The 144,179-nt window shown below is 42.9% G+C and overlaps 3 protein-coding genes across 9 annotated transcripts; 1 reads left to right on the top strand and 2 right to left on the bottom strand.

The window, feature by feature from the left end:
- Window positions 1–5,197: 5,197 nt before the first annotated feature.
- LOC111969982 (eukaryotic translation initiation factor 4 gamma 3) lies at window positions 5,198–89,936 on the bottom strand. Of its 2 annotated transcripts, XM_023996425.1 has the most exons (36): window positions 89,346–89,936; window positions 73,053–73,152; window positions 36,155–36,322; window positions 32,779–32,871; window positions 32,374–32,424; window positions 32,130–32,162; window positions 29,964–29,984; window positions 27,348–27,527; window positions 27,126–27,237; window positions 26,675–26,781; window positions 24,699–24,824; window positions 23,445–23,622; window positions 22,526–23,296; window positions 22,105–22,193; window positions 21,570–21,831; window positions 21,323–21,444; window positions 20,133–20,282; window positions 19,601–19,765; window positions 19,188–19,385; window positions 18,776–18,919; window positions 18,363–18,599; window positions 17,753–17,857; window positions 17,202–17,340; window positions 16,813–16,955; window positions 15,727–15,817; window positions 9,104–9,230; window positions 8,789–9,000; window positions 8,561–8,676; window positions 8,274–8,446; window positions 8,049–8,174; window positions 7,614–7,695; window positions 7,280–7,378; window positions 7,024–7,170; window positions 6,741–6,822; window positions 6,489–6,635; window positions 5,198–6,207 (listed from the first exon to the last, which is right to left on the bottom strand). In XM_023996425.1, exons 1-36 carry the CDS (start codon window positions 89,507–89,509, stop codon window positions 6,026–6,028), a joined length of 5,442 nt encoding a protein of 1,813 aa, XP_023852193.1. In that variant the 5' UTR covers window positions 89,510–89,936; the 3' UTR covers window positions 5,198–6,025. The 2 variants fall into 2 exon arrangements, with proteins under 2 accessions (XP_023852193.1, XP_023852197.1); XM_023996429.1 differs by lacking the exon at window positions 29,964–29,984.
- A 1,161-nt stretch (window positions 89,937–91,097) lies between these two features.
- ece1 (endothelin converting enzyme 1) lies at window positions 91,098–121,678 on the bottom strand. 4 transcript variants are annotated; one of them, XM_023996437.2, is made up of 19 exons: window positions 121,588–121,678; window positions 107,278–107,364; window positions 105,595–105,733; window positions 104,089–104,301; window positions 103,776–103,900; window positions 103,410–103,556; window positions 102,978–103,043; window positions 102,396–102,584; window positions 101,951–102,093; window positions 96,330–96,444; window positions 95,106–95,216; window positions 94,909–95,007; window positions 94,332–94,409; window positions 93,905–94,008; window positions 93,465–93,575; window positions 93,188–93,255; window positions 92,655–92,845; window positions 92,013–92,108; window positions 91,098–91,832 (listed from the first exon to the last, which is right to left on the bottom strand). In XM_023996437.2, the coding sequence occupies exons 2-19, from the start codon at window positions 107,362–107,364 to the stop codon at window positions 91,656–91,658; spliced, it is 2,259 nt and encodes a 752-aa protein (XP_023852205.1). In that variant the 5' UTR covers window positions 121,588–121,678; the 3' UTR covers window positions 91,098–91,655. The 4 variants fall into 4 exon arrangements, with proteins under 4 accessions (XP_023852205.1, XP_023852204.1, XP_023852203.1 ...); XM_023996436.2 differs by lacking the exon at window positions 121,588–121,678 and adding an exon at window positions 120,466–120,648; XM_023996435.2 differs by lacking the exon at window positions 121,588–121,678 and adding an exon at window positions 109,839–109,914.
- A 1,102-nt stretch (window positions 121,679–122,780) lies between these two features.
- Window positions 122,781–136,483, top strand: alpl (alkaline phosphatase, biomineralization associated). 3 transcript variants are annotated; one of them, XM_023996438.2, is made up of 13 exons: window positions 122,781–122,942; window positions 123,187–123,264; window positions 125,359–125,481; window positions 126,620–126,739; window positions 128,650–128,765; window positions 130,419–130,593; window positions 131,062–131,237; window positions 131,448–131,588; window positions 131,774–131,843; window positions 134,213–134,347; window positions 134,514–134,705; window positions 135,108–135,227; window positions 135,377–136,483. In XM_023996438.2, exons 3-13 carry the CDS (start codon window positions 125,376–125,378, stop codon window positions 135,640–135,642), a joined length of 1,617 nt encoding a protein of 538 aa, XP_023852206.1. In that variant the 5' UTR covers window positions 122,781–122,942; window positions 123,187–123,264; window positions 125,359–125,375; the 3' UTR covers window positions 135,643–136,483. The 3 variants fall into 3 exon arrangements, with proteins under 3 accessions (XP_023852206.1, XP_023852208.1, XP_023852209.1); XM_023996440.2 differs by lacking the exon at window positions 123,187–123,264; XM_023996441.2 differs by lacking the exons at window positions 122,781–122,942; window positions 123,187–123,264 and adding an exon at window positions 124,288–124,699.
- Window positions 136,484–144,179: the final 7,696 nt, after the last annotated feature.

The raw sequence follows: 144,179 nt of genomic DNA on the forward strand, positions 1-144,179 counted from the left end.
AAGTTGGTTCCTGTTTCAGTAATGTTCCAGTGGGTCAAACAAAAACACCCTGATTGGGTGACAACAGAGCCTCCCACAATGCAGGCGATGGCTGCAGGATGAAGTTGGCAAAGAGCAATTGCAGAAACTTGCAGTTGACTGCAGTCAAAACTTCATGACCTTTGATCACATGATTTTGTAAAGTTCATGCAAGGCGCAAGTCGGACAATTTGAAAGGCAAAGATGGGCCCTGACTTGACAAAAGTGATCCACTTGAACGCACCCATTCTTACCAGTGTGTTTTCACCTTAACCACATATGTTATAGCAATCTGCCAGTCGATGACGTGGCATGCAACATTGGTTGATGTATGCAACATCAGAGCAGGGGAACGAGACCCACCAGGAATGACATTGAGACGCTATAGCAATCTTCTACAAGTGAACACAAAACAAGATTACTTGGAACTCAAATGTGGTGGCATTTAAGCCATTTAGCAGTTGCACTCTGCAACTCAAAAGATTGCTATATTGTTGATAAGATGTTACACTTCTCCAGGCATTAAATCAGATTATCTGTAAAAAAAATATGTAAAAAAAGACAACCTGGAACACCACTTGTGGATCTGCAAAGCATCTACAAATGTTCCAGGTAGTCATCATTGCAGTCACACTGTACAGATGAGCAGATCTCAAAAGGCCTGGAGAAGTGTGTAACATCTCAGGAACTAGGGATGCACGATATCAGAAATGGCCGATATCAGCTAAAAATGCCAACATCGGTATCAGCCTGATGTCTTGTTTAACGCTGATGTGCAATACCGATGTCAAAGCTGACGTGCATACCTATATAACACAGATAGATGAGAACATCTTGCATATAACGTAGGTACATGACGTAATGACGGCACGTAAAATTTTGCGCTACACGTGCAACACAGCATTCCTAACCTAGCCCACAATGTCTGCTGTGTGGATCGAGCAGTCAACAAGTCGAGCAGTCATTTGAAAGAGTAGGGAAAGTTCAGCGAGACAACTCAAAGGCAAAATCCTTTAACTCCAAGATAATGTAATTCATTGCCCTTGACAATCAACCGTTCTCTGTCGTGGGTGATGTTGGCTTTTGCCAACTGCTCGAGTACTGGTACACTTTTTTTGACGGGGGGGGGGACTATTTTTCAGATTTTGCCATATCGGAGTTACAAAGTAGTAGCATCACATTTGGACCAGCAATATCAACCCCATAAGGATGCTGAGTCTGACAGCAAAGTGGGTCGTCAAGGATTTCATACTGAGGAAAGTCAAATTGCATGCTCATGAATATGCTGGTTGTCATACCGCTGCTGCCATTTGAGAACATGTTTGAAACTTGAACACACTAGCTAGCTCCATTTGAACAACTGACTCTAGAAATAAGATCATCAACTGCGCCTGCAGTAGACGTGATACCCTCTGTCATGGTATTGAAACACCTGCTCAACAAAACTGGCAGGGACGTCAACAAATGTGCACAAAATTTGAGATAAGCTTTATGTGCGTATGGAACATTTCTGGGATCTTTTTTTTCAGCTCATGGAACATGGCACAAACACTTTATATGTTGGGTTTATATTTTTGTTCAGTGTATTATTCGTATTCTAATTCCTAATTCTAAAGCCATCGATTCTGTCACAACAATGGAGTGTGCATGCCCATTCTGACTTCGTCAATGCTAAGCTAACCAGTTAGCTAGCAGCTAGTGTGTGACGTAAGTGCTGACTAGTTTATATCAAGTGAAGATGGCCCCTTTTCCCGACGAGGTGGATCTTTTTACTGGCCCACATTGGCGAATGAAACAGTTTCCCCCGGCAACAAAACTGCCCACACAGGCAGTATTACCCGTTTCTGCTCCATTTCTTGTGTCAGTTTCCGTGTCCATATCAGTGGATGCGACATCTGGTAGGTTTGTGTCTGTTAATGTGTCCTTTTTGTCATTTGTAGTCGGAGGCTGATTCCCAGCAACAGCCGCTCCATCTTTTTTGATCATTTACTTTCACCCATCTTGAGTGTTGCACCCTGACAATGGTGCCTCCGTGCCTCACAAATATTACCACACCATCTTGGCCAATGACTACTCCCGGTCCTTTACACTCTTGACAGTCAACTCGTTTGTAGTACACTTTGTTTCCAGTCTCGTACTTCTCATCGGTGGGTCAAAGCTGTTTACGCAGAGCCCTGCGAATTCTCTCTGAACACTCTGCTTCAGTGAACGCTTTTCTTGCCGCATCTCAAATCAAATGTCAACAAGTACAGAGGGAAAATTAGGGTTCGGCCCAAAACGTAGTTGGTATGGGCTGTAGCCATGAACACTGTGCATTGAGTTTTTTGCCATCAAAGCCCACTTTAGGGCTGTTTTCCAGTCACATTGTCTTGCTTCACTTCTTGCTTCACTTTCAGCATAATCTCTGTGAGTGTTCGATTATGTCTCTCCAGAAGTCCATTGCTCCATGGACTGTATGCAGCAGTTGTCTTTACATCCATGTTGTAATTTCTCCAGCCATTTTTCTTATTTAATTATTATTGAATTCTCCTCCATTGTCACTGTACAATTTCTGGGGTGGGCCATGCACACTTATCCAAGAATGAAGTGCTTGACAATTTCACTGGGTTTCTTTATATTCACAAATGCTTCCAGCACTGAAGTGGTTGATTATGTGAAGGTACCAAACACTTGGTCCTAGCTCGTGTAGATCTACAGACACGGTTTCATTGTACTTGGAAGCCAGTGGCAAACCAACAGCTGGTCTGGGCTTAGGTTTGCTGTATTCTGGCATGTCTCACAACTGAACTATCTGCCGTAGAATGGAAATACTTACATCATTATTCCCAGAACTGCTGAGTAATTTCTGAAGTCTGTCAACTGTAGCATGTCAAAACTGTTTGTAAAGTTTTAACAATACTAGTTTTTCCTGTTCTCTGTGACTGTTAGAATCTCCATGAGCTCGGTGTCTGTAAGAATTTCATTTTTACATGGACTCTGTATGATGTCATTGTCTAAAATGTTTACACAARAGTGGCCTGAGGTAGTAAGTTCAAGGGTCACTGGTTGTTTAAACATCACTGCCATGTCATTTTTATGTCTAGTACAGCCCCTGCCTTCTTGAGGGAAGCTTTGCTTAATAGTAAGGGGATATCTGTAGGGACCACCTCTGTTTCAATGTGACACTTAGTCTGACCAATTTTTGCTGGTATCTTGACTCTCTTGGTAGGATAGACGATTCTCCAAATTTGAAAGCTCTGTTGCTTGGTTTCAATCATATTTCGTATGAGATAGCCATCAAGGCATTTTGCACCACACACTGTGCGTGTACATGCAGTATCAATCACAGCAGATCCTAAGGATTCAACTATAAAGATCTCAGAAGCAGATTTGTTTGAAAGCAGTGTAATGTTACACTGCTCTCTCTGTGTTTACATTTTCCTCTGTTAGTTAAACGTGCTCATTTTTATGAGGAGTCTTTAACCCAATGGTAAGTGCTTTGACAAATAGCACATTTTGATCTCCATCCATACCTGTCCAGTGGATTTGTGCCGGGCAATGGCGCCCTCGTCTGGTTATCTTGAGAACGTGACTTGTTGGCGCCCTTTCTCTGACGCTCAGTGTAATATGCAGCGTCACTCACTTGCATTCCATCTGTTATTGGCGCAAGACGACTTTTCACCAAAGTATTTTTAGTGCGGACTTCATTGACTCAAGTCAGCACAGTACAAGCAGTCAAAGCCAACCGTATCTCCCTACCATCCAGACAGGCAGTATCTAGCAACTTGAAAGCTGCATCCAGGAGAACCATGTCGTACTTGCGCATCCTACCTATTGTACCGCTGTTCGAAATCAATTATGTAGTCCGTCAACGCAGCCGAAATGTCTCTAGTAACTGTCCGTTTGAATATGCCCTGTAGGCACCGTCTTTCTCTTTAAAACAAATCCTCAAAGGAGGGATAATACCACAAGTGCTTGCTTTTTCTCGTCCAGATAGTAAATAGTAAATAACCAGTGTCCAGATTCCAAGTTCATTTTCCCAACTTTCATACGACCACTCCTCGTTGAAGCGAGGTGGCACATTGTAGTTATTAGCCATCTTCTGCTACCAACGTTAACTTAAAATGACAACGACTCGGTTCCAGTTTAACAACGTTCACTAAACCATATTTCCACAGTACATGGTTGCCATTGCACTCGGGCCAGGTCCATCAGCAGACTTCCGCGCATGCGTACTAATAACAGAGTATAGGGATAGTTAAAACATTAATTTATCAGTTATTTGGGATGCAAGATGATTTTTAAACCAGTGATTTTGCACTGCGATGTGCTTAACCGGTTCCCATAGAATGCCAAATGTTGAAAATTCTTCTGAAKTCCTGAAAGTGACAACGTAGCAATTCTAATTGAAATGCTGCAGTATAGTATCTGGGATATGGCGCTCCCAGATATGCTTACCAGTCACCAACCTTTGTCCTGCAGAAGCAAGACACTGTAGACTACAGCTCCAATACCATACTGGTTTCCGGTCTGTCAGAAGGTGAAATTGTCTGAAATGTGATCAAAGAATGGTGTGATACAGGCTCTCTTACCCACCTACATTTCTGCAGGCTGTATGCGAATGCTTTTTGCAGATGTTTGTGCTCATCCACTACAGTTGACAGTCACTTCATTGACTCTACACCTGAATCACAGGTCAAAGATACAAGAGCATTACATAGGAATTCTGGCAAACATCCTAAGGCAATTTAAGACATGCAAGATATGACTTGTCCTACATCATTCATGCCTCATCAGGCTCAGCTATTTCGTTACAATATTTCCTCACTCGTCTAAGGGGTATAAAATAAGATGTAGGGTCAATTCCTGTGGAGGAAAAGGTACTGTCGATACTTAACTTTTCAATCAAAAAGCATTAATAAAAAGGAACAAACCGGCAACTCTTGGAAGACAATGGAAGTTGACTCAAATTTTTTGTATTTATGAGAAAATAATTGTTCTAGTTAACTTCCATTGTCCTACAAGAGTTACTCAATATCTTTCAGAATCCCTATACTGTAGCCTCATTTTAGAGATAAATGCTTGACACTGCCACACTTTCATCTTCAGACTGTATCGCCAGCAATGTTAAAACACAGTAACAAATCTTCACATTGCAGTGCAGACATCACACTCCACAAAATCACCATTGCATTTGCAATATTTTTTAAATACCTTTTGTCTTTAATGTATTTACAAGCTTTTCATTTGCTCGGTAGGTCTTAAGTATTACAAGCACTTCATGTTCAGCAACCTTGGCATTTTCTTTGTAATCTTGCATTTTATCCATTGTTCATTGTTGTTTATTCACGTTCATTTAAGTGTTATTTTGTGGACTGATTTGCATTGCTTCTTGAATGCATATCTCTTCCTCTTGGGAGGTTTATGTACATATCACAGAGTGCACTTCCTGTGGTTATTTACTGATAACCTTTGACCTCTGATGTCAATTGTCTCTGTGCATCCACCCTTTCTCTGCCTTCCCCTTCATCCCAAAATAACTTTTTACCCTGTTTTCAACCAAACACGGAATCCAGGGAGGCTATTTATTTCACAATTATTATTATTATTGTTATTATAATTAATAATATTATTTCTATTCGTCATCAATGTTTTCCTCATTATGAGCATCTGCAAATGTTAAATAAACTTCCATATTTGCAGTCCTTTAAAAAAATAATAAATTAAAGAGTCTGGAACCTATGTATCTTTAAGTCTCTTCTTAAAAAGTAACAAAAGAAAAGTTAAAATTTAAAACAAAAATATTTTCTATGTATAATACAGGTATTTAGTGCTTCAGCCGTTGGAATTCAAACTCAAAATGGTCTCAGAACCGTACCGCAGAAAAAATTCCAGCCGTAAACATGTCGTCCTGCCCGCGCTCATTTTGTAGGTTTGTCTGTTTGTTTTGCTATGAAGATGCAGTTATTCTATGTAGCAACAGCTGGCCTCTTGTCCTGGGGGCTTACAGCGGCCGCCTGCTCCCTTGTCAATTATCCTCCGACTCCTCCTCGGCTTCCCTCAGCCAGGTGAAGAAAGCCGTTACAGACTTGAGAGCCACACCCTTGCCCAGCTCCTCTGCTGGGTCTTTGCTGGTCTCCCACTTGTAAAAAGCGTCCTCCGAGATCACGTCCTCATCATACAGACAATCGAAGAACATCCGGAGCAGGTCTGGAGAAAGAGAGACAAGAGGGGAAAAGTGCTATGATAACCATCAAATCCCATGGTTTAAATTAGTCTCCGCTTTCAGTGTGTGTGAGGGTATAGATATGCATGTAGGTTAATGAATACACTTCAAATAATAGCAATGGCTGCATGAGATAAAACCATGAAAGGATGTCTGCTGTCAASAATAAAAAAGTAAAAGTAAAATGCAGTGCAGGAGACAGAACCGTGCTTATATCTTTATAGTGAATATTGAGGTTGAAGGGTCTGATTGGGATGCTACTTACTAGGAGGCTGATCCAAAGTGACTATCAGCGCCTGCAGTGCATAAAGTGCTTGAAGCTGTCGCTCAGTGTCTGAGTTAAGGTACTTGAGTAATACGGGCAATCTCCTCTGAATGATGGCTACGTCCACTCGACAGGAAGCACTTTCATCTACACAAGAAACAAAAGATGCAAAGCATTGTTGAATTCCTTTAGCTATATAATATATATAAAACAACATTGATCTGTTCCTAGCTAAAGGAATGGAGAGCTTACCTTTCACCGCTGCCTTACACACAGCCGTCATCAGAGCTCTCAGGAACGGAGAGGAGCTCATCTGAGATTCATCTAGATTTGCCTGGGATGTGGATGATAACAGAGGAGCACAAAGGAGCTCCGCTTAGACAGAGGTGAAAGCTTCTCGATATCACTGCCTGCATCTGTGACACTTCACTTGAAATATGCAACACTATGCATGTATAAACACAACATGCGTATGACATGAAGTCAAACGTGGCTGTGCTGAGCTGTGTGGCGGGCGTAATACTACAGTCCGTACCTCTACCCAGTCAAAGATCTGCTCATCACTGGCCATGTCCTCCAGCAGCAGTCTCTCTAGCTGCTGGTTGAGCACCACAAGGGACAGTGCTGTCGTGGCGAGGGCTGCCTCATGGCTGGAGCAGTCCGCCTCAGTGAACTGGAGCTTCTGACAGGAGGACATGGAGAGGAGGGGAAATGAAGAGGGTTAGGTTGCTGTGAACCTGTTTCTGTTGGGATGCCTCCATGCCGTAATACAGAGGGTTTATCTCACTAACCTGCTCTGAGATGAAATCCTGGACATCCTCTCCCTCTGGCAAGAAGTCACTCCAGCTGAGGCCTGACTCTCTCCACAAGGTGCCCACTTTCCTATGGCTCTGTGTAGGAGACAGACAGGAAAACATGTCAGAAACCTGGCATCCAATAGTTAATGACTTGTTTACTTGATATGCACTATAACGCACTCACACCCGTCTCGTTTACACCTCTCGTCTAAATCATACAAAAATATCTGACAGCTATGTTAACTGTTCTCTGTGAGGGAAATGTTGTTTGAAAGTGGTAAAGGGGCTAGGAGTAAACTAGGAGTAAAACCGACAAAATGTCACTTACCATTTGTTTGCATAGTATGTGCAGTATTTCAGAAAATAAGATCCCAGCTCTTCCCACAGGAAGTAAAGGTTTGCTTAATTCACTGTGGACAAACAGAGAAAACGATTAGATGTCTCCGGCGGTTCCATCCCGCCCAACTGTTTTTCTTCATATCTCAGTTTACAGAAAGCCACAGCAGGGAATGGAGGTGTGAGAGCCAACATCAACACTCCATAATCAGTGAACTGAGATAGCCACAGTCAGTAATATTTGACAGAGGCAACAAAATGGAGTACATTTGTCATCCTGCAGACTGTGAGATCTTAATAAAATGTGGGTTGCATGTGGACTGATCTGATAAGCTCTGTTGATGCAATAGTAACCCCCTCTTGATCTCCATAACTTTACAGGGAGATAACAATACAATATTGTGGTGCTGTAGAGTAGCGGTGTTACCTAAAGAGCTCTCTCATAGAGAAGCCCCTGTCTCTCAGCACAGGGCTGAGCAGCTCGGCCAGATACAGCCAGATATGGGGAATGTCAATGGCCATGTCATCCGCCAGCTCAAGGGTGTCAGCAAACCTGGGAAAGATAATCTGATGAGACGGCCATTTTAGATACAGCACAGTTGTTAGATGACACATGTTGAATGAGAGCAGATGGATATGTAGGCAGGCTGACCCTTTGAAGAACTGGGGCTTGGCCAGGATGTCCTGCTGCACCAACTGGAAGAGGAGCTTGCCCATGTGGTCCCGTGTGATCTGACTGCGCTCCAGAGTGGACTCCACCCCCACACGCACAAACACATGGAGCTGAGAGGACATGTCCAGCTCATCCACACACTGCACAGCCTCCTACAGAGAACACAACAAACACATATCTTTGTTTTACAAACTTCCTTTCGAGAGTAAAACACAAAGGCATTCACATACAGTATGCAATATAATAGCATTATTAAATTATTCCACCTTATAATCGTTGATGTGCAAGAACTCGTCAATGATAGCTCTGGACTTCCTCTCCATCTCCTCCTCAGAGAGGGCAGGTCTGTCTGGAGACTGGGCCACCACAGGCTCTGCTTTCACTGTAGGGAAAAGAACACCGTTACAAGAGTGCTCCCCTTATAGAGTGTGTGAGTGAGTGTCCACTGACTCCATATGTTTAGTCAGTCTAGAACTGTCCTCCTGTTCCCTCACCAGGCTCCCTGGCACTGCTGCGCTCTGGCTCAGTCTTGTCCTCGCTTACGCTGGGCCTCCTGGGGCTCTCCAGCTCTCTGCGGGGCTCCTCAGGACTCAGGGCCGGGCTCTCCGGAAGCTCCTTGGCACTCCCGCCTCGGACGAAGGAACCGGGCCTCGACGGAGCTGGGCTCAGGGGCTTCTCACTTCGCTCTCTCCCTGCACTGCTTCGACTGGGAGAACACACACACACACACCATGAGTGAATGTTTTGCCCTAAAATGGGACGTTCAGAGTTTGAGACCAAATCCATAAGTTTCAAAATGTGATCATTACCTGCCCAAGGTTCTTCTAGTGTCATACTCTAGGTTCTGTGCCAGTGGGGTGGTTTGATGAGATTGGGTGGACTGGAGTGCAGAGTACCGGTTTAAACTGGCACCACCACCACCAGACCGGGATAATTCTGATAGGAGACAAAATGAAGCAGCAGAAATTACATTTCAACCAGGACACAAGTATGACTAGTTCACCTGCATCACCAGTGTGTGTGTGACGGTTAGCCAAGCAGTCTTGAACCTCTGTGGCATATCTAAAGCTATAGCTTGTGTCTGAGGTCGAGCAGATGGTACATAGACAATACAGTACAACATTCAACCGACCTTTACTTGGCGGTGTCTTAAGAATTCCTGTTACTAGTTGCAGGTGGAACTCCAAAAACCAGAGAATATTCAGAAAAATATCAAATCCACTTTTTTGCACCGAGTGAGGAGTTCCCTTGCAATTTTAGCTGCTGAACATCTCACATTTCCCGACATCTTTGCAGGAAATATTTAATTTTAAGCGACGCAGCTGCAGCCACATATAGAAGATGACAGTGCGTCACACAGGACCACCCAAACAAAGATCTACACAAATGCAAGAATTCTCTTGAGTATTTCCTCGTTATCGAAGTTCCACATACAACTGGAAACAGACGTTTATAAGACGCTGGTGCTTTCCAAATAGAGAATGAAGGAAGTGTCGTCAAGTAAAGGTAGGTTGAAAGAACGTCCCCAATCCATAACCCATCCTATGCTATAACCCTGTACAGAGTAAATGGATATAACGAGAGCTATCTAACAGTATGTCTCATAGGACAAGGTGTGGATGCTTACAGACGGTAGGCAATTAAGGTCACAGTTATGAAAACTTAGGACACTAAAGAGGCCTTTCTACTGACTCTGAAAAACACCAAAAGAAAGATGCCCATGGTCCCTGCTCATCTGCATGAACGTTCCTTAGGCATACTGCAAGGAGGCATGAGGACTGCAGATGTGGCCGGGGCAATAAATTGCAATGTCCATAATGTGAGACGCCTAAGACAGCACTCCAGGGAGACAGGACGGACCGCTGATCGTCCTCGCAGTGGCAGACCACGTGTAAAAACACCCGCACAAGATCGGTACATCCGAACATCACACCTGCGGGACAAGTACAGGATGGCAACAACAACTGCCCGAGTTACACCAGGAACACATAATCCCTCCATCAGTGCTCAGACGGTTCATAATAGGCTGAGAAAGGCTGGACAGGGCTTGTAGGCCTGTTGTAAGGCAGGTCCTCACCAGACATCACCGGCAACAACGTCGCCTATGGGCACAAACCCACCGTCGCTGGACCAGACAGGACTGGAAAAAAGTGCTCTTCACTGACGAGTCGCGGTTTTGTCTCACCAGGGGTGATGGTCGGATTTGCGTTTATCGTCAAAGGAATGAGCGTTACACCGAGGCCTGTACTCTGGAGCGGGATCGATTTGGAGGTGGAGGGTCCATCATGGTCTGGGGCGGTGTGTCACAGCATCATCGGACTGAGCTTGTTGTCATTGCAGGCAATCTCAACACTGTGCGTTACAGGGAAGACAACCTCCTCCCTCATGTGGTACCCTTCCTGCAGGCTCATCCTGACATGACCCTCCAGCATGACAATGCCACCAGCCATACTGCTCGTTCTGTGCGTGATTTCCTGCAAGACAGGAATGTCCGTGTTCTGCCATGGCCAGCGAAGAGTCCGGATCGCCATCCCATTGAGAACATCTGGGACCTGTTGGATCGGAGGGTGAGGGCTAGGCCCATTCCCCCCAGAAATGTCCGTCAACTTGCAGGTGTCTTGGTGGCTGAGTGGGGTAACATCTCACAGCAAGAACTGGCAAATCTGGTGCAGTCCATGAGGAGGAGATGCACTGCAGTACTTAATGCAGCTGGTGGCCACACCAGATACTGACTGTTACTTTTGATTTTGAACCCCCCTTTGTTCATGGACACATTATTCCATTTCTGTTAGTAACATGTCTGTGGAACTTGTTCAGTTTATGTCTTATGTTTATATAAAATTTACACATGTTAAGTTTGCTGAAAGTAAACGCAGCTGACAGTGAGAGGACATTTCTTTTTTTGCTGAGTTTGTCAAATTTTTTCTCTAAATAAGCTTTGTAAAATTCTAGGGATGCATGATATAATCGGTGAACATATCGGAATCGGTCGATATTAGATAAAAATGGCAACATCGGTATCAGCCTGATGTCATTGTTTAACGCCAATGTCAAAGCTGACGTGTATACAGTTGAAATCGGAAGTTTACATACACTTAGGTTGGAGTTATTAAAACTCATTTTTCAACCACTCCACAAATTTCTTGTTAACAAACTATAGTTTTGGCAAGGCGGTTTGGACATCTACTTTGTGCATGACAAGCAATTTTTCCAACAATTGTTTACAGACAGATTATTTCACTTATAATTCACTGTATCACAATTCCAGTGGGTCAGAAGTTTACATACACTAAGTTGACTGTGCATTTAAACAGATTGGTAAATTCCAGAAAATTATGTCATGGCGTTAGAAGCTTCTGATAGGCTAATTGACATCATTTGAGTCAATTGGAGGTGTACCTGTGGATTCATTTCAAGGCCTACCTTCAAACTCTGTGCCTCTTTGCTTGACATCATGGGAAAATCAAAATAAATAAGCCAAGACCTGAGAAGAAATAAATGTGTAGACCTCCACAAGTCTGGTTCATCCTTGGGAGCAATTTCCAAATGCCTTAAGGTACCACGTTCATCTGTACAAACAATAGTATGCAAGTATAAACACCATGGGTCCACGCAGCCGTCATACCGCTCAGGAAGGAGACGCGTTCTGTCTCCTAGAGATGAACGTACTTTGGTGCGAAAAGTGCAAATCAATCTATATCCACAGTAAAACGAGTCCTATATCGACATAACCTGAAAGGCCGCTCAGCAAGGAAGAAGCCACTGCTCCAAAACCACCATAAAAAAGCAAGAATACGGTTTGCAACTGCACATGGGCACAAAGAGTGTACTTTTTGGAGAAATGTCCTCTGGTCTGATGAAACAAAAATAGAACTGTTTGGCCATAATGACCATTGTTATGTTTGGAGGAAAAAGGGGGAGGCTTGCAAGCCGAAGAACACCATCCCAACCGTTAAGCACGGGGGTGGCAGCATCATATTGTGGGGGTAATTTGCTGCAGGAGGGACTGGTGCACTTCACAAAATAGATGGCATCATGAGGAAAGAAAATTATGTGGATATATTGAAGCAACATCTCAAGATATCAGTCAGGAAGTTAAAGCTTGGTCGCAAAAGGGTCTTCCAAATGGACAATGACCCCAAGCATACTTCCAAAGTTGTGGCAAAATGGCTTAAGGACAACAAAGTCAAGGTATTGGAGTGGCCATCACAAAGCCCTGACCTCAATCCTATAGAACATTTGTGGCCAGAACTGAAAAAGCTTGTGCGAGCAAGGAGGCCTACAAACCTGACTCAGTTACACCAGCTCTGTCAGGAGGAATGGGCCAAAATTCACCCAACTTATTGTGGAAAGGTTGTGGAAGGCTACCTGAAACGTTTGACCAAGTTAAACAATTTAAAGGCCAAATACTAATTGAGTGTATGTAAGCTTCTGACCCACTGGGAATGTGATGAAAGAAATAAAAGCTGAAATATCTCACTCTGCTATTATTCTGACAAGTGGTGATCCTAACTGACCTAAAACAGGGAATTTTTTACTACGATTCAATTTCAGGAATTGTGAAAAACTGAGTTTAAATGTATTTGGCTAAGGTGTATGTAACTTCCGACTTCAAATGTAGGTACATGACATAATGACGGCATGTAAAATTTTGCGCTACACAGCACTCCTAACCTAGCCCACAATGTCTGCTGTGTGGATCGAACAGTCAACAAGTCGAGCAGTCATTTGAAAAAGTAAGAACATTTCAGCGAGACAACTCAAAGGAAAAATCCATTAACGTCAAGATAATGAAATTCATTGCCCTTGACAATCAACCGTTCTCTGTCGTGTGTGATGTATGCTTTGTGACTGGTCGAGCACCGGTACACACTACCAAGTGSGCTATTTTTCAGATGTTGCCCTACCAGAGTTACACAGTAATAGTACCACTGCTATTAGATTCACGACATACTATGAGCCAAGACCTGAGAAAAAAAATGTGTAGACCTCCACAAGTCTGGTTCATCCTTGGGAGCAATTTCCAAATGCCTGAAGGTACCACGTGCATCTGTACAAACAAGAATGCCGTTTGGATCTTTGCGTGTCCATAAAGATACACGGCAAATAACACTATTTGACAATAACACTATTTGATGCGTTAAATAACACAGTTCTATTATAGAATGTTGTGTGTTCTGAATTTGCACGTGCAAGAAAAGCGCCACCACTACTATCAGTAGCACTCTCAAAGCTGTACAAAAAAGTCTGCAAACAAGCAAACACCGGCCACGAACGATGTGTTTACAATACCGCGTTGGTATTAAAGCATTATTTGTTCGACCGCAGCTTCTGGGGTAGCTAGCTAGCTTTAGCTCGGTACCTAGCTAGCACCTATACAATCGGCCTGAAAACAAAGACCAGTGGAAACTGCAGTCATTTTCATTATTCTTAGCAATGATTTAGAAATCCTTGTAAGTATTAGCTAGGTAGCCACTCGTTGTTTGCCTCTTGAAATTGAACTTCAGTTCAAGAAAATAAATAGCTATTGCACAAAGCTAGCTTCATCTGGCTAATGAGTCTCGACCAGACCAGGTTATGTTTTTATTTATTTACCTTTAACTAGGCAAGTCAGTTAAGAACAAATTCTTATTTTCAATGACGGCCTAGGAACAGTGGGTTAACTGCCTTGTTCAGGGGCAGAACGACAGATTTTTTCCTTTGTCAGATCGGGGATTCAATCTTGCAACCTTTCGGTTACAAGTCCAACACTCTAAACACTAGGCTACCTGCCGCCCCAACCACTAGGCTACCTGCCGTTGTGAAGCAAGCCACATTAAGGATTAGGCACAATAGTGGAATTTGTGGTTTGCCTTCAAAATAAAAGTATATCTACATCTTTGTGATGTAGAAGGTTACAATTGGTGCAATCATGCCATATTTAGACTAGATAATGTTAAACAAGGTTGGAATGTGAAGCAATGAAATGGGGTATCAGTCTACTCAGTGACACCCACAGAACACAACTGTGAGAAGTTTACGCAAATATTAGCATTCTAGCTTTTATCGCGGGACTGTGACTGTGTGAAATCACCTCCCCAGTCAGCCTAGTGTGTGTATTGACATTCATATTGCACTGTACAGCTTTACCTAAGGATTGGGGATCAGTCTACTCAATAGCCAAGATATGTTATAGCTAGCTAACTATAGCTACTGAAACAGATGTTGTTTTGCTATGTTTTTAGGGAAGAACAATGTTTGCATCCATGAGCTAGCTAGCTTGGCTATTGAGTGCTAAGTGCGCAAGACAACTTTACCAGCATCATAGCATACGTATCGATGAATTGTTGTGACATATGAAATACGAGTGATAGTGTAATCAATGTGTAATAACTACATAAAAAATGTATGAACGCGTAAAATTATTATGTGACGTGCAGTCATATTCAGGTCCTGCTTGGTCAACAAAGTGTTATTTGACGTGTATCATTTTTGACACGCAAAGACCCAAAAGGAGTTCCATAGAAATCCTGGTTGAGAATGAAACAACTGAACAAATGAACAACGAAACAGCACAGCAAGTGAAAGAAATAGGTTTTGATTATGTGTTACTGGTAATGGGGACATACGTAAATGCCAACAAAATAACTTTTTGGTCAGTGGTGTGTGTGTGTAACCTTTATTTAACTAGGCAAGTCAGTTAAGAACAAATTGTTATTTACAATGACTGCCTACCCCGGCCAAACCCGGACGATGCTGGGCCAATTGTGCGGCGCCCTACGGGACTCTCATTCACGGCCGGATGTGATACAGCCTGGATTCGAACCAGGGACTGTAGTGACGCCTCTTGCACTGAGATGCAGTGCCTTATACCGCTGCATCCATGTGTGTGTGTTAACTATATAACTGTACTAGAATGCTTAAAGGCCGCATTTAAAAAAAATATTGGTTATCGTATCGGCCAAAAATGTGACATCAGTATCATTATAAAATACACTGCATTTCAAACAGTCAGCAATAATCTAATGAATTCAGGTATTGTCAGAAAGGTTAAGTTCTCATCTATTACAGGTTAAGCTCTCATCTATTACAGTTAAATAATGTCTTAATGTGTTTCGGAGTCCATTTGACCGATTCTGTTGGACCAAACCTCAAATGCAAATAGCGAGTTGAAACCACCGGTTGTCAGAGAGGAAACAGTTATTTTCCATCTTTGTTGTTGTGAGTGGCAGGGGGAGGGCTTAGTGTGCATAAATGGGAAGGTGCACAGTCACAGCAGAACGAGCGAAGGAGACGAGACCAAAAGACAACATGAGAACAGGATGTGCAGTACAGAAGTGCTCATAAAAAATAAAAAWAWAAATGCGATTATTGCGATACAGGCATTTGGAATATCGCGCTAAAACAAATAAAAAAATATTCTATACGTCGCCCAGCCCTAATGTCTCCTCACCGGAGTCACTGGCCTTGGCCCCTCCGCTGCTGCCCTTCATCCAGTTGAGTGAGGCTCGTGGTCCTAGTTGGATCTTCTCATCCATCTGAGGCTAAACAGGATAACAGACAAAAACAGTTCACCTTCACCAGTTCACCTCATATCATGTGATCTGGGCCTACAACGCTATAATTACCAACAGTCTCTGAGGAGAATGGAGAGCTGCCTAATACATCATTGGTACTGACACACAGATGTGGGTTTATAGCAGCTCTGTATGGCATGGGGAGCCATGCGCCAGTATGCAAGGATGGGTGTGCTTGTACCCCAACTATCTGGCATTTGGACCCGTATCATTTCACCACTACATTTACATTTTAGTCATTTAGCAGAAGCTCTTATCCAGAGTGACTGACAGTTTCTGCATTCATCTTAAGATAGCCATGTGAGACAACCACATATCACAGTCATAGGAAGCAAATGGGAGCGGAGGGAGACTTCCTCATCAGAGACTCTGAGTCATCGCCCAGTGATTTCTCCATCTCTCTGAAGGCCCAGGGGAAGAACAAGCATTTTGTGTGTTTGGGGGGGGGGGGGTGCAGTGGGATTATTTAAAATACTCTTTGAAGAGGTAGGGATTGGGACTATCAGTATCATTTGAGGACAGGGATGAAGAACCACAGGAATCCTGTGCGTGATAAGATGCCTAATGCAGTATATACATTACAACACAGTAGTTTCATCTACTATACTGAGCTGAAATAAAATATACTAGAAATGTTCTATACGCACAAGGGTGGGCCTGGCCTATTAAATCTATTTCAATTGACCGATTTCCTTATATGAACTATAACTCAGTAAAACTTTGAATGTTAAGTTAATATTTGTCCATAAAGACTTGTGCTTGTAGACCAATGAGAACATAACTCTTCATTGATGAGGTAAACATAATTCATATCATCCAACTTCTACAGACTTGAAGGAACCAAACAAATTATTGACAGATGCCATTTTGTAATTAAAATTGAGTACACTTAAAACCCCAGTGAACCTCCATGGTAAACGAGTCAGTCAAAGATGAGGTCTACAGGTGCTTTAGTGGCTGACCTTGGAGATCTTGGGGATCTTGGTGGGGTCGATTGTCCTGCTGTTCTTGGTCATAGGCACAGTGTTCCATGTCTCGTCTCTCTGTTGCACACGCTGCTCCCTCTGCTGCTCCCTTTGCTGTTCTCTCTGCTGCTGTTGTTGCTCTGGAGGACAGAGGAAACACACACAGGAAGGATAACATGTCAACAGGTTTATTAAAGACAAATCAAATAGTGCCCCAGGTTTGAGAGAATGCTGTGGGGTGAGTTGACAGATGGGATAGTAGGGGAACTTTCTGACCACTGTGGGCCACTGTAGTGTCTCCGTCTGCAGGCTATGGGGAGGCTATGGGGAGGGAATGCCAGTGTAGCTCTAAGCCTTAGAGGATGTAGCCCATGGGCCTGGCTGACCTGGCCTTCTCTTGGTGTCCTTGGAAAGCAGCTGCTGGTGCACCTTCCTCTGCTCCTCCTGCTCCTCGATCTTGGCCTCTTTGTGGATCTGCTCGATGGTCTTGGGGCCCTGGTCAGCTCTCCTGGACACCCAGTTGTGCTGTTGGAAAGAGCAGTGTTAGACTTGCGCAAGGAGTTCCCTCAGAGAGACAATCTGGTGTTTTTAATTACTGAACTGCGTACAACTCAATTAGCCTACAGTCAAGGAGCCCCAACGGCACAGCAGTATTTTGTTGATGGCTATGCATGCAGAATTTTTTATTCTATGCTCAAATCTAACTGATTACAGTCTGTTGTTTTCTTCCTCAGAGTGAATTACTGGTCTGCTCAGGGAGCCCGTGTGAAGAACTGAAAATTAGAATTTGTTTTCTCCTATTTATTGTAATACATTTTTTTTTTTACCCTCACTGGTGGGCTGAGCTGCACAGACAGCACACAGCCACAAGGCTCGAGTATGCACACACACACACACACACACACACACACACACACACACACACACACACACTCACCAATCGGAGGTCTATCACGTCCTGCAGCATAAACCGTATCCGAGATGATGTCTTCCGCTCCTTAACAATTTTCTCCATCTGATTGAAATACTGATCCATGCGAGGCTATGACAAGAAAGAGAGAGATAAAGGGTCATTGCAAAGTGATGTATGAATACAATATTCTCACTATTCACTCCAGTGGACAGCCAGACACTCATGTCATTTCATTCCACTCCATTTTACAATTCAGTGTGATATAGTATTGCCTCAAAGTAAACTGAGCAGTTTGGGAGCAGGTACAACAAAAGCCTTTTTTCTTAGCCTATAAAACACAGACTACTAAATGTGATTTCCTGTCTCAGTGTTAAATGTGCCAGATATACACCATTACAGCATTTGTAAATATGAGGACCACAGAGAGTCTTAAAACTCTGGTAGAGCCCAAAGAGGGTGAACACTGGTACGTGTGTAGGAGTCTTTCCTTTGGCCAGCAGCAGGTTAAAACAGGTCAGACAACAGCAGGTGCGAGGGAGCAGTGAGATGTCTCCTCACCAACGTCCCCCCAGGCCTCAGGGGCTTCCTCATACGACCAGCTGGAAGTCATTTAAGCTCCCTCCCCATGGCTCACCTTGGCCTTCTCAAAGTCCAGGTCCTTGCCGATGGTGGTGAGCAGCCTGCAAAGGCACTCCAGCGATTCCTCGTCATGGTTCTTCAGCAGCTTGACCACGCAGTCGTGCATGATGGCCTCTGTCAGCATCTTGAGCTTGAACAGCTCCCCGATGAACTTGATGTTCCCTATGGAGCGCCGGCGGGCCTTGTCCTTGGCCTCCTCCAGCTCTAACCGTAGTCTCTCTTGATCACTGGACTAGAGAGGAAATGGAGAGTAGATTGTCAGAACTAAGTAACTAGCAACAGCTAACAATGAGCCCCCACTAACTCTCCACAATACATCAGTCCCATACAATTCTCTCCTCTATATTCCCCTACTACAAGGTGACAGACAGATTAGTGATCTGGGTAGTGTGTGTGGGGTTTAGGTACCTGTGCAGAGTCAAGTTCCTTCTGTTTCCTTTCAAACACCACGTCATCCACCTTGTCCCGCTCAAACTCCTTCTGACAACGGTTGAGCAGCAGTTTGCGGAAGTTCACTGTGGTTCCGGGTTTGTCCGTCATGGGCACTTTGAGCTGGAGAATAACAGAGGTAACAAGCTATTTGGTTAYAGGTACAGAGATATAGGGGAAAGAGCAGAGTAAAGAAAAACTGAGAATTGAACGGGAGATGAGGTCTAGAAAGAGTGAAAGGGGGCAGAAATATACCTTTAGGGACATTTTGCTGAATGTTTATGGGGCTTAAGAGGCCCCATGTACAGTTTATATTTTGATGTTGACTAGCAGCATTCAGAGGAACCACAGATAATCATGTCTGAACAATAGTGAGCTGAGCTTAACATACCGTGGTGAGGCAGCGACACATGTTCCCGTAGGCCACAGAGAAGCCGGGCTCGTCGATGGCCTTCTCAAAGACCAGGTCGATGACGCCTTTGAGGCGCTCCTCCGTGTCGATGGTGAGGTCCGTCACCTGCTTCATCAGCTGGTTGAACATCTGAGGCGTCAGTTTGTTGAGGATACTGCGCACCTTCCGGAAGAGCTCCTGGCAGGGCAACAACATCCTCATCATTTATTGATGTGAGAATTCACTCACTTCATTTGATCTTCGGTCTCTTGACAACTCCTTGGTCACAATATCTCTTTCCTGTGTGGAGTCACTGCTGAAGAAACTCAACATCTTGTGGTTGAGTAGGGTGTGCGTTTTTGATTTGACTGTGTGGGTGTGTCTGGGTGTAAGATGAAAGGTTTGGCTCCTACCTGTGTTGTAATGACCTCAGGGTCATCTGATGGCCCCGCCCTCTTCATGCCGGGTTTCCAGGCATTCTCAGCCTTCTTCAGTTGCACCTCTTCATTCGCCGACACGTTCAGGATAATCTTCCTGGGCGGGGGCCGCCGGGCACCACTCCCCATGTTCATCATCTGCTGGAGAGAGAAGAGAACAACATGTCACTTCTACAGCTCGCCACCAACACCACACACATCACCAAGACTTGTTTGCTGAAGTCTAATTCACAACTTCCCTTGAATGAGTATGACTTTGGGAAATGAGTAATCCCTAGTAAACAAACGAGATGCAAATAATTCCCCATGATCCATTTATCTCACTATGATACCAGCCCAGCGATGATGTTGTTCATTACTATACCAGAAGTAATATTCTGTGAGTGTGTGTGCGAGCGACAGCCAGAGAGAGAGCGCGAGTCAGTGAGCGAGAGAGAAGTAACAAAAAGAAGAGACATTATTTGAGAAAGAGATTGGTGTTTGTGTCGGGCGGAGGGGTAGTAATTACGTGYGCCTGGGAGTGAGTGTGACTCACTGCAGCTCCGCCGCGTCCTCCACTCATCTGTCTGCCAAAGTCAGCAAAGGCCGGTGTGAAGTCAGGGCCTCGGGAGATCACCCTGGATTCTACCGCCCGGGTTGGCAGCTTGTTTTGGTTTATCTGCAGAGACACACAGGGAGAGAGCGCGATGGACAGTGAGACAGCTGACCAGCAGGGGGAGCAGTGATCCTTTAACACTGTGGGCCTAGCCATATGGGGAGAGCAGTGGCTGTGGCCTGGTCCAGAAACAACACCCTACTAGCCCTGATTCCCTAAGCACTTCTGGAGATCTGAAAGGACGATAGGTATAATCAATCAAACTACCATATTGCGTAGATCTATCACCTCCTTTCAGATCTACATGAAGTGCCTGAGGTAGGGGCTGGAATCGGGCCTACCACTGGGGCGAAAGAGACAGGTCAGACCCAGCTACTTTCAGGTCCATCCCACTGTTGTCCACTGAGAGGTGGTGGATTCCCAATCCTAGTCTTAGTTCGCCACTGTGTATGCTGTTTTATGTGTATCAGCTATGCATTTGATAAATTCTGTTTAACAAATTTTGTGACTGGCGCAGTGAGTGAAGTCAGAACCACATGTGGAAGGAGGACTGAAGGGAACATTGTGAGGAAAGGGGGATAACAACTCCAGCGCTCTCAGCTGTCATTGACTTCCCTTAGTACTCAACTCCAGTGAACATTTTCTCAGGGAGAAAAATATGACTCCCAGGGACTGTACATCAATCGTTGCCAGTCTATTGCTCCTTTTCTGGGGCTGAATTATCAACACTGCCAAGTGTGACATAATAGCTATGTGATTTTAAACAAAACAGGATGTCTATGGGCTAGCCGCTATTGGCTCGGTCAGAGTGCAGCAGAGGGAGATGAACTTACCAGAAGCATATCATTTCATAATGAATAGTTAAAAAAATGACATTGGGCCATGTATTTACTAAAGGGATCAAATAAGGCTACTCACACCGTTTGCTCCATACAAATAACCCCTTCACTTGAGAGCTTTTTTCAAAAGCAACTTACTTTGCTAACATCTTACACTATCCATTTATAGTCCTGAATATTTTTTTGTGGGGTTTAGGGCCTTGCTCACAGCTAACTCATTCTGACCACTAGGTTGAAGCTCTGCTCAGCCCACTCTTCACACACCTTGTCCAGCACAACGTCACTGATCTGAGGCAGCCCATCTGGCTTCTGTGTACAGGCAGCCATGAACTGAAAGCCCAGCAGGAAGTCCCGTTTGTACTGACGCTTCCCATTAGTCTCCAGATCTGAGGAAACAACAAGATAGAGGTGAGGAAAACAGCCCTGCTCATCTCATACTGTGCAAAGGTTGTATGACTGTTGATAGTGAAAACTAAGCGAGAGACACTAATGAATAATAACCGCCCCCTACCTTCATGGAAGAGGTCTGGGGGTGCTCCAGTGGAGCCCTCATTGTCCCCAGGGGTGGCCCCGCTGTCACTGCTCTCCGTCTCCGAGGTGTGTCCTGCTCCGTTCCTCATGGGCTCAGCCTCCCCGTTTTCCTCAGGGGCTGGGGGCCTCTCCTCTGCCTCCAGGGCTGAGGGCGCTGTTGAGGGAGGGGGAGAGGTGCTGCAGCTCCTGGCGGGTGGCAGGGCCTGGTCTCCAGCAGCCTCTTCCAAAGGCTTGAGCTCCTCCTGGGGGATGGAGGGGAAGCAGAGGGGGTGAGATTGTGAAGGCAGCTCTGTCCCTCTGAGTCGGCTGGGAACACTGATCATGATGGATAACTCCTTGCCAACGTACTCTGACGATAACACCACTTCAAGTCATTCATGTCTGTGTTCCACCGCCACACATGTGGAAACATTTTCCATTTGAACTATTCCCCATATAATCGCTCTCCGTCTACTCTGTTTATGCTTCCCCTCCTCCTCCCCCGCAGTGAGTGAATAAGAAGGGTTGTTGCTTACCTCAGTCTCCCTCTGTTGGGCATCTCCAACAGGACTCTCTTCATTTGGTTTCTTCCAGGTCTTTGGTGCATCAGGAGCAGTCTGACATCCTGCAGCGAAAACAACAGCAAAGACATTTTAAAGTTGGCTATAGGCTAACGATTTACCCAAAATTGCACCCACTAAAAATCTATGACTAGAAACTTTTACTAGCGGAAAATAGTGGCCTTCCTCTCAGAATAATCATGGTCACTCCAATCACTCCAGCTGTTAGTGTAAGCACTGTGATGAGCTCAGCACTGATCCTGTTTGAAACAGATTCTATAAACGTGGACAGTCTTAGTTGTGTCCAGCAGCAACATTTAACAGTTTATATATAGTATACACACAGGCATCCATGTGACATTCACACGGTCATCTGTACCCATGGTTATGTACATACCTGTAGTGGGACTCTTTCTGGAAAGGGCTTGTAGCTGTGGTTCAGGCTTGTTGTCTGGTGTTATGAATGCCTCTGTCCCTGCTTTGAGAGGGACGTCTTTAGTGTCGGCAGGCTTGCTGGCCTCCGCTGTGGCCTGCACTAGTGGTGGAAGGCCAGGGGGAGGTGCTGGAAAAGCAGGCGCAGGTTTGGAGGTCAGAGTGACTGGCACTACAGCGATGGGTGCGATAGAGTCCGTGACAGCAGGGGGGATCTCTGCTCTCACCTCACTGGGCACAGCCTCACTACAGTCTTCTCTGGAGGCCGGGGTTGAAGCCTGGGGCTGGGGTGGGGAGGGAGAGGAATCTAGGGGGGAGGGCTCCTGGGCCTGGGTGTCCAGCTCAGCCCCAGTGTCAGCATGGCCATTCAAAGCTTTTGGGGTTAGGGTGGGGGAAGCAGCCAGGGTGTGTGGGGCTTCTGGAAGAGGCTCCACTGTATTTTGGATCTGGGAATGAGTCGTGGGAGGCAGGGTCTTGGGCTCAGCTGCAGAGGGAGTGGGAGTAGCAGGCTCCACTGCAGAGGGCTGCTCAATGGGGTTGGGGCTGGCAACAGGACGAGGGGCAGGGATGGGCGCCACCATCACTGGGGCAGGAGAGGGAAGCTCTGTTTCTACAGGGGGAGATGGGGCAGTTACAGGTGCACTGGCCTCTCGCCACGCCATAGAAGGTTCTGGTTGTCCAATCCCGGGAGAGGAAGGCTTCCGGATAACCTGCTCCAATTTTGGCTTATCATATACTGGAAAAGCGAAGAGATAACACTGACATTAAACACAAAAGAGAAAATTATTTGTGCTATCTCTTTACTGAGTCAACGTCTTGCTCAGGCCTCTGCTCTCAGAGCAGAGATGTATTGTGCCTGGAGGGTGGAGGGGTGAGGGTCAGACCTGGCCCTGGTTTGCTGTCTGCAGCCCCAGGCGTGGGCTGCTGCTGCTTGGAGGGCTCRAGGCTGTAGGCTGGGTGGGCCTGGCCTTGGCCCTGCTCCGGAGTCTGGCTGCCGCTCGACTGCTGCTGCTGCGATTTGAGGTAGAAAATGTGAGGATAATGAGGGTGCGGCCATAAAAACTAGCAACATGGAAAGACAGCCAAATAAGCACAAACGAGCACAAAAATAGAATTAAGCGGAAACAAGGAAACCAGTGGGTATGGTTAGAAATATTGGCAACGGAAAAGACGGGGGAAGACAAGAAGAGACGGCAGCCAAGGAAAGCAGGAAAAAGGGGAAAAAAGGAGGAGATGAAGACGCAAAAAAATAAAGAGTGCAAGAGTAGGAGAGAATGACAGGGAAATGGAGGCACATAAGGTAAAACAAAGCAACAAAAAAAGGGAGTGTAAAAAGGACAAAAGACAGAAAGAGAGGAAAGACACACTGTTAACGTCCAAGGAGAGGACAAGGAGGAAGTGTCACAACAAAAGACTTCCCTCCACAAAATCCAGAACAAGAATTGTCAATTAAGATGATTGCCCTTTTCTATTAGAATGCATTCAGCAATGACTCCTTTTGTTTGAATAAATAAGAAAATCTTATTTCTGGATTCTTCATAGAGGGACAAAAAGCAGAAACGACATGTTCCATAACAACATTTACTGTACTAGAAGAGAGGGAGGAGATGCACTGATACATGTAGGTAGGTACTAGTAGGTATAGATGTGTAAGCCATAGATCTGTGTGTCCAAGAGTAACATGATAACCAACTATGACCAATGAAATACAGTGTGTTTAGGTCAKTGTTGTAAAATAGTGTCCTGTTACTCAAATTGAATAGCAAAGATTGTGAACCTAAGGCCAGGTAAGTGTGTTAGGTGCAGATCAGTGGGTCAGGGACAGTGGCTGAAGTCTATGTGGCTGGCTGTGTCTAATGCAGTATGGCAGAGGATGGATTAGACACAGACTGAGGAAAATGTTTCTGGTCTGGTGCATGGCTCTCTGTATGTCGTGGTGTCAAAGCCCTGGTGGCCTGGCCTAATTGCCCGCTCCTTCCTAACACCCAGCAGTTTGCCCTAAGCACAGGTTTTACACAGCCATGGATGAGAGGCTAATAGCTCAGCTCAGTTCAGTGGGTCAGTGTGTGTGTGTATGTGAGTGAGTGAGAGAGCATTAAGCCTAAGAGCAGGTAGCATGAGAGTAGATGTGTACTTACCTGCGGAGGGGTGGGGGTGGAGGAGGGTCGTCCGACAGGGGGAGTTGGATTCCGGCTCCCTGTGCCCCCTGCCATGATCTCCTCTGTGATGTCCCTGCCTCCCTGATTGGGGTCACGGATACGGATCTGGGAGGACAATGACACAAAAGGAACGCCGTCTCACTAAAGCACCAGTGTCTCAGAGCAACCCTCCCCAGCCATTTAAAACAGTGGAGCGTGTAATGTACAGGAGTACTGACTGAGTCTAAAGAAGCATTAATATATCTGTGACCAAACGTTTCAGACATTCTTATTAATCTTGTGCAAATGGAGAGAAAAAGCTTAACACTTGACTTTTTACGATATCTCATATTTCAGTAGAGGCATTTAAAAGGGTTTCTGGAAAGATAATGTATTTTCATGTGGGTCCTCAAACTGAACAGCAAAATATATCCCCCGACTCCGGATTGAGGCCATTTTTAAAGTCATCACCCTTCCTTCCTTGACTTTTCAAAAATAAGTATATTTAACACACGTATGTTAGAATTTCAATATCACAAACATAATTTGTGTATTAAGCAGCTTTATGYAGCCATTTTCCCCCTCATTCATCGCCAGTCAGCCTGCGCAGCTGATGGCACATCAAACTACAGTTAACTGCCAAAATAAAGAAAACACCAACAAAAGTGTCTTAATTAACAGCCACTAGAACAGCTTCAATGCACCTTGGCATAGATTCTACAAGTGTCGGGAACTCTATTGGAGGGATGCAACACCATTCTTGCGCGAGAAATTCGATCATTTGGTGTTTTGTTGAAAGTGGTGGAAAACGCAGACCTAGCCACTGCTCCAGAATCTCCCATAAGTGTTCAATCCTCCAACTGTCACATGCAGGTAAGACGTTTTGATTTATATAAAATGTGCAACCCAAGCAGGGATGGTGTTAGACGGGTGATGAGCTGTGCCTGGTTTTCTCCAGACATAGAGCATTGCATTCAGACCAAAGAGTTACATTTTTGTCTCATCAGACCACAGAATGTTGTGGTCATTGGGTTCTTGGTCACCTCCCTGATCAAGGTCCTTCTTGCCAGGTTGCTCAGTTTGGTCGGACGGCCAGCTCTAGATAGAGTATGGGTAGTTACACTTTTTGTTCATTTCCCAATGATTGAGACCACTGTGCTCTTGGAAACTTTCAACACTCTCAAAATGGTTTTACACCCTTCCCAAGATATGCCTCGTCAATTCTCTCTCCCAAATCTACGAACAGTTCCTTGGGCTTCATGGTATAGTTTCTGCTCTGACATGCACTGTCAACTGTGGCACCTTATATAGACAGGTGGGTTTCTCTCTAAATCATGTCCAAACAGTTGAATTGGCCATATGGGCTCAAAATGGGGTCCCTTGAAACAAGCCCAGCTTTCTGGTGTTAAAGAGCTAGATTAAGGCCTGGCATATATTAAGGCTAAGGCGCCCAAGTGGCGCAGCAGTCTAAGGCACTGCAACTTAGTACTACAGTCCCTGGTTCGAATCCAGGCTGAATCACATCCGACCGTGATTGGGAGTCCCATAGGGAGGCACACAATTGGCCCAGCGTCGTCCGGGTTTGGCCAGGGTAGGCCATCACTGTAAATAAGAATTTGTTCTTAACCGACTTGCCTAGTTAAATAAAACTATGAAGATAAACCCTGCTTCTACACAGAAAAACTATACTGGCAGCCTAGATCTATATTAACCCATGTCATCCCTCATATACCTTCTCTGTAAAATAAATATTCTGTTTCAAAATGCAAGTTAAAAGGGCTGATGGATCCAGATATGTCTCTTCATCAGGGATCATTTCTCATATCCTCTCACAGAATGCATGTGGAAACAGAAGATCTGGTGCCTAACTGAGCACAGATGGCCTACGCTAGTGTGTGTATCCGTATGTGGAATGCTTACATACATAGGGAGCGTGTGATGTCTGTGTTGAGATGGCAGCTTGCTGAGATACTCACTGGTTTTTTCTCACGCTTGGCTGGTGGAGGTTGCTGCGGTGTAGGCACTATGATGGGGGGTGAGGGGGGGTACACCTGCTGTCCTGGATAGAATTGAGGTCCGGGAGCTGTGTCAGGAAGGAGGAAGAAAAGCTGAGTATAGTGTGTGTCACTCGCTGTGTGTGTAGCTGAGGAACAAACTGAGTTGATGGGGTCTGTACAAGAAGATAATTGCACAGATGTTTGGACAGATGTGTGCTTTGTGGAGGGAGACAGCTCTTTTAAAATCAGACTGGTGGGGTGTGTGTGAGATATACATACATACATATATATATACATATATACACACACACACACACACACACACACACACACACACACACACACACACACACACACACATATATATATATACATATATATATATACATACATGTGTGTGTATGTGTGTGTGTGCTTGGCGGAGACTCACCATACTGAGCAGGGTACTCCCCCGGCCCAGGGCCAGGATAGAATGTGCCAGACCCAGGCGGCTGCACTGAAAACGGCTGGGGCGGCCCCACATAGGGCGTACTGTGGCGATACTGTAGAGGGAGAAATGGAGGGCATAGAAGAATGGGTTAAAAGCCGCGTGGGGGAATAGGTAGAGGAATGCCTACTGGAGAGCAGCAGCAGTCTGGTCAGTCAGTCCCACCTGTGGGATGTAGTACTGGGCAGCCTGTGGGGAGGGGAAGGGCATGGGGGCCATCATCATCATGGTGGGCTGGTTGGGGGGGTATACCGCCGCTGTGGGGTTCTGAGAGCCGGGCCGCAGAGATGGAGCGTTGGTGGGGATGGTTGGCCGCGCTGTCTGCATCTGAGCCCTCTGGAAAAACTGAGAGGCGAGAGACACACACACAGAGACCGATATTACATGTGCGAGAACTTAGTCCCAGAGAAGCAAGAGAGGATCCACAACTTTCCCAACAGCAGTCTCATCATGCGTGTCCTGTGCAGTCTCTCATTTCAGCTTTGTGGACTCAGGGGCTCAGAGAGATGAAGCCAAGGAGACCTCAGAGACAGAGAGCATTATCTCTGAGGACCAGGTGTATGGCACTTCCACTTCAGCACACATTTCCCCAAGCAGCATAAACAAACCCACAGGACACGGGCCTGCAGGGTGAGTCCTGACTCCTCCAGCTGGGTTCCCTCTGCCCTCATCAGAGAGAGATCAAGGTTGTGAAAGGTCTCAGAACACAGCGGTCTACCAGCGGCCTCCGCCTCCCAACCTGCTGTGCTGTTACAACAGGGCTTAGAGAGCACGGTTCCATGCTGCCAGAGTCAACCACCAACCATCCGCACAGCAACACCCTGTACCTACCACACATGCTGTTACACGCCACACACGCTGACCTTATATGCAGCCACATTAGTTTACAATGCAGTATCCACAACTTTGAAATTTGCATAAATTGTTCATGTTCATGCTATATAGCAGCGGTTCCCAAACTATGGGTCACTAGTAATTGTGTCTCCCTCTGCCATATGGACACATTGTATCATATACAGAAAGCAACTGGCAGCAAAAGAGATCCACAAAGACATACTGCAGCAACTTTGATTGTAAAGTACATCAAACCACATCGACTGCGTGCACGCCTGTTCGCAAACTGTGTGGAGATATGGGATCAGAGCATGACAACTTCATTTTTAGAAATGAGAAACGAACTGGATGTTAAAAAAAAACAGACTTGACTTGCCGATGTAACAGACATAGGCTATTTTGAGAACTGAATGCAAGCATGCAGGGGAAATACAAAAACGTTCTACAGATGTGTATTCAGAGGAAATATTTCTTATACATACGCAAAACCATGCCCCCTTTCCTTGGCTGTGGAAGTTTCTAACAGACAACAGCAGAAGTGAGTGTCCCACAGGAGTGGCGACTGGTCACCTCCAACGCTTTGAAGAGCACTTTGGGACCTACTTCCCGGACTTGGACATGACATTTGACTGGGTGCAAAATCCGTTTGACTGTGATCCTGGCTCAGTTGGCATGCCAGCAAGGGAAATCACAGCTGATTGAGCTGTCATGTGACTGAATGCTGCAGACAACGCATTCACAGGTCATTACGGAGAAGTTTTGGTTCCTGACTCAAAGGGAATACCTTGCCATTTCCCCCCGTGCATTAAAACTCATGGTACCCTTRGCCAGCTCATATCTGCGTGAAGCTGGATTCTGTGATCTCGTCTGAATTAAAACCAAATATTGATCCAGGTTGGACGTGACAGCAGATATGAGGTGCGCACTGTCGACCACGTACCCTGACTTTGAGAAGCTCCGACGTGACATGCATCAAGCACACCCATCTCATTAGTGGTGGTGAAATAAGAGAATCAGAAATTATGTCAGACTGATTTGCAATTGACTGCCATAGCCAGCCCCCCCCCCCCAAAAAAAAAGTTAACATTGGCTGTTAATTTCAACAACAAAAAATTCACATGGTTGGTGTCATGAGTATTTTCAAATTGGGTCATGGGCCAAAAAAGTTTGGTAACTCCTGCTACATAGCTAATGTAGACATAACTGGGGCCACAATGTATTATAGGGCTGTTTTGTGTTGTTCTGTTAAATGAGGTGAGGTTTTATTTACAGTGTGGAAACAGAGCTCTTCTTCATGCGTCATAAAACACAGAATCATAAAAAATGTTCTCATGACTGCAGAAGTTATGTTTGCAGGAAACTAAATATCACAATCAATGGGCTGCTCAGTGCTCCCAAGCTTTTTCTGGGGAGCTCATAAAATGTTATGCAGCAATCAATGTACTCCTAGCAAGATGAAAGACTCCACACAACAGCTGTGGCCTACATCCTAATGACTAGAGCTCAAGGTTACCACAACCAGTTGACTCGGGTTCAATAATTCTTCAGCGATCAGATACCCTGAAGTATACACAATCGTTCTTTAAAATGCGGCTCCTTTCATAAAAATTAAACACTTTTGGAAAGAAGAAGTTAACAGTTCTAATATTCTGCATGCTGTTCATCTCAACTAAGCAAACATGGGAGACTAAGAATGGGGAAGAAGAATGAAGGGAAATGATTGAATGATTACAAAAAGACGTAGGAGAAAATGAGTGAGTGTGGTGTTCAGGCAGTATTATATTGTTATGTTGGGGGGAGAGAGAGGGGTTTTCTACTGAGCATACTTTAGTTAAGATGATGGCCACTGGAGGGCTCGGGGGTTAGAGGTAAGGGGTTAGGACCGGTAGGTAGGGGTGTTCCTCATGCCATGCATTTGCAGAGAGTACTGACAATAGTCATTATTACCTGGATGGGCCTGAATCCTCCCTTGAGTATTGAAGCAGGAAAGAGAAAAAAGCCAAATGGGAGACTGCACTGATGAGTGTGGAGCCCAACACAAACACAGTGAGCGGGCAATCATTCACAACACACTCGGGTTGGGTGATATTTGAGGAGACCTCTTCTACGATATGCTACTCCAAATATCGCAATATTCTATATAGTTTTGCACAGTTAATGACTAGATAATTCTAGACTATGCAATTGTTGTGCTTATTTAGATATTATAGTCGCAGTGTAATTAAATAACCTTAGTATGGTGAAACGTCATTTTCAACTGCTCCGTTTTGATTTGTAAAGTTCACATAGAGTATTGTCTTGCACATCACGACATATCGTCTTGCACGTCACAATATATCGTCAATATCAAATATCACGATATTCGATCTATACAGAGCTCTGTCTATCTAGCTGCTACCATTCACCAAGGACTAAACTCAGCCAGGCTCACTGGTGGTGTCATCACAGTGGTATTCCCAACACCTCGGGGTACAGACAGAGGGCGGGAGTCTGAGTCAGTCCTGATTGGAACGCTCTTCTCTTCCCTTTCACTTTGCTCTGGCAACATGCACGGTAGAATAACTAAGACTTTGCTCCACTTTGGCAGTCAGACATGAGCTTGTTGTTAGTATCAGGGAACACCAACAATGCTAGCTCTGCTCATTTCAAACAGAGTATCATGTTATGGAATCAACTGCTTAAGTTAAATCTTAACTCAAAATGTTAATATGATGCTTATATCTGACCTTTCCATGGCTGACATTTGAACTCTTACTGGAAAACTGGAAGAAAACTGCTCACAGTAAACATCAGCTCAAAAACAAAATTATTTTTGATGTCTCTACACTGGACGTAAAGGCTACAACTAATGTTGTCAAATCAAAAAACAACTGTATCCTTTGTCTGACCTCTTGGTTTGCAGCCCTAAACAATAAAAGACTGAAATTGCTTTCGCAATGAGAAATCAAGAGTAACACGGTGAGGTCGGATGACGTCAGCAGGCTGAATAAAGAGAGGTTTTCGGCAGATGAATGAATTTCCAGATCACTATGTTGCGCTCATTGTGTGGGGGGGATTGCAACTTATGTCAGAGACGAGGCTCATTTTCTCTGGATGTATAATAGCCTTTTTGTTCTGCTTCATCTGCTTTCCAACTCCACTTCCGTGGCGGCACAAGAGAGGCCAGCACAGAGCAGAGCCAGTATGTGACAGTGCATGTACTGTGTACTCTGTGCCAGTAAACAGTTCAGATTCTGACACACTGAGCCTGACTGACCTAGGAGGCTGCCTATTAATAGTCTGTCAAAATGGTCAACACAGAATCATCCAGAAGGATGTTGGACAACAAGTTATGGATGGGGTGGGGGGTGCCTGTCTGCCTGTGTGACCCAGTGTCTTCAAAGGGCATCTGACTCATTACGACAGAGAAATAAACAATTACAACAGGAAGGCACTAGGGGATTCTCGTCTCTGTGCCCAGGCTCACCTCAGCAGTCACATAGTTATGTTCAATCACACACAATCAAAAACACAAACAATTCAAACAAAACAACATGCAATCATATTTATACAAAACAATTATTCATCAGATAATCTAAAACACATATTGACTCGGAATAACCCTTTCAAAAGGAGAAGGATCGAGAACATAGTGCATGCCAATGTCCGATAAACATCTGAGCAACAGGGCATTAGATGTTCCTAAAATGCTGGAGCAGTGCCATCAGCACCACACTTGTTAACACCAAGTCTGACCAACAGTTTGACAAGCAAGTCCACAACAATGCAACATGAGAAGAGAGTCATCACTATAGTATGGCAAACATCTAGCATCGTTGTCTGACTGGCAGTCAGGCAACTGTCATCTTAGATATGCCTTTAACGACTATGTGGAAAAAATCTCAGAGAATGGCTGTTGACAAACAAATCAGACTGTTGTGTGCCTGGGTGGAAAGCAGGCAGAAGGGGAGACATTCTCATTAACTTAGGGGACACATTTCTGTATAAACGGGGCCAATTTCCACTGAGAGCAGAAGCTCTTTGCCGACCAATAACAGTGGTGTGATGATGTGCACGAAGCAGCTCTAGCTGAGGGAGCAGAAGGGAGAGGACAGAGGAAATGGGGGAAATTACCTGATGGTGGGTTGGTCGAGGGCCTGTCGCAAACTGATTGGGGAGAGAGTGTGAGGTCCGGCAGAAAGAGATAGGATAGCGATGCCAAAGCAGAGAGAGGAAGAGAGTGATAGAGAGAGAGAGATACAGAGAGACAAGATGAGCAATGAGGGGCACACTGAGGCATGGTAATACAAAACCACAGAGAGAGCAGTGGAGCTGCCACGTTGTCATGTTTACTGCCATTAGAGGAGATGATGCAGACCTGGTGGTTCCATATGACAGGGGGGCTGGGGCTGGGGCTGGGCATGGATGACTACATTGAAAGTGCAGATAGAACAGTAAAGTACTTTAAGTATATCATATTAAAGTCATGGGCATACTGAATCCACACATTATGACTGGGTGACATTTTAACATTAGGTAACACAAAATTATCACACTTAACTTGAACGGCTATCTACAACTTTTAGATAACTCAAGACTGGAAAGCATCACAGACGTCCAAGTGTGTACATGACTACCTGGCAGACACATCAGGGCTAATCATTACTGAACAATCATTACCTCAGATGACATCGTACCCCTCTAGGCCAATCAAAATGTCTGGATTTCCAAAAGCACAGCAGTCATAATACATACGCATGACACAGAGAAAGCGGGCACTTACCGGGCGACTCTGTGGCTGTGCATTCATTTGCTGGGTCTGAGGAGAATACACTAGAGGTGTGGAGCCAGCATTCTGTCCAGTGGTGTATGGAGACTGTCATAGGGGGACGGACAGCGGCGTGAACGTAGGAGAGAGAGGGATAGAGAGAGGGGGATGATAAACGGAAATGGTAGTTAAGAACAAGTTTAGGAGAGATTTGATGAATTACAACGGTTTGAACATTTTACCTGTGTCAAAATAATTTAGACCAACCAAACTGTTGCTCTCCTCACCAATTAAGAATAATGGGCAGCATGTGTGTTAGCATGGTAATCTAGTGTAGTAGTTTAGTGAAACACCATTGTCTTACGTCAGATAGATTGGTGCAGAAGGCCATTGGGCTATCTGATGACTTGCAAACACTCATGGGATAGATTGTTTTAAGTATTTTGTCTACAATACGCAGTCATAACATTCAAAAATGTTACCAAGGTGACATTGTCTACTGAACCTCCATCCTCAGAGTCAAAAAACAAATCTGCAGCTAATTTTGATGTTTTCATCACGAGCAAGTCTTAACTACCTAATTATATATCTAGCTAATAAGTATTGTGGTTGTAGAATCAGTATTATAAAATTTGAAATGTGCACGAAAATTTGCTAGCTAGCTAGTTTGCTTGCTAGCTAAGCCAGTGAGTCTCATCAATCCATATAAAACGAAAGCGATGTTAACCCAACGCCAGTAAACACACTCAATGCTTAATAAACATTCCCTTAAGGTAGCTAGCTAGTGTAGTACAATTATATCTAATAGCACAATTAATGTGTTTTCATGATAAGACAGTGTTCTGCCGTGTTTAGTGCACCGAGTTTTGTAGCAGCTGACTACAACTTCAGCAGCAAGCTGGTAAACTAGCTACAGTAATGGCCATTCCAACTAGCACTAGCTAGCTGCTAACAAGTTTGCTCCGCTGATTGACCACAGCTCAGCGTTCAACTGCTCTCAAAGCTCATCACTAAGCTAAGAACCCTGGGACAAATACACCTCCCTCTGCAACTGGATCCTGGACAGGCCACCCCCAGGTGGTAAGGGTAGGCAACAACACATCTGCCAGGCTGATCCTCAACACAGGGGGGCCTCAGGGGCCCCCTCCTGTACTCCCTGTTCACCCATGACTCTATGGCCAAGCAAGACTCCAACACCATCATTAAGTTTGCCAACTACACAACGGTGAAAGGCCTGATCACCAACAACGATGAGACAGCCTATAGGGAGGAGGTCAGAGAGCTGTCAGTGTGGTGCCAGGACAACAACCTCTCCCTCAACATGATCAAGACAAAGGAGATGGTCGTGGACTACAGGAAAAGGAGGGCCGAGCACGCATTCATTGTCATCGACGGGGCTGTAGTGGAGCAGGTTGAGAGCTTCAAGTTCCTTGGTGTCCACATCACCAACAAACTATCATGGTCCAAACACACACCAAGACAGTCATGAAGAGGGCACGACAATGCCTATTCCCCCCCCAGAGCGCCAAGTCTAGGTCCAAAAGGCTCCTTAACAGCTTCTACCCCCAAGCCATATGACTATTTGCATTGACGCTAAAAAGTGATAAAACATTTTTTTTTTTTTGCTACTCGCTGTTTATCATCTATGCATAGTCACTTTACCCCTACCTACATGTACAAATTACCTCGACTAACCTGTACCCCCGCACATAGACTCGGAACCGGTACCCCCTGTAAATATAGCCTCGTTACTGTTATTTTACTGTGCTACTTTTTCCCCCTTTATTTAGAAAATATAATTTTTCTTAACTGCATTACGGGTTAAGGGCTCGTAAGTAAGCATCTCACGCTAAGGTTGTATTCGGCGCATGTGAGAAAAAAAAATGTCATGAATATTCATGAGTCTCGACATAATCCGTTGGGTGATTGTTTGAGCCTTCTTGAGTGTGTGTGACGTCACACAGATGCTTTACAAAGAGCCGTCTGACTGCAGCCCACGTCCAGGGAGACTCCAGGGAAGAACCGCCATTTCTATTGACTCCTGGCTACTTCCTTGTTCTACGGCTCGACTGTAGCATTGTAGCTAAGCCTAACTATTTTCCTAACCGTGTTCTTCTAACCTGCTAAAATAATTCACCTAACCTTCTGCGTTAGTACTCCTAACCTGCTACGCTAGTTCTCCTAACCTGCTACGCTAGTTAACCTGCTATGTAAACAAACCATCGGTCGCGACAAAGAGAGGGCTTGGTTTCCCTGGAGTTTCCCTAGACGCAGGCCACAGTCAGATAAGTCGCCTCCGACATCATTTTATAGAATTTGGCAGTGCGTCTAACCGGCCTCTCAACCACGTGTAACCACACCAGGACAGGACCTCCACATCCGGTTTCTTCATCTGCGGGATTATCTGAGACTAGCCACCTGGACAGCTGCTGAAACTGTGGATTTGCACAACCAATCACCACACAGATATTAATGACCTTGCCTGTGGGTATCCTACGAAAGGAAATTTTGCCTGCTGGAGACACTTACAATGATGTGTTAGAATGACACTATCTGAAGGAAGACAATGGTGAAAAAGACTAATGTTGTCTCAACCTGTCTGGTACTTTCTGTAGGGGTTACGCCTGAGAGCTAAATATGGGATATCTTGTGCTTGACTTCATCTCCCAGGAGCTTCAATAATACCAGCTCCTGTGTTGCATCACTTCATGTGTGCAGTGGAAGGATTTAATCAGCTCTGCATGCTCTTATAAAGGAGGCTGGTGGTGTGGAAATATAGCTGGGATAATTGAAGTTGTGCCACCGGCTGCAGACACTATTAATAGGCCAGAAAGAGCAGCTGAACACAGAGGGATATGGGAACCCTTTCATCACACACACACCGTAAGCAAAGGCTGACTCATCCTGGAATCGCCAATAAGTGTTTTTGTGCGTYCTTTCAAGGCAGTAGGAGAAACTAGCAAATCCCAGGAGCAGCAATGTAATTGACTTGCTGTACCAGTGACTAATTCATTAACCCTTTAGCAGGCTCTTATGGAGGGCAGAGGGAACGCGCCGCAGCAGTTTAGAAGTTGCTGATGTCCTGTGGAACTCTATCATTAAAACAAATGTCCTTCTCTTGGACTATTGACAGGCAGCACACAGGACATAGAGAAATACAAAAACACAATATTTGACCAATCAACAGGCCACTGTGCATTTCATTCATTAAGAAAGGAATGCAAACATAGCATGCAGCAACAGGCATTTTGATAAAGATGTTATCTAAAAACAGCAGGAAAGAATGAGAGATAGAAAGAGAGCGAGAGACAAAAATAAAAACAGACAGAAACACATAGGCAGACAGACCGACCAAAGGTCATACGCAGAGAGGATGGCGGTAGAGACTCACCCCGCCGCCTGCCTCCCAGCCCTTAGGGTAGCGATATGGGGAAGCTGTGGGTACTGATACCTGAGAGAGCGCCGGTGAGTGGGCATGTCCTGGCGGCGTGCCCGCCAAGTTAGGGTGTCCCTTTGTGATATCATGAGCCGTGTAGGGAGGACCAGGGTGCCTCGGTACCTACAGCACACAAAGAGAAAAAGATAAGAGGACATCAGATAATTACAACATGAAGGACAAAGAGGCAGTAGGGTACAGTGCATTCAAAAAGTATTCAGACCCCTTAACTTTTTCCACAATGTTACGTTAGAGCCTTATTCTAAAATTGATAKAAGTTTTTTCCTCAATCTACACACAATACCCCATAATGACAAAGCAAAAACAGGTCTAGACATTTTTGCAAATTTATAAAACAAAATAATTTAAATATCATATTTACAAAAGTATTCAGACCCTTTACTCAGTGCTTTACTGATGCACCTTTGGCAGCGATTACAGCCTTGAGTCTTCTTGGGTATGACGTTACAAGTTCGGCACACCTGTATTTGGGGAGTTTCTCCCATTCTTCTCTGTAAATCCTCTCAAGCTCTGTCAGGTTGGATGGGGAGGGGCACTGCACAACTATTTTCATGTTTGATCGGGTTCACTCAAGGACATTCAGAGACCTGTCCCGAAGCCACTCCTGCGTTGTCTTGGCTGTGTGCTTAGGGTTGTTGTCCTGTTGGAAGGTGAACCTTCGCCACAGTCTGCAGGCCTGAGCGCTCTGGAGCAGGTTCTTTAAGGATCTCTGTACTTTGCTCTGTTCATCTTTCCCTCGATCATGACTGGTCTCCCAGTCACTGCCGCTGTAAAACATCCCCACACCATGATGATGCCACCCCCATGCTTCACCGTAGGGATGGTGCCAGGTTTCCTCCAGACGTGACGCTTGGCATCCAGGCCAAAGAGTTCAATCTTGGATTTATCAGACCAGAGAATCTTGTTTCTCATGGTGGCTTTTGGCAAACTCCAAGCTGGCTGTCATGTGCCTTTTACTGAGTGGTTCTCTCATCTCCACAGAGGAACTCTGGAGCTCTGTCAGAGTGACCATCAGGTTCTTGGTCACCTCCCTGACCAAGGCCCTTCTCCCCCGATTGCTCAGTTTGGTAGGCGGTCAGCTCTAGGAAGAGTCTTGGTGTTTCCAAATTTCTTCCATTTAAGAATGATGGAGGCCACTGTGTTCTTGGGGACCTTCAATGCTGCAGACATTTTTTGGCAACCATCCCCAGATCTGTGCCAAAAACACAATCCTGTCTCGGAGCTCTACGGACTATTCCTTTGACCTCATGGCTTGGTTTTTGCTCTGACATGCACGGTCAAATGTGGGATCTTATATAGACAGGTGTGTGCCTTTCCAAATCATGTCCAATCAATTGAATTTACCACAGGTGGACTCCAAACAAGTTGTAGAAACATCTCAAGGATGATCAATGGAAACAGATACACCTGATCTCAATTTCAAGTCTCATAGCAAATGGTCTGAATACTTACATAAATAAGGTATGTGTTGTTTATTTTTAATAAATGTGAAACATTTTCTAAAAACCTGTTTTCGCTTTGTCATGGGGTATTGTGTGTAGATTGATAAGGGAAAAAAATATTTAATCCATTTTACAATAAGGCTGAAATGTAACAAATTGTGGGAAAAGTCAAGGAGTCTGAATACTTTCCGAATGCACTGTATATGCTTGTGTGTGTGTTGAGTTATATTATATCCTGTATTTGTTAGTGTGCTGAAGCTGTAACATTTTGGCAAAGAATTGCCGAGAGAATGTACACACTAGGGTTGCAAAAGGAGGTAATGTACCTAGGAACTTCAGAAATTTACCAGTAATCTACTAGAATTTTGGAAACAATCAAAGACTAAGTTCACATGTAGGAGATAAAATAAAATGAAGTTTTGAAAATGAAATATAAAATTACAAAAGCTGTAAAACATTATCCTAAATATAACCCATAAATTTAGGGAATAACGTTGATGTTATATGAAGGTATCAGCCTGGAATATAATTTATTCTTGTGCATCTTTCTCTTTCAAAATGAACAAAAACAAACGCAACTTGCAACAATTTCAAAGATTTTACTGAGTTACAATTCATAGAAGGAAACCAGTCAATGTAAAAAAATTCATCAGGCCCTAATCTATGGATTTCACATGACTGGGAATACAGGTATGCATCTGTTGGTCATAGACATCTTAAAAAAAAAATGCAGGTGCGCGTATCAGAAAACCAGTCAGTTTCTAATGTGACCACCATTCATGCAGCGCAACACATCTGTCGCATGGAGTTGATCAGGCTGTTGATTGTGGCCTGGGGAATGTGGTCCCACGCCTCTTCAATGGCTGTTCGAACTGGAACGCACTGTCATACACGTCGATTCAGAGCATCCCAAACATGGTCAACGGGTGACATGTCTGATGAGTATGCAGGCCATGGAAGAACTGGGATATTTTCAGCTTCCAGGAATTGTGTACAGATCCTTGCGACATAGTGACACGCATTATCATGCTGAAACATGTGACAGCGGCGGATGAACGGCACGATAAAGGGCCTCAGGATCTCATCACGGTATCTCTGTGCATTCAAATTGCCATCGATAAAATGCAACTGTGTTCGTTGTCCGTAGCTTTTGCCTGCCCATACCATAACCCCAATGTAGCCTATGTTTTTTGTCCCCCCCACTTTGGTTCTGAAATCACCCACTAATTGATTTGTCATTTTTGCAGATTAAGTGTTAACTAGTATTGTAACTATATTTCTTGTTTAACAATTAGCTATGACATAGCCAATTCATATATAGCAGAACTTTTGATTTCTTTGGTCAGCACGCAAAGCTAGGCACAGTGCACAGTTTGACTTGGCTTCTGATATTAACTAGGGATGTTATCCAAGCAAAATTAGATGCTTAGTTCGACACTGAAGGAGAGGACACATCAGTTGTCAGAGCCTGTAAGTAAGCATTTCACTGTAACCTGTTGTATTCGGCGCACGTGACAAATAAACTTTGATTTGATTTGTCACAAAGTATGAGGTATTTTACGAAGGAATATGAGCAAAACATTTGAGTGAATCTCTGATTCACTATTCATTTAAATAGATTTTCTGACCGATGCATGCTACATTTGGATCGGTTTGGTGTCTGCGAACCTATGCAGTCTTATCTCAAACATTTGAATCGGGACCAATGTGTATCGTTATATCCTTATTTTACACATTTTATTTATTTTACTAAGACAACATGTCTGTTGTAAATGAATTGGGGTTGAACTGGTGGCAGTTGTGAAAAATAGTTGGAAGATGTCATTATTGATTAGATGCATTTTTTCAGAAGGCTATTTTCTCTTGAACCAGTCTCTCCATAAGAAACTCATGGACAATTAGGGCTGGGCAATTTTTCAAATGTATGTCATTACCTGTATTGCAAGAATCAAGGTATTTTGTGTTTTTATGAGCGTTTATGTCCGCTTCTTCTCATGTATTTTTTGGTCTAGTCCCCTTCTGTGCTATGTGCATCTTATTCTCTCTCACACACACGAGAGATCATTTCTTCCTCTCTGACGAGAAGTTTCAACTCGCTATTGCATTTGATATGGACACAGAAGCACATTGAGACATTTTACTGTAATACGGAAGTAAAAATGTCAAAAAATGCCCTTTTTATGTTACAACTTCTCTCAAATTGAGCGCAGAGCAGACAACTGAAACAGAAGTTTTAATGAACATTGATTCTGGAAAGGTAATGCTCAGTTTGTCGCGTGGCATTGAACTACCGCTAGCAGCATTTTAGCTTAAGACTTATACTAGCTGTTTAGTCTGTTTGATAAATGTGCAATAAGCATAAAACACAAAAAGGAATTGGCAACTCGTTCTCATTCTGAGAAATAAAAGTAGGCCACTTGATTTCAACATCTGAACAAAGTGGACTGGCTAGCGTGCTGTTCAAACAGTTGGAGACGGACAGAAGGGTGGGTTCATAACAATTCAACTGTTCTACCTTGTTACCTTACAAATAGATACAAGTTGGAAATAAAGATTAGCTGGCTATTCACTAGCACGTGGGCTTGTGTTTACGAGACCTTTTCTATAATTCCTGCTACAAGAAGTTTTAAGTGAATGTGCATTATGCATGGTTCTGGTTAAATTTGTAACAAAAAGGGCACTTTCATAAACAGTCTTGAAAGCCAGATCAGTGATTATTGCAACAACAAAAAAAACATGTTAAACTAATTTTAATTATTAGTGGGTCTTGTGGTTGTGGGAGGCTTATATTTAGCCTAGGTATAATTTCACAAGCCCTGAATTCATTAGATTATTGCTGACTGTTTGAAATTCAGCGAATTTCACCTTTATGTACAACAAAGCTTATTTCGAGATTTATTTTCTTTAATCAAGACGTAGGGGTCTCCCGTGTGGTGCAGCGGTCTAAGGCAATGCATTGCAGTGCTTGAGGCATCACTACAGACCTGGGTTCGATCCCAGGCTGTCACAACAGACCCGGGAGTCTCATAGGGCGGCACACAATTGGCCGAGCGTTGTCCGGGTGAGACAAGGGTTTTGCCGGGMGGCTTTACTTGGCTCATCGTGCTTTAGCGACTCTTTGTGGTCAACTGGGCGCCTGTGGGCTGACTTCGTCATCAGTTGAACAATGTTTCCTCCGACACATTGGTGCGACTGGCTTCCGGGTTAAGCGGGCGGTGTTAAGAAGCATGGTTTGGCAGGTCATGTTTCGGAGGATGCATGACTCAATCTTCGCCTCTCGGGGAGTTGCAGCGATGAGACAAGATCGTAATTGGATATCCTGAAATTGGGGAGAAAGGGGGGGGGGTAAAAAATAAAAGGTACAAATAATAATAATTTAAAACATATGTAACGTGAACCACCCATAAAAGGTTAAAAGAAAGATCAAGATATGATTTTTAGGCCATATCGCCAAGCCCTATGAACAAATATTATCTTTTTTTTTTTTTAAGTATAAAGAAAAATCCGGTAACTGATACTGGTAGTTTTGCAACCCTAGCACATACACACACACAGAACTCCACAGGTCATTAGACTTGCTTCTGCTGAGGAATGTAAATTAGGCACTTTAAGGTAGGGATCAACTCCTGTCTGGCTCTGTGCAGAGGAGCAGAAGACCTATGCTGTACACGAAGTGGGTTGTGCCTTGCTGTACAGACTTAGGCTCTGCCCTGGGTTGTGCTGCCCGGTCTGTCACTTTGCAGTACTGGGCATGCAGTGTGATTCGTGCTGTATCCCTTTCCCTGACACTGTCCTGTACTGTGAGCTGTAAAACACTGCAGGTGCTGCTGCAGCAGCAGGTCTGGCACAGCAGAGATAATGCAGGCTGGCCGGCTCACCTCTGCTCCCCTGGGCTTTCTGCTGCCCACACACCTGTTGCTGCTGCACATGAGCCTCTGTGAGGTAATGGTAACACTCTCCCTCTCTCTCTCTTCCGATTGTCTTCTGACAAAATTCTCTCTCAACAACCCTGGTTCACTCTTAATCCCTAACATATCTCGGTTTGGCCCACTTTCTCTGGTTGACAGGATAAAGGCAGCTAATCGGACTGCTGTTGCCAGGGGATGAGTCTCTGCCYGTGACTGATTCCACTGACAGGCAGAATGACAGGAAAGGTGGGGGAGGGGCAGGACCTGCACGGCCAAGGAAGGGAAGGGAGAGTCCAGAAAGCAGTCCTCTCCTCGGCCACAGAGCAGACCAAAGCCTTCCAGGAACATAGTTTCCATTGATGTCATGCCTGCAGACCGCCAACAAACCTACGCAGTCATTTGAAACTGACACTACTCAATGCTGTGTATACATGTACTTATCAACCAGAATGATGTGATAGGTCAATTACATCAAACAAATCACATCTGTTCAACATAATAAAAAAACGTTAAGTCCCCTATTTAGGGGACTTTGAGCGGTTCTGCACCGGTTTCGGCTGACGTGTTTACAGACGTTGTAACATCCATTGCTGTGTACTCGGTTAAACCTCTGGTAGTCCTGCTTCACATGCCTTGAAATCTGACACTAGGCTTGGGTGGTATACCGTATATATACCATACACCGGGYTATTTGGAAATAGCCACAGGATGGTTTTTCCAATACCGTGAACAGAAACTATTTATTTATAAATAAAATAAAAAAGTGAATATTTGTAGCTACTTTTTAAGTAAATATCTGCAGTCAACTTGTGCAATACTTAAGGAGATAAAGCAGATCACGTTCTACATTTCATCAGTCACAATTTTCATTATGAAGCTTACCGGTAGTATAGTCCCATGGTTTTTGTTTACAAGCACATATCCACAAGAGACCGGAGCCTTGTGAATCATTCATTGTTGTGCAGCACGCGCCACATGATCTAGTTACAGTATGGAATTTACAACTAAATGTTTGGCAGCTAGATATCTTAACTATTTAGTTAACTGTGCTAAAAAGTCCTGCAGTTTTGATTTGGTTTGCTAATTTAGTAGCATGTTCTCTAGCTAAGTGGTTAGGTTCTTGACCAAGCTTCTTTTCGTAACAGCAAAGAACCCCCTCCTGCACCATTTAGCTAGCATTCCCTATGGGATTTTACATGTAATTGTTAGTCTTGTTAACCTTCGGATTACAGGGGCTTGAAAAAAAGCATCACTTGTGTTCAGTACCGGTATTAGCGAATATCCCGGGATGTGTCAAAGTTGGTATGAAGATACGAAGGTATGACAATCTGCATAGGGAGCGATACGTCACATTTTCTGGCCTATTCAGACAAAGGATCGATTTCCTCTGGCTGTGAACCTCAGCGCTCCGCTTTCAACACGGTATATGAAATAGGAGAGCATAGTAATTGTAGCAATAACAGTGTCATCTTGCTGTGATGTTCTCAGATGGATTTAGAGCTCTCAACGTGAAAACAATAGGGCTGTCAAAGTTAAGTCAGAGTTAACACGTTATAACTGTAAAAAAAATTCTGCGGACACTATTTCTTCACCGCACAGAAACTTTGAAGTCCATGTGTTTTTGACAGACACTTTTAAGCGCAGAACACCAAAACACAGCTACAGTCAATGCTTGTGCCTTTACATTGATGAAGGCCGTGTGCTTCCAGACAAAATCATTATGTTATGCCCAATATTACCGTTGCAGTTTTTTTCATTCTACCCGGATTCGTGTGCATGTCGCAGACTGTTTTAAACTACTTGCGAGTCGCTATTTTTTGGTTTGATAACAAACAATGTTTAACCAGATAGTCATGTTACCTACCTAGCTAGCAACCTGAACTTGACCACTGACTAGGCTATGCAAAAAATTTGATGGCACAGGAAGAACTGAAAAGGAATAGGCTACTCAAAGAGATGCTTCAAAGGTAGGTTGCATATGCAAGAGTTGGGTGTGTATGATTGTGTGTGTGTGAGAGAGGATGTGTGTGAGAGTGGGAGTAAGTGAGAGAAGAAGAGAGGGTGTGGGAGGAAGAGTGTGCAGGCCTACGTGTGCAAAGTTATCTGAACAGTACAGATGGTTACAGTGTTTTCGTAACATTGTTAGACAAGTTAAAAAGCTCTTTGTTCATTGTATACATAGAGCCTGTAATTTTTTTCTAAAGTCACACTCACTTAGAATGACTGAGGCTTTAACAGCACTTAAAGCTGTGCGTGTGTGAAAGAGAAAGGGAGAGACTAGTGTGTGTGTGTGTGCCAGTGGAGGCTACTCAAAGGAAAAATGTTTAACATTAAATTATACTTTAGATAAAACTACACAAAATATATATAAAATGTCACCAAATAATTGATTAAAACACAATGTTTTGCAGTGAAGGTCTACAATAGCCTCAGCAGCACTCTGTAGGTTAGCACCCTGGTGTAGCCGGAGGACAGCTAGCTTCTGTCCTCCTCTGGGAACATTGACTTCAATACAAAAGGCTCAAGGTTCTCACCCCCTTCAATGGATTTACACAGTAATTATGACAACTTCCGGAGGACGTCTTCCAACCTATCAGAGCTCTTGCAGCATGAACTGACATGTTGTTCACCAGAGAATGAATCTAATACTGAAAGCAAAAGCTACAGCTAGGTAGCACTGCACTGCATAAAATGTGGGAAATAGTTGACTCAAAGAGAGAGAAAGACGATAGTTGAACAGTAGTGAACAAATTAATTTCTACAAAATTAAGGATAAGCGATAGAACTAGCTTTATTTGGTTGTATCTTTCACTTTGCTAGAGAATGCAGCTACCTAGTTTGAGCCGGGTGTTCGTGTAGGCTAACCAGAGAGGGATGCTTTGTTAGCTAGCTGGCTATCCAACATTGGAACTCTTCCAAGTCAAGATAAGCATTTGGTTTCATTAATTTACTGCCACTGGGGCCCGCCGGTGAAACTGCTAAACTGTAGCTAGCGGGTTTACTAGAGCGTTAGTTCTAGTAGCAATGCTAACTATCAAATCACATTTTTATTTGTCACATGCGCCAAATACAACAGGTGTAGACCATAAAGTGAACTGCTTACTTACAAGCCCTTAACGAACAATGCAGTTAAGAAAATACCTAAAAAAAGAGAGATAAGAATAACAAATAATTAAAGAGCAGCAGTAAATAACAATAGCAGAGAGAACAGTCATGACTAGGGTGGCTAGAGTCTGACAATTTTTAGGGCCTTCCTTTGACACAGCCTGGTATAGAGGTCCTGGATGGCAGGAAGCTTGGCCCAAGTGAAGTACTGGGCCGTACGCACTACCCTCTGTTGCGCCAAACCAGGCAGTGATGCAACCCGTCAGGATTCTCTCGATGGTGCAGCTGTAGAACCTTTTGAGGATCTGAGGACCCAAGCCAGATCTTTTCAGTCTCCTGAGGGGGAATAGGTTTTGTCGTGCACTCTTTATGACTGTCTTGGTGTGCTTGGACAATGTTAGCTTGTTGTTGATGTGGACCCCAAAGAACTTGCAGCTCTCAACCTGCTCCACTACAACTCCGTCGATGAGGATGGGGGCGTGCTCAGGTCCTCCTTTCCTGTAGTCCACAATCATCTCTTTTGTCTTGATCACGTTGAGGGAGAGATTGTTGTCCTTACACCACAGTCAGGTCCCTGACCTCCTCCCTATAGGCTGTCTAATCGTTGTCGTAAACAGGCCTACCACTGTTGTGTCATCGGCAAACGTGATGGTGTTGGAGTCGTGCCTGGCCGTGCAGTAATGAGTGAACAGGGAGTACAGGAGGGGACTGAGCACGCACCCCCGAGGGGCCCCCGTGTTGAGGATCAGCGTGGCGGATATGTTGTTACCTACCCTTACCACCTGGGGGCGGCCTGTCAGGAAGTCTTGGATCCAGTTGCAGAGGGAGGTGTTTAGTCTCAAGGTCCTTAGCTTAGGGATGAGCTTTGAGGGCACTATGGTGTTGAATGCTGAGCTGTAGTCAATGAATAGCATTCTCACATAGGTGTTCCTTTTGTCCAGGTGTGAAAGGAGTGTGGAGTGCAATAGAGATTGCATCATCTGTGGATCTGTTGGTGCGGTATGTAAATTGGAGTGGGTCTAAGGTTTCTGGGATAAAGGTGTCGATGTGAGCCATGACCAGCCTTTCAAAGCACTTCATGGCTACAGACGTGAGTGCTACAGGTCGGTAGTCGTTTAGGCAGGTTACCTTCGTGTTCTTGGGCACAGGGACTATGGTGGTTTGCTTGAAAAATGTTGGCATTACAGACTCGGACAGGGATGGGTTGAAAATGTCAGTGAAGACACTTGCAAGTTGATCAGCGCATGCTCGGAGTACACGTCCTGGTAATCCGTCTGGCCCTGCGGCCTTGTGAATGTTAACCTGTTCAAAGGTCTTACTCACATTGGCTGCGGAGAGCGTGATCACACAGTTGTTCGGAACAGCTGATGCTCTCATGCACGTTTCAGTGTAACTTGCCTCAAAGCGAGCACAGAAGTAATTTAGCTCGTCTGGTAGGCTCGTGTCACTGGCTAGCTCTCGGAGGTGCTTCCCTTTGTAGTCTGTAATAGTTTGCAAGCCCTGCCAAATCTAACGAGCATCGGAGCCGGTGTAGTGCGATTCGATCTTAGTCCTGTATTGACACTTTGCCTGTTTGATGGTTCGTCGGAGAGCATAGCGGGAAATCTTATAAGCTTCCGGGTTAGAGTCCCACTCCTTGAAAGCGGCAGTTCTACCCTTTAGCTCAGTGTGAATGTTGCCTGTAATCCATGGCTTCTGGTTGAGGTATGTACTAGAGGTCAACCGATTAATCGGCATGGCCGATTAATTAGGGCCGATTTCAAGTTATAACAATCGGTAATCAGCATTTTCTGACGCCGACTATGGCTGATTACATTGCAATCCACGAGGAGACTGCGTGGCAGGCTGACCACCTGTTACACGAATGCAGCATCAAAAGGACCTGGTGACTGCAAGGAGCCAAGGTAAGTTGCTAACTAGCATTAAACTTATCTTGTAAAAAAAACTATCAATCAATCTTAACATAATCACTAGTTAACCTAATAATATCATCAACCATGTGTAGTTAACTAGCTTATCCTGCGTTGTATATAGTCAATGCGCTGCCTGTTAATTTATCATCGAATCACAGCCTACTTCAACTTCGCCAAACGGGTGATGATTTAACGAAAGCACATTCTCAAAAAAAGCACAAATGGTGCACCAATGTACCTAACCATAAACATCATTGCCTTTCTTAAAATCAATACCCAAGTATATATTTTTTAAACCTGCATATTTAGTTAAAATAAATTAATGTTAGCAGGCAAATTTAACTAGGGAAATTGTGTCACTTCTCTTGCGTTCATTGCACGCAGAGTCAGGGTATATGCAACAGTTTGGGCCGCCTGGTTCGTTGCGAACTGTGTGAAGACCATTTCTTCCAAACAAAGACAGTAATTAATTTGCCAGAATTGTACATAATTATGACATAACATTGAAGGTTGTGCAATGTAATAGCAATATTTAGACTTAGGGATGCCACCCGCTCGATAAAATACAGAACGGTTCCGTATTTCACTGAAAGAATAAACGTTTTGTTTTCGAAATGATAGTTTCCAGAATTGACCATATTAATGACCTAAGGCTCGTATTTCTGTGTTTATTATATTATAATTAAGTCTATGATTTGATAGAGCAGTCTGACTGAGCAGAGGTAGCTAGCAGCAGGCTCGTAAGCATTCATTCAAACAGCACTTTCCTGCGTTTGCCAACAGCGCTTAGCACTGCGCTCAGCGCTGTTTATGACTTCAAGCCTATCAACTCCCAAGATTAGGCTGGCAATACTATAGTGCCTATAAGAACATCCAATAGTCAAAGGTATATGAAATACAAATGGTAGAGAGAGATAGTCCTATAATTACTACAACCTAAAACTTCTTAACTGGGAATATTGAAGACTTATGTTAAAATGAACCACCGGCTTTCATATGTTCTCATGTTCTGAGCAAGGAACTTAAAATGTTAGCTTTTTTACATGGCACATATTGCACTTTTACTTTCTACTCCAACACTGTTTTTGCATTATTTAAACCAAATTGAAAATGTTTCATTATTTATTTGAGTGTAAATTGATTGTATTTATGTATTATATTAAGTTAAAATAAGTGTTTGTTCATTCAGTATTGTTGTAATTGTCATTATTAGAAATATATATATATACAAAAATATACACTGCTCAAAAAAATAAAGGGAACACTTAAACAACACAATGTAACTCCAAGTCAATCACACTTCTGTGAAATCAAACTGTCCACTTAGGAAGCAACACTGATTGACAATAAACTTCACATGCTGTTGTGCAAATGGAATAGACAAAAGGTGGAAATTATAGGCAATTAGCAAGACACCCCCAATAAAGGAGTGATTCTGCAGGTGGTGACCACAGACCACTTCTCTGCTTCCTGGCTGATGTTTTGGTCACTTTTGAATGCTGGCGGCTTTTCACTCTAGTGGTGCATGAGACGGAGTCTACAACCCACACAAGTGGCTTAGGTAGTGCAGCTCATCCAGATGGCACATCAAGCGAGCTGTGGCAAGAGGTTTGCTGGTCTGTCAGCGTAGTGTCCAGAGCATGGAGGGCGCTACCAGGAGACAGGCCAGTACATCAGGAGACGTGGAGGAGACCGTAGAGGGCAACAACCCAGCAGAAGGACCGCTACCTCCGCCTTTGGCAAGGAGGAAGCACTGCCAGAGCCTGCAAAATGACCTCCAGCAGGCCACAATGTGCATGTATTGCTCAAACGGTCAGAAACAGACTCCATTGAGGGTGGTATGAGGCCCGACGTCCACAGGTTGGGGGTTGTCTAACAGCCCAACACCCGTGCAGGACGTTTGGCATTTGCCAGAGAACACCAAGATTGGCAAATTCGCCACTGGCGCCCTGTCTCTTCACAGATGAAAGCAGGTTCACACTGAGCACATGAGCACGTGACAGACGTAACAGAGTCGGAGACGCCGTGGAGAACCTTCTGCTGCCTGCAACATCCTCCAGCATGACCGGTTTGGCGGTGGGTCAGTCATGGTGTGGGTGGCATTTCTTGTGGGGCCGCACAGCCCTCCATGTGCTCGCCAGAGGTAGCCTGACTGCCATTAGTACCGAGATGAGATCCTAAGAGCCCTTGTGAGACCATATGCTGACACATGCACATTTGTGGCCTGCTGCGAGTCATTTGCAGGGCCTGGCAGTGCTCCTCCTTGCACAAAGGCGGAGGTAGCGTCCTTCTGCTGGGTTGTTGCCCTCCTACGCCTCCTCCACGTCTCCTGATGTACTGGCCTTCTCCTGGTAGCGCCTCCATGCTCTGGACACTACGCTGACAGACACAGCAAACCTTCTTGCCACAGCTCGCATTGATGTGCCATCCTGATGAGCTGCACTACCTGAGCCATCTCATGCTACCACTAGAGTGAGAGCACGCCAGCATTCAAAAGTGACCAAAACATCAGCCAGGAAGCAAGGAACTGAGAAGTGGTCTGTGTCACCACCTGCAGAATCACTCCTTTATTGGGGGTGTCTTGCTAATTGCCTATAATTTCCACCTTTGTTCTATTCCATTTGCACAACAGCATTTGAAGTTTATTGTCAATCAGTGTTGCTTCCTAAGTGGACAGTTTGATTTCACAGAAGTGTGATGACCTTGGGAGTTACTTGTGTTGTTTAAGTGTTCCCTTTATTTTTTTGAGCAGTGTATTTAAAAAAATTGCTGATTAATCGGTATCAGCTTTTTTGGGGTCCTCCAATAAATCGCTACCGGCGTTGAAAAAAAATCWATCAGTCCACCTATAGTAGGTACGTACAGTCACTGTGGGGACTACGTGATCGATGCACTTATTGATGAAGCCAGTGACTGATGTGGTGTACTCCTCAATGCCATCGGAAGAATCCCATTACATATTCCAGTCTGTGCGAGCAAAACAGTCCTGTAGATTAGCAACTGCTTCATCTGACCACTTTTTTTTATTGATCTAGTCACTGGTGCTTCCTGCTTTAATTATTGCTTGTAAGCAGGAATCAAGAGGATAGAATTATGGTCAGATTTGCCAAATGGAGGGCGAGGGAGAGCTTTGTACACGTCTGTGTGTGTGGAGTAAAGGTGGTCTAGAGTTTTTCCCCCCCTCTGGTTGCACATTTAACATGCTGATAGAAATTAGGTAAAACTGATTTAAGTTTCCCTGTAMTAAAGTCCCCGGCCACTAGGACCACCGCCTCTGGATGAGCGTTTTCCTGTTTGCTTACAGCGGTATACAGCTCATTAAGTGCGGTTTTAGTGCCAGCATCGGTCTGTGGTGGTATGTAGACAGCTACGAAAAATACAGATGAACACTCTCTAAATATAGTGTGGTCTACAGCTTATCATGAGATACTCTACCTCAGGCGAGCAAAACCTTGAGACTTCCTTAGATATCGCGCACCAGCTGTTTACAAATATGCTTAGGCTCCCGCCCCGTGTCTTACCAGAGGCTGCTGTTTTATCCTGCCGATAGTGTGTATAACCCGTCAGCTGTATGTTCTTATAGTGGTCGTTCAGCCACGACTCGGTGAAACAAGATATTACAGTTTTTAATGTCCCGTTGGTAGGATATACAGTTGAAGTCAGAAGTTAACATACACTTAGGTTGGAGTCATTAAAACTCGTTTTTCAACCACTCCACAAATTTCTTGTTAACAAATTATAATTTTGGCAAGTCAGTTAGGACATCTACTTTATGCATGACAAGTAATTTTTCCAACAATTATTTACATTACTTCACTTATAATTCACTGTATCATTCCAGTGGGTCAGAAGTTAACATACACTAAGTTGACTGTGCCTTTAAACAGCTTGGAAAATTCAAGAAAATGTCATGGCTTTAGAACCTTCTGATAGGCTAATTGACATAATTTGATTCAATTGGATGTGTACCTGTGGATGTATTTCTACCTTCAAACTCAGTGCCTCTTTGCTTGACATCATGGGAAAATCAAAAGAAATGAGCCAAGACTGCAGAAAAAAAATTGTTGACCTCCACAAGGCTGGTTCATCCTTGGGAGCAATTTCCAAACGCCTGAAGGTACCACATTCATCTGTACAAACAATAGTATGCAAGTATTAACACCATGGGACCACGCAGCCGTCATAGGAAGGAGACAAGTTATGTCTCCTAGAGATGAACGTACTTTGGTGTGAAAAGTGCAAATCAATCCCAGAACAACAGCAAAGGACCATGTGAAGATGCTGGAGGAAACAGGTACAAAAGTATCTATATCCACAGTAAAACGAGTCCTGTATCGACATAACCTGAAAGGCTATAACTGCAATAAAAAAGCCAAACCACGGTTTGCAACTGCACATGGGGACAAAGACTGTACTTTGAGAAATGTCCTCTGGTCTGATGAAACAAAAATAGAAATGTTTGGCTACAATGACCATCGTTATGTTTGGAGGAAAAAGGGGGAGGCTTGCAAGCCGAAGAACACCATCCCAACCGTTAAGCACGGGGGTGGCAGCATCATGTTGTGGGGGTGCTTTGCTGCAGGAGGGACTGGTGCACTTCACAAAATAGATTGCATCATGAGAAAGGAAAATTATGTGGATATATTGAGGCAACATCTCAAGACCTCAGTCAGGAAGGTAAAGCTTGGTCGCAAATGGGTCTTCCAAATGGACAATGACCCCAAGCATACTTCCAAGGTTGTTGCAAAATGGCTTAATGGGACAACAAAGTCAAAGTATTGGAGTAGCTATCACAAAGCCCTGACCTCAATCCTATAGAATATTTGTGGGCAGAACTGAAAAAGCGTGTGCGAGCAAGGAGGCCTACAAACCTGACTTAGGTACACCAGCTCTGTCAGGAGGAATGGGCCAAAATTCACCCAACTTATTGTGGGAAATAAAAGCTGAAATAAATCATTCTCTATTATTCTGACATTTCACATTCTTAAAATAAAGTGGTGAGTCTAACTGACCTAAAACAGGGAATTATTACTTGGATTAAATGTCAGGAATTGTGAAAAACTGAGTTTAAATGTATTTGGCTAAGGTGTATGTAAACTTCCAACTTCAACTACACGTGCTTTCAGTTCGTCCCATTTATTTTCCAGCGATTGAACGTTAGCTAACAGTACGGATGGCAAAGGCAGATTAGCCACTCGTCACCTGATCCTCAGAAGGCACCCAGATCTCTTTCCGCAAAATCTCTTTCTTTCTTCAGCAAATTATAGGGATGAGGGCCTGTTCGGGTGTTTGGAGTATATCCTTCCCGTCCGACTCATTAAAGAAAATTCATTGTCCAATTCGAGGCGAGTAATCGCTGTTCTGATGTCCAGAAGCTCTTTTCGGTCATAAGAGACAGTAGCAGCAACATTAAGTACAAAATTAAAAGTTACAAACAATGCGAAAAAAACTAACAAAATAGCACAGTTGGTTAACTTCTTTGGTATAGGGGGCAGCATTTTCACTTTTGGATGAATTTAGTGCCCATAGTGAACTGCCTCCTACTCTGTCCCACATTCTAATATATGCATATTACATAAAACACTCTGAAGTTTCTAAAACTATTTGAATGATGTCTGTGAGTATAACAGAACTCATATGGCAGGCAAAAACCTGAGAAAAAATCCAAACAGGAAGTGAAAATTCTGAGAGTGGTCGTTGTTAAAGTCATTGCCTATTCAATTCCCTGTAATATATGGATCTGTTTGCACTTCATACGCCTTCCACTAGATGTCAACAGTCAGTAGAACGTAGAATGAAGCTTATGCTGTGTTGTGGGACCGGATGGGATGGGAATGAGTCAGTGGTCTGGCAGATTGCCAGTCCTGGGTCACGCGCTTTCCTCATTATATCGTCTTGCGTTTCATTACTTATAGAGACTGAAAAGAATTCTCCGGTTGGAACATTATTGGATATAAATGATAACAACATCCTGAAGATTGATTCTCTACTAAGTTTGACCAGTTTATTTGACCTGGAAAATAACTTTTAGAAGTTTTCGTCCGACGTTTGCCTGCATCTGCGCGAGCGTTTGGACACGTGCACTACACATGCTAGCAAAATTAGCTAATTGGACACAAGTAATGGACATTATCGGGAAAAAAACTACGATTTATTGTGGAACTAGGATTCCTGGCACTGTATTCTGATGAAGATAATCAAAGGTAAGGGAATATTTATGATGTAATTTCGTATTTCTGTTGACTCCAACATGGCGGAGAAATATTGTTACTATCTGAGCGCCGTCTCAGATTATTGCATGGTGTGCTTTTTACGTAAAGTAAAAAAAAAAAATCTGATTAGGAACAAGTGTATGTTTAATTATATGTAAAACATGTATCTTTCATCAAAGTTTATGATGAGTATTTCTGTTATTTGACGTGGCTCTCTGTAATTACTCCGGATATTTTGGAGGCATTTCTAAACATGGCGCCAATGTAAACCGAGATTTGTGGATATAAATATGCACATTATCGAACAAAACATAAATGTATTGTGTAAAATGATGTCATATGAGTGTCATCTGATGAAGATGTTCAAAGGTTAGTGATTAATTTTATATCTATTTCTGTTTTTTGTTACTATTATCTTTTGCTGGGAAAATGGCTGTGTTTTTCTGTGGCTATGTACTGAGATAACATAATTGTTTGGTGTGCTTTCCCCGTAAATCCTTTTTGAAATCAGACATGTTGGCTGGATTCACAACATGTGTAGCTTTAATTTGGTGTCTTTCATGTGTGATTTCACGAAAGACCGTCCCACCTATCCTAGAGAGGTTATTAAGAGCCAATAAAACGGCAGCCATCTTTCATACCATGATGTGACAACAATGTAGGTTGTGTGTAGCGGTTACAGCAGTCATGATATGAAGGTTTGGCTTGGAAAGGGGTTTTTCACCTGGTCACAGACAGCTGAAAGTGAACTGTATTTGCGTGTGACCAGGGGTGTATTCATTCCATCGATACTGTATAAAAACTTTTCTTAAATGGAAGCAAATCGAACGGAGATAAAAATACCAGAATTTGTCCAATAGAAATTCACATTTGCAACTGTTGGACTAATGATTACTCCCTATATCAGATAGATGCCGCCAAGAGTGTGCAAGGTGGTACTGAATGTGTCACTCAATGTCACTTTGATTACTCAAAATTCTCTGTTGTAAACGTTCATAGGCTATTTCACAGGCTAGGTTGTAGCAACCTCATGATGGGTACAGAGAAAATTTGAGTGTCAAGAAGTAGCCTAAACCTATCGATGTTACATTGAGCTGGGTGACTGGAATATGAATGACAGTCATCCAGTATGCCGTAATAGAAATAAGGCCATGCTCATAAAAATAAAATTTAGAAAACATCCCGCATCTTAAATGGCACCGACCACCACTGCTGTGCAGGAATGGGCCAAAAGTGTTAAACTGGCCAAATTTGAGCAAATTCAAAAAATTGTGATTAACTAATGCCATTAACACGATTAATTATTTTTATCATTTGACAGCCCTTGAAAAAAATACTAAATAATTGCATCGAATTTAAACAATACCACTCTTTTGGTCACAGAGGAACGAAATCACTTCATGCTTGAAGATAGTTTTAACGAGATAGCAGGCATTTGAATGGTGTCTCCGCGTCGCTCAGAGAATGCTGGGCAGAACATTGTTATCAATGATATGAACTGGTACCAATTTTGTACTTTCACCAAGTATGATCATATTTATTTAACAGTTCAAGTGAAATATTATAGTAAGTCGTTTATAATTTGATTGTTACTATATTTATATAGCATTCAAATAATTTCAAGCACCAATCCCCCACTTTTGTTGAATAGGAAAGAAATCATGATTTTTCATATACAGCACATTCAGAAAATATTCAGACCCCTTGCCCACATTGTTACGTTACAGCCTTATTTTAAAATTGATTAAATAATTCCCCCCCCCCCCTTAATCTACACACAATATACCCCATAATGACAAAGCGAAGACTGTTTTATAGACAAAAAACAGAAATACCTTAATTACATAAGTAATCAGACCCCATGAGACTCAAAATTGAGCTCAGGTGCATCCTATTTCCATTGATCATCCTTGAGATGTTTCTACAACTTGATTGGAGTCCACCTGTGGTAGATTCAATTGATTGAACATGATTTGGAAAGGCACACATCTGTCTATATTACATTTACATTTAAGTCATTTAGCAGACGCTCTTATCCAGAGCGACTTACAAATTGGTGCATTCACCTTATGATATCCAGTGGAACAACCACTTTACAATAGTGCATCTAACTCTTTTAAGGGGGGGGGGGGGTTAGAAGGATTACTTTACCCTATCCTAGGTATTCCTTAAAGAGGTGGGGTTTCAGGTGTCTCCGGAAGGTGGTGATTGACTCCGCTGACCTGGCGTCGTGAGGGAGTTTGTTCCACCATTGGGGTGCCAGAGCAGCGAACAGTTTTGACTGGGCTGAGCGGGAACTGTACTTCCTCAGAGGTAGGGAGGCGAGCAGGCCAGAGGTGGATGAACGCAGTGCCCTTGTTTGGGTGTATATAAAACAGTCCCACAGTTGACTGCATGTCAGAGTAAAAACCAAGCAATGAGGTCGAACAAATTGTCCGTAGAGCTCAGAGAAAAGATTGTGTCGAGGCACAGATCTGAGGAAGGGTATCAAAAAATGTCTGCAGCATTGAAGGTCCCGAAGAACACAGTGGCCTCTATCATTCATAAATGGAGGAAGTTTGGAACCATCAAGACTCATCCTAGAGACTCATCCTGGCCACACTGAGCAATCGGGGCAGAAGGGCCTTGGTCAGGGAGGTGACAAAGAACCCGATGGTCACTCTGACAGAGTTCCAGAATTCCTATGTGGAGATGAGAGAACCTTCCACGAGGACAACCATCTCTGCAGAACTCCACCAATCAGGCCTTTTTGGAGTTGCCAGACGTAAGCCACTCCTCAGTAATATGCACATGACAGTCCACTTGGATTTTGCCAAAAGTCACCTAAAGGACTCTCAGACCTTGAGAAAAAAGATGCTCTGGTCTGATGAAACCAAGATAGAACTCTTTTGAACTTTGAAGCATGGCGGTGGTAGCATCATGCTGTGGGGATTCAAAAAAAGGGAAAGATGAACAGAGCAAAGTACAGAGACATCCTTGATGAAAACCTGCTCCGGAGCGCTCAGGACCGCAGACTCGGGCGACGGTTCACCTTCCAAAAGGACAACGACCCTAAGCACACAGCCAAGACAACACAAGTGGCTTAGGGACAAGTCTCTGAATGTCCTTGAGTGGCCCAGCAAAAGCCTGGACTTGAACCCAATCTAACATCTCTGGAGAGACCTGAAAAAAGCTGTGCAGCGACGCTCCCCATCCGACCTGACAGCTTGAGAGGCTCTGCAGAGAAGAATGGGAAAAACTCTCCAAATACAGGTGTGCCAAGTTGTAGCGTCATACCCAAGACTCGAGGCTGTAATCGCTGCCAAATGTGCTTCAACAAAGTACTGAGCAGTGGTGTAAAGTACTTAAGTAGTACTTTGAAGTATTTTTACTTTAGTATTTGTTGGGGTATCTGTACTTTTCTATTCATATATATTTTTTTAGGGGGTAGATCAGCTTTAATATTGCAGATAAAATGTAGAATCCATCAATGGAATTGTCTGCATCACTTCCAATCCCCCATTTATTATTTTGCAAATATAGATATAGTACCAGTCAAAAGTTGACACACCTATTCATTCCAGGGTTTCTCTTTATTTTTACTATTTTCTACATTGTACATTGAGTATTCAAAGTAGCCACCCTTTGTCTTGATGACAGCTTTGCGCACACCGCCCTTCAAATTCATAATATAAATAGGCCCGTTTAATTTGGTCAACTTTTACTTGACTACATTCCTAAAGAAAAAAATAATTTTTTGTCCATTTTCCCTGACAACCAAAAGTACTCCTTACATTTCGAATGCTTAGCAGGACATGAAAATGGTTCAATTGTCACACATCAAGAGAACATACCTAGTCATCTTATCCTGCAGACTCACTAAACATAAATGTTTTGTTTGTAAAATCGTGCCATCTGGTTTTCTTAACATAAGGAATGTGATATGATTTATACTTTTACTTTTGATACTTATGTATATTTTAGCAATTACATTTACTTTGGATACATAAGCATATTTAAAAAATGTCAGACTTTCACTCAAGTAGTATTTTATTCAGTGATTTTCACTTTTACTTGAGTAATATTCTATTAAGGCATCTTTACTTTTACTCAAGTATGACAATTGGGTTGTTTTTCCACCATTGGTACAAAATAAAATAAAATAAAATTGTATTGGTCACATACACATGGTTAGCAGATGTTAATGAGAGTGTAGCGAAATGCTTGTGCTTCTAGTTCCGACCGTGCAGTAATATCTAACAAGTAATCTAACAATTTCACAACAACTACCTTATACACACACAAGTGTAAAGGAATGAATAAGAATATGTACTTGAACATAAATGGATGAGCGATGGCCGAACAGCATAGGCAAGATGCAGTAGATGGTATAGAGTACAGTATATACATATGAGATGAGTAATGTAGGGTAGGTAAACATTATATAAAGCGGTATTGTTTAAAAGTGACTAGTGATATTTATTACATCCAATTTTAATTTACTAAAGTGGCTAGAGATTTGAGTCAGTATGTTGGCAGCAGCCGCTCAATGTTAGTGATGGCTGTTTAACAGTCTGATGGCCTTGAGATTGAAAAACAACTTCTGTCTCTGGGTCCCAGTTTTGATGCACCTGTACTGACCCTGCTTTCTAGATGTGAACAAGTAGCGGGGTGAACAAGTAGTGGCTCGGGTGGTCGTTGTCCTTGATGATCTTTTTGGCCTTCCTGTGACACCGGGTGGTGTAGGTGTCCTGGAGAGCAGGTAGTTTGCCGCCGGTGATGCATTGTGCAGACCTCACTACCCTCTGGAGAGCCTTACGGTTGTGGGTGGAGCAATTGCCGTACCAGGAGGTAATACAGCCCAACAGGATGCTCTCGATTGTGCATCTGTAAAAGTTTGTGAGTGTTTTTGGTGACAAGCCAAATTTCTGAGGTTGAAGAGGCGCTGTTGCGCCTTCTTCACCACGCTGTCTGTGTGGGTGGACCATTTCAGTTTGTCCGCAATGTGTACGCCAAGGAACTTAAAACTTTCCACCTTCTCCACTACTGTCCCGTCGATGTGGATTGGGGGGTGTTCCCTCTGCTGTTTCCTGAAGTGCACGATCATCTCCTTTGTTTTGTTGACGTTGAGTGGGAGGTTATTTTCCTGACACCACACTCCGAGGGCCCTCACATCCTCCCTGTAGGCCGTCTCGTCGTTGTTGGTAATCAAGCCTACCACTGTTGTGTCATCTGCAAACTTGATGATTGAGTTGGAGACGTGCATGGCCACGCAGTCATGGGTGAACAGGGAGTACAGGAGAGGGCTGAGAACGCACCGTTGTGGGGCCCCAGTGTTGAGGATCAGTGGGGTGGAGATGTTGTGTCCTACCTTCATTACCTGGTGGCGGCCCATCAGAAAGTCGAGGACCCAGTTTGGAGGGTACTATAGTGTTAAATGCTGAGCTGTAATCGATGAACAGCATTCTTACATAGGTATTCCTCTTGTCCAGATGGGTTAGGGCAGTGTGCAGTGTGATTGCGTCATCTGTGGACCTATTGGGGCGGTAAGCAAATTGGAGTGGGTCTAGGGTGTCAGGTAGGGTGGAGGTGATATGATCCTTGACTAGTCTCTCAAAGCGCTTCATGATGACGGAAGTGAGTGCTACGGGGCGATAGATGTTTAGCTCAGTTACCTTAGCTTTCTTGGGAACAGGAACAATGCTGGCCCTCTTGAAGCAAGTGGGAACAGCAGACTGGGATAGGGATTGGTTGAATATGTCCGTAAACACACTTGCCAGCTGAGTAAAGGGTCTGTTTTTGCTGTCATTATGGGGTATAGTGTGAAGATTGAAGAAAAAATTATAATTTTAGAATAAGACGTAACAAAATGTGGAAAAAGTCAATAGGTCTGAATATTTTCCGAACGCACTCTGTGTGTCTGGATTGCAAGCTGAGGTTCTGATTTTTTCCCCTTCTATTTTTCATATGTTCTAAAATAATCCACAGCAGAAGCATCTCCAGAGAGCGGAGCTCCACTGTATGAGAGGCTCCTGTACTGTGTCTCCTCCCCCGCACAGACCCTTGCCTCCAGGCAGACAGCACGGCTCAGCACAGCAGCGGCTCTGACACACCGCAGTGGAGAGGGGGTCACCTTAGGCATCAGAGTAAGTAGACTGGGAGCAGCAGGGTAACGGAGTGTGGGCAACACACACACACGGCAGCGGGTAGGTGGGGGGGGTGAAGCTGACAGTTATGATGAATCATGTGGCAGTGAGCCCTAAGGTGACAGCCACATCTTCCCAGATGCAGACTGAGCTCAGTGATATGCCCTATGTTTCTGTCATACATTACACACACACACACACTTCGTTTTTAAGCTGTAATGAATGTGTAAACTAAACAGACAGTGCAGGGCTCCAGACTAACATTTCCCCCTGGTGGCACTGGTGCCACTAAGATTTAAGTTGATTGCACCAGCCCATTATTTGGTGCCATCAATTGTTTTCCACAGCATCACGCAATATGAAATTGGCTATCACCTTATAAAGTAATTTTATTGATAGACCAGTGGTTCCCAAACTGTTTTATAGTCCCGTACCCCTTCAAACATTCAACCTCCAGCTGCCTACCCCATCGAGCACCAGGGTCAACACACTCTCAAATGTTGTTTTTTGCCATCATTGTAAGCCTGCCACACACACACACAAACACACTATACGATATGTTTAATAAACATAAGAATGAGTGTGAGTTTGTCACAACCCTGCTTGTGGCAAGTGACAAATAGCTCTTATAGGACCAGGGCACAAATAATAAAATAGATAAATAATTTTGCTCTTTATTTAACCATATAAAACCTTATTTGTTCATCGAAAATTGTGAATAACTCACTACAGGTTAATGAGAAGGGTGTGCTTGAAAGGATGCACATAACTCTGCAATATTGAGTGTTATTGGAGAGTCTCACACTTAAATCATTTTCCACACAGTCTGTGCTTGTATTTAGTTTATGCTAGTGAGGGCCGAGAATCCACTCTCACATAGGTACATGGTTGCAAAGGGAATTAGTGTCATAACAGTGCGATTTGCCAAGGCAGGATACTCTGAGGGCAGCCCAAACCAGAAATCTGTCAGTGTCTTCTGATTAAATTCCATTTTCACAGAACCGCTTGTTGCAAGAGGCTCTCTTGTTTAGATATCGGTAAGTGGACTGGAGGCAGGGCATGAAAGGGATAACGAATCCAGTTGTTTGTGTCATCCGTTTAGGGAAAGTAACTGCGTAATTGCGCACCCAACTCACTCAGGTGCTTCGCTAGATCACATTTGACATTGTCTGTAAGCTTGAGTTCATTTGCACACAAAAAAAAAAAGATGGAAATACCTGTGTTGTCCTTGTTAATGCAGACAGAGAAGAGCTCCAACTTCTTAACCATAGCCTCAATTTTATCCCGCACATTGAATATAGTTGCGGAGAGTCCCTGTAATCCTAGATTCAGATCATTTAAGCAAGAAAAAACATCACCCAGATATGCCAGTCGTGTGAGAAACTCATCATGCAAGTGGTCAGGCAAGTGAAAATGATGGTCAGTAAAGAAAACGTTAAGCTTGTCTCTCAATTCAAAAAAAACATACAGCGCACTTCTGTATGCCGTAAAAGCGTTACAATATCATTGCATACTGTGGAAAATACACGAGAGTTCAGGGGTCTTGCATTAACAAAGTTAACCATTTTCACTGTAGTGTCCAAAACGTCTTTCAAGCTGTCAGGTCATTCCCTTGGCAGCAAGAGCCTCTCGGTGGATGCTGCAGTGTACCCAAGTGGCGTCGGGAGACACTGCTTGCACGCGCGTTACCACTCCACTATGTCTCCCTGTCATGGCTTTTGCGCCATCAGTACAGATACCAACACATCTTGACCACCAAAGTCCATTTGATGTCACAAAGCTGTMCAGTACTTTAAAAATATCCTCTCCTGTTGTCCTGGTTTCCAGTGGTTTGCAGAAGAGGATGTCTTCTTTAACTTCTCTGGGATATGTGTGACGCTAACGTCCCACTTGGCCAAAAGCCAGTAAAAATGCAGAGCGCCAAATTCAAATAAATTACTATAAACATCCAACTTTCATGAAAAACAAAACAAAAAAACACCAAATTAAAGCTACACTTGTTGTGAATCCAGCCAACATGTCTGATTTCAAAAAGGATTTACGGCGAAAGCACACCAAACGATTATGTTAGGTCAGTACATAGCCACAGAAAAACACAGCAATTTTTCCAGCCAAAGAGAGGAGTAACAAAAAGCAGAAATAGAGATAAAATTAATCACTAACCTTTGATGATCTTCATCAGATGACACTCATAGGACTTCATGTTACACAATACATGTATGTTTTGTTCGGTAAAGTTCATATTTATATCCAAAAATCTGAGTTTAGGCGGGACGCTACTGTCTCACTTGGCCAAAAGCCAGAGAAAATGCAGAGCGCCATATTCATATAAATTACTATAAAAATCTAACTTTCATTAAATCACACATGAAAGATACCAAATTAAAGCTACACTGGTTGTGAATCCAGCCAACATGTCAGAATTCAAATAGGCTTTTCGGCGAAAGGAAACGATGCTATTATCTGAGTTAGCACCATTGTAAACAAAGAGAGATAAGCATATTTCAACCCTGCAAGCGCGACACAAAATGCAGAAATAAAAATATAATTCATGCCTTACCTTTGACGAGCTTCTGTTGTTGGCACTCCAATATGTCCCATAAACATCACAAATGGTCCTTTTGTTCGATTAATTCCATCGATATATATCCAAAATGTCAATTTATTTGGCCCGTTTGATCCAGAAAAACACCGGTTTCAACTCGTGAAACATGACTACAAAATATCTCAAAAGTTACCTGTAAACTTTGCCAAAACATTTCAAATTACTTTTGTAATACAACTTCAGGTATTTTGTAACGTAAATAATCGATAAAATTGAAGACAAGATGATCTGTGTTCAATACAGGATTAAAACAATCTGTAGCATGCTTTCTGGTCACGCGCCTCTATCTAACAGTACACAACAAGTGACACTGATTCAAAATGGCCGTACTTCTTCATTACACAAAGGAAAAACCCTCAACTAATTTCTAAAGACTGTTGACATCCAGTGGAAGCGGTAGGAACTGCAAGAAGGTCAATTAGAAATCTGTATTCCCAATGAAAATCCATTGAAAAGAGAGTGACCTCAAAAAAAAAAGTTCTTTATGGTTTGTCCTCGGGGTTTCGCCTGCTAAATAAGTTCTGTTATACTCACTGACATGATTCAAACAGTTTTAGAAACGTCAGAGTGTTTTCTATCCAAATCTACTAACAATATGCATATATTATCTTCTGGGGATGAGTAGCTGGCAGTTGAATTTGGGTATGCTTTTCATCCAAACGTGAAAATGCTGCCCCCTATCCTAGAGAAGTTAACTGACACCCCCATGAACATAAACGGACATATACAAGGAGCTGTGCCAGGCCTGACACATCTGTTGACTCATCCAGCTGTAACACATAGAATTCACTGGCTTGTATGCGAAACAGTAATTGTTTCAAAACATCTCCTGCGTCGTGAAACAGTGCTGTTTGATGAAGGCATTGTCTGTATAGTTTTGGCCTTTTCCCCCCAGCATTGTCCCAGCCATATCCGCGGCAGCAGGAAGAATTAAGTCCTCCACAATAGTATGGGGCTTGCCTGTCCAAGCCACTCAGTAGCTCACCAGATAAGGTGCTTCTAGCCCCTTCTTATTAATGGTATCTGTTACTTTTATACATGTCTTACTATTCGAAAGTCGTCTTAATTCTCTCAAAAAACTCCTGTGGCTTATTTTTCTAAATGGTATGTTTTGTTTCTAAATGTCTGCACAAGAGTGAAGGTTTTCATTGAGTTGTGAGATAGTACTTTTGCACATATAACACACTGTGCTGAGGAAAGGCACTACTCCCAATATAAGTGAACCCCAAATCAATGTAGTTCATCATATCAGGCGAGAAAAAAAATCTCACCCAAATGTATAGCCCCGTTGGAAAATATAAATGGACTGTTTGAAAATGTGAAAAAAAAMACAAAATGTATATATTTTACATGTGAATCACATTTTTATTTGGCGTACTCCCGACGGCATTGCGCGTACCCCAGTTTGGGAATACCTGTAATAGACTACGGAGATTGTATTCCAGAAATAAGTTGTTTCATCATCTTTTCATGTTGTGAATCAAAATATTTTAATGTGCAACCTAATCCAGTGATTGTCATGCATTCTGGATTGACAATTATGCTATTGTTATATTTCACTGTTAAAATAGGGCTCTGGAATTTTCTGATTTATTTTGATTCAATAGACAGGAATTTGCCTGCATTTGTATGTGCACTAATATCACAGGGATTTTTTTTTAAGGCTAATTCACCACCTAAGTGGAATCTTAAAAACACATTAGCTAGACCGCTAACACTAAATATACAGTGCCTTCAAAAGGTATTCATACCCCTTGACTTATTCCACATTTTGTTGTGTTACAGCCTGAATTCAAAATGAATTACATTACTTTCTCCCATCTACACACAATACCCCATAATGGCAAAGTGAAAACATGTTAGTAGATATTTTTGCAAATGTATTAAATACAGAAATATCTCATTTACATAAGTGTTCACACCGCTGAGTTAATACTTTGTAGAAGCACATTTGGCAGCGATTACAGCTGTGAGTCTTTCTGGGTAAGTCTCAAAGCTTTCCTCACCTGGATTGTGCAACATTGGCCCATTATTCTTTTCAAAATTCTTCAAGCTTCGTCAAATTAGTTGTTGATCATTGCTAGACAACCATTTTCAGGTCTTGCCATAGTTTTTACTTTAATCTACTTGAAAGTCTAACTATGAAATAAAGGAACATTACACGTGGTCTGTGGTAGTGAGGCCCGTTGGACGTACTGCCAAATTCTCTAAAGTGACATTGGAAGCGGCTTATGGTAGAAACATTTACATTAAATGTTCTGGCAACAGCTCTGGTGGACATTCCTGCAGTCAGCATGCCAATTGCACACTTCCTCAAAACTTGAGACATCTGTGGCATTGTGTTGTGTGACAAAACAGCACATTTTAGAGTGTCCTTTTATTGTCCCCAGCTGAAGGTGCACCTGTGTAGTGATCATGCGGTTTAAATCAGCTTCTTGATATTCCACACCTGTCAGGTGGATGGATTATATTGGCAAAGGAGAAATGCTCACTAAAAGGGATGTAAACTAATTTGTGCAACATTTGAAAGAAATAAGCTTTTTGTGCATATGGAACATTTCTGGTATGTTTAAATTTAACCTCATGAAACATGGGACCAGCACTTTACATGTTACGTTTATATTTTTGTTCTGTATAYATTACAACGGCGATGAACAGAGTTGTGGATAAAACGTTAACAGTATGTCACCACGCTCAATGAGAAAAGCCTATGCAGTTGCCAACACCTCAAATGTTGACACATTTACACCGACATCACCCCAGTATTTCGGAGCAAGATGGAAACAACATCGTCTCCCCTCTGCATTCAAGCAGCCCTTGGCAGCTGATTCTGACCAGGCCAAAATAAATTACAAGAGCGGTAGGTAGGCTATTTTTTATAGCCAAGGATATGCACCCATTCTCGGTGGTTGAGAAAAGAGGATTTCAGCACCTTGTGAAAGTGCTCGAGCAACGTTACGAACTTACCTCTTGCACTCATTTCAGCAAACACATAGTGCCCGCTCTATACAAGCAAGCCAAAGCTTTCAATGAATTGGCCAATGCACTCTGTGTTGTGCTCATCACAGCACGGAGTGGGAAATGTACCATACTACAGACATGCCCCCTTTATGAGAGTCACAGGTGCGCATCTGTCATTGAAGGAGGCAGTGTCATGGTGAGTTCGTAACCAAGTGGCAATTTACCACATACAACTGGAAAAAATCCACTTGTACGGCCCTCCAACTGGTAATTACTAGTGGGAAACTCGTCTATCATCCTAAGTAGAGGTCGACCGATTAAGCGGAACGTACCGATTAGTTAGGGCCCATTTCAAGTTTTCATAACAAATCGGTAAATCGGTATTTTTGGACACCGATTATGGCCGATTACATTGCACTCCACGAGGAGACTGCGTGGCAGGCTGACTACCTGTTATGCGAGTGCAGCAAGGAGCCATGGTAAGGTGCAAGCTAGCATTAGATTTATCTTATAAAAAACAATCAATCTTAACATAATCACTAGTTAACTACACATGGTTGATGATATTACTAGTTTATCTAGCTTGTACTGCGTGGCATATAATTGATGCGGTGCCTGTTAATTTATCATTGAATCACAGCCTACTTCGCCAAACGGGTGATTTAACAAGCGCATTCGCGAAAAAAAGCACTGTCGTTGCACCAATGTGTACCTAACCATAAACATCAACGCCTTTCTTAAAATCAATTCACAAGTATATATTTTTAAACCTGCATATTTAGTTAATATTGCCTACTAACATGAATTTTGTTTAACTAGGGAAATTGTGTCACTTCTCTTGTGTTCTGTGCAAGCAGAGTCAGGGTATATGCAGCAGTTTGGGCCGTAATTAATTTGTCAGAATTGTACATAATTATGACATAACATTGATGGTTGTACAATGTAACAGCAATATTTAGACTTAGGGATGCCACCCGTTAGATGAAATACGGAACGGTTCCGTATTTCACTGAAAGAATAAATGTTTTGTTTTTGAAATGATAGTTTCCAGATTTGACCATATTAATGACCAAAGGCTTGTATTTCTGTGTGTTATGTTATAATTTAGTCTATGATTTGATATTTGACAGAGTAGTCTGACTGAGCGATGGTAAGCAGCAGCATGCTCGTAAGCATTCATTCAAACAGCACTTTTGTGCGTTTGACAGCAGCTCTTCGCAATGCTTTAAGCATTGAGCTGTTTATGACTTCAAGCCTATCAACTCCCGAGATTAGGCTGGTGTAACCGATGTGAAATGGCTAGCTAGTTAGTGGGGTGCGCGCTAATAGCGTTTCCAATCGGTGACGTCACTTGCTCTGAGACTTGGAGTAGTTGTTCCCCTTGCTCTGCAAGGGGAGCGATGGGTAACGATGCTTCGAGGGTGGCTGTTGTCGATGTGTTCCTGGTTCGAGCCCAGGTAGGGGCGAGGAGAGGGACGGAAGCTATACTGTTACACTGGCAATACTAAAGTGCCTATAAGAACATCCAATAGTCAAAGGTATATGAAATACAAATGGTAGAGAGAGAAATAGTCCTATAATTCCTATAATAACTACAACCTAAAACTTCTTACCTGGGAATATTGAAGACTCACGTTAAAAGGAACTACCAACTTTCATATGTTCTGAGCAAGGAACTTAAACGTTAGCTTTTTTACATGGCACATATTGCACTTTTACTTTCATCTCCAACACTTTGTTTTCGCATTATTTAAACCAAATTGAACATATTTCATAATTTGAGGCTAAAATTGATGTATTATATTAAGTTAAAATAAGTGTTTATTCAGTATTGTTGTAATTGTCATTATTACACACACACACACACACACACACACATACATACATACATATAAAAATAAATAATAAATAATACATTTTTAAAAGACGGCCGATTAATCGGTATCATTTTTTTTTGGCCCTGCAGTAAATCGGTATCGGTGTTGAAAAATCATAATCGGTCGACCTCTAATCCTAAATACCCACTTCCCCCACATGGTGACCTCTGACATCCTCTACTAAGTAAATGGCCTCTATAACAGCATTTTCAGCAGTTAAACGCAACATTTATAATAAGCAATCCATTATTTCGGTTTTTGAACTCTATAATGTGTTTACAAGTATGATAGCTGTACTTTTAGTTTATGGTTGACACAGTTTGTAGGCATTAGCCAATCAGTTTCTCAACGAGTTAAAAATCACATGAATGCATCCAATTTTTATTTATGACTTCACAACTGGTAAATTCCCACCTCCCACATGGTTACAAACACAGCATCAGAGTGGAAACTTGAGGCCGAACTTGGGCTGTGGCGGTCATGAAATTTCTTCAGCCGGTGATTGTCAAGCAAATATCTGCCGGTCTCCACATTTACTTTTCATCTGCCAACAAGATAGTAGGCTTAATGAACAGCAAAACGGTAACTGACCGTTAATTAACATAAACACATTTAGCATTTCCTGGCTTCCACGCATAGCCTACAAGCCACTCATTCAGACCTTTGGAACATCTACATTTTAAAAAGTCTAATCTATGTAATCAATCCATAATATATATTTTAGACAGGTCTAAAGATACATGATATGAAGAAAATGGAGTCTATTTCAGAAGAACAGAGTATACTCTGAGTTGTCCTTATGTAAGGCCCTGATCTGGCTATGCCATATGGCTAAGAGCTACTCTAGTTCATTTAGCAGACAAGATTTGCTTAGAATTCCGTGGCATTATTTATTTATTTATTATTTGATAGTATGAAGAATACAATTGAACATAGCTGAATAAAACAATGGGTATACCTATATGCTTAATTTAGAGTTATTTATGTAACTTTAGTTGTGATACAAACATTGGTGTACATGTTTTGATTTTTAATACATTCTAAGGCTGCATGATTCAACTAATGATGATTTGAAAACAGTTACATGAAAAGGCATGAGCTTACATACACCTTWGCCAAATACATTTTAACTCAGTTTTTCACAATTCCTGACATTTAATCCTCATAAAAATTCCCTGTCTTAGGTCAGTTAGGATCACCACTATTTTAATAATGTCAAATGTCAGAATAATAGTAGAGAGAATTATTTATTTCAGCTTTAATTTCTTTCATCACATTCCCAGTGGGTCAGAAGTTTACATACACTCAATTAGCATTTGGTAGCATTGCCTTTAAATTGTTTAACTTGGGTCAAACATTTCAGGTAGCCTTCCATAAGCTTCCCACAATAAGTTGGGTGAATTTTGGCCCATTCCTCATGACAGCGCTGGTGTAACCGAGTCAGGTTTGTAGGCCACACGCTTTTTCAGTTCTGCCCACAAATATTATATAGGATTGAGGTCATGGCTTTGTGTTGGCCACTCCAATACCTTGACTTTGTTGTCCCCTTAAGCCATTTTGCTACAACTTTGGAAGTATGCTTGGGGTCATTGTCAATTTGGAAGACCKATTTGCGACCAAGCTTTAAAACTTCCTGACTGATGTCTTCAGATATTGTTTCAATATATCCACATAATTTTCCTACCTCATGATGCAATCTATTTTGTGAAGTGCACCAGTCCCTCCTGCAGCAAAGCACCCCTACAACATGATGCTGCCACCCCCCATGCTTCACGGTTGGGATGGTGTTCTTCGGCTGTCAAGCCTCCCCCTTTTTTCTCCAAACATAACGATGGCCATTATGGCCAAACAGTTCTATTTTTGACCACAGGACATTTCTCCAAAAAGTAAGATCTTTATCCCCATGTGCAGTTGCAAACCGTAGTCTTGATTTTTTATGGCGGTTTTGGAGCAGTGGCTTCTTCCTTGCTGAGTGGCCTTTCAGGTTATGTCGATATAYGACTCATTTTACTGTGGATATAGATACTTTTGTACCCGTTTCCTCCACCATCTTCACAAGGTCCTTTGCTGTTGTTCTGGGATTGATTTGCACTTTTCACACCAAAGTACGGTCATCTCTAGGAGACAGAACACGTCTCCTTCCTGAGCAATATGACAGCTGCGTGGTCCCATGGTGTTTATAATTGCGTACTATTGTTTGTACAGATGAACGTGGTACCTTCAGGCATTTGGAAATTGCTCCCAAGGATGAACCAGACTTGGAGGTCTACAATGTGTCTTGGCTGAGTTCTTTTCATTTTCCCATGATGTCAAGCAAAGAGGCACTGAGTTTGATGGTAGACCTTGAAATACATCCACAGGTACACCTCCAATTGACTCAAATGATGTCAATTAGCCTATCAGAAGCTTCTAAAGCCATGACATCATTTTCTGGAATTTTCCAAGCTGTTTAAAAGGCACAGTCAACTTATGTTAACTTCTGACCCACTGAAATTGTGATTCAGGGAATTATAAGTGAAATAATTTGTCTGTAAACAATTGTTGGAAAAATTACTTGTGTCATGCACAAAGTAGATGTCCTAACCGACTTGCCAAAACTATAGTTTGTTAACAAGAAATTTGTGGAGTGGTTGAAAAACAAGTTTGAATGACTTTAACCTAAGTGTATGTAAACATCCGACTTCAACTGTCTGTCTGTCTGTCTGTCTGTCTGTATACATACAAATTGTGTATATATATATATATATATATATATATATATATATATATAAAAATAGGCCGATTAATCGGCATCAGCTTTTTTCGTCCTCCAATAATCGGTATCGGCGTTGAAAAATCATAAGCGGTTGACCTCCAATAGGCGTAGCCTATAGAAAGCTGATGGGATCCTCTTAAAAAAAATTAAATGCCATCACTGTTTTCTCAAGCAATTGCATAGCCTATAGAAATGTTGCGCATCATGAGCTCATGAAGTGTTTGATTAGATTTTTGAATACATTTGCATTGATGTCAGAATGATTGGAGGGACAACAGAGTGCTGCGTACCATGCAGTTAGCAGGTTTGGTAGGCTACTAATGACCTTCAGCAACATCAGAGCTTGGAGAAGCCTAATTACCGTAACTAAACGGTCACAAGCATTCATGACTTGTGACCGCCAGTGTGGCGGTAATACGGTCACCTTAACAGCACATGGCCCAACATAACAATCCTGTCACAACAGACAATGCCAGGAACATTGTGAATGCTTATTTTGTACATAATGTTGCTGCTACCTTCTCTTATGACTGAAAATAACTCCTGGACATCAGAACAGCGATTACTCACCACAAACTGAAAGAAGCTTTTTCCTTTAACGAGTTCGACGAGAAAGATATACTGCTCTCCCGGGAACAGGCCCAGATCCCAGTCAGTTGCGTGAAGAAAAGACGGAGGAAAAGAGGACGCATATCGGGCTGCCTTCTGAGAATCCGTAGGAGAGCAAGTAAACTCCCACTGCCATCAATTCCACTTGCCAACATGCAATCATTGGAAAATAAAATTGATGACCTACAATTATCTTACCAACGGGACATTAAGAAGTGTAATATCTTGTTTCACCGAGTCGTGGCTGAATGACGACACGGATAATATAGAGCTGGCGGGATTTTCCATGCACCGGCAGAACAGAGAAGCTACGTCTGGTAAGACGAGGGGTGGGGGTGTGTGTCTTTTTGTTAATAACAGCTGGTGCGGGTAGTCTCATATTAAAGAAGTCTTGAGGTATTGCTCGCCGGAGATAGAGTACCACATGATAAACTGTAGACCACCCTATCTATAGTATTATTTGTAGCCGTCTATTTACCACCACAGACCGATGCTGGCACTAAGACCGCACCCAAACAACTCAATAAGACCATAAGCAAACAAGAAAATGCTACTTTAATGCAGGCAAACTTAAATCGGTTTTACCAGAAAAAWAAAACTCTAGAACACCTTTACTCCACACACAGAGATGCATACTAAGCTCTCCCCCATTTGGCAAATCTGACCATAATTCTATCCGCCTGATTCCTGCTTACAAGCAAAAAAACTGAAGCCGGAAGTACCAGTGACTTGCTCAATATGGAAGTGGTCAGATGAGGATGCTACAATACAGGACTGTTTTGCTAGCACAGACTGGAATATGTTCCGGGATTCATCCAATGGCATTGAGGAGTATATCACCTCAGTCATCAGCATCATCGACGACGTCGTCCCCACAGCAACCGTATGTACATATCCAAACCAGAAGCCATGGATTACACGCAAAATCTGCATCGAGCTAAAAGCTCAAGGAGCGGGACACTAATCCGGATGATTATAAGAAATCCAGGAATGCCCTCAGACGAACCATCAAACAAGCAAAGTGTCAATACAGAATTAAGATTGAATCCTCCTACACCGGCTCTGACACTCGTCAGATGTGGCAGGTATTGAAAACTATTATGGACTACAAAGGGAAACCAAGACGCGAGCTGCCCAGTGACGCAAGCCTACCAGACGAGCTAAATGCCTTTTATGCTCACTTTGAGGTAAGCAACACTGAAGCATGCACGAGAGCACCAGCTGTTCTGGATGACTGTGTGATAACGTTCTCGGTAGCCGATGTGAGCAAGACCTTTAAACAGGTCAACATTCACAAAGCCGCGGGGCCAAACGGATTACCAGGACGTGTACTCAAAGCATGCGCGGACCAACTGGCAAGTGTCTTCACTGACATTTTCAACCTCTCCCTGACGGAGTCTGTAATACCTACATGTTTCAAGCAGACCACCATAGTCCCTGTGCCCAAGGAAGCGAAGGTAACCTGTCTAAATGATTACCGCCCCGTAGCACTCACGTCAGTAGCCATGAAGTGCTTTGAAAGGCTGGTCATGGCTCACATCAACAGCATCCGGATACCCTAGACCCACTCCAATTTGCATACCGCCACAACAGATCCAGAGATGACGCAATCTCAATCGTACTCAACACTGTCCTTTCCTACCTGGACAAAAAGGAACACCTATGTGAGAATCCTGTTCATTGACAACAGCTCAGCGTTCAACACCATAGTGCCTACAAAGCTCAACACTAAGCTAAGGACCCTGGGACTAAACACCTCCCTCTGCAACTGGATCCTGGACTTCCTGACGGGCAGCCCCCAGGTGGTAATGGTAGGCAACAACACGTCTGCCACGTGGATCCTCAACACTGGGGCCCCTCAGGGGTGTGTACTTACTCCCCTCCTGTACTCCCTGTTCACACACGACTGCATGGCCAAACACAACTCCAACACCATCATTAAGTTTGCCGACGACAAAACAGCGGTAGACCTGATCACGACAACGATGAGACAGCCTATAGGGAGGTCAGAGAACTGGCAGTGTGGTGTCAGGACAACAACCTCTCCCTCAATGTGAGCAAGACAAAGCAGCTGATCGTGGACTACAGGAAAAGGCGGGCCGAACAAGCCCCCATTAACATCAACGGGGCTGTCGTGGAGCGGGTCGAGAGTTATGTTCCTTGGTGTCCACATCACCAACAAACTATTATGGTCCAAAACACCCCAAGACAGTCATGAAGAGGGCAAGACAAAACCTTTTCCCCCCCTCAGGAGACTGAAAAGATTTGGCGTGGGTCCTCAGATACTCAAAAACTTCTACAGCTGCACCATCGAGAGCATCCTGACCGGTTGCAACACCGCCTGGTATGGCAACTGCTTGGCATCTGACCGTACGGCGCTACAGAGGGTAGTGCGTACGTCCCAGTACATCACTGGGGCCAAGCGTCCTGCCATCCAAGACCTATATAATATGTGGTGTCAGAGGAAAGCCCATAATATTGTAAGAGACTCCCAGTCACCCAAGTCATAGGCTGTTTTCTCTGCTACCACTCGGCAAGCGGTACCGGAGTGCCAAGTCTAGGACCAAAACGCTCCTTAACAGCTTTTACCCCCGAGCCATAAGACTGTTTAACAATTAATCAAATGGCCACCAGACTATTACATTGACCCCCCCCTCTATTTGTTTGTACACTGCTGCTACTCACTGTTTATTATCTGTGCATAGTCACTTCACCCATACCTACATGTACAAATTACTAACTAATCTGTAACCCGCACATATACTCTGTACCGGTACCCCCTGTATATAGCCTCGTTATTTCTGTTATGTTACTTTTTATTTTAATAATTTTTTACTTTAGTTTATTTGGTAAATAATCTCTTAACTCTTCTTGAGCTGCACTGTTGGCTAACGGCTTGTAAGTAAGCATTTCACGGTAAGGTCTACACTTGTTGTATTCGGCGCATGTGTCAAATGAAGTTTGATTTTTACATTGTTAATTGCATAACGTTTTCCAGCTGTACAGAAACCGAACCCCCAAAACCACAATAAGTATCAAATGGTGGGTTTGGTGAACCGTTACACCCCTAGTGACCATGTAGAATATGTAGCTAGCACCGATGCAACCAATTAAACATTTTACTCACACGACCAAGTCAAAGGGTAGAAAAATGTCACTAAATGGTCGCAGTCTGGCGCCCTGCAGTGTCAGACGTGAGATATGTGGTTGGCAAATGCTTGCCAGGGTTCACAACCAGCATGTGTGGTATGAGCATATGCATCTGTGGTGGAGCATGAATGTGTGTGTGTGTGTGTGTTTGTGTGTGTGTGTGTACTCACGCTGTAGACGGCAGTGACGCCGGGCTGTGTGGGGAAGATGCGGTCGTCCAGGGTTGGCTGAACCCGAGGGATCCTGGGACGCGTCATATTAAGGAAAATTCTGGAAAAGGATCAACTTAAGGCCAAAACGGGTCAAAGGTGGAGGCATCAACAAGCTCAACAGCAGCAGGGAACATTAATGTTCTGTACTAAACAACAATGTCTTACATCTGGTAAAAACACGTTCCTTCCAATTCAAATTTTCGTACAGTACAAGTTTATCACATCTTTGTACGCAAGTTCTCTAGTTCCTGGGCGGGGTTTTAGCCAATGTTTCCCAATACCCGACACCGCTTGCCCCCCTCCCTAAATGCTCAATCTCCAAGAGTACACTGTGTTCCTTTACCAGGGAGCGTGTGTGTCAAAGGGAAATCCCGACATGGATTTCCAAAACTCCCACTCTAAGAACGTTAGCGTCCCAGATAGACGATTCCTATTTTATTCAAGAAATTATGTTAATTCAAGGTACCAAATTCAAAGGTCATTTTAGAATCTCTTAACTCAATAGGTCAATCATGACTGCTGAAAAGAAATGCATTAAATGTACTGTCTCACATCTAGGACTAGTCTACATAACGACCCCCTTAACCAGGGACAGGCTTTCTATTTCCAGATAGGGTTGTTGACATGTGATCATGAGTCAGGACTCTGTTTATCAGTGACTGCTATGAAAGAGTGACGAGACTGATGAAGAGTGAAGAGGGCGGGGGGGCTGCCAGACAGAGGAGAGGACCTCAGTAACCTGTTCAGGCAGTTCATTGGGACTTACAGGCAGAGGCACACAACACACACACCGGTCACATGATTACAAGGAAATGAGAGCGTTTGGCTTTCTTGCTTTCCCTTCTGACACTTTTTGTCCATTCCCAAAATCCCACCCCTCCCCTTCACTCTTTCCTTGCCTGTATGGGCCCTCATCTCCACTGGCTTTCCGCCAAGACCACCACTCCTCCCAAAAGAGAGAGAATACTTTTTTAACAGTGGAACTGAAGACAGCAGCTACGCAGCATAAAGAGGGCCTGGAAAAGGAAGAAATACAGGATACAGTTGATGTCTTAAATAAAGCCAAACAAACAAGAGTCGGAGTGGACATCCCTGTTGTGAGTGTGTCTTCACTCTAACATAGCCAGGGAACAGCCGTAGTCACAGTCTGGGGAGAAAACAGCGGGGAGTGAATACTGGTGCAGTGTTGTCTTGTGTGGTGTGTCTGTGCTTGTGTGAGGGGGCCTGGAGGGGAGCGGGTAGTGACACTAAGAGAATCTGATCCGTCTGTCCGTATGGGCCCAGGACCGGTTGGCAGGGCTGTCTGTGTTGTGGAATGCAAACAGAGAGTGAGAGGGTGCTCTGTGCTGAGCATGTGAAACCAACGAGGAGGTGGGCAGCAGGGACGTTTCCGCCATGGGTCAGAGGTTAGCAGGCTGCACAACTGCAGAGGGGAAAATGATCAGGTGAGATGAGACAGCTGACACCCCCGGGGATTTGGCAGGAGGGACCGCATGACTCTTACTGGAATTACAATCTGATCCGATTGCTCCAATTGCTATTTAGCGCTGAATTGCATAACCAAATCCCTTTGCATGTGCAAAGCAAAACTTTGTTAAAACAAAATGATTAATAAAAAATGGTGAATCCATCAATGCATTTAGCAACATGTGGCTTGTGTGGTAACATCTGGCTTAGAAAAAACTGATGTCAACAAAAGCCAGTGTCCAAGCTACCATATTTTGTTAAGAAAGCCAAATTCCACTGGGACTTACAGTGACATACCTACCTACATATTACCCTCAGAGGCACTGGCACTACCCACTCAACCCTGCGAGCACCAGCCACTCAGAGTGACTGGCCACACTAATCAGTCATTAGTCTGAGATTAATTTAGTTTCTGCAGCAACAGAGGAGGAAAATATGTAATCTATTAGAGTAACAAAAGGCCAAGAGATCAGACAAAAGAAAATAAATGCCTATACACATAGCAAAATGTGGCCAATAGGGACTAGACAAGTGGGCTACAGCAACTGTAGTGAACATAGGCTACTTTATTACAAAACATGTCAGGTTATGATGCAGCTAACAGAACATAGTGAAACCAGGAAAAGGAAAGCCTGGTTTGCCCCAGACAGCAACCTTTTTGCATACAGTGCATTCGTTAAGTATTCAGACCCCTTGACTTTTTCCAAATTATGTTACGTTTACAGCCTTATTCTAAAGTTAAATTTTTTCTTTGTTTTCTTTCCCTCAATCTACACACAAAACCCCATAATGACAAAGCAAATCCAGATTTAGATTTTTTGTTTTTTATGTACACTGCTCAAAAAAATAAAGGGAACACTTAAACAACACAATGTAACTCCAAGTCAATCACACTTCTATGAAATCAAACTGTCCACTTAGGAAGCAACACTGATTGACAATAAATTTCASATGCTGTTGTGCAAATGGAATAGACAAAAGGTGGAAATTATAGGCAATTAGCAAGACACCCCCAAAAAAGGAGTGATTCTGCAGGTGGTGACCACAGACCACTTCTCAGTTCCTATGCTTCCTGGCTGATGTTTTGGTCACTTTTGAATGCTGGCGGTGCTCTCACTCTAGTGGTAGCATGAGACGGAGTCTACAACCCACACAAGTGGCTCAGGTAGTGCAGTTCATCCAAGATGGCACATCAATGCGAGCTGTGGCAAAAAGGTTTGCTGTGTCTGTCAGCGTAGTGTCCAGAGCATGGAGGCGCTACCAGGAGACAGGCCAGTACATCAGGAGACGTGGAGGAGGCCGTAGGAGGGCAACAACCCAGCAGCAGGACCGCTACCTCCGCCTTTGTGCAAGGAGGTGCACTGCCAAAGCCCTGCAAAATGACCTCCAYCAGGCCACAAATGTGCATGTGTCTGCTCAAACGGTCAGAAACAGACTCCATGAGGGTGGTATGAGGGCCCGACGTCCACAGGTGGGGGTTGTGCTTACAGCCCAGCACCGTGCAGGACGTTTGGCATTTGCCAGAGAACACCAAGATTGGCAAATTCGCCACTGGCGCCCTGTGCTCTTCACAGATGAAAGCAGGTTCACACTGAGCACATGAGCACATGTGACAGACGTGACAGAGTCTGGAAACACCGTGGAGAACGTTCTGCTGCCTGCAACATCCTCCAGCATGACCGGTTTGGCGGTGGGTCAGTCATGGTGTGGGGTGGCATTTCTTTGTGGGGCCGCACAGGCCTCCATGTGCTCGCCAGAGGTAGCCTGACTGCCATTAGGTACCGAGATGAGATCCTCAGACCCCTTGTGAGACCATATGCTGACACATGCTTGGCATACCTGTATTTGGATAGATTTTCCCCATTATTCTCTGCAGATCAGATGTCAGGTTGGATGGGGAGCGTCACTGCACAGCTATTTACAGGTCTCTCCAGAGATGTTAGATCGGGTTCAAGTCCGGGCTCTGGCCGGGCCACTCAAGGACATTCAGAGAGTRGTTCTGAAGCCACTCCTGCATCGTCTTGGCTGTGTGCTTAGGGTCATTATCCTGTTGGAAGGTGAACCTTCGCCTCAGTCTGAGGTCCTGAGAGCTCTGGAGCAGGTTTTCATCAAGATCCTGACTAGTCTCCCAGTCCCTGCAGCTGAAAAAAATCCCAAAAGCATGATGCTGCCACCACCATGCTTCACCGTAGGGATGGTGCCAGGTTTCCTTCAGATGTGACGCTTGGCATTCAGGCCAAAGAGTTCAATATTGGTTTCATCAGACCAGAGAATCTTGTTTCTCCTGGTCTGAGAGTCCTTTAGGTGCCTTTTTGCAAACTCAAAGCAGGCTGTTATGTTCCTTTTACTGAGGAGTGGCTTCCGTCTGACCACTACCATAAAGGCTTGATTAGTGGAGTGCAGCAGAGATGGTTGTCCTTCTGGAAGGTTCTCCCATCTCCACAGAGGAACTCTGGAGCTCCTTCAGAGCGGACAATCGGGTTCTTGGTCACCTCCCTGACCAAGGCCCTTCTCCCCCGATTCTTCAGTTCGGCTGGGCGGACAGCTCTAGGAAGAGTCTTGGTGGTTCCAAACTTATTCCATTTAAGAATGATGGAGGCCACTGTGTTCTTGGGGACCTTCAAGGCTGCAGACATTCTTTGGTACCCTTCCCCAGATCTGTGCCTCGACACAATCCTGTCTCAGAGCTCTATGGACAATTCCTTCGTCCTCATGGCTTGGTTTTTGCTCTGACATGCACTGTAAACTGTGGGACCTTACATAGATTAGAGGTCGACCGATTAGTTAGGGCCCATTTCAAGTTTTCATAACAATCGGTAAATCAGCATTTTTGGACGTCGATTATGGCCGATTACATTGCACTCCACGAGGAGACTGCATGGCAGGCTGACCACCTGTTACGCGAGTGTAGCAAGGAGCCAAGGTAAGTTGCTAGCTAGCATTAAACCTAGCTTATAAAAAACTATCAATCTTAACATAATCACTAGTTAACTACGCATGTTGATGATATTACTAGTTTATCTAGATTGTCCTGCGTTGCATATAATCAGTGCGGTGCCTGTTAATTTATCATCGAATCACAGCCTACTTTGCCAATCTGGTGATGATGTAACAAGCGCATTCGTGAAAAAAAGCCCCGTTGTTGCACCAATGTACCTAACCATAAACATCAATGACTTTCTTAAAATCAATACACAAGTATATATTTTTAAACCTGCATATTTAGTTAAAAGAAATTAATGTTAGCAGGCAATATTAACTAGGGAAATTGTGTCACTTCTCTTGCGTTCTGTGCAAGCAGAGTCAGGGTATATGCAGCAGTTTGGGCCGCCTGGCTCGTTGCGAACTGTGTGAAGATTATGTCTTCCTAACAAAGACCGTAATTAATTTGCCAGAATTTTACATAATTATGACATAACATTGAAGGTTGTGCAAAGTAAAAGCAATATTTAGACTTAGGGATGTCACCCGCTCTATAAAATACGGAACGGTTCCGTATTTGACTGAAAGAATAAACGTTTTGTTTTCGAAATTCTAGTTTCCGGATTTGACCATATTAATGACCTAAGGCTCGTATTTGTGTGTTTATTATATTATAATTAAGTCTATGATTTGATATAGCAGTCTGACTGAGCAGCAGCAGGCTCGTAAGCATTCATTCAAACAGCACTTTCCTGCGTTTGCCAGCAGCTCTTCGCAATGCTTCAAGCACAGCGCTGTTTATGACTTCAAGCCAATCAGCTCCCGAGATTAGGCTGGCAATACTAAAGTGTCTATAAGAACATCCGATAGTCAAAGGTATATCAAATACAAATGGTATAGAGAGAAATAGTCCTATAATAACTACAACCTAAACTGGGAATATTGAAGACTCATGTTAAAATGAACCACCAGCTTTCATATGTTCTCATGTTCTAAGTAAGGAACTTAAACGTTAGCTTTTTTACATGGCACATATTGCACTTTCACTTCTCCAACACTGTGTTTTTGCATTATTTAAACCAAAATGAACGTTTCATTATTTATTTGAGACTACATTTATTTTGTTTATGTATTATATTAAGTTAAAATAAAAAAGTGTTCATTCAGTATTGTTGTAATTGTCATTATTACAAAAATCTGCATCTGCTTTTTTTGGTCCTCCAATAATCGGTATCGGCTTTGAAAAAACATAAATCGGTCGACCTCTAATATAGACAGATGTGTGCGTTTCCAAATCATGTCCAATCAATTGAATTTACCACAGGTGGACTCCAATCAAGTTGTAGAAACATCTCAAGGATGATCAATGGAAACAGGATGCACCTGAGCAAAATTGAGTCTCATAGCAAAGGTTCTGAATACTTACGTAAATAAGGTATTTCTGCTGTTCTTTATTTATAATAAATTTGGCAACATTTCTAAAAACATGTTTTCGCTTTGTTATTATGGGGTAGTGTGTGTAGATTAATGAGGAAGAACAAAATAATACATTTTAGAATAAGGCTGTAACTTAACAAAATGTGGAAAAAGTCAAGGGGTCTTAATACTTTCCGAATTACATGTAAAACACTGATCTGTGAAGGGCACAGAAGGGCACCTATCACAGCTCAGTAGACACAGGCACTGCACCCTGAAACTACTTTCTGAGCCAATCTGTTCCTTGGCCTACATGCCAGGACAGCCCTGTATCTAAATCCTAAACATAACCCCGAAGTCCATCTCAAGTACATGTTTCCAGGCTCTGATATAGATCACCACGTTCTGCAACAGTTAGTTCATTACCAATCACTCTGGGGCCACTGCAAGCCCCTCACACCTGTCCACTGACCTGCCCCATTTAGAGCCAGCAAAAGAGGAAAAGCAGCTGGTGTCCCTGTATCATCATTAGCTTAATGTAAAGCCACTTACATGCTGAGTGTGTATATGGGAAAGAGACAGAGATAGAGGTGCTGATAGAACAAGAGAAAGTGAGGAGTAGTTCAGAGTTAGAAATCAAATACGATTTTCTGCCGACTTGACTGCTCCACAAAACAAATTACATAAACTAAAAAGTGTTGCTGTGAGAACCCAAATTCCAGACAAAATGTTGGCAGAAATCTCCAAAACAAAAAAAAATAATAAAAAGTTATCTGGATTTCGCCTATCCCCAGTCAAGTCAATGATTTGTCTGTTCTATTCCTGTGCATTTAATCCTATCATATAGGAATCCAGATCCAGATCTTTTGAAAACTATTTAACAAAAAAATTCCTCCCAACTCCCTCAGAGACACCCTCTCGGAGAGTGGCAGGGACTGCCATTATCAACGGCGACCCTGGAGCAATTATGGTTTAGTGCCTTAGTACAGTCTTCTCTAAACGTCTAATAGCACAATGACTAACCCTGAGGCTCCCTCCCAGTCTGCCCATTAGTTGTAGCAGCCTGGAGCTATAGCCTACCTGAGGCTGAGTGCAGCTGGTTCAGAGCGGAGTCACAGGATGTGACTGGAGCCCAGATGGTGCAGACACAAAACCACCCCTTCACTGTACTCCACTCTGCTGCCCCACCAGACCAGGCTCTCAGAGCACTGAATAAACACAGGGTTTAAGATGCAGCCTGCTGTGGCCTGGGACTGCTCTCTCACTACAGTTGGCCTACTACTGACATTGCTTATTCAGACCCCTTTAGCAGATCTTGGAGCAAGATTCTTGAGAAAATGTACAGTTGACTATAAATTTAATAAAACATCTCTTGTCTTTAGTAACAGCCATCAAAGAGTACCGTAGGCTTTTAAATCAGTGTGAGGACCCTATCCCTCCATAACATACAGAAGGAGTTGAGGACGCATGAAAGCGCTGCAAAATTACTCTCTAGGCTAAATGTTGGGGTTCAAATGACTGCACTATGGCATACCTATAAACTAATAGCCAGAATATAATCTCACATTCACAGTGCAAAATAGCACTAAGTCTCTCGTCTGTAAATTAAAAGATATTTAAGTACAAGAATCAGCTTGAAAACCTAGAAAGGGGGTTGAGGAGTGAGACACTCCCTGCCTGCAAGGCATAGGCTAGACCTGGGCCGTCTGAATGCTAGCTCAGAACTACTCAGCAGTTTATTTTATCTACAACAGTGAGTGGGTTTATGAGAACATTCAACATGAATACACGACGCACCTGTCCTAAACTCTAACGGGTGCTATATGGCCCTACATGACTTTTATGCTTTATTTGGATCCCTATTACCATTTGCAGAAGCAGCAGCTACTCTTCCTGGCGTCCACACAAAAACAAGACAAGTAAGAAAGCACTGATATACAAGGACAGTCACACATTTAAAACACAACGATATACAAACAATGAAAGAATTACACAAACAATACGACAAAAAAATGGTGTGTGTTAGAGCGTACTCCACTCTGTGTTTGTCCCCTCACAGTCCCCGCCATTCCATGAGATGTTGTTTAATCCGTTTTTTAAAAGGTAATTTTGCTGTTTGCTTGAGTAATTGGAGATGGGAGTTCCACACAATCATGGCTCTGTATAATAATGTGCGATGCCGTGAATTCGTTTTGGACTCGGGGACTGTGAAGAGACGCCTGGTGACATGTCTTGTGGGGAATGTATGGGTGTCTGAGCTGAATGTTATTTGATTATGCAGACAATCTGGAATTTTCATCACAGTAATATTTCTCATAAAAACCCTCAACCAGGAAAAAAATGGTATGCCTGTTGTTGATGTCAGTTCCAGAAGTTGGAACCAAGATTATTTCCCCATTGTTTAGTTCTGAATAGAATCATATTTTTGGGGGTTCTGTTCAATTGTTCTGACCAGCAAAATAAAGTTCTGAATCGGTTCTAACAAAAAAGTAACAGTTTATTAAGTTCCTTTCTTGTCCTTTTTAAACAAACCTCTGAAATTTTATTTTATTTAGCACAACAATAAATTACTTCACCAATGGATTGTACAGCTTGCTATGAAGGGGGCAAAGCTATGTACCAAAGCTAAGCATTGGACAGACAAGTGCAGTGTAGGGTGCGACATGCCGACATGCGACTGAATTTTTGCAGGTGAGGAGAGCGCTGTACATGTTGTTATGACATTAATTATCAGAATTAGGCCCACGGAATTATGCCTATGGAGGAGTTTAAGTTTTCATAACAATCGGAAATCGGTAATTTTGGATGCGGATTTTGCAGATATATTTTTTTTACACCTTTATTTAACTAGGCAAGTCAGTTAAGAACACATTCTTATTTTCAATGACGGCCTAGGAATGGTGGGTTAACTGCCTTGTTCAGGGGCAGAACGGCAGATTTTTACCTTGTCAGCTTAGGGATTCAATCTTGCAACCTTACGGTTAACTAGTCCAACGCTCTAACCACCTGCCTCACGAGGAGCCCGCCTGTTACGCGAATGCAGTAAGAAGCCAAGGTAAGTTGCTAGCTAGCATTAAACTTATCTTTTCAAAAACAATCAATCATAATCACTAGTTATAACTACACATGGTTGATGATATTACTAGTTTATCTAACGTGTCCTGCGTTGCATATAATCGATGCAGTGTGCATTCGCGAAAATGGACTATCGTTGCTCCAACGTGTACCTAACCATAAACATCAATGCCTTTCTTAAAATCAATACACAGAAGTATATATTTTTTAAACCTGCATATTTAGCTAAAAGAAATCCAGTTTAGCAGGCAATATTAACCAGGTGAAATTGTGTCACTTCTCTTGCGTTCATTGCACGCAGAGTCAGGGTATATGCAACAGTTTGGGCCACCTGGCTCATTGCGAACTAATTTGCCAGAATTTTACATAATTATCACATAACATTGAAGGTTGTGCAATGTAACAGGAATATTTAGACTGATGGATGCCACCTGTTTGATAAAATACGGAACAGTCCCGTATTTCACTGAAAGAATAAATGTTTTGTTTTCGAGATGATAGTTTCCGGATTCGACCATATTAATGACCTAAGGCTCGTATTTCTGTGTGTTATTATGTTATAATAAAGTCTATGATTTGATAGAGCAGTCTGACTGAGCGATGGTGGGCACCAGCAGTTTTGTGTGTCTTGCCAACAGCTCTGCTGTTTATGAATTCAAGCCTATCAACTCCCGAGATTAGGCTGATGTAACCGATGTGAAATGGCTAGCTAGTTAGCGGGGTGCGCGCTAATAGCGTTTCAAACGTCACTCGTTCTGAGACTTGGAGTAGTTGTTCCCCTTGCTCTGCATGGGTAACGCTGCTTCGAGGGTGGCTGTTGTCGATGTGTTCCTAGATCGAGCCCATGTAGCGGGTGAGGAGAGGGATGGAAGCTATACTGTTACACTGGCAATACTAAAGTGCCTATAAGAACATCCAATAGTCAAAGGTATATGAAATAGAAAATCATAGAGAGAAATAGTCCTATAATTCCTATAATAACTACAACCTAAAACTTATTATCTGGGAATATTGAAGACTCATGTTAAAAGGAACCACCAGCTTTCATATGTTCTCATGTTCTGAGCAAGGAACTTAAACGTTAGCTTTCTTACATGGCACATGTTGCACTTTTACTTTCTTCTCCAACACTTTGTTTTCGCATTATTTAAACCAAATTGAACATGTTTCATTATTTATTTGAGGCTAAATAGATTTTTATTGATGTATTATATTAAGTTAAAATAAGTGTTCATTCAGTATTGTTGTAATTGTCATTATTACAAATAAATCAATAAAATAAAAMAAAAATCGTCCGATTAATCGGTATCGCCTTTTGTTGGTCCTCCAATAATCGGTATCGGCGTTGAAAAAAGATAAATCGGTCGACCTATAATTCTAAGTTCCATTACATTACACATAATGCAGCTAGCGAACAAGCTTGAGTGTGCAGAGCGGCAACAGAATTAAAAATAAAAACACGTCATACATTTTTGTAGTTAATAAATCCAATGTGAAACGTGATAGCTATCCTAAACTATCATTGAAAAAGTGAATCCATTCTTCTCTAATAAAAAAACCTCTCCCTAATTTCTGAATCACGCCTGTAGCGTCAGTAGCTACAGTAGACTGTGCATGCGTCGGAGGGAGGGGGAGGAAGCCTACACACACAGGCAAAGATTTTCTATGCACAATTCCAGTTGAGGTTTAGGTCTGAGATAATGTTTTGAACCAAATACAACGCTTAAAATGTTTGATGTACTGTATTTAAAACCAGTTTATTATTAAATCACCCATTCTGATACTGACTAACTCCTTATTTAGAATTTCAGTGAGTTCACTGGCTTTGAGTGTTGACGTACAGTGTGGACACATCCACATACATAGTCCTTCTAGCGTCGTTTAAGACCAGTGGCAAACCAACATAGAGAAGAGTAACGGCCCAAGGCAACTGCCCTGAGGGACACTGCACATATTTAAGTGATAATGCCCTCGAAGCGGCGTTTGGAGGATATATTGGCACGGGTGTTGTTCGTCTTGGGCCCTCAAACCGTGCCAATATATCCTCCAAAACACCAGCTTCGAGGGCATTATCACTTATATTACGGGATACCAACATATTTTAAAAACATTTTGATGAATTTATTCATACTATTTCATCCTTCCACAAGATATAGACCTGACACAAATCTAGGGTTGCTACCCAAGCCGGCTGTTTGTTTGTTCTATTGGTTTGGTTGCGAGAAACGCGACCCAGTTGTTCAGTCCTTTTGTTCTGTATCTATGGACGCGGTTCGTTCTAAATGTTCCATTGTCATACTGGCTGGCAACATTCTTATCCCTTGCTTGCTAGCTAGCCAACTAACTTGGTCACTTCAAACAGTGCAGCCAGAATAACAGCAAAGTAGCTGCATTTGCGTTTGTTTAAGCTGTTTTCTAGTGACATTTGGATACATCCATAACAATGAGATAATGATTCGCGATTTCACCTGGTGTAGAAAATGTGCTCTCTCYTCAGGACACGTGTTCAGAGGAGCTAGCCAATAACACAGCTAACACATTCACTTCAAACTGAAGCTGGAAAACCTATTCCCCCTCAGGAGACTGAAAAGATTTGGCATGGGTCCTCAGATCCTCAAAAGGTTCTACAGATACACCATTGAGAGCATCCTGACTGGTTGCATCACTGCCTGGCATGGCAACTGCTCGGCCTCCGACCGCAAGGCTCTACAGAGGGTAGTGCGAACGGCCCAGTACATCACCGTGCCCAAGCTTCCTGCCATCCAGGACCTCAATACCAGGCGGTGTCAGAGTAAGGCCCTAAAAATTGTCAGACTCCAGCCACCCTAGTCATAGACTGTTCTCTCTGCTACTGCACGGCAAGTGGTACGGGGCGCCAAGTCTAGGTCCAAGAGGCTTCTAAACAGCTTCTGCCCCCAAGCCATAAGACTCCTGAACATCTAATCAAATGGCTACCCAGACTATTTGTCCCCCCCCCCCCCTCTTCACACCACCGCTACTCTCTTGTCATCTATGCATAGTCACTTTAATAACTCTACCTACATGTACATACTACCTCAACTAACCAGTGCCCCCGCACATTGTATCGGTACCCCCCTGTATATAGTCTTGCTATTGTTACTTTACTGCTGCTCTTTAATTACTTGTTACTTTTTTTCTTATTCTTATACGTATTTTTTTTTAAACTGCATTGTTGGTTAGTAAGAATTTCACTAAGGTCTACTGGTTGTATTCGGCACATGTGACTAATAACATTTGAGTTGAAAGACAGCAAACTAGTTGCACTTAGTTTCGTTTGACCRGTTTTCTATTGATAGTTCTTTGTATATATCCATAAAAATTACGCTGATTCATGATTTCGACTGGCTGAGAAAAGCTGCCTGCCACTCTCATCCTGACACATTAATTACTATGGGATATCTGGAGATCGAATTTGAATATTAAAACAATGTCGCAAATGTCGGAGAAACAGACAAAGATTTATACAAATCTCCGCTGTTGAAAACTAAATGTTAGTCTGAAAGAAATGTGAGATAATGTCTAAATGCTTTTAATAGTGGAGATCAAGTTCATGAAGTGCCTGGCTGGGCTGATGAGACAGTGGATTGCACAGTCAGATGGAACAGAGTAAATTTTAACGTCATAGATTTAGCTGGTGGTAACTTGTGCAATAGACACCGGCTTGAATGCGGTTTTAACCAATCAGCATTCAGAATTAGACCCACCCGTTGTATAACTGAAGTTATAAACTGGGTAGTTCGAGCCCTAAATGCTGATTGGCTGATAGCCGTGGTATATCAGACTGTATACAACGGGTATGACAAAACATGTATTGTTACTGCTCTGATTACGTTTGTAACCAGTTTATAGTAGGAATAAGGCACTTCAGAGGTTTGTGATATATGGCCAATATACCACGGCTAAGGACTATGTCCAGGCACTCTGCGTTGTGTCGTACTAAGAACAGCACTTAGCAGTGGTATGTTGGTCATATACTGCATACCCTCAGGCATTATTGTTTAATTAGAGAAGCTTCCATTGAAGAACACTCTCAGGGTTATATTGGATAAGTAACTCCAACCATGTGATGGCAGGTGATGTAAAGCCATAGCAAGTGAGTTTCTTCAATAACAACTTACGATCAATAACATCAAAGGCTGCACTGAACAATAACCTCGCTGTTCCATGCTGTTTCTAATTAGTGGAACACACCCATAATGTCCCATTCATTCATTTTAACAAATTTAATCAAAATAAGCATGACAAAATATTGCTAGAAAAGTAAAGTGAAAGACAAGAATGAAGTGATGATGGCAGAATAAAGAGTGAGCGAGGGAGGCCTTTAGTTCCCGGCCCAGCTAGGGCTGCTGTAGTAGGGCACTATAAAAATCGGTTTTACTTTTTGCCGGATTCTGTTTTTACCCCAAATTCTGTTTTCTTGGGTTTTTGCTCTCACAAATCACACTTTTTTAAAATAGAAAAACAACAAAATTCAATGTTCTAAGTCCACAACAACACTTCAACCACTTCAGGAGACCATGTCTGGGAAAAAATCTAAGACATTTTGATTTTGGGCACCAGCCAGAGACCATTTTTTTGGTTAGCAATATTTCTATTGAGCTCATATGACTGCAGAGTTTGCAAAACAAATTGATATCAATCTACCAGGTAGGCATAGGCTACTTTGTAGTTAACAATTAATTGAGAAGGTTTTTGGAAAGCCTTTCCATCTCGACCAGAAGACAGTCATCATTACCATCATCGCTAAAGTGTACACATACACATGCATACCACACACACACACACACACACACACACACACACACACACACACACACACACACACACACACACACACACACACACACACACACACACACACACACACACACACACACACACACACACACACACACACACACCTGTTCCGTTTCAGAAAGTTGCAGGAAAATACAAATCACTGATGCATTTTGTTAATGTTTAACTTCGACAAATTAATGCATTTTCTTCATTATTTTATATTGTTGAATTATGTCCTAATGTCAAGATTCTGTGATTGAGTCCACACCGCAGATTTGATAGGGCACTACTGTAGGCTGACCTGAGCCTTTGTTGTCAGACGGTGGGAAGCGCCGCCTTGGCCTCTCGTGCTGAATGCTAAGCAGCACTGCCATTGTCTGGGGAGTGCAGCAGTAGCCGCATGCACCGGGTTTCTCTCTTGCAAACAGGAGTAGCAACTAGCCCCGCCTACCCACCATCTCAGCTTACACACACACACACACACATGGAAATCCCATCCATTGGGAGCAGAGGGCAGACAGAGAATAACATGTTCCCACACTCTTGACCTCAGGGAGGCAGAGGGGCAGACACCAGGAGGGTCAGTGAGTTTAATGACATAGTTTTTCTATAGACAGAGAGAAATCTGCATAGTTTGATGTATCTTATCTGTCACCTCGCAGTTGTAGCCTAAACTTTTCTTTGCTCAACCTATAACAATACTGCCTAAGTGGTGGTTACGTGGCAGAATTAAGTTATGGAACCCAGTTGACATACAAACAAATATAGTATAAAAATGAAATATAGAAATGAAAGCTGCAAAAGGCCTGAAGAATCTTCCATTATGAGACTGTGGAACAGTCCCACCTGAGCGCCCCGGGGCATGAAGGAGACACAGTTGAACAAGATGAAAGACTAATGAATTTGAATCTAGACCACAAGCAATGCAGAGAGCACTGAGACACAGAGCACCATTGAACAGAGCTTGTAAGTCCAACATCCTACAATGTGAATGAAGCGGTGTAGATACACTAATTAAGAACKTTGGAACACCCTGGATACCACAGAAATCCTGGACTGAAGAACACCATCACTGTTATAGGCAGAAGCAGGAAGCTAATTCATCCCAATCCTCAAACCACCGCCACCAAGCTGTAAATAAAACAGGAGGTGACAGTACGACTTCACAGAATAGCATGAATAACAATGCAACCACAAAACAGGAGCATGTGCACTCTGTACACAATACTTCCATTATGACTGGACATTAGATTGAAATCATAAGGTGTTTTAATTGTAAAAAGCCACTAGGATAGATCCTAACATTAAAAAATGACCATTAGCAAGAATCCATCTCAAATTGATTAGGACTCAAAGTTGATATTCACAAAGTCCGAACAAATCAAGTAAGAAATTGTTTTTAGGAGGTCTTATTTGGAAGAATAATTCCACTGGGATCAAACGTGTTGACAGGGACCAAGGGTTTCTGAAGTGAGGGAAATGCTCTTGATCCATTTGTTAACAAAAATTATATTTGAATCATGCCACATTATGTTGAAGCTACACAAACTGGACAGAAAGGTAGCTGTCAAAAGAATCAAAAAGCCACGAGTCTCAGTACGCAGTGACTTGAAATAGCTAGTTAGGCTTACTGAATATTATTCATACAATCATGAAATATGCACAATTAAAGATATCCCTTCTTACAAATAAAATAGGTATAAAGCAAACTGGATCAGACTCATTACACTAGTACTACCGTGCTACAGTAACGTAGCATACATTGCTACCAACAACCAAATGCCTGGCGACACTCCCCTGTCAAGATGGGCATACTGGTGTTACACCGGCTGTCATCTACTACCCGGTGCAACTACCGCCTAGATTGATAAATAACAACCGGTGTTAGCATCCCTTCTATTGAAACCGYGGAGGGGATCCTAGGCCCATGTAACTTACTACTAGCTAACATTCACTCATACTTGCTAGCAAGAATAACTAATGTTACAGTTTTAGGGTGATGGCTACAACATTTGGTTAGCTGGTCCACCCAAAACATTCATCTCTCACAAACACTGCCCCCAATACTATAGGTTAGCCAATAGGCTAGCGGATTAGTTAGCCGCTGCTACGTGTTTTCAGTTGCAAATGAACCTACCTATCTAATATGAAAGTGGCTGGCTAGCTAGCTAGCTACCGCCAGTAAACGAAACAAAGCCGGTGGCCCTCTAGCAGTTAGTTAGCCTACGCCACCTCGTCAAATTGAGTGTGATGTTAGTTAGCCCGCAGTTTCTGATCCACAAGTTCAAATGACATTGCCATTGGCCAACAAAATACATCAAAATCAATTATGTGCAGTTTAGCTACGTTGCCTAGCTAGTTTAGCAAGTAACGTTAGTCAACAAGCCACTAATCTGTTAACTAGCTAACATTAGCCAACTACCTAGCTAGCTAATTGTTCCCCCCTGCTCTTCGAAACATCAGTCATTCACCCGCACCCAACCAATAACGTTACTAGCTTGATACCTAAATGTGTTTTCCCCGAATACCTGACCAAAAGATGCCAGGGGCATTCTTGCCAATGAAGGATACTGAGGTGGCGGCACGGCGTTCGACTGAGGAGCACCTGGGGCTCCCGGTGGTAAAGACACGGAGGTCAGGGTAGCCCGCAGTTGGCTCGACGGAGACGGGACAGTTCCAGGTCCACTTACTGCGACAGTGGCGGGTTTTGGGACTATTTTCGTCGGCAAACTCATTGCAAAAAAACAAAACAATACACTAATAAATACTGATACAAAATATATCTAGCTTGCATAAATATAGCTAGCAAGCGTTGAATATTATTGAAGCAGGCCGCAAATCCTTTTACCGACAGGGCTAGCTATTAGCAACGCAGAAAATCTTTTTTTCATGGAAAGTCGCTGTTCGGGTCTATGGTGTTATTCATGGGGACGGTGGGAGGTTTGCCTCCCTTGCCCGTCCAGGACCTCTGCAGATCCGGTTCAGTTCTTTCGAGCACTGTCACCGGTGTCTTTCCTCCTTCGATAATTTAACATTTGTTATCAACAACTGATTTTTCTATAGCTAGCTAATCATTTTTCCACGGAGATGAGAGACTTCGTTAACATGGCGTTGCGGCCGCTTCCAGTCCGGCAGGACAGACGATTCGACAATTCTCGTCCAATTACGGGTATGTTCGGCTTACCTAGAGCGATCGAAAATGACGCTTAATTTGTTGCATTCATGTGGCCAAAGCTCATCTAGTCTACTGACTGGCACATACATTCATCTATATTGATGAGCACTGCTTTTTTCTTGTTCTAATAAATAACTATGCTTGGTGCTATTTTTAAAGAATGCATGGTATTTATTATTTTAACTGCAGTGGCTGTCTTGAAGTGTGTGTGTAAAATAAACTCAATTTTTTAACGAGGCAATTCAGTTAAGAACACATTCTTATTTACAATGACGGCCTACCGGGGAACAGTGGGTTCAGGAGCAGATCGACAGATTTTTACCTTACCAGACCGGGGATTCGATCCAGCAACCTTTCGGTTACTGGTTACAACGCTCTAACAACTAGGCTACCTGCCGCCCCATGCTATATTTATGGGGTCGTTCTCAAGAACCGCTCAATAATGTATACAAATGTAATCAGGTTCAGGTACTGTAATATGTACACATAATTATAATGGTGTATTTACAGGCAAAGACCGAGAAGTCAAAACTTTGTAGTGGATTGTACTGTACTCAGTACTGCATTGTTTGTGTCCAGCGACATCTGTCGTTAATAACCATCAATTGACATACTTTTTTTTGTAGGTAAAAAGACTGAATTATTTTTGCTTTGATATATGGATAGTTTTTATTTGGTTTGGGATCAAAAACTATAAAAAGTCCCTTTCAAGCATCAGACGAGCCATAGAAAAAGATGGGCATACAAAAGAATGGTGACAATATTTTTATTAGATTAGAAAAATAGTTTTATGACACATACAAGCCCTGTCATGCATGAGCAGCTCCAGAATGGGAAAACTCTTTGTTATGTGACTTGTTCGATGGTCAATACATCCTTCACAAGTTTCAGGAATTCTCTGATTGAAAACTATTCAAATAATATGTCCCTTATCATATCAGGCATTCAGCAATTCGGAGGATCACTTCTTTACAACATCACTACTGTATAAACTGGAGACATTAAGCAATCAGACTTTACACAAATTATGATGTTGTGTTAGGTTTGTTGATGCAGAAATGACATACACATAGCTTATTGAATCGGATCAATCATGGGCAATAATAAAATATGACTGATACAATCTACTTGACTTGTATTCTAGATGTGATTGACGGTTTCCTCCGGATTATATTGTTTCAGTCCAAATCCAGTAATTGCAACTCGTCATTCTTTTGCAGTCTAAAAATATACAATAAGTGAAGACAACATATAGAGGTGGATTGATCAGATACAAATTGTAACAGTGAAAAAGAAAGACAGAAAATAAATATCCCTTCCTGTTGAAAAATAAGGCATATGACAACTCTACATAAAACCTGATTGAGAGAAGTTCCATTAGTTTTCCCTTTTTATAACCATTTCTTCGGTTTCCAGTGTTAAAATTGTTCCTCCTTTATATAAACATAAAGGCACATTTTCATAGAGTTTAATTGGGGGGAAATAGGCAGCTTTCTAAAACAAATTGTCTTTATGAAGAGAGTTGTGGCTGGCTCAACCTCCAGCCCTCATAATGACCCTGAGAAGGGCAGAGTGGGTAAAACAGCTGGATTTTTAGTGGTATCAAGACCAATGCTCTCCTTCCTTAGAGACTTTGCCTCTAATTTGCTCCAAATCCCCAATGCCCATTTTGCCACCTGCCATACCGACAAATGGGTAGCAAAGCATCACCAAAGCTCACACTTGTGTTTAGGGTTCATGGGGGAATCTGCCTTGCAGCCAAAGTGCTCAGAGAACTCATGGGAATTGGAGATGGTGCCAATAACTCGAAATCTTGATGGACTGTGTGGATCTGTGATGACGCCCTCATGCGAGCTTTCCGGAGTCCGAACTGAGCACCATACCTACATATAGCAGGAAGCACAGACACACATATTAAGGATTTCAGAGTGAAAAGTCCTTAATTTACATTATCAATGTAATAGGTAATTATAATTAATACATAACACCGTTGAAGGTAGGCATGCTAGAGAATGCATTACTACATTTGCCACAGACATGGATATACTTTAAGTGGCACAAACCTGGGCAAATCCAACAAAAAATAATTGATGATTGGTCATCCCCAGGGCGGGCAGGGTGGCCTCCTCTCCATTCTTTGCAATCCAGTTCATATAAGCCTTCAAAGCAGACAAGGGTCATATTACAGACAGCATGCATTATCCTCCTCTCGCCATCGAGAACAGTATGAGAAAAAAAAAACTGAAGAGACTCTTTCTGCTCGCCCTCAGCTTTATTTCCTCCTCAGTCCCCACTAACAGACAGCGCTCATGCAGTTCCCCATTTCTGCCATGTGGTTGGCTCATCTGCTCCATAACCTATGACTTTCATTTGACGGAAAGAATGTTTGAGAGCTCACTCTGAGGCTGACCAAGCCTCTCCAAGCCACCTGTTGCATTTCCAGGCTTTGCTGTGATGTAGGCAACCCCGTTTTTTTCCACCACAGAGTAAAGACACGACCCACAATGACCCAATCAAGTGAACAAGAAAACATGTAACGTGTGTCATAGTTCTGACCTTCCAAATACTGCATCTCATATTGATGATTCCGAAATGTCTGCACATTTACAGTATGTGTGTGTATAACTTGAATTGCTCTTGCTCTTCATATTGTCAAGTCTACTTTCTTCTATCCCACCCTAACAACACCTCTCTATCATACACACCTTGTAGGCAGCCTTCAGTCCACCATTGTCAGCTATGTTCTCTCCCAGGGTGTGTTTTCCATTGAGGGGTTCTTTGTTGATGCTGTAGTTACTGTACTGCTCCACCATACACTGGGTCTGCTTCTTAAAGGCCTCCACAGACGAGTTTTTCCACCAGGAGCGGAGGTTCCCATCCTTGTCGTACTCTCTCCCTTTAACATAAAGAAAAATATGCTGTAGAACTGGATGCTTCGTTTAATATCGTAATGTGTCACGTTCGGTGGGATGTTTTTTGGTGGGATGTTTACAACAGCCTATAATATTTTTTCGTTCTTTTTTTTAAAGAGAGAGGGCAGACAAGATTATGCAGTCGAGATTCTGGTGAATTTGCAGGGGTCAGCTCGCCCTGTGATCAAAGTGTCTCCCCTGCCCTGCCATACAGCCTTTATTTATTTTATTTTATTGTATTTTAGTTTGTAGCAAAACTTATTATTTCCCATATAAAGTAATAAGAGTTAAGACAATACAACTTCTTTGAAAATTAAAGATCTTACCTTGGTCATCAAAAGCGTGTGTCAACTCATGTCCCATAACTACACCAATCCCACCAAAGTTCAGGGCCCTGGAAATAGATTCAAAATCCTTTCAAGTAAATAAAAGCATTTTATAACTTGCAATTAAATTCTTGGCTATGTGAAGACACTCAAAGAGACACACATACTGTATACAATTGATGCAAGTATGGCGCGCACATGTGGTGTACCTGTATTTGTGCCTGAAATGGGGACGTATTAGGGAACTGTATAGGCTGAAGAGGGAAGAGGGACCTACTTTGGCCAAGAGCGGCTGTAAAAAGGAGCTTGAAGGATTCCTGCTGGGAGCACCATCTCATTCTTGGTGGGATTGTAGTATGCATTCACTGTAGGAGGGGTCATGCTCCACCTGTGTATGCAAGACATGGGATATAACACCAACTGAGCACAAAAGTCTGAGATCAGGGTGGTAAAAAACAGTATTTGACTCTCCCCTATCCCCTTCGCTAGGCTGTTGACTTCAGATCAGTGTGAAAGAATGAGAAGCCTGAGCTACTCGGCTATGTAGTGAGAGAAAGGGATCAGTACAGCTGAGGGATATTGGTTCCCGGGGAACATTTCTGGATGCCAGCAGTATTCCTTAGAGTCAGAATGGGAATTTGTCCCTGTCAGAGCATTTGACCTCCTCTCTGGAGAGGCCAGCAACAGGAGGGTGAGGGCCGGGTTATAGACACTCACTGGTCTCTGTTGGGGATTTTCCTCAGCTGGTCCGCAGTCACTCTGGCAGAGAAGTTGTAGTACTGCATGACATTTTGGAAATACAGGTCAGACACCACCTCAAACTGAGAAAGAGAGAGGAATCAGGTTAGAGAGAGAAAGAGGTTTACACACAAGCAATGCAAACAGGAGATACTGTAAGATCAAATACATTTTTATTGGTCACATACACATGGTTAGCAGATGTTATTGCGAGTGTAGCAAAATGCTTGTGCTTCTAGTTCCGACAGTGCAGCAATATCTAACAAGATTGACAACCCTTCTCAAAACCAGGGTCTTACAGTAAGACAACAAAGAGTTGTGTCTTTTTTTATCAACATATGATATGACATGGACAACTTCATAAAACAGAAGTATGCATATTTATTTTAATTGCATATTTACCTACATCATTGAACACTTTGTCAAGCTCCTTGGGGTCCATGATGAATTTTGGATATCCAACCATGTTGTAAATGGCATCAGCCTATAACAGAGAAGATGAGGTGAATTGAGACAGATGCTAACACCAGATGGCACTGCAGAGTTAGTTTCACGAGCCTTACGCTAAACATGACCATTATAGCAAAAAGGACTATTACATTTACATTTGAGTCATTTAGCAGACACTCTTATCCAGAGCAACTTACAGTTAGTGCATCCATCTTAAGATAGCTAGGTGAGACAACCACATATCACAGTCATAGTAAGTACACTTTTCCTTGATAAAAGTAGCTATCAGCAAAGTCAGTGCTGGGTGTTCTTTTTTTCTTTTTTGTGGACAATGCTTTATGTGTCCTGCCGGGCAATCTCTTATGGAATACAATTGAAATGCTATAGCTGTAACAGACACAGCATACCATACCATGTTAATTACGAGGCAAGAAACATTTCCATAGTTTGCAGTCAGTGTAATGACAATTCCCTCACCCTAACAGTGGAAAACATATTTCTGGCAGTTATTCAAAGCAACTCGTCTCGCCCACCTTCTCTTTGGCTGCCTTTTTGGTCTCCTGGTCCATCCAGCCCACATACTTCAGACTATCCTCAAATGCCCATTTGATCTCAGAGACCATATCTTCTGCCTGACAGACAGGGAAAAGGAAAGGCATGTCAGAATCTCACCCAGGGGCAGCTCACAGTGGAGGTAGTGCGTGAGTGGGTGATACCTTGAAACACTTACAATGGCCTTGCTGTCCTCGTCGAAGGTGGCTTTGACAAACAGGGCCCCGAGAGCAAAGCCGAGGGCACTGTCCGTGTCGCTGACGCACAGCTTCCAGCGTGGGGTGCAGCTCTGAAACATCACACTGAACACATGAGAACTATGACACCACACCACCAGAAAACATGACACCACCTACACACAAAAACACTGACATCACCTAAACACACAAGATAGCACTGTCTCTCAGACTACACAAAGTCTATACAAATACTTGAAAACATTGCATGATCCTAACACAGCATCAGTCTTTAATTAGATTTTATAATGCCCCTCAAGCATGAAGTAGTAGTGTTGGTTTTGCATATGAAGCAAACAATCTTTCCTTGGAATCCTTTACCTCAAGGCGAAGCCAGGCCTTTATCAGAGTGTGTAGGGAGACAGCACATTGCCCTCTAAAAGGGCTGACTGTTGTTTTAGTGAGATTCTCAGAGATTGGCAATGACAGGACACTCCTCTCGCCCCCCAACTTCCCCTTTCCTACTGGAGATACTAGAATCCAAACTGAGACTATGCAGCCAGGGGGAAAGGAAGAGGCCAACAGAGTGGAAACGGGTGAGCAAGAAACAGATAGGAGTAGATACAGGGGAAATAATGACAGAGGGAGTGATAGAGGTAGAAAGGGAGGGGAGCTAATAGTGTAGTGTGGATGGTCCCAGGAATTGTGCACACACACTTGCAAACACGCACACACAGGACGAGAAAGCACTTGGTATGTTTTAACAGTGTGACCCCAACGGAAATCAAGGCCAGGGGAACAGGATCTAGCTCAGATAAGGGTTTGGATAGCTGGAACCCCCACAGCACAACACAACACAGCCGATAGCTGTTAGCAGCAGACAGCTAAGGGAAAAAGCTGTCCGGTCAATTTAATGTGTGTCTAGTGATGACAGTGACTCAGCTACTAAAGTATTTTCTTATCAGCTTCTTGTTTAATTAAGTTCGCTACTGACAAGTGCACATCTTATTACGTTTTATCTATGCAAATTTCCGTTTACAGTGTACTTTATACACATAGTTTCAGCCACTCATTTATTTTTATCTGTGCTATAAGCAAATATAGCTTAACTCTGCTGACTGTAGCAGCAGGAAAAGCCAGTCCCCTTGAGTACTCTTATCTGAGGTCTGTTGCCTATTTCCCTGCCAGCTTAAAGCACTGACATTATCTCCATCTCTCTCTCTCACCTTCTTGGTTCCGTACATGACTTCAAAGAAGCGCTGCTCAGCATCCTGGAACTTTTGGTCCAGGATGGACACCATCTTCCTCAGCACCTTCATGATCATGTAGTTGTTCAGGACGCTGCACAGGTAGGAGTATATTCATTCATTACATCATTCATCACATTAACATTTCAGGAAAGGAAGCAAAATATTATATATGTACAGTGGCAAGAAAAAGTATGTGAACCCTTTGGAAATACCTGGATATCTGCATAAATTGGTCATAAAATTTGATCTGATCTTCATCTAGGTCACAATAATAGACAAACAGTCTGCTTAAACTAATAACACACAAACAATTATACGTTTCATGTCTTTATTGAACACACTGTGTAAACACTCACAGTGCAGGGTGGGAAAAGTATGTGAACCCTTGGATTTAATAACTGGTTGACCCTCCTCTGGCAGCAATAACCTCAACAAAACGTTTTCTGTAGTTGCGYATCAGACCTGCACAATGGTCAGGAGGAATTTTGGACCATTCCTCTTTACAAAACTGTTTTAGTTCAGCAATATTCTTGGGATATCTAGTGTGAACTGCTCTCTTGAGGTCAGGACTCTGACTGGGCCACTCCAATAGGCATATTTTCTTCTGTTGAAGCCATTCTGTTGTTGATTTACTTCTGTGTTTTGGGTTGTTGTCCTGCTGCATCACCCAACTTCTGTTGAGCTTCAATTGGAGGACAGATAGCCTTACATTATCCTGCAAAATGTCTTGATAAACTTGGGAATACATTTTTCCGTCGATGATAGCAAACTGTCCAGGCCCTGAGGCAGCAAAGAAGCCCGAAACCATGATGCTCCCTCCACCATACTTTACAGTTGGGATGAGGTTTTGATGTTGGTGTGCCTTTTTTTCTCCACACATAGTGATGTGTGTTCCTTCCAAACAATTTAACTGTAGTTTCATCTGTCCACAGAATATTTTGCCAGTAGCGCTGTGGAACATCCAGGTGCACTTTTGCAAACTTCAGACATGCACCAATGTTTTTTTTGGACAGAAGTGGCTTCTCCGTGGTGTCCTCCAATAAACACCATTCTTGTTTAGTGTTTACATGTCGTAGACTCGTCAACAAAGTTGTTAGCATGTTCCAGAGATTTATGTAAGTCTTTAGCTGACACTAGGATTCTCCTTAACCTCATTGAGCATGTGCTCTTGTGCTCTTGCAGTCATCTTTGCAGGACGGCCACTCCTAGGGAGAGAAGCAACAGTCCTGAACTTTCTCTATTTATAGACAATTTGTCTTACCGTGGACTGATGGACATTAAGGCTTTTATAGATACTTTTGTAACCCTTTCCAGCTTTATGCAAGACAACAATTCTTAATCTTAGGTCTTCMGAGATCTCTTTTGTTCAAGGCATGGTTCACATCAGACAATTCTTCTTGTGAATAGCAAACTCAAATTTTGTGAGTGTTTTTTATAGGGCAAGGCAGCTCTAACCAACATCTCCAATCGCGTCTCATTGATTAGACTCCAGGTTAGCTGACTCCTGACTCCAATTAGCTTTTGGAGAAGTCATTAGCCTAGGGGTTCACATACTTTTTCCAACCTACTGTCACGACTGCTGGTCGGTGCTGGGGAGGTTCTCCAGGGAGTCGAGGCAGCAGGCAGGGCACTGGTGGATCATCCCAGGTGAGTAGGCACCTGACTCACCCAGAGCTTCCTGTTTCGCACATGTGTGTATGTATAGAATTTCCTGAGTTTTCCCCGCATTCCCAGCATAAGGCGCAAGTAGATTCAGGTGCAGCTGGGAACTTTATTGATCGTTCATTTGCAATTAGATTAGGGATCCCTATTGTTCCTGTTGGTGTGCCCTTCCCTGTACATGCCTTAGATAGTCGTCCTTTAGGGTCGGGACTGATCAGGGAGGTCACAGCTCCACTCTGTATGATAACGCAGGGGGATCATAAGGTAGAGAATTAGTCTCTTTCTGATCGATTCACCTGCGTTTCCTGTGGTGTTGGGGCGTCCCTGGTTGGCCGATCATGACCCCACTATTTCGTGAAAACAGGGGGCTCTCAAGGGATGGTAACGTCAGTGTTCAGGGAGGTGTGTAGGTGTTTCCATAGGTGCAACTACGGTGGAGAGTCCAAACCAGGTCTCCACCATGCACATCCCCCCTGAATATGCCGATTTMGCTCTCGCCTTCTGTAAAAAGAAGGCAACTCAATTACCACCCCATCGACGGGGGGATTGTGCAATAAATKTCATGGTAGACGCAGCAGGAGTCACGTGTATCCTTTGTCACAGGAGGAGACGGCGGCTATGGAAACATATGTCTCCGAATCTCTGGGACAGGGATAGATTCAGCCTTCCACTTCACCTGCAGTTTTTTTTTTGTGAAGAAGAAGGATGGAGGTTTACACCCGTGTATTGACTATCGAGGTATAAATCAGATCACAGTGAAGTACAGTTACCTGCTACCTCTCATAGCCAGTGTTACAGAGTCATTGCACGGGGCGCGCTTCTTCACAAAATTGGATCTCAGGAGCGCTTACAACCTGGTGCGTATCCGGGAGGGGGATGAGTGGAAGACGGCATTTAGTACCACCTCTGGGCACTATGAGTACCTTGTCATGCCGTACGGGTTGATGAATGCTCCATCAGTCTTTCAATCCTTTGTAGACAAGATTTTCAGGGACCTGTAGTGTAGTGGTGTATATAGATGACATTCTAATATACTCCGCTACACGCGCCGAGTATGTGTCCCTGGTGCGCAAGGTGCTTGGTCGACTGTTGGAGCATGACCTGTACGTCAAGGCTGAGAAATATCTGTTCTTCCAACAGTCCGTCTCCTTCCTAGGGTACCGCCTGTCCGCGACAGCGGTGGAGATGGAGAAGGACCGCATTTCAGCCATGCGTAATTGGCCGACTCCAACCACGGTAAAGGACTTGCAGCGGTTTTTAGGGTTTGCCAACTACTACCGGAGATTTATCAGGGGCTTTGGTCAGGTAGCGGCTCCCATTACCTCTTTGCTAAAGGAGCTTTTGGTCACCTGAAGGCTCTGTTTACCTCGGCTCCCGTGCTGGCTCATCCTGATCCCTCTTTGGCATTTATAGTAGAGGTGGACGCGTCCGAGGCTGGGATAGGAGCTGTGCTGTCTCAGCGCTCGGGTACGCCACCAAAGCTCCGCCCCTGTGCTTTTTTTTCTAAAAAGCCCAGCCCGGCAGAGCGAAACTATGATGTGGGTGATCGGAAGGTGTTGGCTGTTGTCAAGGCTCTGAAGGCGTGGAGGCATTGGCTTGAGGGGGCTAAACACCCTTTCCTCATTTGGACTGACCACCGCAATCTGGAGTACATCCGGGCGGCGAGGAGACAGGCAAGGTGGGCCATGTTTTTCACCCGTTTTGTTTTCACCCTTTCCTACAAACCAGGTTCCCAGAACGCTAAGGCAGACGCACTGTCCCGGATGTATGACACAGAGGAGCGGTCCACGGATCCCACTCCTATACTTCCGGCTTCTTGCCTGGTGGCACCGGTGGTATGGGAGGTGGATGCGGACATCGAGCGGGCGTTACGTACAGAGCCCACTCCCAACCAGTGTCCAGTTAGGCGTCTGTACGTTCCGTCTGAAGTCCGCGATCGTTTGATCTGTTGGGCTCACACGTCACCCTCCTCTGGTCATCCTGGCATCGGTCGGACAGTGCGCTGTCTTAGTGGGAAGTACTGGTGGCCCACTTTAGACGTGAGGGTTTATGTTTCCTCCTGCTCGGTATGCGCCCAGTGCAAGGCACCTAGACACCTGCCCAGAGGGAAATTACAACCCCTACCCTTTCCAATCGGTGGATTTCGTGACAGATCTTCCTCCGTCACAGGGAAACACCACGATCCTGGTTGTTGTGGATCGGTTCTCTAAGTCCTGCCGTCTCCTTCCTTTGCCCGGTCTCCCTACGGCTCTACAGACTGCGGAGGCCCTGTTCACCCACGTCTTCCGGCACTACGGGGTGCCTGAGGATATAGTTTCTGATCGGGGTCCCCAGTTCACGTCTAGGGTCTGGAGGGCGTTTATGGAATGCCTGGGGGTCTCGGTCAGCCTCACCTCAGGGTTTCACCCCGAGAGTAACAGGCAGGAGGAGAGTTAACCAGGATGTGGGTAGGTTTCTGCGGTCCTATTGCCAGGACCGGCCGGGGGAGTGGGCGGCTTTCATCCCCTGGGCAGAGATGGCCCAAAACTCCCTCCGCCACTAACCTATCTCCTTTTCAATGTGTACTAGGTTATCAGCCGGTCCTGGCACCGTTCCATCAGAGCCAGATCGAGGCACCTGCGGTGGACGAATGGTTTCGGCGCTCGGAAGAAACATGTGATGCTGCCCATGTGCGCCTGCAATGGGCCATCAGGCGGCAGAAGGCGAGCACCGACCGCCACCGCAGTGAGGCCTGGTGCATCGGGTCTGGCTCTCGACCCGAAACCTACCCCTTCGCCTGCCCTGCCGGAAGCTGGGTCCGCGGTAATGTGGGGCCATTTAAAGTCCTGAGGAGACTGAACGAGGTTTGTTATAGGTTACAGCTCCCTCCTGATTACCGTATTAACCCCTCGTTCCATGTGTCTCTCCTCAGGCCGGTGGTGGCTGGTCCGCTCCAGCAGTCTGAGGTGCGGGAGGTTCCTCCACCCCCTCTGGACATCGAGGGGGCCCCGGCGTATACTGTGCGAGCCATTATGGACTCAAGGCGTCGGGCGCTGGGCATTCAGTACCTCGTGGAGTGGGAGGGGTACGGTCCGGAGGAGAGATGCTGGGTGCCGGTGGAGGACATCCTGGACCCTTCCTTACTGCAGGAATTTCACCGTCTCCACCTGGATCGTCCTGCGCCTCGTCCTCCAGGTCGTCCCCGAGGCCGGGGTCGGCGCGCTGCTGGAGCCGTGCGTCAAGGGGAGGTCCTGTCACAACTTCCGCCGAAGTTGGTGCCTCTCCTTGTTCAGGCGGCGTTCAGCGGTCGACGTCACCGGCTTTCTAGCCTCCACCGATCTACATTTCTTTTTCCATTTGTTTTGTCTGTATAGTACAACCCGGTTCCCATTACGTTTTATTATTTCCCTATTTAACCCTCTGGAGCCATCATGGTTTTGTGCGTGTTTATTGTTGTCAGTTGTCTCGTTTATGTGATTCTGGATTTTCGTTCTCCTTGTTGGAAGATTATTTTTGAGTAGTTACTATTATTACTCATCTCTGTGTCCTGCGCCTGACTCCGCCTTACCCACATCACCTAGACTCTGACACCTACACTGTGAATGTTTAAATGATGTATTCAATATGGTCAAGAAAAATTAAATAATTTGTATGTTATTAGTTTAAGCACACTATGTGTGTCTATTGTTGTGACTTGAAGATCAGGTCAAATTATATGACCAATTTATGCAGAAATCCAGGTAATTCCAAAGAGTTCACATACTTTTTCTTGCCACTTCAGTTTGCATAATGTTTTATAATGTCACCTGTGCTGCTCATATAATATCACTGCTGGACCGATATGAAATCTTACATAAACCATATCATCCCAATGGTTACCTTAATTACATAGTGCTGTCCATCACCATCCAAATATGAATAATGAGTGGAAGGCAGGGCTAGAAAGTGGTTTTAACCTCTTGTTAGTGCTGGCAATGAGGTCAGAGACCTTCTGGAGGTAGTCCTTGGCGTACACCACCACAGGCTCTGAGTCATTGAGGGGTACAGGAGCAAACACATCTGTGAGGTAGGGCATCCAGTCCACCGCAGGAGCCAAGGTCTACAGAAACACAAAGAAACAATGATACTGTCAACATATCCACTGGTGCACCTGTCCTATCAGATATATATATATATATATTTTGCTTTTTTAATCAGCAGGTATGAATAGAAAGCAGTAAGAAAGACCTTGCAGAAAGCACTGTTAAACCAAAATACAATCTATGCAAATTGCACTTTCATTAACACATCTCAATCTGGGAGTCATCTACTGTAGGTTTGTATCTAGTGATACTGCAGGTGGATATCTGGTGTTGACATGATGCTTGGATCAGCTGAAGCAGTAGAGAGATGGGTACTGACCGCCAGATCCTTTGCCTGGATCTTATGGTAGATGAGCTCTTCGTCCCTCCTCTCCTCCTGGGGTACGGTGATGTTGGCCAGGGTGGTCTCAAAGTCCACAATCTCCTGCATCAGCGATCTGGACGTCTCCTCTGAGCCCCCCAACAGGACCCCTAACTCCACCAGGAAGTCTAGGTACGCATTCAGATACTGCCGACACCAAGTGGGAAGCACAGGGGGAGAAATGTTGGTTAAATTAATTTAAAAACACAATCCAGCGCTAGGAAAATACTGACTACTACAAGCACAGAGTTATCCCTTGAGCTATACATTCTTTCTATATTATTTATACATGGTCTGTCCAAGTGGGGTACTGTAGGGTTTGTACTGCCGCGGATATTTTCTATTCCTAATGAAACACATATCTAGCGAGATAGGTTTCTCAGTATAGTGTACAAATTTATAAAGTTAATTTCCTAATTTAATCAGGCATCTYCATCAAGGCACTGATCTATTTCATGTCCTCCCTTACCCTGTCTGTCATCATGCTACAATCTTTAAGCATATTCACCACAGTGCCATAGTGCGGCCGCCTGTCAGTACCTTTGCATTGGCCGTTTTGTTAAGGTAGTAATCCCGTGAGGGGAGCCCCAGCCCGGATTGATCCACCTGTAGGTACGAGGAACAGTTCATGACTACCATCTCACACTTCATTTAAACATTTCAGCACTCTCAGCAAAGTGAGCCTCTTTCTTTGATAGTATAGTATTGCAGGATCTACTCTACAGTATACTGCAGCTTCGATTAACCTTACAATTTCTAATGTCCCTCTGCACATGTTTTTTTTTTAAAGAGCATGTAAATGTATATGTCAATCCTCTCTGAGCAGATCTGGGGATAAGTGATGTTTGATGATTTTTCTGACAAATGTAAATAGAATCAAAAGCTAAAGGAGTGAGGAGGAGGCCTGTGGGAGTAACTGGGCCTACAGCCAATGAGCCTTGGAGCCACTGGGGCCACTGGCTCTTCTCTCACCTGGATAATATTACTGTTGGAGCTTTTGGAGTCAGTGCTGACAAACACAGTGAAGAATGGGGAGCAGCGGTAGTTGGCCGACACTGTGCGTAGAACCTCCTGGAAATTGTTTTTGTCCCAGGAGCCGGTTAGGGCCCATCCCCCCGTCTGAAAGAAAAAATGTATGATCTCCTTCAGAGAGAGGCTCACTTAAAACCTGAGAGGTGGTGATCCTTTATATCAGGGCATTGGATACATTTAGGGTAATTAACTGTATAACATAAAGAACATTTTACACATCTATTAGCACATCATAAACATAGCTTATATGTGCATAGCGCTATGGCAGAAGACTGGATGAGGATGCCTCTTGATGAGCGAACTCACCTGATTAATGAGCTTTTGTAGAGGCTGAGCCCCTAACTCCTCAATCTTAGTCTCATTCATACAGGCCTTGTAATACCTCTGGGCCTTTTTCTCAGCCTTGCTCAGCCCCTTCATCGTGGTGTTCTCTGCCAATCACAACAGGTTTCACAGTTAAGTCTTCTACAAACGTATCTTACATTACAATGGGATAACAAAAATATAGAGAGAACAGTGGGGCAATAAGAACTAGCTAACTGTTTGTTTATATTTCTCTAGGCTGTTAAGGGTGAGAGGGGCAGCTAAGGACACCCCACCCCCTGAGGAGAAACCTTACCCAGCAGGTGCTTCATGACGGCCATGTTGCGCTCCCATAGGTTGCTGAAGGGACCCCAGCGGGACTTTCCCTCAGGGAGGGGGTTGTTCCTCACCCATCCCCCACAGGCAAAGTTGTAGAAGTCATGGCAGGGGTCCACCGAGTGGTCCAGGGCTCCCATCACAGCACTGGCCACAGTAATGCATGGCTCCGTCAGACACATGCCAGGGTGAGCTGCCAACAGGGAGTGGGACAAGACAACTAAACATACTGTATCAGATATCTCTTATCGGCACTGTGCTACTTCAGCCTCAACATGGACAACACTATTTATTTTCTTAAACAGCTAGTATATTTCAAGGTCCTTCAATAAATAATTCAAAATATGTCACGACATGGATGTTTTCAGACCATCTGGAAATTATTGTTTTCAACGGGTTACTGCAAAAAAATATATAACCTCAAAGAAAAATTACTTTTCCTCCTCTAAACTCCTACAGAAATAAACAGTGAAATAGAGGAGAGAAGGGCTCGAGAGGTTGTGCCACAGACGAGGTCACTGTCAGTCATTGTCCCACCGTTCCAACAGCTGGTCCTGATGAACTGCTCTTGCCCCTGGCCTGCACCTGTCACACCTGAATGTTCTCCACAGGTGCAGTGTATCAATCACCCAGCCAGGCCCATCTCTCTGGGTTCCCTGTCTCATAGACAATGTCGAGGCACGGTTGTGGAAAATTCTCAGCAGGCCATTGTCCGATGCTGCCATTGGTTCTAAGATGGGCATTCATTCGTTGGCTTTGACGTGATTGCCATACATTAACTGGCTGTAAAAGCTGAAGTGTAAACGGATGTTCATGCAGTATTCTTTCTCTTTCACTGGACTGAATAAGGAGATGGATAATACAGTATTTTATTAGAAAGTGCTCTGGAATTTTTAAGGGTCTAGTTGCAAAAGCTGATTTATAGCCAAGGGGCATTTGGCAACTCCCTTTATGTTATTTTGGGAGAAGATGTGGAAAACATCTTTATATTTTTAGAGGGATAATAATTCATGACCCAAAGTCTAGTTAGTGGATTCTCATTCTGTCTCGTGTCTATGTTTGAGGCTATGTTGTACATAAGTCTACGTTTCTTTAAGGACAATAAGTTTAAATTTTTTAATCAATGATCAACATAGACATGAGACAGAATGAGAATGCACTAACTGGACTTTGGGTCATGAATAACAGGAGCTGAATAAAAGGAGTGGAAAGTGAATGGTGTAGTAAAAGCACATTCTTGTGTCGGTTCTCATAACAGTCAGCGGGGGATTTGTCATGTGGGCTGATAGGTGGTTGAATAGGAGGAAGGGGCATTTGCTTCCCTTCTCAAAATACAAGGAAACTAATACTGAGCTGAGAAAATCTTTCAGTAAAGATTTGTACCCAGGAACATTTTGTCAGATTATATGAACATAAAAGAGGTTGTTTGGTCAATTCTTCTCAGGATTATTTAGCCAAATCAGGCTTAACAATCTCAGCCACTCACTCTCTTTGTAGAAGATCCCAACAGTGATGAGAGAGAAGAACAAGGCAACAGACAGAGCACACACTAAGCCCAACAGCCTCCTCTCAGTGTGTGTCTTCTCAGCCCAACACCTGGGACCAGGGCCATGTCGCAGTGTCACCTGTACAGAAACACACACACACACACACACAACACACACACACACACACACACACACACACACACACACACACACACACACACACACAGCAATGAGCACCACAGTGTTATCTCCATAGACACACATACACTGGTTACTGTGTGTAATGGTTACAATGATTGGTATACAACCCTTAACCACAGTACTCAGGCAAACAAACCACTCTATGTTCTATGATCCTATGATGAATGGTTTCTTCTTTCTGGTCATAGATGATACATTGAACACCAGAGGCAGTAGTGCTAATACTGTGTGACTAAAATGTATTGGTTATGGTTGAAATGACTCACATGGTATATTACAAAAAATAATGGCTTCCACACAATAATGCCTTTCAACACCCCTCTATATAAAGGTCATGTATTCATATTTTGTTCATTTCTTTATAGTTCTTCAGCCGGCATCATTAAAATGCATTGTGCCTCTGCCCCAGATAAGGGGAAGGCAGAGCACTAACCACAATGGATGAACTAGGACATGGTCATGTTTTTTAAATGTCAGCCTGACTGCGTTTACTGAAAGCTCACTTGAGTTTTAGATCTGCTCAATTACTATAGGAATTAATGTGGCTTCCCCTCACTGAGCTTTACACACACCGCGAAAACCAATTATCCCAGACCTGTTAAAGAATTAGATTTAGTCCCATTAACTAAGGCAAAGTTCAAATGTCACACTGAATGTGAGCAGCCCTGGTGACAAAGTCGCCACAGGCTTCCCAATCCTTCAGACTTTGAGGTTTGGGTGGGTTTGAACTTGTAATCTGTATTGATGTGTGCAATTGAGAAGACTTGTAGGCAGACATGTGTGAAGCCACTGACTCAGACAGCGCAGGTCCATTGTAAAACCTGTTTTGGTTTCAGTTACTGTTGTTGTAGCCTCTAAAATGTTTGCCAACAGTGTCTTCAGTATACCTTTCTCTATCTACGGATATGTTTGTTTCTATGATAATCCAAAAAACAACAATCCACAGTATGTGCAGTATGTTGTTCTGCATTCTCCTACTTAATCAGTTGTGGATATATCTCTGCTCTACTTAGTGCAGGGGAAAAAGAAGGATCCCGCACAGGGGTTATTTCAGAGTTATAAGACTGTTGTATTCTGCTGGGCTCTGCAACTGATTATCCAGGCTTTTTGAAGCACGCAGAAATGCAGATACTGTATGGGCCGCTGTAAAGGGTAGTTTGTTTTATTAAAGGGTTCCACCTGAGACTGAACTCTTTCTCTTCAAGTAGCCCTTAATGTTAAACGTAGCACATGGCTGACAGAGAATAGCAGGCTGTCAGGAAATAGCATGGCGCTCATAGTCCTCACAAAGACAATAGAAAATCTGCAATTTGATTAGCTCAATGGTTATGAATTTCTTTGGAATGGAATGGAATTTGCAATACAATGTAAGCAGATCATCACATAACAACAAAAGAAGCAGAATGAGTGCGTCTCTAGACAGGCTTGGCATGTGTCAGAGTTTGTCGAAAATGTTTATACAAAGGAATAGTTGTGCCTACCTGCATGGCAGAGGAGGGGTAGATCTCATCTCCGGTGGAGTCCACCAGGTCATCCTCGTCCAGAGTGGCCCTCTTGTACGTGGACATCTGAAAGGTCAAATGCAGAAAAGACTCCCTCAGTGCTTCCATGCTCCTCCAGGCCCTTCTCCTTTCCTTTGGTGAGGATGTGTGTGACGTTTACTTTTTAACAGTCTTTGGGAATTCTAGGTATGGTTTCACCCTCAGATCCATCAGGAAGAGTCTCTGTCTGTCTGCTTTGGGTTGCTCCAGTCCAGGGGAAGGAATATTAAATTCTCTCTTCACCTCCCAGGCACACACTCACCTCCTCCCTTCCCCCTAACCCCCTACTCAACAACCCCCCTGGGGGCTGATCTCATGGGCACCGATAAAACTCACCCACTCAAAAAGTCCTGTAAAGGTTTACAAAGAGCCCTTCCTCTCAAGCAGCTATGTTGTTCTGCTCAGCCTTCTGTCAGTACACTCTCCTCAGGAGCTCCCACTAAGCCCAATTTAGCCAAACGAGACAAAACAGAGAGGGAACTCGCAAAAAACAGGAAGAAGCATTGACTTGATCGACAGGCATGACTGAGTGTGAGGGTGTGTAAGAGGGAGTGTATGTGCATTCCACAGTGGTTTCATTTCGATTTAGGGAGGGAACTTTTGTAGGTTAGTTCACTCCCACTCTCCAATCCATAGGGCTAGACCAGAGGGTGGAGTCTGGATAGAAACACCCTCCCACTGCATGCTTTCAGTTGTTGCCTGGGTTACCGTCACCTGATAGGCATGACAGTTGATTGTTCCAATTCTTACCCTGTCTAACCCTTCACCCAGAAGGATAATGCACTATTTCTTAAAAAATATATAATTTTACTACTTAGGTAAACAGCTGTAATTTAAAAGTGTAGTACTAGTTCTTCTCATTTTACATTTAAGTCATTTAGCAGACGCTCTTATCCAGAGCGACTTATATTTCTCCTGTTATCAATCTATCCATGACACTTGCCCCTAGCCTACACCAAGCTTAGTTGCTTTCTCCTATAACTCCTGCCAATGGCTCTGCGTCTTCAGCCTCCACGGACAGCAAATAGGCAGCTCTAACTGCTAGACCAGCCAAACCAAACCCAGCTTTCTAGTACATGGACAGCGCCAGTCAACCCTACTCGCTGTATCACAAGTCAACCCTACTCGCTGTATCACAAGTCCCTAACAGCGCAGCGGACAGCCACTAGTGTTGTCTTAACCTCCACAAGGCCACTCATGCAAACTTCCCCACCGACGTCCACACTGATATACTTGGCTCTCCCTAACGAGGTCCTGCCTAGTCCCATCATCACCCTGTGGAGGGACCGTTCTGATGAGAGAGCGATGGTGGGAGAGACACAGAGGTGATGAAAGAGGTTAGAAAAAGACTGGGAGAATACTTGTGGCCACCACTTTTTTCAGTGATTTCTAAAGTATATTTCCAGACTAAAGTGGGCTTCAGTTCTCAGCATCATAATGTCTACTCTACTGTATATGCATAGCTGATGACTGAGATTTGAATGACAGACATTTTCTTCTCCTTTTCAGTTTATTAATATGGCTGTCTCTAAGCCTCCTTTTATGTAGCGAATGCATTTTACACACAAACAAAACAATGCGACTCTTTAGTCACAATCTACATTCCTTTTAAAACAACTACATTACAAAGGTAACACATGTAGTGGATGAGCCCAGGCGCCATGTTACTAATCACAGTCCTCGGCCTACATAAGTTGTGGTATTCACCGGCACAAACCCATCCATGGCATGCACTCATTCCCGAGAGCACACACTCATATTTAGACACTTTCTTGGCACTGATGTGTGTGCAGATGTGCCTCAGAGCATTCCTGCATGTTGCCACAGATTGCCGCCGTTAACAACACTGAATTTCAGACCAATGGTGACGCACTCCCTTTTCCTGCTGTTGAGAGGTGTAGGAGAGACGAATGTAAAGCTAATGGTAGGAGGTTTGTTGTGACTCAGCAGGAACACTTGTGTAAGTTTGTATCCTGTCAATAGGCTTTTGTCAATGAAAACACCTCTATACTGTAGGAGCCGGATGCTACCGAGGCCACACATAGTGGTAGTGTGAGGTCATAGGCATTCCATAACATAGTAATTCTATGAGATCTTAACAGGAAGATAGGACACATTCACTCTGATTTCCTAAGACCTGTCTGGGTCTGGTGCATAGAATGTTTTGCTGCACCCAAAGTTGATTATTTTATAAAACTTACTGTGATACACAAACAACGTTTCGACCAACATGGTCTTCATCAGGTAAATTAACCCTACATGACCCACAACAACAATATTACCTCAGTTACCTCGACTAACCTGTGGCCCGCACATTGACTCTTTAATGGTACCACCTGTATATAGCCTCCCTACTGTTATTTTATTGTTGCTTCTATTTTTCTTCTTTGTTATTTTAACTTCAGTTTATTTTAGTAAATACTTTCTTAACACTTATTTTTCTTAAAACTGCATTGTTGGTTAAGGGCTTGTAAGTAAGCATTTCACTGTAAGGTCCACACCTGTTGTATTCGGCGCATGTGACCATTTTTCTTCATTTTTTTATTTGCACAGGATCCCTTGGTGTTCTCATGGTCTGGGTCTGTGACATGACTCTGGCTCTACAGTGTCTTTGTTTGTGTTCCTCCACAGCATGTGGGGATGTGTCTCACAGAGCAGCAGATGGCTATGAGAGGTCAATATTCCAGGATTCTTGAACCCTAGTGAGGCCATGGCCTCTGAGGGAGGATAGAAACCACAAGCATGCGTCAGTAATTCGTCACGGATCCTGCAAACCAGACGATTATTTGTATAAGGGGAGTGTGTGTTTGTGCTTGTATTTGGGTATGTGTTTCTGGGATATGGGCAATGGACATGCATGGCTAGGACCACAATTTGCACAAAAGAAAAAAGCAGAGGTTGCTATTCCGAAGGTAACCGCCCTGTGGTGCATACGGTTAAGTTTATTATATTATGTTCTGTAAAATACTATCATTATGTGATCTTGCAGACATTGATTCAGCTTTGATCTAACTTTATTAAAGTAGAGAATCTCGCACATGACCAGAAGCTTCAGGCCTTTAGCTTTTGGGAAGAGGGTTCCAGAGAATTCGGACCCGCAGCCACTCCAAAAATAATATCAGCTTCACAAGGATTAATGTCTATGGTAAATGAGATCATATGGTTATGTGGTTTTGGCCCACGACTGACAACATTGGCCTCTTGTTCATTTGGCGTAAACATAGCTATCCTTGGATTGCCAAATGACATAGAAGATTATCCTCTCCTTCTATTAAATTAATTTCCTGACTGGCAAGTGAGTAACAGATATCCTTCAATCTCCTCATGAGGGAGAGAAATTTGAAAATATCTTAAAGATATTTGGGGTTTTGGTAACAGAATGACATGACACTCTTTGATATTTTTTCACTTACAGAAGCCAAATAATTTCAGCAAAAATAAATATAAATGTTGATATTAGTTGGCAGGGGTCTTTACTTCTGTTGAGATAATGGGCATCATGCCAACCCAGAGATGGAGCTAGTAGGCCGCCTATCTATGATAGATATACAGGTGCATTATCGGTACCTGATTAGTATGTCGGACATGACTTACTACCAGAGTAAATGATTATGCTAGCACCTTATCTAACTCTCTGATGTGAGTCATTCACATACACCAACAAATACTTGCGTACTATGACCACTCCGAAGGAAGTGATGCTACAATGTGATGCAAGTGACAAAGGTCTAGGGGCAGCCCATTGCATTTGCTTCAAGCACATTGACACCCATAGAGGAGAGATATGCCCAAATTGAAAACAAGTGTCTAGCCATTGTGTTCGCTTGTGACCGTTTTGACTAATACCTTCATGCAGGGACTCTATCACGGTGCACACTGACCACAAGCCACTGGAGGTTATCTTCTGTCTGCCTCAAAGCGACTACAAAGGATGATGCTAAAGCTTCAGCGTTATCAATTAGAGGTAGTTTACAAAAAGGAATAGAGCTCCACATTGCAGATTTCTTGACCAGGCCAGCACTACCAACAACTAGTCATCCGCAATATCGGACAAATGAGACTGTATGCTCTACAAGCTGAGTTTGAAGATGTTTTGACCAGTAGCATGGTTCACATTTCCCTGCCAACATGGGATGCTATCAAAGCTCATTCAGCTGAGGGCAAGACATCTCGAACACTGCAGTCTTTTATCCTAAGAGGCTGGCCAGACACAAGGAAGGGTACTGGTTAGGGACTACTGGACATACAGAGACGAACTCACAGTGCAGGAAGAGGTCGTCTACCAAGGCGACAGGGTGGTAGTGCCAGAAACTCTATGCCCCATGATTCTTTCTCGTATCCATGCAGGGCAGTCAGGGGTAGAAAAGCCTCAGGAAATCCAGAGACTCATTATTCTGGCCCAAGAAATGTCAAACTTTGTGGCTGCGTGCAGCATATGCAATGCTAATCTACCCAACCAGCGAAAGGAAACGCTGCGGCCACATGACATACCAGCACGCCCTTGGCCTAAAGTGGGAATGGATCTGTTCACAGTCAAAAACGTTAATTTTGTTATTATAGTGGACTACTATTACGATTTTTGGGAGGTGGAGAAAGTGGTTGACACAACAGCGGCTTGCATCAATGACTGTTGTAAGTAGCAGTTCAGCAGATATGGCATACCTGACAGTGGTGTAGTTACAGATAATGTCCCCCAGTTCACGAGTCAAGACTTTGTTAGTGAAAGCCTGGGAATTCCATCATGTGACCTCTTCAACCTACCACAGTCAGAGTAATGGGAAAGCTGAGTCAGCTGTGAAAATAGCAACGGCTTTCATCACAAAGGCTATGCAGGACGGCAAAGATGTGAAGCAAGCCATTTTGGCATGGAGAAATACTTCCACCGAAGCCTTCAGTAGCAGTCCTGTACAGCGCTAATGTCTAGACGCACTCGCTCTCTGCTGCAAACAGCTCCCAAGCTCCTCACACCAAAGGTCATTAGGGATGTGCAGGCACACGTGTGCACATCAGGAGACGTCAAAACAGTACTATGACCAACCTGCTAAAAATATGCCTGTATTAAAAAATGCCAAGCTGCTAGAGTGCTCCTGGTCACCTCAAGCAATGGATGCCATATGGAGTCTTGGCACATGCATAAGGCACATCAGTGCAAGGTCCTATGAAGTGGAAGTAAAGGGCCGAAATTATTGAAGGAACTGGAGGTACATACACCAAGGTTCAGGAGAGCACAGAGTGGCCGCATGGGAGGACTGTGAATATCCTCTGGATGGTGTGGGCAGGACTAATTGTGGGGAGACTAGGGAGATCCCACCAGGTCCGTCATCTCTGCCAACCTTGCCTTCACAATGTTAGGAGGATGTGGATGAGGAAGGAGAAGCCCGGGGCTCCCAGAGGTGCCCAACATGCTGCCAGCGCACTACACTAGGACAAGAGCTAACATAAGACCGCCCCTTTTTGGTTCCAGATAGAACCCTTTTGGGTTTCATGTAGAACCCTCTGTAGTAAGGAACCAATAATTGTTCTTCAAAGGGTTCTCCTATGGGGACAGCCGAAGAAGCATTTAAGGTTCTAGATAGCACTTTTTTTCCTAAGAGTGTACAGGGACTTTGTCCCAGTTACATTACAAACGGTCCTTTTGTTCATTCCTTCTTTATATCCATAAAAACTCAGTTTAGCTGGCACGCTTCAGTCAATAATCCACTCGGTTTCCCTCCTTCAAAATGCATACAGAATGAATCGCAAACATTACCAATAAACTTATCCAAACAAGTCAATCAACGTTTATAATCAAACCTTAGGTACCCTAATACGCAAATAAACAATAAAATTTAAGACGGAGGATCGTTATTGTCTTTACTGGTGTCATGTTCCTGACCTTATTTCCTTTGTTTAGTTGGTCAGGACGTGAGCTGGGTGGGTGTAGTCTATGTTATGTGTCTCATTGGTTTAGGTGTGTCTGATTTGCCTGATATGGTTCTCAATCAGAGGCAGGTGTTTTACGTTGTCTCTGATTGGGAACCATATTTAGGTAGGCTGTGTTCACTGTTTGTTTGTGGGTGATTGTTCCTGTTCGTGCGTTCATGTTTTTATGTTCTCAAGTTCAGGACTGTAGCGTCGTTGGTTTCTTTCTGTTTATTGTTTTTTGTTCGTGTTTAAAAGTATTCAAATAAATATGGATACATACCACGCTGCGTTTTGGTCCGATCCTTGCTCCTCCTCAGACGAGGAGGATTACGACGTTCGTTACAACCGGAGATAAACAAAAACAAAAAGAACGCGCTCTCTCGGCCATGCGCTTGGAAACACTACAGCCAAAATGGGAGCCACTTAGAAAAACTACAACTTCTCCCRCWTTTTTCCAAAGACCTTCCTGAAACTCTTTCTAAAGACTGTTGACATCTAGTGGAAGCACTAGGAACTGCAATCGGGGACAATTTCGCCATATTATAAAAGTGCCAGGCATATTTTTTTATGGTTTGTCCTCGGGGTTTCGCCTGCCATTTCAGTTCTGTTATACTCAGAGACATTATTTTAACAGTTTTATAAACTTTAGAGTGTTTTCTATCCAAATCTACCAATTATATGCATATCCTAGCTTCTGGGCCTGAGTAGCAGGCAGTTTACTTTGGGCACGCTTTTCATCCGGACGTCAAAATACCGTCCCCTATCCCAAAGAAGTTAAGAAATAGACAATGAACTGATATTTGTTAATTATAAAAAATAAAGATGATAATAATGTTGTAAATAGATATATTCATAAGGGCTGGTGTTAAAATTGTATGAAGTCTCGAGCTAATTTTATATGAAAAAGAGAATGTTGAGATAATGGGCCAACCCAGAGATGGTACTAGTAGGCCGCCTATCTATGATAGATATACAAGTGCATTATCAGTACCTGATTAGGATGTCACGAACTGTAACATGACTTACTACCAGAGTAAATTATTATGATAGCACCTTATATAACTCTCTGACGTGATGTACACGTACACTTTTTAACAACTTCAACATTTTTGTGTTTTGGTGTATTTTTTTTATACCTTTTAAGACCCCCTTTCCATTGGTTTAACCAAAAAGCAAAGCCTTTGCTTATTTCTAATTTTAGGATGGAAGTTGGTTGAAAGATTGACGTGCCTTCATTTAAAAAAAACATAGACTCTTAGCTTTCATTTGACACCAAATTGTATGTGCTCCTACAGTGGGGAGAACAAGTATTTGATACACTGCCGATTTTGAAGGTTTTCCTACTTACAAAGCATGTAGAGGTCTGTAATTTTTATCATAGGTACACTTCAACTGTGAGAGACGGAATCTAAAACAAAAATCCAGAAAATCACATTGTATGATTTTTAAGTAATTAATTTGCATTTTATTGCGTGACATAAGTATTTGATCACCTACCAACCAGTAAGAATTCCGGCTCTCACAGACCTGTTAGTTTTTCTTTTAGAAGCCCTCCTGTTCTCCACTCATTTACCTGTATTAACTGCACCTGTTTGAACTTGTTACCTGTATAAAAAGACCTGTACACACACTCAATCAAACAGACTCCAATCTCTCCACAATGGCCAAGACCAGAGAGCTGTGTAAGGACATCAGGGATAAAATTGTAGACCTGCACAAGGCTGGGATGGGCTACAGGACAATAGGCAAGCAGCTTGGGAGAAGGAAAACTGTTGGCGCAATTATTAGAAAATGGAAGATGTTCAAGATGACGGTCAATCACCCTCGGTCTGGGGCTCCATGCAAGATCTCACCTCGTGGGCATCAATGATCATAAGGAAGGTGAGGGATCAGCCCAGAACTACACGGCAGGACCTGGTCAATGACATGAAGAGAGCTGGGACCACAGTCTCAAAGAAAACCATTAGTAACACACTACGCTGTCATGGATTGAAATCCTGCAGCGCACGCAAGGTCCCCCTGCTCAAGCCAGCGCATGTCCAGGCCCGTCTGAAGTTTGCCAATGACCATCTGGATGATCCAGAGGAGGAATGGGAGAAGGTCATGTGGTCTGATGAGACAAAAATAGAGCTTTTTGGTCTAAACTCCACTCGCCGTGTTTGGAGGAAGAAGAAGGTTGAGATACAACCCCAAGAACACCCTCCCAACCGTGAAGCATGAGGTGGAAACATAATTCTTTGGGGATGCTTTTCTGCAAAGGGGACAGGACGACTGCACCGTATTGAGGGAGGATGGATGGGGCCATGTATCGCGAGATCTTGGCCAAAAACCTCCTTCCCTCAGTAAGAGCATTGAAGATGGGTCGTGCTGGATCTTCCAGCATGACAACGACCCGAAAACACAGCCAGGGAAACTAAGGAGTGGCTCCGTAAGAAGCATCTCAAGGTCCTGGAGTGGCCTAGCCAGTCTCCAGACCTGAACCCAATAGAAAATCTTTGGAGGGAGCTGAACGTCCGTATTGCCCAGCGACAGCCCCGAAACCTGAAGGATCTGGAGAAGGTATGTATGGAGGAGTGGGCCAAATCCCTGCTGCAGTGTGTGCAAACCTTGGTCAATTAACTACAGGAAACGTATGATCTTTGTAATTGCAAACAAAGGTTTCTGTACCAAATATTAAGTTCTGCTTTTCTGATGTATCAAATACTTATGTCACGCAATAAAATGCAAATTAATTACTTAAAAATCATACAATGTGATTTTCTGGATTTTTGTTTTAGATTCCGTCTCTCACAGTTGAAGTGTACCTATGATAAAAATTACAGACCTCTACATGCTTTGTAAGTAGGAAAACCTTCAAAATCGGCAGTGTATCAAATACTTGTTCTCCCCACTGTATGAACTTCACATTAGTGCTCATGTGGCCTTTTACATGGAAATGCACAGTACTAGATACTGCCCCCCAGGAGTCAAACAAATGTTAACCCTTTAGTATAACCTAGGGGGAAGAGCTGTAGCTAGGAACACATTCCAAAGATTCCAACTTTAGGCACTCAAATGGATACAAACACAGTCATGTAAAAATGTGTTCAAGGTGATTAGACACAGTAGTCACAGCCAGCCTACAACACAAACCAGTCCAAAATATGACATAGGCCCAACACAAGGTCTAATGTMTTACTACCCCGGGCTGCTTGAAGGGCATAGATAAAGACAGACTGCACGGCTGAACACTGCAGCTCATGACCTGTGACGTCAAACAGGCCCTGGTGTTAAATGTCTTCCTCTGCATGCTTCCTTTGGAGAAAACACCCTGATACTGTGAGGTGGCGGGTAAAAACAACTGTATCCAGGCCAATATAAGCATAAGAGTAACACAAGATAAACATACAAAAACTAAAGGCTTACCCTTCTTAGCCTGGAACATTAATTTAATAAGATTCTGAGAGGTTCTGCAAATTCTGACACCCAGGTGGGTCCTCTCATGCACTGTTCTCTCTCTATAGGCATACACAACATCCATTATCATCATATAAATACCACATTAATTATTCCAATAACATGTTTTATATCCAAGTAATTCGTAAAAAAACAATGATGAAACTATGTTTATGCAAGTGTTAATAAAGCAATGTTTGTAGAGTTACTTATACCTTTATACTACTTCAACCCCACCCATCCCCTATAAACCAGCACCAAACACTTGGATAATGTCATTCGCACATCCTTGTCAAAGGACACTATGAACTTGGTGTCCGTTCATGATCTTCATTACATAACCCTTACACAGTAAACAATACTGCAGTTAATCATTCTGTATCTGATATGTCAGTCAGTGACATAACCTGAAACACACAAAAAAAACATCCCTCAAAAAAACAGTAAAGACTACTGCACAATGAATGGGAGGCACCATGTAGGCTAACGTCCAGGTGTAACATGAGAATACCTATGGAGAATATGTTATCTGCATTATGTGGGATTTACAGCTCAGATAGGCCTAGATAACATTAGATTACCTGTGTCTGCTGCTGCATGTGGCCTAATATTGACTTCCAAGAAACTCTCACGCTCACCCCTGGGCCCTAGGTAGGCTAATGAATAACCACTATGCAAACAAGGATGGCAACAACAAGTGACAAACCAATTATGGATTAAAAATGATAATTTTTCCTTTTTCAATGAAAAAGTGTGTTCAATAGTGTTTTCAAACCATCTTTGCTGTAGTAGTAGGCTATACAGCACATATGTCAGAGTCAAGGCCCGCGGGCCACATCCGGCCCGCGAGAAGGTTTTTTACGGCCCCTGGGATGATCTTGATTTATTATTAGAACCGGCCCGCAGACCGCAGCAAGCCGGCAGCCCGCAGATCTTTTACACGCACCAATACTACATTTCCCACAATGCAACGGTGACGCACCGAGCAGTAGGCTGCTTCATTTCAATATTTATTGGCACAGCAGTCGTCAGCATCACAGTAAAATTAACTTTCAGATACCCATCAAAAATGGCAAAACGGAAGGTGGACACTGAGAACCGGGGGTTTCAAACAAGGTGGGAGTCGGAGTATATGTTCACGGAGGTAGCTGGAAAACCTGTGTGTCTTCTGTGTGGAGAAAGTGTGGCGGTACTGAAAGAGTATAATCTGAGACGACATTATGAAACGAAACACGCGGACAAAAACAAGAATATGGACATGGAACAAAGGCTACAAAAGGCAGAGGAATTAAAACGAGGCCTCAAATCTCGACAGGCTCTGTTCAAAAAAGCCAAATCACAAGGCCAGGCTGCTGTCAAGGCCAGTTTTATTTTGGCAGAAGAGATCGCTAAATCAGCCCGGCCATTTACGGAGGGGGATTTCATCAAAAACTGCATGATTAAAGTTTGTGACGAAGTTTGCCCAGAAAAAAGGCAACTCTTTTTAAATGTGAGTCTGAGCAGAAACACCATTGCCGAGAGAGTAGACCAGTTGTCCATCAATCTAAAAGAGCAGCTTGTGAAAAAGGAATATATTTGTTAGGTTTTCAGTAGGTTCAATTAGGTTCACTAGACTATATGCGTCATTTAAAAATTTTTCAATGAACATTCGAACAGTCCGGCCCTCGGCTTGTAGCTAAATTTTTTATTTGGCCCTCCGTCCATTTGACTTTGACACCCCTGCTATACAGTATCTGCCAACATGATCATAAGACAAACACTTTTATTTAAGTCAGTGAGTAGGTTTGACTAAAATTCAGGGATGACTTGTTTTGGTAATGCAGAAACCGGTTCCCGCTGGGAATTATGCAAAACACACTCGGGTGACCACATGTCCCTGACAGTGGCCTTTTCTTCCGCAACCAAATAATCATGTCCTGCATTTTATCAACAAATTCAAACACCACTAATTTGGACAGAAAAAAGATTGGTTGCTCCTGTATTTCATTCACACATTCCAACCTGTCTTTTGCAGTCATGTTGTGTTTATGGAAAGATGTAGGCCTATATCATCAGGATGTGCTACTAATGTTAAACACTTCTCCAATCGTTGTTGAGATCTGATATTCTGAGCAAGACAAGCATGCCAATGTCATAGGCCTATCGTCAACCAATCACATTTCCCAAATCCTTTCGGGAAAATTCCAGCTAAACTTGGAGAGGACAGTTAGGCCTAGCTACTTACAAAGCTGGTTTATGACGAAGAGCTACAAAAGTCAGTAAACAGCCATATTAGACTGAAAGGCAGGTCAATTTGTCAAACTTGGGAGGTTCTCCATGCTCATTAGTTGCTCATTCAACATATTTGCTGTTACTTTACTCAATCGTGTTTTAAAAGTCTCAACCAACTAGAACTGTTTCCTTGGCCACATATTCCTAGATCTTCATAAAACAGCTGCACATGTGGTCTCTCATTTCTGCATCACCAAATTTTGCATGAGGGAAGAGTAGGCTAGGTGCAATACAATTATACTGAACAAAAATATAAACGCAACATGCAACAATTTCAAGGATTTTACTGAGTTACAGTTCATATAAGGGAATCAGTCAATTGAAATAAATTCATTAGGCCATAATCTATGGATTTCACATAACTGGGCAGGGGTGCAGCCATGGGGGGGCTTGGAGCGCATAGGCCCACCCACTGGGGAGCCAGGACCAGCCAATCCGAATGAGTTTTTCCCCAAAAAAGGGATTTATTACAGACATAAATACTCCTCAGCACTACCCCCATCAGACGATCCCGCAGGTGAAGAAGCCGGATGTGGAGGTCCTGGAATGGCGTGGTTACACATGGTCGGCGGTTTAGAGGCCGGTTGGACATACTGCCAAAATCTCTAAAATTACGTTGAAGGCAGTTTAGGGTAGAGAAATTAACATAAAATTCTCTGGCAATTGCTCTGGTGGATATTCCTGCAGGCAGCATGCCAATTGCATGCACCCTCAAAACTTGAGACATCTTTGGCATTGCTTACAAAACTGCTCATTTTAAAGTGGCCTTTTATTGTCCTCAGCACACGGTGCACTTGTGTAATGATCATGCTTTTTAATCAACTTCTTGACAAGCCAAACCTGTCAGGTGAATGGATTATCTTGGCAAAGGAGAAATGCTCACTAACACAGATGTAAACACATTTGTACACAACATTTGAGTGAAATAAGCTTTTTGTGCTCATGGAAAATGACTGTGATGTTTTTATTTCAGCTCATGAAACATTGGACCAACACTTTACATGTTGCGTTTGTATTTCTGTTCAGTGTAGCTCGTTCGGTACAGCGGGAGCTGTATGGTACTCATTTAGTAAAGTTAGAAGAAAGCTGAAGCAATGTCTTGGAAGATCACATACTGATTAATTAGTATTCTACATAACAGAACCAAATATACCTATAATAGCATAGTATAACGTTACTGTCACATCAAAAACAGCACCGCATTTCTTATGAGGTTTAACTGAAATAAAAAATATTTTATCATCCGGCCAAAACTGCGAATGTCCAGCAAAATCATCTTGTTGTCCCACATTTGGGTATTTTAAAATGTGGTCAACTTAACACGACCTCATGTCATGGTGGTAAACAGTGAAAATTGTAATTGAGCACCATACATTTTTCACGCATCGGGTCATCGCACAGAGATGGTCAAATGTTCCAAATGTAGAGTACTTGTTTACAACAACGGCAGCCAAAACATGCATGTAATAAAGATATGGTATGTAATTAATAAACATTTTAAACGGAACAGGTTCTTACCACCATTATTTCAGCTCACTGTCTACGCAGTCCTCTCATATGCCTTCAGCGGACAGCTGTTGGTTTGTCAGACGCTACAAACGACATTAACTATATTTTCAGTCGTGTCACCACACAAGGCGAAAGCTTCACTGTAAATATTGAGTTTACAAGTTACCCTTGAAAAAGCATTTTCCCGACCAATAGCAGGATGAGAAGCGACGGTTATCTATCATTCTAACAACGGATTTGAGAAATGGGCGGGTCTTAATAAAAATGTTTTTTACCTTTTCTTAGAAAGTTTTACTTGATTTGTGGTTGCAATTAATGTGCAGAAAGTTATCCTGCGGGGAAAAAGGGTCCCACTTTACTAAGGAACCAAAACAATATGCCTTTGTGTTTACAGTGCATGATAGTTTAGCCTACATGTAGGTACAGCCAGGTACATTATTAAAGTATATTGACCCTAATTAGGTTACAATTGCTACCTGTTTTGGTTTATGCCATTTTCAAGGATTTGCAAATAAAGCAATAGATAATTTATCTAAAGCAATAAGGGGTGGTTTAGCTGCAATTCATTTGAATTTGTTCGCACAAGCCTACACAATTTTCTCAAGTGTTGGTGTTGAAGGATTAAGGAACATGAATTGTTGACTGGGTATTTCGTTACGGTCTTAACATGTAGCGAAATCACTTAAGGTGTGGAGATCAAAGAAAATAAAACTACAATAAGCTTCTAAAGTCCCTAATAGGATCAATGGGATTATAATTATTATTATAATGCCCTCATTTTCACAGTTCCCCAGGAAATTTGTGAAAGTTAGCCTTGAGTGCCAAGCTACTAGGCCTAATGGTTATGTAGAAGTTAACAACCTCTTGGCTCTGGCTGGTCCAATCTTTGTAATCATCCTTTGCTATAATCGTTTTTTGTTCTTACACAAAACAATATATACTGTAATAAACCTAACAGGATTGGGAATAGCAGATGGACTCAGATGGTGCCTATACTAAGTAGGCCTACTATTATTCAGTTAATTATTTTATCCAAGCAATTATTGCTACTTAATTGAAATATACTGTTCAAATGTTGTAGCCTCCCTATATGTCAGTGCAGGTGAGGCCCTGCGGTAATAGCGTACTTACCTCAAACGTAAATTCAAGTCTTTCTATGTCTATTCCCCCTCAACTGCTACAGTGTTGGCAGTGGTGAGATAATCCCAGTAGTGTTTGCCGGTTCACACTGGGGTTTGTTTGTGGGGGATACTTGGAGAGAGAGGGCAGGTAGTGTAGCCTTCCTGTATGAGAGGGAGCCAAGGAGGGGATTCGATTAAGCTGTCCCCGGTGCCCGGATGAGCGGAGTTAACAATGGGTGAAAAGTGATCACATTCGTTTTGAAACCAGACTGCTTCCAGGGTTTGTCGGGTGTCCCGTTCAAAACAAACTGAAGTATGTCATGAACATGGAGTAATGACTTAGGATTCTGATGTTTCATATATAAAAATGCTGTTTGTTCTTCATAAAATGCATATGATATCTGCCTTCCCAAGCAAAACTATATATAAAATTCAAGCATATGCCTATCCTATGGAAAATACATGTTGTGTGTTTTTGAATGATGCATCGTGCTGCCTGGTTGACATTGACAATATGACCAGGAGGTGCAGAGTACTGTTCGAGCAGAACAACATGAGTTTCCAATAACCCTAAACACAACTTGTTGATATGTAAAGGGCTAAGCGCTTTTGCCCGGTCCTATGACGGGCAATAACCCGGTGCAACCCGGTTTATTCTAATCGAACTCCCTCAATGGTAACGTGTGTCACGTTACCATTTTGTTAATGGTCACTGGTCTCTAGTGACATCTAAAGGACATAAAATGAACAGCAAAAATAACTGAGGATAAATTGGTGCATTTAAATAATCTAGTTTATAAACTGCTAATTATTAATTCATAGTTTATAATTCTGTAATAAACAGTTTATATGGTGTACTGCAATAGACTAATAATTGTAAAAGTCAGTATAGTGCATTAAGCGCAGTCATATAATATCACAATTTGTCAAGCAACTGTTTTCACACATTTATAAACTAGGCTATAAATAAACTAAAGACCGTTTATATGCTATGTATAAACCTCTATATTACGTATGTAGGTTTATAATATGTTTCAGTTTTTCACAAGCTGACAATGAACTCGGCTGATTTAAATGAACGTGAAAAGCTTGAAAACAAATCATTTTGAGTAGCCTAGATGCAACAGTGAAACAGGGCGACAGGCGGCACTCAAGATCCAGCTCTTCATATTATGGTGCCATTATTTATAGCGTGGTTCTCACCATCGAGGTGAAATACCGACCGCTATTCTCAGCGGTCCAGACAGAGCAGATAGGCTTATAAAAGGATGGTCAAAAGATCCTCAAGAACACATATGAAAAGGTGAACGTGCTTTGTCAACGGACAGAAGTGTTTTTGCTACAGAAGCTTAAATAGATCCCGCAGTAAGTTTATTCCTTTAACTTTTTGCACCAATAGACTTTGGAATGTCAGGAGATGTCAATGGTTTATCGCGTGCAGGCTATTTAGAAAATATGAAAATACAATATTGCAATTGGCTGCATTGTCAGGAAAATCGCTGCAATTAAACAATCKGCTTACATAGTTTCATGGTGTGTATCGCTTTCCATCTTCTTAAAGCCATATTACGCTATAATGTAGCGGTTCTGTACGTTTTTGTGATTGCAGATTCTTGTAGGTATAACTCAACCTTCCAACACGTGATTGAGCATCAACACAACAATAGCAATACGTACCTTCCTTTTGGTAAAAACATTTTTTATTAGCGTTTGCACCAATATCTGATTTCGGGATTTTTGAGATTGTGATGATTGTTTGCAAGTTTTCACATCACCACACTAAATCACGTATCTAGATATACAGCCAATTTAATTCATTTTGGTTGGTATCCTATGCTGTTGGATGTTCATTTTCAACATTATAAAGGTCAACTAGTAGTGAGTGCTCAACCATAGTAAAATACATGTCAGAATTCACAACCGATACTATTTATCTAGAAAATAACTAATACACTGTGATGCACAATAACTCAATTGGTTGGACACGCTCACCTTTTACAGGTAAACAGAAAAAAATAAAACACATAGCAAGCCTTTGTTCTTTTCAGGTTTTATTTGAACCAATTGCAAATATTAGACAGTCATTGCTCCCTAGACATGGCCATACTTATCTTCCAAGGTGATTTATGTTTGAGCCGACACTAATGGAGTGGAATGTGTAGCATATGCTTAGGAGAGGATGATCTCATCTACAATTTCTCCTGTACATGCCTTATCTAATGACTGAATTAATAACTCATTGTATGGTCTTATGCAGATATTCATGGAGCCTTTATAAGCTATACAGGCATTACATCTTATCATCTCCTCAACAAGGCAATGGTAGTTCAGAGGGGAAAATAATGCCAGTGCTAGAGACACTGAGACATTAACAATATCACCATAGATATTCTGTATTTTATTTTTATTTAACCTTTATTTAACTAGGCAAGAACAAATTGTTATTTACAATGACGGCCTACCCCGGCTAAACCCTCCCCTAACCTGGACAACGCTGGGCCAATTGTGCGCCGCCCTATGGGACTCCTGATCACGGCCTGTTGTGATACAGCTCGGGATCGAACCAGTAGCAGTGTACAGCATACCCTAGGATAACGCCAAAACCCAGAGTTTTTGAAAGAAAAGGATCAAAACATGCCATTTGGAACACAACATTGATTGAACTGGATTTATTTCTTCTTCTTCTATCACATTTTGGAGGGCCGAAGTCATCTGTTTTGGGGAATGTGTCTGAGGTCAGTGTTATCCCAGAATGGAGGAGCCTGTGTCACTGAGCCCTGAGCTCACCAACATTATTAAACCTAATCCCWGATCCACTTAAACAGATTGAACCCTGTACAGGGACTCACCCCCTAGAGCTCAGGTACTGAGCTGGCAGGTGAAACTGGAAACATCTGTCTTTCTTTTTTATGCAAATTCCAACCTGGACACTTTTTCTCCTTGACACCATGGGCCGAGATGTACTCTCGATGGCGGTGACCCTCTTTTTCTCTGGCATTCTCCTGGTGGCCATCCTGGCACTTCTCTGCTATTTCACCTGCAGGCTGGCTAGTGTGATGCCGATTGGTGGGCCCGACCACTTCTGAGCTTCTCTCAGAGGATAGACCTGCGTATGTGGCACGGTAAAACRTCTCCTCTCCTTAGAGACCAGCTAGCAGATTTGTATGAGCTCAACTTCAGCATATTTTACACACATTTTGTAGGACTTGCGTTGTCTGCGTTGTCTGTTTTAATATCAAAGTAACAGGACTCAATCGCACACAGTTTCAAGACTTTGTGAAATACCATTTTCTTTCACGCACATAATGCTTATTTAGAGCATGTGTAAAAATTCTTTTTTCAAAATCTCTTCTTTATAAACTCTAAACCTAATTTAAAAATGTTCTCTCATTTACTTATGGGTGGAAGTGTCCAGTCAATCATTTGGTGTTAATCGGCTTTGTTATGGCTGTTAAATCTCTCTGTGCTATGGCCCACAATCCCATTAAAGTGACCTTGACCACAGCACAAAAGAGGGACAGGAGAGGGACAGAGGAGGGACTGGGGAAGGAAGGGGGGTATAATAATATATTAAAGGCTGGCTAACCAGAGCCTTTGGGGCCGGGTTGGGACTACATTACCACAATACCACCATTTATTTTCACTGTGAAAGCCTAAGTTGAAACTTACCTGCTTCCCCCTTCTTTGTTGCACTTTACAGCAAACTCATCAACTTTATTTCTGTGAATCAACATCATTTTGTGTGTTCTTTCATCAGCACTGATTTCTCCTTATTTTCCAGACTCACTCTAGTTTGGGATGTGGTATGTGACGGTAGTCCCAGGTAACACTACGGCCATGACATTCTTTCTCATCATCTGCTCATGTCTGGCCTGGGGAGGCCTGGGGAAGCCTCAGTTTCCTGGTGAGACACAAACCCATCAATAAATGTAATGTCTTGTAACAGCATCCAACTGTTTGACTGAAATCCATCAGAAAGAGCTAAGAGGGGACACATACTAACTGTTTCTCTCCCCCTTCTCCCTGAAGTGTGCACTTGTTCAATCCTGCTCATAGATTTGAAAGGAAATGGATTTGTTTAGGAAATGTGGTGAAGACTCACTCTAGCACATGCTTACACCAATCCAATGTTTGAATAGTGAATGAGTGCACACTTCAGGGAGAAGGAAGAGAAACAAAATTGGGCTTTGATTTATTGGAGATGTGCAGAAGTCTCCAAATGCTCTTATGAAGGAAGTGCTACTTTTCTGTGGTTTATTGCGTCTTGTTTAGAATAACACGGCTCGTTAGGGTTATAACTGTCAGTCTATTTACCCAGCTGAACAAAGTTCACACTGTATTTACAGTATGGCAAGTGATCCTCTGTTTTCTTAGTCCTTTCTACAAAATGACCAGAATATTTTAGTTCCTGAAAGACTATGTACAGATCAGGAGAAGTTCACAAAATGGATTCCAGATGTATAATATTTCTACCCATACAGTAAGAAGATTATGTTCCTTCTTGTTGTAACATCATACATGTGTGTGCAGTTCTAGGCTATAGTAGGCAACATGTGATTTCAGAAATAAGAAGCCTACATGCTGGAGTTGTCAGAGGTTCTATGGTTGCCAGAGCCTACAGAACTTGTCATTATTAATACAGACAGTACATGTGTATGTGCTTATAGTCATCCTGTTGGTTCTTTGATATTATCGTCCATACTTGATCATATTATATGTCATGCTGAGACTTGAAAACAGTAAAGCAATAAGTTACTCACAAAGGAACTTTGTCATCTTCTGGGGGTAAAACATTAATTAGAAAGGTTATAACTAGGTTATTAAATACAAGTTAATACGTTATTAATGGCTTCTATCTTTTCTGTGTTTATCAAATTTTTGTCCATCAAAAAACGCTTCTATGGATAAACCTCAAAGTGTATTTGATTTAATTTGGGCATATTCCGTCCCACTTGTCCCACTACTTTCACAGTTGTTACAGATCACTTCCAACTGGCCTCTTTTCCTCCTCATTTTAAACTAAAACTACCTCCGTGTTGCAGACCAAGAGAAAGATCCCCTGTTCTGGAACACATGGGCCCAGCATACTTTAAAGAATGCCCTCACACTTCAGAAGCTCAACCAAAACACTGCAAAGAACCTCATCCTCTTCCTTGGTGATGGTAAGTCATGATTGCAGGAGCCTATTTCAATCCATGAGTATGTGCCATACTGTATGATAAAGTGAAGTCTTAACGCAATGTAATGCACTCAGAGCGCTTATGTGCCGCATACTGATTTAATATTTTTATGCAGTTCTAGATTATCTTTCCTAGTGGTTGTAGTAGAAAACGAGTATATCCTCCTCATCAATCCATAGTCGTTTTTATCAAAACATTCTGGTGCACTGATATAATCCAGTCAGAAGTAAATAGAATGTCACACTTTCAAAATCTGATGTTGAGTATGTTAGCCTTCAAGCATTACACAAACATGCTGCCAATGCCAATAGATAACTTGGRTGCTGCTTTGTGTTATGTTGCTGTATGTAGTGACCCATTAAATTGTGTACCCCAAAGGACCTTAACTGTCTATGTTTTTAGATGCAGCAGTATACAGTGCACATTTCTCTGTCATGTATGACTACCAAGCTTAAAAAAGTAATGCTGGATAAAGTGGACATGTACGTCAGTTCACATCCTCTACCAAATCATCTATTTTGACACCAAAACTACCGTTTTAAAGTTTGGGCTCACAGAAATGTGCTTGTTTTTGAAAGAAAAGCACATTTTTGGTCCATTAAAAGAACATAAAATTGATCAGAAATACAGTGTAGACATTGTTAATGTTATAAATGACTATTGTAGCTGGAAACGGCTGTTTTTTTTAATGGCATATCTACATAGACGTACAGAGGCCCATTATCAGCAACCATCACTCCTGTGTTCCAATGGCACGTTGTGTTAGCTAATCCAAGTTTATCCTTTTAAAAGACCAATAGATGATTAGAAAACCCTTTTGCAATTATGTTAGCACAGCTGAAAACTGTTGTGCTGATTAAAGAGGCAATAAAACTGGCCTTCTTTATAATAGTTGAGTATCTGGAGCATCAGCATTTGTGGCTTTGATTACAGGCTCGTCAGTCTATTCTTGTTCTGAGAAATGAAGGCTATTCCATGCGAGAAATTGAAGATCTCGTACAACGCTGTGTACTAGTCCCTTCACAGAACAGGGCAAACTGGCTCTAACCAGAATAGAAAGAGGAGTGGGAGGCCTCAGTTCACAACTGAGCAGGAGGACAAGTACATTAGAGTGTCTAGTTTGAGAAACAGACACCTCACAAGTCCTCAACTGGCAGCTTCATTAAATAGCACCCGCAAAACACCAGTCTCAACGTCAACAGTGACGAGGCAACTCCGGGATGCTGGCCTTCTCGGCAGAGTTCCTCTGTCCAGTGTCTGTATTATTTTGCCCATCTTAATCTTTTATTTTTATTGGCCGGTCTGAGATATGGCTTTTTCTTTGCAACTCTGCCTAGAATACCAGTTATTAATTATAAACTTGGATTAGCTAACACAACGTGCCATTGGAACACAGGAGTGATGGTTGCTGATAGTGGGCCTCTGTACGCCTACGTCGATATTCCATAAAAAAATCTGCCGTTTCCAGCTACAACAGTCATTTACAATGTCTACACTGTATTTCTGATCAATTTGATGTTATTTTAATGGACAAAAAAATAGCTTTTCTTTTCAAAAACAATGAAGAAAAAAACAAAACAATTTCTAGGTGACCCCAAACTTTTGAACGGTAGTGTATATGAAAACTAAGGGAAAAATAGATAGTCAACTCTAAAAAGATCAATCTCGTTGACTTGTGAAAAGGCAGATCTCAAGTAAAAGGGGGGTCCTTTCCACTAAATGTATAGGTGTCTGTTTAGTGGGAAGAGCAGCTGCTGTGAAAAGCGAGCACAGAGCAATGTTAACCAGATGGAAAACTAAAAGGTGTTAATGCATGAGATGAAAAGGCTCTGAGTCCCTTAAATAGATTGACACCCTAACAGAGCGAGCGCCGCTTTGCTTTTGTTGTGTAGGAATGGGCATTCCCACAGTGACTGCAGCACGAATACTGAAGGGGCAGCTGAGCGGACAGAGTGGAGAGGAGACCCAGCTGGAGATGGACAAGTTCCCCTTTGTGGCGCTTTCCAAGGTCTGACCTGGTCTGTTATCATATAGAAGCGCTAGAAAATAGCATGCAACATTGATCTGTAAGTAAAGGGACAGTTCACCCAAATTACAAAATGACAGATTGGTTTCCTTACCCTCTAAGCAGTCTATGGAAAAGGTATGACAGCAATCCATGCTTTGGTTTAGCTTCCTTGGCACTGTTTCCACATGTTAACGTTTTAGCATTTGTGGCACAAACACCATTCAAGTCATGGGACCGATATTAGCATTTTTTGCGCATCATTTCCAAATAATCCGAAATAATAAAAAATGTATTTTGAAGTTCAACAAAGTCCCTTATAGATGATTTTAACATAGATTTGAATATCGGTGCCATGACTTGAATGGGATTTGTGCCACAAATGCTAAAACGTTAGCATGTAGAAACAGTGACAGGGAAACTGAACTAAAGCATGGATTGAAGTCATACCTTGTCCATAGACTGTTTACAGGGTAAGGAAACCAATGTGTCATTTTCTAATTTGGATGAACAAWGACTTCTGCACCAGCAGCAAGATACAAGGCCACATATGGTCTACGTCAGTGGTCCAACCGGTCAATCGTAATCGACTTGTCGATCTCCAAGGCCTTCCTCATCGATCACCAAACATGTCTGTTAAAAAACAAACAATGATAAAGCCTTGGGTTCCAATTTTTAAGAATATTTTTTTGTGCTGTTGGCGGTAGGTGCACTTGATTCAGCAGTGATAGCGCCAGGAAGGCAAAYTGTTCCCATTTTGAACCAGTTCATGTGTCAGAAGGTAGAACTCTGCCTACCCAACAGGCTCAGAGAGCAAATCAAGTGTACCTACAGGCCTACCGCTGGCCAATCAGATAGCTCAGATCACCGTGTCTGCACAGTTTCCTCATAGACTGTTAAAAACATTCTTAGAGCGCACAACAAAGTTCATACTGGGAGGTTTCACAAATGTTAAACCATGACTAGAGAGAGACTCAACGAATACAGCAAAGAGCTGCTGTTTTTAGGAGTAAGTTCATGTTTAAATTGTTATTCAGCACTTTCAATGCTTTATTCAACACTTTTATAAGCCATAAAATACACGTTCTCCCTACTTCTAGTTATGCTACAACCAGCACTGCAGCTGCAATGAATGACAATAGAAAAGTGTTTCGATGAGCTTGCATCGGCTTGTCTCTCGAGTAATATTTCACTTTATCTGGACATTGGATTAACAACATGAATTGTTGCATGAGGCAGAAATAATTCAGTGCAACTTGAGTTTCACAATCACCTGGATAATGTTGCATACATAGGCTTACGCTTTTTAAGTCATGTTTAAAAATCTGAACGGTAGATCTCGGCTTGCATTTTATTTTATTTTGACTCGGAAAGTGAGCTTGACTCAGAAAATGTTGGTGACCACTAGTGTATGGCGTACGATATGATGTGTTATTATGTTACATACTTGTCAAGAAGCCAGACATAATGTAACTACTGTATCTGCACTGTTAATGGAGCAGCAATTTCCACAAATTATTTATCATGTAATTACACAATCTGCATTTAGAGGTGAAGATGTTTGGAGGGGGTGTATAACACCAACACGGCATGCACAACAATGACTCCTACTACAATTCTATGTAATTGACACATGGTACTGCCCTGTCTCTGCAGACGTATAACACCAATGCCCAGGTAGCAGATAGTGCAGGCACGGCCACAGCATACCTCTGTGGGGTGAAGGCCAATGAGGGCACTGTGGGCGTGAGTGCAGCTGCTGTCCGTTCCCAGTGCAACACCACACAGGGTAATGAGGTCACCTCCATCCTAAAATGGGCCAAGGAAGCAGGTACAGTGTCATCATAACATTTTATTCACAGTACATCTCCACACCAGATCTACTAAGGCTTATTTGGCCATCCTGGGATAAGCAGTAGAGACACAGCATGATAACATTGTAAACGTACTGTAGGCATGCATTGATGTCAATGGGGAGTTTATAGCTACAGATGATCAGGGATCCAATCATTCCCCAGAGACCAGACCAGGCAGGCTGTGACCTTGTGACCTGAGCTCTTCACATAACACAGAAATAGATACTTCACATAATCACCTCAGGAACAGACGTTAGCTCTTTAGTTGCTGACCCACTGATTCTCAGTGGAGATATTTATACACCACACTTATCAGTCTGATATAGTATTTACTCTTAGAATTTCCAGATTCTTTGGATCAATTGGTTGACTTCAGATCTAGCAGACTATTGCACAGAATCCAAGCAGCACGTTCAAAAACTGTTTGTGTGTTTGTCACCCAGGCAAGTCAGTGGGAATAGTCACAACAACACGTGTGAACCATGCCACCCCCAGCGCAGCCTACGCTCACTGTGTGGACAGGGACTGGTTCTCTGATGGCGAAATGCCCGCTGAGGCAGTACAGGCGGGCTGCAAGGACATCGCCAGGCAGCTCTTTGAGAACATTCCCAACATCGATGTGAGTCACAGCATATAATATGGATCCTGATATTACAGAAAACATCCAGTAATCCTGCATGCAAACTGTGTCCATTGTTCAGCCAGTAATATTGAGCAAATTGCACCTGTAATGTTACGACTCACAGACAGTAAATGCTCTCCTAATTATTTTTGCTGTGGATTTCCATAGAGATAAATCAAATGTTTTATCTCTATAATGTATGTCTAGGTGATTATGGGAGGAGGGAGGAAGTACATGTTCCCCAAAAACCAGTCAGATGTGGAGTATCCTGGAGATAAGAAACATTTTGGTACCCGCAAAGATGGAAGGAACTTGGTGGAGGAGTGGACTAACAGAATGAAAAACAAGGTCAGCTGCTCCGTCTTAGTCCATCTTTCACTCCTCTTTACCATGTCCTGCTGCTTCCTCCATGTTCTTCTCTCAGTCCTCCTCCTTTCTCTTTTTTCTTATCAAGGACATTTGAATAGTTTTAAGTTGTCGCATGTTTAGATCAATCCCATATGATATATTGTTTTCTTTTTTTAAATGAACAGAAAGCCCAGTATGTATGGAACAAGAGAGAACTTCTATCAGTAAATCCTAATAATGTGGATTACATTTTGGGTGAGTTCTTTTTTTAATTATTGTTGGTTGTACACTAAACAAAATATCAACGCAACATGTAAAGTGTTGGTCCCATGTTTCATGAGCGGAAATAAAATATTTTAAAAATGTTCCATACATACAAAAAGCTTATTTCTCTCAAATGTTTTGCACAAACATTTGTTTACATCCCTGTTGTTAGTGAGCATTTCTCCTTTGCCAAGATAATCCATCCACCTGACAGGTGTGGCATATCAAGAAGCTGATTAAACAGCATTATCATTACACAGGTGCACCGTGTGCTGGGGACAACAAAAGGCCACTCTAAAATGTGCAGTTTTGTCACACAACACAATGCCCCAGATGTCTCAAGTTTTGAGAGTGCGTGCAATTCGAATGTCCACCAGAGTTGTTGCCAGAGAATTCAATGTTAATTTCTCTTCCATTCATCTGCCGTCATCACCTCATGTTTCAGCATGATAGGATCTGTACACAATTCCTGGAAGATGAAAATGTTCCAGTTCTTCCATGACCTGCATACTCACCAGACATATTATAATTTTTTATTTAACCTTTATTTACAATGATGGCCTACACCGGTATCTGTGGTATCTGTGACCAACAAATGCATACACTACCGGTCAACAGTTTTAGAACACCTCCAGGCTGTGCAAGGGCTATTCTACCAAGAAGGAGAGTGATGGAGTGCTGCATCAGATGATCTGGCCTCCACAATCCCCCGACCTCAACCCAATTGAGATGGTTTGAGATGAGTCGGACCGCAGAGTGAAGGAAAAGCAGCCAACAAGTGCTCAGCATATGTGGGAACTCCTTCAAGACAGTTGGAAAAGCATTCCAGGTGAAGCTGGTTGAGAGAATGCCAAGAGTGTGCCAAGCTGTCATCAAGGCAGAGGGTGGCTATTTGAAGAATCTCAAATATAAAATATATTTTGATTTGTTTAACACTTTTTTGGTTACTACATGATTCCATATGTGTTATTTCATAGTTTTGATGTCTTAACTATTATTCTACATTGTAGAAAATAGTAAAAATAAAGAAAAACCCTTGAATGAGTAGGTGTTCTAAAACGTTTGACCGGTAGTGTATCTGTGTTCCCAGTCATGTAAAATCATAGATTAGAGCCTAATGAATTTATTTCAGTTGACTGATTTCCTTATATGAACTGTAACTCAGTAAAATCTTTGAAATTGTTGCATATTGTGTTTTCTTTTCTTCTTCCGTATATATAGATTTTACGACCTGCCTGTTTAATTTTTTGTAGTCACACTATAAAGTGGCTGCTGTTAATTTGACAGTAATTTATAGGCAGCTTGTTAGGTTGTGGTCTACTGGTATAGAAGTCAGGTGCAGGAGAGCAGAGAGTTGATCAGGCGCACACTTTATTTGGCAGAAGCAACAACAGACGGACGCAACTGCTTCAAATTCTCCGGCCAATGGCGAAAGTGAAAAGCGCGACAACAGTCACAATAATGCAAATGTTTAACAATTAAACATACTTCGGGTTAAACACGGTACCCGGGGAAAAACCAGCCTGGCGCGTCACACAAAACACGTAACAAAACAATTCCACACAAAGACATGGGACGGAACAGAGGGAATATATATGTAGTGTGATTAGGGAATGTAAACCAGGTGTGCGGGGAAATAAGACAAAACAAATGTAACAATGAAAAGTGGAGCGGCGATGGCTAGAAGACCGGTGACGTTGACCGCCGAACGCCGCCCGAACAAGGAGAGGAGCCGACTTCGGCGGAAGTCGTGACACAGCTCATTGGTCTACTGTAATCTAAATACAGTATCAAAGCAGTACTGTAGAATTGACTGTATTATAATGTAAAAAAGTAAATGCTACAGTAATCATAATGAATGAGTGAAATTCATTGAGGGGAGATAGGATTTACATGTCACAGTATTTTACTGTGATTATATGGGATTGGTGCAAGCAGGTTGGCTGCTAAATAATGTGTTTACACATACAGCATATCAATTAATATTTTGAGTTGGCACAAACTGGCAGCGATTACATGGCAAAACAGAGCAAAAGTGTATGGCAAAATGCTCAACCATAAAGGTTTAAGACTTGCTGCCACTCCAATCTGTCCCCTATACATTTTTAATTAATGTCACACTACTACCACATACCAGTTAAATTGGTACAGCATTCTCACAAACAGGTGCAACAAATATAGCCTCTTACAAGGCGAGCCTCAAAATATGTTAATGAGCGAGAAACAACAATACTATGTACACACTAGTTGATAATACCCAATTAGAGTTACAGTATAAATGACAGTTTTCTGATACAGTGCATGTTGATCACTGTTAATCATCTTCTCAGTGTTAAACCGAGCTTCCTGTGTTAACACAGGTCTGTTTGAGCCGGGAGATCTGCCCTACAACCTGGAGAGAAACACTGAGACAGATCCTTCCCTGACGGAGATGGTGGAGCTGGCCATCAAGATCCTGAGGAAAAACCCCAGGGGATTCTATCTGCTGGTGGAGGGTGAGTGTTTTGTCACTCTGGCATCAGTAAATGTGTGTTGCATCAGGTTAATCATTTATATAATGTGAATGTAAAATTTGCAAAGGTGAGGCTGCTTTGCCAATGCTGATGCTAGATTTTCTCATCTGCGTGAGAGAGAGAGGTTAACCAGGCTGTGCGTTGGCAGGGGGGCGCATCGACCACGGACATCATGAGGGCAAAGCCAAGCAGGCCCTGCATGAGGCAGTAGAGATGGACCGGGCCATCGGCCGCGCCGGCCTCATAACCAGCATCTATGACACAATGACTGTCGTCACTGCTGACCACTCTCACATGTTCAACTTCGGAGGCTACACGCCAAGAGGGAACACCATTTTTGGTGAGTAATGAATGATTTTACAACCATGGATTGTATGTAGATACACTGTATCAGTCCTCTGGGTATGATTCTATGCATAGTCACTTTAATAGCTCTACCTACATGTACATACTACTTCAATTACCTCGACTAACCAGTGTGCCCGCACATTGACTCTTTACTGGTATCCCCTGTATATAGTCTCGCTATTGTTATTTTACTGCTGCTCTATAACTACTTGTTACTTTTAATTCTTATTCTTATTCATATTTTTTTAACTGCATTTTTGGTTAGGGACTTGTAAGTAAGCATTTCACTGTAAGGTTGTATTCGGGTATGTGACAAATACAATTTGATTTGATTCACTTTGTTTCACAATGGATGGTGATGGAGGTGGGGTATTGTTTTCCTCTCTGTCTACAGGACTGGCTCCCATGTTGAGTGATGTGGACCAGAAACCCTTTACCGCCATCTTATATGGGAACGGACCAGGGTTCAAAGTTATCAACGGTCTGAGAGAGAACGTCTCCACCCTTGACTATCGTAAGTGAAGTCTTACCGTCATTGACATAGTGCCATTTTGACAGTCCTCTGTCATAGAGAACACCAATTGGTCTTTGGTATGCCAGAAATCATCCATCTGATATATTTCTTCTTCCCTTTCTCTCTCTCCACCCCGCCCCTCTCTCCAGAGGGAAATAACTACCAGGCCCAGTCTGCAGTGCCGCTGCGTATGGAGACTCATGGAGGAGAGGATGTGGCTGTGTTTGCTAAGGGCCCCATGGCTCATCTGCTGCACGGTGTCCACGAGCAGAACTACATTCCCCATGTCATGGCCTATGCTGCCTGCATCGGCCAGAACAGAGACCACTGCATGTCATCCGGTGGAGCCTCTAGTCTCAGCCCTGCTCTGCCCAGCCTGGCAGCTCTCCTCACGCTCACCCGCCTCCTCTGCTGACCTTTCACCCCAACCCCCCTCCTGCACCCCACAGGCCCCTCCTCTCCTTATACATGTAATACTCCCACACCTTTTTTCCTGTTGTAATGTGGATCTTTTTGTGTGGGGATTTTCTATTGTTGATTTAAAAATAATAATGTCCAGTTGAATGACTTTGGGACCACTGTAAGGGCATTTAAAGATGAGTGTTTTGAGCGTTGGTGACGTTCAACCAGATTCAGTTTTAGAGTAAATAGGAGGATATCACTTTCACTCTACTGTAACATATAGGATAGGTTGTGTTACTCAACTTTTGCATTGTTCATCATTCTGGTAACACCAAAACTATTTCAAGAATTCTGTCATATCAGTGGGTTTAAGAGAAGGGCATCACTCTGAATTGATATCAATTATTGTATCGAAAAAATGATTAATGATAAAGCAATGTTGCTGCCCACCTATTTGTTTTCTGTCAATTGTATGACTTTGGATTAATCAACTTTTTAAAGAAACCAGTTACTTTTTAGAAACCTACTGTAAAGGGATTGATTTTTATATTCATATTTTATTTCATCCGCTCCCTCGACCTAAACAGAAGACAAACAGTTAACAGAATCTACCTCATCATTTTTTTGGGGGGGAGAAGTGAAAACATTGCAATGAGGAAAGTAGAGGCTATATTTGAATGTATAGTTTAAACTTTTTTTAATTATTGAAATGGTATGTATTCCATGTTCTTTGTACATACTTCCCGAAGGCATTGAATGAAAAGAGTCAGAAACACACCCACCAGTATTTCCAAAAACAGAAGTTGTGGCAAGATCCCTTAGCCAATAAAGGAAGTCCTGTTGGTTTTTCATAAGATGTTGTCATAACATTATTGGTGTGTGTACTGTCAATGGGAAGGAAAATGGGATACGTGTAGTTGTCAGTTGCAGAACTGAATGCATTCAACCGAAATGTGTCTTCTGCATTTAACCCAACCCCTCTGAAATAGTAGAGATAATGGCAGTTTGCTTAGAACTGATTGTGGTTGCACTTTGCATTCTGGAAACCATTTGGAATGGATTAGAACAAATTTGTAATTTCATTAAGAAATGAGTCATGGAACACAAATTAATTAATTAAATGTTTATATTAGAATGTTTCATATATCTTATCAAAAGTAGGATTTATGAAAATAAAAAGTATAGTGCAGTTGGAAATTATTTGAAAGTAGATCTCTGTAACAATGTAGAATAAATGGAATGTAAAGTTGAAACAAACTGATATTCAGCATTTGAGGTTTCCTGCATTTAGTGTAACTTGTCAACAGCATGCACTGCTGTGGCTTGTGTGGTATGTGAATGGACACTAGCCACAGAGTCCTTGGCATGGTATAGTAGTTGAAAAAACAGAGAAGGACTCATGTTGGCTGGAGCATGAAAATTGAGGTTTAGCTCAGATGGGTATGAAATGTAGTCCACACTCTGGAACATTATTTATATGGGTGCCTGCTTGGAATCTGGGCCCTGGGGGCCTGTGTCTGGTGTGTTCTCCCTACATAAACCTCACTGCAGGAGAGGCTTTACTGTGCTCATCTCCCACCATGCAGCCAATATAAGACAGCAATTTATCTGATGCAGTGGCGATTTTGGCATGTAAATCTTGGTGGGGCAAACTCCCATATTTGCTTTTAGATACAGGCCAGCAAAGCCACAACACAACACTAAACATGACATTAATTGCACAATAACGGTGACAAACGGTGCCCACAAACTGTCATGGCCTTCAGCAGTCCCAAAACCTTACCACTGCCACACCTGGCTATCAGCGGAGCCTTGTCTGTCAGCAAAACAGTTCATTCAGCCTCATTTACTGCCTTTTAAAAAAACATAGTGTAACGGCAGCCTTCCTCCTCTTCATCTGGTGTAACAGGGATCGGACCAAGACGCAGCGTAGCTTGTGCTCAACATGTTTAATTACGAAAGAATAAACGTGAACACTTAACACAATACAAAATAACAAATGTGGCAAACCGATACAGTCCTAGCTGGTGCAGAGAAAACACAAAGACAGGAAACAACCACCCACAATATCCCAACACACAACAAGCCACCTATATATGATTCCCAATCAGYGACAACACAAAACATCTGCCTCTGATTGAGAACCATATTAGGCCAAACATAGAAACGGACAAACTAGACACACAACATAGAATGCCCACCCAGCTCACGTCCTGACCAACACTAAAACAAGCACAACACACAAGAACTGTGGTCAGAACGTGACACATAGCTGATATGGCTGACCTGCTTGAACAAATGTGGTTTCTACTGACGATTGAGATGTACAAACTATGGCACAAGGGGACGACGTGCGGATAAGAGGCAATTCATAATTTCGATTAAGACATTAATGAGAGAGCTAGGATGGGCGAAGTCAATATAACTATTTGTACGGCACTTTTGAAATGTACAGCGACAGAATTCAGAACGTGGGCCGTTCTTACAGTATTCTCCCTGTACACCAAGTCAGAACTGTAGGATAAATAAAGGAGGCATATAAGCAGACAATGAAAGCTCTTATAATATTCAGTGATTACATTTCTCTAAAACAGGCTAAAGGCTACATGTGCACCACCAAGTCTGAACAGTAGGGGGAAAGGGACCAAGTTATTAGGGTGAGGCACATGGACTACTAACAGCTTACTACACAACATACACTTAGTATTACTTTCTTAGCTACAGTATACATTTCTCCCTTGCATATTACATAATTTATGCAGGAGCATACAATACATTTTTGGACTCACCTTGTTGTGCTGTACTCACTCGAACAGGAAGGTGGCGCGGCGGTCCTTCGTGGGCAAATTTTGTCATCAAACTTTGTCATCAAAGTCTGGCATTCTCTGGATTTATGCCGCTTTCAAGACAACTGTGAACTCGGAAAAAAGCAAGGTTGAATCATGACGTCAGTGATCTTCAGGTCAGAGCTCTAGAAAGAAGCCAGAGTTCCCGACTTGAATTCCGAGTTGGATGATCATTCAAAACGTATTTTCCCGTATTTTCCTGAGCTCATTTTTTTCCTGAGTTCCCAGTTGTCTTGAACTCATTGAAGTCTGAGATTTCCCAGTTCAGAGTTTCCAGTTGTTTTGAATGTGGCAGATGTCATGCTACATTGACAGCATGGCCAATGTTGAATGTTTATCCTTTTAAGCTTGGAAAAGCTTGGAAAAGAGACCCTGAAACCCAGACTTCGACCACACACCCACTCCACTGAATWGCAGGCCAGRGATTGCTTTGCAATTCTTGCAGTTAGCCACTGATTCCTTTCAAACAACTCAATGCTGAATTTGCGATTTCCAACTTGTTGTGTAATGGCCTATGTACACCTAAACGTTTTATTAAAATGTATCTTCATATGACAAGGATTGAAAAGGATTTGCCAGTAGATTGTCAACTTGATTCAAGATGACTTCTAGCTTGCAAGCTAAGATTTTGGAAGTATGATGTTGACATGATCAGTCCAATCAAAGCTATGGTACATATAACGTGATTTGGCTTCATTTTATCTGTGGGCAATGATGGGCACTTTTAATGTAACTCCATGGTAACACCCAAGGGGCTTGAATTTTCGAGCTCTCCCCAAAGATTTTGCAGTGACGTAGTGTCCCCATAAGTGACAGAACACTGAGCCAATCACAACGCAACTAGAGAACATTACCAACCCCTAAGCTCTGTATTAACCACCGGCTGGCCCACCACCACAGAAAGCACGGAGCTTGCACCTGCATTTTGGAGCTGCCTTACTCAAGAATGCAAAAAAGGAAAGAAAATTGTATGCGGCTTTAATAACTCAATGATTTTTTTGTACATTGTTTGGAAACTGATATGTCGAATAAAAAACATGAGCTGGCGCACAACCAGAGAAAATTATTATTATGCTAACTGATATGTGGCATGTATTAATGCCAAAATAACATGCCCTGAATGACGGGTAGCCACTGATCTGATGATATATCTGTAATAAAGTGTTATCTTTTGTATTAATTATTGGGAGAATTTAACAGTTTCAACCTTGATAACATACATATTCAAGTATACTTTTAACTGTCTTCCCTATTCACTGATATGTTGTTTTGTTTTAAATTACTGTAATATAAGAAAAAATAAGTCTAGAATGTATGACTTCTTCTGTAATACACATATTTAAGTACTTTGCCTTCAATGAAAGAGGCCAATTTCGCCAACTGTTTTCATCTCCTGCTCCATCACAAACAATGCTAATCAGAAACCAACTCGGCTGATAGTAGAGATGTAGATCTGCTTTACATTGTTATTCATACTGTACATCCCCCACCCATCACGGCACTACCACTGTCTTCCCAACAGGAGAGGATACCTTTTCTCAGTAAGCACCAAAGGAGACTACAGTAGTCCTGCAGTCAGTCCTTTGATGAATCTGGCATGTGAAATGTGGGTTTTGGATTCTCAATAATATTTTGGAGCTGGTGCATTTCAGCATTGTAATTTTGGATTCTCATTGTTTCCCTGAGCACAGCTCACAGCCCCTCTCCTGTAAATAACAATTTTGTTTGCTCTTTAGAAAGTCCTTGGCATGGTACACATCTTATATAAGTTGTGAGTTACTTTTGAGTTGTGGATTGTTCACCAGATGTCAAAATTTCACTACACTGCAGTGAAACAGGGTTATGATTGGTCTTGAAAAAGATCTGATTGTATCATCAAAGCATCTCACACTTCAACATGATTTTGGCATCAAACGCCCATCAGCTGCACTGACTCATGCTGTCAGGTCAGATAATGCTACCAATGTGTGAAATCGCTCTTACTCCCCACAATCTGTCTGTCTTTCTTTCTCTCCATCATCCTCCCTCTTACTGATTCTCGATATTGCTCCATCTCCCTTTCTCCATCTGTATCTCTCCTTCTATCTTTCCATATCTCTGTGATCTTCAGTTCCACCCGGCTGCTGATCTCCAGCCCTAGAGTGACTCCGTGGGCCTGTGTACCACAGCTGAATAATTGAAAAAAGTGAGGGTGTGGTGAGCCAGGCAGGGGCTGTCAGATCAAACCGAGACAGCAGGAGCAGGCTGACAGCTACGGGCCTACTGTATAAAAGGATCAGTGAGGCTGCAAGAAGACGCTAATGCTCTCTTTTTCAAAGCAGAAATACTCCTCTTACCCCCTCTGGGCCAGCCGGGTCCTGCTGTCCCAGTGATTGCGCTCAGTTGAGCGCCATTATTAATCAGATTCACAATGCTTCACAAAGCCACATCTCCAATCCTTTCTTCCATACATACAAATACCACAGCCAATCACACAGTCAATTAAATCTGCATAAGCAGAAACGTACTTCATACAGTAAAATATGGTGGTGGTGGTTGTTAAGGTCAACGGCATCATGACCTTTAGCAAGTACCAGGACATTTTAGCCCAAACCTGGTTGCCTCTGCCAGGAGGCTGACACTCTGTCTCCAGTCCCACATGTACCCAGCCTTTCTGCCTCAGGGCATTTTCTTCAATGTAATCCGCTGTCATGAATGTTGATTGGATCTCAGGTCTTTGAAACATCTTTGTGACTCCTAACTATTATATGGGGATTTCAGTTGGTGATTGAAGGCTTTTCCAACCCTTCCATTCTATATTTTTTTTAATGTGTCAATTCAGTTGATGTGCCCACCTTACAGTAGTAAAAAAGGCGTCTGTCTTTTGTTTCCTTCCCAGTTATTCATTCATGTGGTGTAGTTCATACATATGCATGGATATGTTGTGATGGATACAGTACAGAAATAAAACATATATTTACTTTAGTGAACCAAGTGAATTCTGGGAGATGGAAGTACACCGTACTAATGGAAGAACAAACCTCTTTGGTGGTCTGAATATTCCTGTTTATGTGTGCTCTGTTATATGCTGTGTATTTATACACACGATATGTTGAGAGGCTTATTAAACAAAGTAAATATTTATTCAACTCTATTTATGGACCAGACGCAGACCGGACGAGCAGAATGAACGGTAGATTTACAGAATATTGTTTTCACAGGGTGATGCTGTTCATAGGTTCCTACCGGCCAGAAGGAACACAGGCTACACTGTAGAAGAACCAGCCACAGCCTACACTCTGTGTATCCCAGACCACACATCAAGTACCCACAGCAGCAAGGGAATATGAGAGAGAGAGAGAGAGAGAGAGAGAGAGAGAGAGAGAGAGAGAGAGAGAGAGAGAGAGAGAGAATGTAGACTGGCCCCAGCTTTCATGTTGTGTGGAGATTCACACAGATGTTACAGGGGGACCACCGGAGGTTGATTGGCCTGATTGGAAACAAATGTTTGGAGGAGGTGGAACTCAACTCAACATGCAACCTGACTCCTGAGTCCTGATTCTCCCACAGTCTTTCTCCTCCCATAGGGAGTTCCTTGTTTCCCAGTATTCAATAACTGGAAGTGTCTTAAACATGTCTTTATATAGTTATCAAACTATGGGTGTTGTTCAAACAACTTTGATAAATGCACAGGTCTCAATGTCGTACTTGGTATTTTAGTCACTTAACTGTAAATGTCAATTGTTCACACAGCAGGAAAATGATGGATTTGTCATTTTCTTGTAGACTTTTGGAGTCCTCTCATTCCCCCAGAATCCAAGCAGCCATAGGTTTTAAATCACATTTTGTGAGAGAGAGGCTTTGATGTGGGAGAGCTACCAGACTACTCCTATGATCCCTGCCTGCGTCTGCCTGCCTGGGTCTCCCTGCCTGCCTTCCCAGTGTGTTGGCTCTTTCTCACAGCTGCTACAGTTGATCCACAGGGGAGTGAAGACCATCCCCCAATCCCTTCAAACCCCACAGAGAGAGACGCCCAGTCTGATTTTAATGAGCCTCTCAAGCCAGAGCGGAGTCGCTACACAGTAGTTTAACCTGAGAGATAGCGATTTAGTGAGCATACATATTATGTGGAGCAACGGTTGGCCACAATAACAACAACATAGTCACATTTAGCTCGACAATTGCAGAAGGATGATTTTGCTGAATCATAATGTTATCAAAAACAAACAAATACACCTGTAATAAAATCACTCTATGTGTGTCACGTGCATCATGCAGTACTCTGGTCAGTTTCGTAGTCCTGTTCTGAACTACAGTATGACTGGCTATACTGTTGTGTCTCTGTTCTAGTAGTACATGTCTGGTTGGTTATAGATGTGTATTATAAAAATGCAAATCTTTGAAAGTACAGTCATTTGTGGCTCTGTAATTTCATCACACAAGGACTATTTGACCCTTGGACTCTTACTGCTCTCAGGCTTTGTCATCCCTGGGGTGTTGCAGCTGATTTACTGAAGATGATAAACCAAGAGTAACACAGCGGAAAAATCAATCATTATGTTGAAAGGAGGATGCATTTGTAATATTTGACTTCTTGAATCTGTGGGGTTTTGAAGATGAGCATGATGGTGAAGTGTCTGACCTGGCCACAGAAAAACGGCACATGATGAAGCCAACAGATTGAACATTTCTCAAACCAGTGAAAGAGACCCTTGAGCCTAGCTAGGACAGAAAACGAATCAACCGGCCCTTTTTGAACATTCCTTTTGCACTTGAGTAACCACTCATGTTTCTGCACAGATCAGTGGATCAGCAGCTTCTCTTTGCTGCAGCTAATCATATCGGTGCTGCGTTCATAGACGGCATATTCATCTGATTATCTCCAAAGAGAATGACTTGCCAAGTATGGTTAAAATCCAATTAACCTGATTTCTGAACTTGAAGCTCTCCTCTCAAATGGGTGCCACTCTTGATAATGTGCCCAATTACTACACATATTTAAATACCTTGCATCATTAAATTGTAATTACCAAAACGGGAGTGGTTACCGCTCGTTAGTCTAAAGGCATCTCATTTTCTCATTCAAGCTGACAGCATGTGATTGAATGTTTGACATTCTTTTGAAACAGGGAACCCTTTTGGTCTTGATGAGTGCGTGGTGGAAGGCTCCAATACTCTAATTCATCCATTGATTCTTTAGCTAAATTGCTACACAGTGTATTACTGCAACTTACTAAATCTGACTTGTAAAGGGCCTATAGGAAATTGTTACCTCATGACTGAAAAAAGACGAAACATGTCACGTTAAAATGTCTGTTTAATGTTCCAATTCCTGAAGGGACGTAGCCAGGGTCTGAGTCCCTGGCCACGTCCCAGACTGGCTTTGAAGTGTTCTAAGATCTGATATCTTGCCCTAACTGACTGAGCTTACTTTTTAACACACAAACACAAGCATGCAGGCATAAGCACACAAGCACGCATGTGCAACCACATGTGCACACACACACCTCACGGGCAAATCCTTTTTGATGATGGGCAAACCTCTTGAAGGTGGAGGAAAAAAATATGTTTATTTCCTGCAATTCTACATATTTTGCCATGGGGCAGAGAGAAACAATTTCAGTTTAACAGCTAATTTCCTGCAATTCTACACATTTTGCAATGGGGTGTAGAGAAATGTTTGCAGTTTTAAAGCTAATTTCCTGCAATTCTGTACATTTTGCCA

Source organism: Salvelinus sp. IW2-2015, linkage group LG11 (genome assembly GCF_002910315.2).
Source record: "Salvelinus sp. IW2-2015 linkage group LG11, ASM291031v2, whole genome shotgun sequence".
NCBI lineage: Eukaryota > Metazoa > Chordata > Actinopteri > Salmoniformes > Salmonidae > Salvelinus > Salvelinus sp. IW2-2015.

What these genes read in the sequence shown, in the direction of transcription:
- ece1 (XM_023996434.2), bottom strand. Translation starts at nt 107,406, where the DNA reads ATGGAAGCACTGAGGGAGTCTTTTCTGCATTTGACCTTTCAGATGTCC. An exon ending in TCATGTACGGAACCAAGAAG is followed by an intron (nt 95,217 to 96,329) that starts GTGAGAGAGAGA and finishes GTGATGTTTCAG; the next exon opens with AGCTGCACCCCACGCTGGAA. An exon ending in TTGACAAAGTGTTCAATGAT is followed by an intron (nt 94,009 to 94,331) that starts GTAGGTAAATAT and finishes TCTCTTTCTCAG; the next exon opens with TTTGAGGTGGTGTCTGACCT.
- alpl (XM_023996438.2), top strand. Translation starts at nt 125,376, where the DNA reads ATGTGGTATGTGACGGTAGTCCCAGGTAACACTACGGCCATGACATTC. An exon ending in AAAATGGGCCAAGGAAGCAG is followed by an intron (nt 130,594 to 131,061) that starts GTACAGTGTCAT and finishes TTTGTCACCCAG; the next exon opens with GCAAGTCAGTGGGAATAGTC. An exon ending in TAATGTGGATTACATTTTGG is followed by an intron (nt 131,844 to 134,212) that starts GTGAGTTCTTTT and finishes GTGTTAACACAG; the next exon opens with GTCTGTTTGAGCCGGGAGAT.